We start from the raw sequence: 144,179 nt of genomic DNA, 5'->3' as shown, positions 1-144,179 counted from the left end.
GATAGACCTAACCTTATCGGTTACTGTTTTCTGATTGAGTCATCAGTAGGGTAGACATAACCCTCTGGCTTTCAAGGACCACATGTACAGCAGACACTTTAGGTGCAGACTCTTAATGAGGAATTTGGAGATTCTTGAATTAAATTTGCCACTTTACCCAGGGGTGCAACTTATCTTTGCACTGGTATCCGATGTGCACAGTCACAACATTGAGTATGAGCCACAGGAATTCCCAGGCCAGGCAAGGAGCATGCGTCTACTCTGAATATGTTCACCATCCAAAAATCCGAACTTACTAGAGCCCACCCTTTAGGTTTTTCTAAAATGAAAGCCAAGATAGCTACCGGTAAATATTCATGGCTCCATATGAGCACACATTGGGTGTTTTATTTAAAATGATTTGTAACTAGTGTCAGGGATGCCAGGGGCCATGACCCGGCCAGGATGACATGAAGGACCGCATGTGGGTCTGCACCCACCCTGGATCATGTGGGGGTTGCCTTCCGGGTTGCTTTGGGGGCCACGGGTACAGGGCATGGAAGCCCTACCCTGTAGGGGCCCGTGGTCACCACCAGGAGGCGCCCCAATGCCTTGGGGACCTGTTACCCCAGCACTTCCGCCACACCAGGAAGTGCTGAGGGGAAGATTTATGACGGCGCCCGGAGGACAGCCGGCACTTCCGCCATGCTGGGGCGTGGCCAGAGGAGGAATGGCGGGAACACCTGGTGCTCATCCGGGTACCATATAAAAGGGGCCGCCTCCATTCATTCGGGGATAGAGTCGGGTGGAAGGAGGATGAGGCCGAAGAGAGTGGGGGCGGCCAAAAGAAAGGCATTTGTGGCCAGGACTGTGAGTGTTTTGGGGTATTTGTGCACGTGACTGAGGTCTGAGTGACCATTGGCTGGGGTCTTAGTGACCAGTCTTTTTAAATATTGTATTCAATAAACGTGTGGTGTTTTAAACAACATGTCCGCCTGTCTGTGTCCGGGTCAACTTCCACACTAGCTACTTACTTGCTGTTAACTTACTAAATAACTAGAAGGAATGAGGATGAAGTTAGCTACTGCACTAATTTGGTTGACTACTTATTATGCACATGTAGCTAGGAACGACAAAGTAGCCAGCTGAATTTTTAGCAAACTTCAGCCTCAGATAAATGGATGTGCCTGGTCATTGTCTGTGTGGAGTTTGCATGTTCTCCCAGTTTGACGATTTGCTCTGTGTTGAACTATCGCCAGCCTGATCACTGGCTCAGAGGTGAATGCTTTGCGGCATGAGCTAAAGGAAGAGCTGCGTCCATCCGCCCCGCGGAGCCCGTCTCTGAACACTGTGAGTGGTATGCCTCATGGCGACGCCAGCTGATCTCTCTCTCTGTGTCAGCCCTCACCTTCTCTGAGCAGTGTCACCACTACACCCCGCATCTTCATGTTTTTTCCCCTCCCAATACTCACGTTTTACTCCCCAATCACACCTTAATTGGTGACGCTGAAATGGCACTGAGTGTTGGTGTGAGAATGCTTTATGATCGACTGCCATCTTTTCCTGCCAGGTTGCCCCATGCCCCTGGTGGGGATTAAACAGGTTTTAGAATTCATGGTAAAAAAAATGACGTTCAACAGCAGCCAACTGACAAGTTTGAAGTAATAGCAACAAACGGCCACAAGGGGCATCAGTTCTGAATCTGAGACCTCTGGGCTCCTTGCAGCATGTCCTGCCATCTCATAAACCATTGTCGGGCAACCGGTGCGCCATGGAATTTTCTAGGGGCACAGCGAAAACTTTTGTAAAGTATTTAAAACTAGCAAAATACCCGCGCTTCGCAGCGGCAAAGTACTGCCTTAAAATTTTCATTTTTATTAATTATTTTTGTCTCCTGTACCGTCATCAGTCCACACCTTGAACCTGTCCCAGTCATTCAGTACATAAGACACAATGGATATCAAGAGTGAGCCTGATATGGCCGTGCAATATGTAACACAGAGAATGGAAAAGGCAGGTGCCATCTCCGGGCATGGAAACCACTCGGTAAGTGACAGTTCTTTGATCGATGGTGATCACCTCGATAGACATGTTAATGGGGGTACAGTTGGAATGATAAAGGAAATGAGTACCTGAACAATGTAAAGTAAGTCTAAAATACCTACACAATAACTATAATTGTAATAAATGAACAATAAAACAGCGGAGAAGCCGTGGATTAAATAAAAAGGCTGTAGTTATCAGCAGGGAGACGTGAATCCCGTGGCAAAGCAAGGAAGGGAATGTAGAGACCGGAGCAACGGATGGCCTTATATAGGCAGGCAGCCAACAACGTGGGAGGCGTTGGGATGGGGGACCCAACGCCACCTCACACGGTGACTGAGCTGCAGGCTACGGACGTATATATGTACGTAAGTAGGATTCAGTTAGCGTTGGGAACCCGCGTACCAAATTTCTTGAAGATGGGCCCATAAGTAACAAAGACCGTTGAAAAGTTCAATATGGCGACCGACAGTGGCATCATACCACCGAAATAAGTACCAAATTTCAGCCTTCTACCTACACGGGATGTTGGAGAATTAGTGACGTTGGAAATTTCAATATGGCGGCCGACAGTGGCGTCATATCATCGAAATAAGTACGTACATAGGTTTCGGTTAGCGCACGGAAGCCGCCTACCAAATTTCGTGAAGATGGGGCTATGAATAAGAAAGTTCAACATGGCGGACGTTGTTGAGCGTTATTGACCGTTATGCGTAGTATTTCGAAATGAAACCTGCTTAACTTTTGTAAGTAAGCTGTAAGGAATGAGCCTGCCAAATTTCAGCCTTCTACCTACATGGGAAGTTGGAGAATTAGTGACGTTGGAAATTTCAATATGGCGGCCAACAGTGGCATCATACCACCGAAATAAGTACATACATCGGTTTTGGTTAGCGCAGGGAAGCCACCTACCAAATTTCGTGGAGATGGGGTCAGCCTTCTACCTACATTGGAAAATGGAAAATTAGTGACATTGGAAAGTTCCACATCGAAATAAGTACGTACATCAGTTTCGGTTAGCGCAGGGAAGCCGCCTACCATATTTCATGAAGATGGGGCCGTAAATAAGAAAGTTCAACATAGCGGACGTTGTCGACCGTTATCGACCGTTATGACCGTTATGTGTAGAATTGTGAAATGAAACCTGCCCAACTTTTGTAAGTAAGCTGTAAGGAATAAGCCTGCCAAATTTCAGCTTTCTACCTACACGGGAAGTTGGAGAATTAGTGATGAGTCAGTGAGTCAGTCAGTGAGGGCTTTGCCTTTTATTAGTATTGATTGCTAGTGTTTTTGAACTTTTGGTTGATTAAAAAGATAATGTTTAAAAAAATATTTTATGTTGGAAAAACAGATAATGGTTAATCAGATTGTTGAATAAACGAATGTATTTATTTTGAATGCAAGTTAAAATTTTCGCTGTTCACCATTCATCATAATATCACGGTGTCAAAAGCACATCTCGTGAGACTTAAAAAGTCTCGTTGTTAGGAGATCTCGCTCACTGTACGGACACAGAAATGAAGTCTAAGAAACGCGAGAGACTTCAAATGATCGACAAGGAAATGCGCGTCTGTCTTTCGAAAATTGATCCTCGCATCAATCTCATATGTGCTGAAAATCTCAACGTTCACATTAATTACATTTAAGATGTATCCTTTGATTCCTTTATTAATAAAATGTCTTTCAAACTTGTAAAATTAACTGTTGTTATTGGCGATTGTCCATAGTTTGTGTCGTCAAGACTTTATTTATGGGCATTCCCTCAGGTGCGCTGCGAAAGAAAATTTTTGGACTTAGTGCGCCGCAACTTGAAAAAGGTTGCCTTTCACTGTCATTAACAGATAATCCAACATGAAGGCTCAGAACTTGTATTTTTCTAATGTTGTCACATGTGAAGAAATCGACAGCCTCCCAGCAGTTACAGTGACTACTAAGGAGATACTCAGTGATTTGGAAATTAGCTGAAGTCTAACAAATTACAAGGACCAGATAACATTTTCTACCTTTTGTTTCTCGTTTCAGGCTTCCATTAAACAGAATGAGTCTGGTCTACCGACGAGACGGCCTCTATTTGTAAGCAGTCATGGCCAGGAGTGCGTTCCTTTTCCTTCTCAGTGTGGCCCTTGTGGAAGCCTCTAAGGTTTGCCCTCATCAATGCCTCTGCTATGACTCCTCAGACCTTGTGGATTGCCGCGGCCGTGGTTTCACTCATGTTCCTCATAACATACCCCATGGCACCTGGTTGCTCGACTTGGGTGGCAATACTCTCTCAGACCTGCGGGGACGCTCATTTGCCGGCCTGTGGTCCCTTAGGATTCTGCTGCTGCCCTCCAGCTACATTCATCGCCTTGAACCTGAGGCATTTTCCTCCCTGGGTTTCCTAGAGAAGCTGGACCTGAGCCACAATTGGCTGCGGCGTCTGCCCTCAGATTTCTCCGAAAGTCTTTCATCCCTTAGGGAACTGAATTTGGCTGGCAACCACCTTTTTAGTGTGACGTTTCGAAACTTTGAAAAGCTAGAAAATCTGGAAAAACTGGATCTAAGTGGAAACCAGATCCATTCGGTGGAGCCTGGAACATTCAGAGCCTTGTCACATCTGCGGCACCTCTACCTGCATGACAATCATCTAAACGTTCTCAAGGATGGCATGCTGGCCATGCTTCAGAGCCTGGAGGTGCTTCATCTGAGTCATAACAACATCTCCGTCATTGAAACTGAAGTCTTTACTTCACTACACAGCCTCACTCTATTAGGCCTCGAAGATAATCAACTGATCCACCTCAAGTTTAAGACCTTCCTGAACCTCCACACGCCTGGAACACACCTCCAGCTGGCCAACAACCCCTGGATCTGCGACTGCGACCTGCACAGGGTGTTCAGCAAGATCCTCAGTGTCCGCCATCTCCATGTAGATGACTACAAGAACATTACCTGCGATAAACCCTGGCAACTGGCTGGCTCTCCACTGGCCTGGGTGGACACACAACTCTGCATTGCTGAAACTGCCACCGTACTGGTCATCACTGTTACCGTGCTGGTCACAGTCGTTGCTGCCATTGTGATGGCTGAGAGGAATCGTAAAAAGAACCGAGGTAAAAAGTGGAATGATGCTGAGGGAGTACTGGAGCAGCAGGAGAAGTAGACCAATACCCCCATGAAGAGGACCCTATTTGGAAAGCACCACAACAAACTGTGCCACCCTAAGTCAGGGAACACTGGGTGCTGCCCAAAGACTTTCAGTTCTCTTGATCTGCAGGGTAAAAGTTATTGAAATGAGTGTGAAAGAATTCAACCTTTACAAGGATCAATGGTGGGCAGCATTAAATGTGGCGAGGCAGTAGGCAGGGCAGCTGGTACTTCTGGACAGTGCAAAGGTCACTTGGTCAGATATAGTTAACAGAAAAGGAGGAAGTACTGAAGCAAATATGTATATATATACAAACACATATATACAGTATACATATATACATACACACACACACATATATATATGGCATATACCTGTATATTTATGTATATATACTGTACACATATATATATATATACTGTATATATATACATATACGGTATATGCAGGGGGTCCTCAGGTAACGACACAGTTCTGTTCCTACATCAGTGATGTAACCTGAATTTTGGTGTCGAAACACACCCTAGCCTAACTCACCTATCCTAACACATTTACAAAGTCATAATCTAGAACATAAAAGCACAACTAAGCCACAGAAAAAGGAAAAGATCATAAATAAACTGTACTGTACACTGTACTGTAGTAACAGAAAAAATGACAAAAAAAGAGTGTAAAAAACATTCCTTACCTTTATTCCTTCTGATCTCTTTACAGTGCCTAATTTCACTTCCATCGTGATGACTTTCCTCTTCTTCGAAGCACAACCATCTGAAGACTCTGACTTTCATTTAGGAGCCATGATAAGGATCAAAACGTCACCAAACAAAGCAACACAAACGGAGCACTTGTGCCACGCGCAACCAAACTAGTTTCGCCAACTCCCTCACTCAAACACAGCGTACTTCCACCGTCCACAGTCAAACTAGTTCGCCCGTGTAGTCTGTAAGTACGATGCTAACGGCATAAGCCGAAACACTCACTTCTCATTTTTTTTAAGTTTTTATGGGAGTGAGTGTTGTAAACTCGAAACGTCGTACGTCGAGACGTAACCCGAGGACCCCCTGTATGAATATATATATATATATATATAGGTCTGAAACGCAATCTGATTAATTAGGTGGTTACCTAAACAGATTGCGTTTCAGACATAAGAATGTAATACTCTGATCTTCACCCTGTCAAGTAAGCAAACCAGCCACCATGGTGCCACGTCAGAGGCTTCACTTTCAACACTGATGTCTGATGTTCAATCCCTGTAAGTGTGTACACCTGACGAGCCCCAATAAAGGCAAAACATGTGCCGTGTACTCTTTGTATTATTTGGTGGATACTATAATGTATATACACTCACCTAAAGGATTATTAGGAACACCTGTTCAATTTCTCATTAATGCAATTATCTAATCAACCAATCACATGGCAGTTGCTTCAATGCATTTAGGGGTGTGGTCCTGGTCAAGACAATCTCCTGAACTCCAAACTGAATGTCAGAATGGCAAAGAAAGGCGATTTAAGCAATTTGGAGCGTGGCATGGTTGTTGGTGCCAGACGGGCTGGTCTGAGTATTTCACAATCTGCTCAGTTACTGGGATTTTCACGCACAACCATTTCTAGGGTTTACAAAGAATGGTGTGAAAAGGAAAAAACATCCAGTATGCGGCAGTCCTGTGGGCGAAAATGCCTTGTTGATGCTAGAGGTCAGAGGAGAATGGGCCGACTGATTCAAGCTGATAGAAGAGCAACTTTGACTGAAATAACCACTCGTTACAACCGAGGTATGCAGCAAAGCATTTGTGAAGCCACAACACGCACAACCTTGAGGCGGATGGGCTACAACAGCAGAAGACCCCACCGGGTACCACTCATCTCCTCCACAAATAGGAAAAAGAGGCTACAATTTGCACAAGCTCACCAAAATTGGAAAAATGTTGCCTGGTCTGATGAGTCTCAATTTCTGTTGAGACATTCAAATGGTCGAGTCAGAATTTGGCGTAAACAGAATGAGAACATGGATCCATTATGCCTTGTTACCACTGTGCAGGCTGGTGGTGGTGGTGATGTAATGGTGTGGGGGATGTTTTCTTGGCACACTTTAGGCTCCTTAGTGCCAATTGGGCATCGTTTAAATGCCACGGGCTACCTGAGCATTGTTTCTGACCATGTCCATCCCTTCATGACCACCATGTACCCATCCTCTGATGGCTACTTCCAGCAGGATAATGCACCATGTCACAAAGCTCGAATCATTTCAAATTGGTTTCTTGATCATGACAATGAGTTCACTGTACTAAAATGGCCCCCACAGTCACCAGATCTCAACCCAATAGAGCATCTTTGGGATGTGGTGGAACGGGAGCTTCGTGCCCTGGATGTGCATCCCACAAATCTCCATCAACTGCAAGATGCTATCCTATCAATATGGGCCAACATTTGTAAAGAATGCTTTCAGCACCTTGTTGAATCAATGCCACGTAGAATTAAGGCAGTTCTGAAGGCGAAAGGGGGTCAAACACCGTATTAGTATGGTGGTCCTAATAATCCTTTAGGTGAGTGTGTATGTATGTGTATGTGTGTATAAATATATAGAAATATTGTATATACTGTATAGATATAACATTCTCAGACCCAGGTATGGTACAAAGCCTGAAGTGGAGCACCATCAAGTATCTATCTATCTATCTATCTATCTATCTATCTATCTATCTATCTATCTATCTATCTATCTATCTATTATATGCCGTTATAGTGCATATCTATCTATCTATCTATCTATCTATCTATCTATCTATCTATCTATCTATCTATCTATCTATCCATCTATCTATCTATTACAAGGTTTTTCTCTTCCACTCTCATATACAGAGCTACACAGTTTTCACAGTAAACTGCTGCATTATGGATACAGTATCTTGGATTAGAATCCCATGCCTGGACATCATGTGTTTGAAGTCTTCATGTTCTTTTTTTTTTCCTTGAACCCACTGCTGCCAGGATAGGCCCCAGCCCCTCCATGACGTAATAAGATTAGATGCATTTGAAAATGTCTGAGAATGACAAGGTGGCACAGTGGGATTTCTGTCTCACAACAATGTCCCTGGTGCTCCCTGCGTGGAGTTTGCGTGTTCTCACTATGTCTGCATGGGTTTCCTCTGGGTGCTCCAGTTCTCTCCCAACCAACAAAGACGTGAAGGTTAGTTGGATTGGTATTGCTAAATTAGCCTCTATCATGTGTGTGTGTGGTGTGTTTACCTGGTGCTGGACAGGCGTCCTGTCCAGGAATTGTTTCTACCTGCATAATACTTACCGGGACAGGCTCCAGCTGCGCTGTGACCCTACATACATGTACACACACACACAAGTACATATAAAACATTTGGAAAGTTTCACCTTCATGTTTTCCACACTTTATGTTGCTTCCTTCTGCTAAAATCATTTAATTTTTATTCTTCTCATCACGCAACACTCAATACCTCAGAATAACAAAAAGAAAAAAGAGAAGTTTGGAAAGTTTTGCAAATGTATTAAAAATTAAACAAAAATGAAATGTCAAATTGACACAAATATTAAGCCTTTGCTTTGGCTCGGGTGCATCTCATTCTATTGACCCTCATTGAGATGTTTGGAGTCCACCTGTGGTCAGTTCAATTGACAGGACATGGAAAGGCACACACCTGTCTATAAAAGGTCCTGTGTTTGAGCACAAACCAAGCCATGGGATTGAAGGAAATGCCTGCAGAGCTTCCCTTACACATCTGAGGGAAGGCTACAAAAAAATGTCTGCAGCATAGAAAGTCCAAGAGCACAGCAGACCCCATAATTCCTAAATAGACGTTATGAACAACCATGACTCTACTTTGAGCAAACTGAGCAATTTGAGGGGTAAGGGTTTAGTAACAGAGGTGACCAAGAACTGGTGGTCACTCTGCCTGAGCTCCAGAGAACCTGCGTGGAGATGGAAGAAACTTCCAGAAGGGCAACCATCACTGTAAAACTCCACTGATCTGAGTTTTTTTTTTTAGCAGAGTACCTAAATGGAAGCCACTCCTCAGTAAAACACACATGGAGTTTGCAAAAACAACATCAATAGCAGCATTTATTTCTATAGCACATTTTTATTTAAAGAATGCAGCTTAAAGTGCTTTACAAGATGTCAAATAAGTATGTACATACAAAGAGAAACAAATTAAAACTAGGTAAGAAACATTATCTATCTATCTATCTATCTATTATATAGTGCCTTTCACATCTATCTATCTATCTATCTATCTATCTATCTATCTATCTATCTATCTATCTATCTATCTATCTATTATATAGTGCCTTTCACATCTATCTATCTATCTATCTATCTATCTATCTATCTATCTATCTATCTATCTATCTATCTATCTATAAATATATAAAAATAAATAATGCACACTTGTATAAGGTAGATGCATAACTAAGAAAAGTAGAGTTTTTAAATATAGATATATTTAAATAGTCTATAAATGATGATCTGATTATAATTTCAACTGGCCAGGGTTTCAGGCCTCAAGAGCATCCAGCTCCCACTGGGAATTGTGCCAAGCAAAATGTCCGTAAGTCGGTTTTTATTAAAAAGTCACCTAAAGGACTCACATTCTGTAAGAAAGAAGATTCTCTGGGCTGATGAAACCAGGATTGAACTGTTTGGCCTCAATTCTAAGTACCATGTATGGGGGGAAACCAGGCAATGCTCCTCACCCGGACACTGCCATTCCAGTGGTGAAACATGGTGGTGGGAGCTTCAGGAACTGGGAGGCTAGTCATGGCTGAGGAAAAGATGAATGGAGCAAAGTACAGAGATATCCTAACAGGTATCCTAAAGTTATTGTCTGTTATACCTGCATTGTTACCACTCTTTAATTTAATATTCTTTTTTATCAGTGTTCTGCTGCTGGAATATGTGGATTTCTCCTTGGGATTATCTATCTATCTATCTATCTATCTATCTATCTATCTATCTATCTATCTATCTATCTATCTATTATATAGTGCCTTTCACATCTATCTATCTATCTATCTATCTATCTATCTATCTATCTATCTATCTATCTATCTATCTATCTATCTATCTATCTATCTATCTATCTATCTAATGAAAACCTGCTCTTTGCATGTCAGGGTGGGTTGGGGGCTTCACCCTTCAACAGGAACATGACCATAAGCAAAGAAAAGGCCACACAGGAGTGGCGCAGGAACAACTCTGTGAATGTTCTTGAGCGACCTTGTCAGGGCCAGGACTTGAATCCAATTGAACATCTCTGGAGAGACCTGAGACCTGAGGATAGCTCTAGACAGACAGTCTCCATCCAGCCTGACAGTGCTTGGGAGGATCTATAGAGAAGAATGGCAAAAAAGATCTCCAAATCTACATGTGCCAGGCTTATCATGTCAGACCCAAGAAGACTCCAGGTTGGCAGTGCTTCAACTAAGTACTGAATAATGGGGTCTGAATACTGTCAGTGTGATATTTTTTATTTTTAATAAATTAGCAAAAATTTACGAAATCCTGTCTTTGCTTTGTAATTCTTGAGTATTAAGTGTTGTTTAAAGTCATTATTCGCAAAGGAAGTGATTTTAGCCTAAGTCTGAAATACAAGTATACTAAAATGTTAAAAAAATGAAGGGGTCTGAATACTCTGATTGAACTGTATATACAGTGCATCTGGAAAGTATTCCCAGCGCATCACTTTTTCCACATTTTGTTATGTTACAGCCTTATTCCAAAATGGATTAAATTCATTTTTTTCCTCAGAATTCTACACACAACACCCCATAATGACAACGTGAAGAAAGTTTACTTGAGGTTTTTGCAAATTTATTAAAAATAAAAAAACTGACAAATCACATGTACATAAGTATTCACAGCCTGTGCTCAATACTTTGCCGATGCACCTTTGGCAGCAATTCCAGCCTCAAATCTTTTTGAATATGATGCCACAAGCTTGGCACACCTATCCTTGGCCAGTTTTGCCCATTCCTCTATGCCGCACCTCTCAAGCTCCATCAGGTTGGATGGGAAGCGTCGGTGCACAGCCATTTTAAGATCTCTCCAGAGATGTTCAATCAGATTCAAGTCTGGGCTCTGGCTGGGCCACTCAAGGACATTCACAGAGTTGTCCTGAAGCCACTCCTTTGAGATCTTGGCTGTGTGCTTAGGGTCGTTGTCCTGCTGAAAGATGAACCGTCGCCCCAGTCTGAGGTCAAGAGCGCTCTGGAGCAGGTTTTCATCCAGGATGTCTCTGTACATTGCTGCAGTCATCTTTCTCTTTATCCTGACTAGTCTCCCAGTTCATGCCCCCCACAGCATGATGCTGCCACCACCATGCTTTACTGTAGGGATGGCATTGGCCTGGTGATGAGCGGTGCCTGGTTTCCTCCAAACGCGACGCCTGGCATTCACACCAAAGAGTTCAATCTTTGTCTCATCAGACCAGAGAACTTTGTTTCTCATGGTCTGAGAGTCCTTCAGGTGCCTTTTGGCAAACTCCAGGCGGGCTGCCATGTGCCTTTTACTAAGGAGTGGCTTCCGTCTGGCCACTCTACCATACAGGCCTGATTGGTGGATTGCTGCAGAGATGGTTGTCCTTCTGGAAGGTTCTCCTCTTTCCACAGAGGACCTCTGGAGCTCTGACAGAGTGACCATCGGGTTCTTGGTCACCTCCCTGACTAAGGCCCTTCTCCCCCGATCGCTCAGTTTAGATGGCCGGCCAGCTCTAGGAAGAGTCCTGGTGGTTTTGAACTTCTTCCACTTACGGATGATGGAGGCCACTGTGCTCATTGGGACCTTCAAAGCAGCAGAAATTTTTCTGTAACCTTCCCAGATTTGTGTCTCGAGACAATCCTGTCTCGGAGGTCCACAGACAATTCCTTTGACTTCATGCTTGGTTTGTGCTCTGACATGAACTGTCAACTGTGGGACCTTCTATAGACAGGTGTGTGCCTTTCCAAATCGTGTCACATCAACTGAATTTACCACAGGTGGACTCCGATTAAGCTGCAGAAACATCTCACAGATGATCAGGGGAAACAGGATGCACCGGAGCTCAATTTGGAGCTTCATGGCAAAGGCTGTGAATACTTATGTACATGTGCTTTCTCAGTTTTTTTATTTTTAATAAATTTGCAAAAACCTCAAGTAAACTTCTTTCATGTTGTCATTATGGGGTGTTGTGTGTAGAATTCTGAGAAAAAAAATGAATTCAATCCATTTTGGAATAAGGCTGTAACATAACAAAATGTGGAAAAAGTGATGTGTGTGAATACTTTCTGGATGCACTGTATATGTGTGGGTAATTTAATGTTAAGAGATGCACATTATCAGGGCTGGAGCATTCCTTTCAGAACGTATGTTCTTTCATTTTGAACAAACCTTATGAAAAACACATTTATCCTCCTTATATGCTACCCGTCATGACAAAACTGACTATCACACAATTTACCAAACTTTATTCTATAGCCCCTTACCTAGTTTAATACGACAACATCCAAATGCACCTTACCAAAACAATACAAGTAATTTACCTTAATTACGTACATTTCCTTTCATAATGAATACCACTACACTTTGATAGAATTTAAATGAACAGTATTATGAACTAATCTTCATTCTATAGAACACCATGTTAAGGTAAAAGCAGCATTTTACAGTATATGTACAGCACAAAAAAATCTTCATTTTATATTGCAACTTGCTAAGTTGACAACAGCAACACACGTTTTTCCATTAAGTTTATTTTTTTATAGTTGAATTTATACAGCTGGCCTACAGTTTCAGTGTCTTGAGCTTGAATCTCAGCCCTGGCTGTTGTGTATATGGAGTCTGCATGTTCTCCCTGTATGTGTGTGCGTTTTTCCACAGGTACACTGGTTGCTCTGCTTTATTCCAAAGAAGTGCAGGTTAAAATATTTGACAATTCTACACTGAGCCTGTGTGAGTGTGGGTACCTGTGTGAAAGGACCCTGCTGTGGGCTGCTCCACTATTCAGGATTGGTTCCTGCCTTGAAACAGATGCTATGAGCAGACCCTCTGCACCCTCACCACCCTAACTTGGATTTTTGAAAAATCTTATATACAAACCGGATTCCAAAAAAGTTGGGACACTATACAAATTGTGAATAAAAACTGAATGCAATGATGTGGAGGTGCCAACTTCTAATATTTTATTCAGAATAGAACATAAGTCACGGAACAAAAGTTTAAACTGAGAAAATGTATCATTTTAAGGGAAAAATATGTTGATTCAGAATTTCATGGTGTCAACAAATCCCCAAAAAGTTGGGACAAGGCCATTTTCACCACTGTGTGGCATCTCCCCTTCTTCTTACAACACTCAACAGACGTCTGGGGACCGAGGAGACCAGTTTCTCAAGTTTAGAAATAGGAATGCTCTCCCATTCTTGTCTAATACAGGCCTCTAACTGTTCAATCGTCTTGGGCCTTCTTTGTCGCACCTTCCTCTTTATGATGTGCCAAATGTTCTCTATAGGTGAAAGATCTGGACTGCAGACTGGCCATTTCAGTACCCGGATCCTTCTCCTACGCAGCCATGATGTTGTGATTGATGCAGAATGTGGTCTGGCATTATCTTGTTGAAAAATGCAGGGTCTTCCCTGAAAGAGATGACGTCTGGATGGGAGCATATGTTGTTCTAGAACCTGAATATATTTTTCTGCATTGATGGTGCCTTTCCAGACATGCAAGCTGCCCATGCCACACGCACTCATGCAACCCCATACCATCAGAGATGCAGGCTTCTGAACTGAGCGTTGATAACAACTTGGGTTGTCCTTGTCCTCTTTGGTCCGGATGACATGGCGTCCCAGATTTCCAAAAGAACTTTGAATCGTGACTCGCCTGACCACAGAACAGTCTTCCATTTTGCCACACTCCATTTTAAATGATCCCTGGCCCAGTGACAACGCCTGAGCTTGTGGATCTTGCTTAGAAATGGCTTCTTCTTTGCACTGTAGAGTTTCAGCTGGCAACGGCGGATGGCACGGTGGATTGTGTTCACTGACAATGGTTTCTGGAAGTATTCCTGAGCCCATTCTGTGATTTCCTTTACAGTAGCATTCCTGTTTGTGGTGCAGTGTCGTTTAAGGGCCGGAGATCACGGGCATCCAGTATGGTTTTACGGCCTTGACCCTTACGCACAGAGATTGTTCCAGATTCTCTGAATCTTCGGATGATGTTATGCACAGTTGATGATGATAGATGCAAAGTCTTTGCAATTTTTCGCTGGGTAACACCTTTCTGATATTGCTCCACTATCTTTCTGCAACATTGTGGGAATTGGTGATCCTCTCCCCATCTTGGCTTCTGAGAGACACTGCCACTCTGAGAAGCTCTTTATACCCAATCATGTTGCCAATTGACATAATTAATGTTAATTGGTCTTCCAGCTCTTCATTATGCTCAAATGTACTTTTTCCAGCCTCTTATTGCTACTTGTCCCAACTTTTTTGGGATTTGTTGACACCGTGAAATTTTGAATCAACATATTTTTCCTTTAAAATGATACATTTACTCGGATTAAACGTTTGATCTGTCATCTACGTTCTATTACAAATAAAATATTGACATTTGCCATCTCCACATCATTGCATTCAGTTTTTATTCACAATTTGTTTAGTGTCCCAACTTTTTTGGAATCCGGTTTGTAGTTTTACTAGCAAAAAGTCCAACCTTTCAAAGTGGTAGTCATCAGTAGTTCAGTTATACAATATTTATTTCACGCCATAGTGCTTTGAAGATTCATGATAGTTTTTGCAATTAAAGCACAGGTCTCAGTGTCATTAAGACATTCAATGGTGGACTTTTGAAACTGGAGCCTCAGTGACATTGCCTGCCTACGGTGACATATCATGTAGCAAACCGTCATCTCCAGTAGTGCTTTATCCTCACACCTTTTTTCTTTTTTTTCCACAAGAGGCAAGTTAAATTTTTACTTTCTAAAGACAACCATTTATCTTCTTTTGATTAGAGGCCACTTCATCAATGACCACTGACAGAGTAGATAAGAACTTGTAGAATTCTTGCCCCTTTCCGCTCATCTTGAGTATGTTTTGTTACGTTCACTCATATTCCCAGCACTTGGTGTCCTTCTTAAGACACTTAGGTTGCCAGTGATGGTCAGTTCTGACCTATGAAGGCCTGCAGCTTGGAAAGAAGTGACGCAACAAGTGGACACCGTCACTCTGGACATGAAGAGAGGTTATTTATAATTTATGTTTAACGAACAAAGAAATGCAATGCGTGCAATTCATCCTCAGGTGGCTTGACGAAGTTCACTGGGGTGGCATTTCAGGAGTCTGTATTGGACCTTTTGACAGACCATCGTGACCCTGTGTTAGGATACAGCGGGTTGGATAATCGATAGGTGGATGTGAATGGATATTTGTTTGCATCTCAATAAAAGACCAATGAAAACATATTTTAATTTTTTCACATCATCTTTCAGTTTCTTAATAGTCTGAGTCATTCTGAAAGGAATTCACAAATGCAGAATCCTCAACTTAACAAATACCTTTTAGTTTCACAGTCTACGTGTAATGGGCACCTCAAAGTCAGTAAATGTTGGCGTTTGGACCCTCTTATTTTTTTAATAAAAGTGTAAGATTCAGAAAAATTGAAAGATACTATTACAATTAAATTGTGCCTTTTCTCCCCACCTCGGAGTTTGTTTATAGGCTTACTAGTCGTCCCCATGGCTCTGCTTGCGTAGTAGTGAAACAGGACAAACTTTAATAATCAATAAACCAACGGGTATCGCTAGCTAAGCGGAGGCGAGGTACACTCCAACACATGGCGACAGATACAGCGACTCGAACAGAGGCTGGCGAGTGAGTGAAGAGGGCCCTGCCTGGCTCCCCACTCCTGACGCCATGCTTCCTCCTGTCCTCGGCCCACAGCCTCTGTCTTGGATTAGCGTGAATATATCACTCCTGCAAGCGAACTATGATTCTCAGCATGATGAGAGAAGTCACAAAATCAACTGGAATGTTCAAGCAAATTCTAGAAAAAACCCGATCTAAATCCGTTAAGTAGTTCTCTCATGAAACTTGGGATTAATAAAGTATCTATCTATCTATCTATCTATTGGGTTTGGTGGCAGCCTCCCTGGCCGACGGTGATTCCTCAACCTCCCGCATGGCTACATGGGAGATGGAGTCCTCCACAGCCTGGTTTGGAGCTGGGGTGGCCGCTAGGGGGTGCTGTCTGGAATCAACAGCCTGGCTTGTCGAGTCTTCAGCCCTACCTGGAAGTGCAATTGGGACCAGGTGGTCAAACACCTGGAATGCTTCCGGGTGGGCTATAAAAGGGGCCAGCCACCACCACTCAAGGGCCAGAGTCGGGAGGAGGAGGACTAAGCTTGAGGAGGAGTGGTGGTAAAGGACAAAGAGAGTGTTTTGGTGGTGTTGTTGTAGTTTGGGACTGTGTATTACCTGTGGGTCACGGGGAGGACGTGTGCCCACAGGGGAAGAAAAATAAAAGCCTGTGTTTATTTTGTACGTGCCTCTGTGTCAGTCTGTGCCAGGTCGGGCACTATATAGCACCTTATTACACTATCTATCGTGCCTTTCATATCTATCTATCTGTCTATTATATAGTGCCTTTCATATCTATCTATCTATCTATCTATCTATCTATCTATCTATCTATCTTATCTATTATATAGTGCTTTTCATATCTATCTATCTATCTATCTATCTATCTATCTATCTATCTATCTATCTATCTATCTATCTATCTATCCATCATACAGTTTCTTTCACTCTATCTATCTATCTATCTATCTATCTATCTATCTATCTATCTATCTATCTATCTATCTATCTATCTATCTATCTCTCTATCTATAATATAGTGCCTTTCACATCTATCTATCTATCTATCTGTCTATCTAGTTACACGTCATCTTCCTAATCAGTCGACAGATGGTGCTTCTGTCCACGTTCCGAGCGTCAACTGGATGATAACATACATAAAAGGCCGAAAGATTGTTACAGTCTGCTTTTATATATAAGATTCTGAATATTATTTTCTTAAACTCGTGACAGATTCCACCTGGCAGTGTCGGAAGTTCTTGTCATTTCCTCTACATTGTGTCCATTCTATTTTCTACATTCATCCAGCGTGTCGGGAGCCAAAACTCATCCCAATTATAATGGGTACAAGACAGATAGTCTGTGTTACTCTTTCATTCTCCTCACAAAAAGCAAATTAGCCATGAATAAATGATAAATATGGAAACAGCAATGAAGAAATCTGCCAAAATGCTATCAACTAACGTCATTTTAAGTAGTGTGTTTTCAAGGTGAATACCACGTCAAGGTGCTTTACAGGTAGAGTGTAATTGCTAGTATATTTCAGCTCCAAAACTCTGGAACAATTTGCCGTTGTACGTTAGGCAGGCTCCTTTACTTGCTGTCTGTAAATCCTATTTAATAACACACTTTTGCTCCCTGGCCTTTAACCCAGTATGATATGTTGACTATCTGTGCACTTTTTATTAAGAATTTCTTCAGCTCTTATGTGTTTCTGTTTCTTTTACCCTTTTGGTTATTGTGTTTCTGATATGTTGGGTTTTATTGTACAGCACTTTGGTTAGCCTTGATGGTATTTTTAAAGTGCTTTATAAATAAATAAATAAAAATAAAAATTTCTGCAATGTAGGCCCTGACAGGTGAAATACAGTCATATAAAAAAGTTTGGGAACCCCTCTCAGCCTGTATAATAATTTACTTTCAACAAAAAAGATCACAGTGGTATGTCTTTCATTTCCTAGGAACATCGGAGTACTGGTGTGTTTTCCAAACAAAGACTTTTAGTGACGCAGTATTTAGTTGTATGAAATTAAATCAAATGTGAAAAACTGGCTGTGCACAAATGTGGGTCCCCTTGTCATTTTGCTGATTTGAATGCCTGTCACTGCTCAATGCTGATTGGTTGGATGAGCTCATTAAGCCTTGAACTTAATAGACCGTTGTGTCCAATCATGAGTGGTCAAAGGTATTTAAGGTGGTCAGTTACAAGTTGTCCTTCCCTTTGATTCTCCTCTGAAGAGTGACAGACAGCATGGGATCCTCAAAGCAACTCTCCAAAGATCTGAAAACAAAGATTGTTGAGTCTCCTGGTTTAGGGGAAGGCTACAAAAAGACATCTCAGAGGTTTAAACTGTCAGTTTCAACTGTAAGGAATGGAATCGGGAAATGGAACCTCCACCAAATTTGACAGGAGGTAGCAGGTGTTTTTCTTGGAATGCTGTGTTCTTCTTCTACCATGCAAAGTGCCAAATAACTCCATTTTAGTCGCAGTCGGGTGGAAGAAAGACGGAGCTTGCAAGACAGAGTGGAGGCGGCCATGAGAACCAAGGACCGGACTGTGTAAATACATGCAAATATTATTGGAAATAAACGTGTGTGTTGTGGACACTGCGTTGTCGTATCTGGCTGTGGCCGGGCTATTTCTTACAATATATATATATATTGTCACACATGTGCGCATGGGGGGCAGCTAAAGAGCTTGAGTGAAGGCAGTTCGGAGGCATGCCAGGATGTGGCAGAGTGCACTGACTCTTTTTCTCCCTTGCCTGTAGACCATTCCCGGGGGATTCCACTTGGCTCTCCTGACATCACTTCCGGGACCGAACCAAAGGAGGTCGACCACACCAGCTCCAGCCCCTCTGATGTCACGTCCGGCTGTGATCCAATGGTTGAAGACAATGTGCTCGATCCTTATGACCTCACTTCCTGTCTTCCTCTTTAAAAACCTGCCCCTTTTCCCTTTTTCCTCAGTCTTGTTTTGGACTCCGTTGTATGCACTTCAGTGCTGGTTATTTTGACAAAAAATGACTTTTGCAGCCAGGATACCAGATTACACGGGTGGCTGCCTCAAACCTTTATCTGTTCGTGTCTCATTTTTGTGACAATATATATATATATATATATATATATATAGAGAGAGAGAGAGAGAGAGAGTAGATAACATTACTGATGTGCTTAATTGACAATTCTCTATGATTCACAATACTTTGTGTTGTTTTGTGACTGCTGACACGGTGCTGTGAAGCGATGAGTTTTCCTTTCTTAAAAAAAAAATGTGAAAATTAATCCAGGCCAGGCACATACTATGGACAATCTCTCCATATGGCCAGATTTTGATAGATCTGAACAGATTATTACCATAAGTGAAGCACTTTGGAGAAGAATAAGCCAGGCTGTAATCCATGACAACCTTCTGTGTAAACTGAAAGCAACAATATTACAGCTAAATTTTCAGAGTGTTTTCTAGAAGAGTAAAGAAAAGCGATCAAGGGGGAGATTTAGACAAGCATGGCTTTATGCCAGGCCAGCAATAGGAAGCACTGGGTAAAACACAGAGCATTAAAATACTAGCAACAGCCTGACAATCCCCTTTCATTAGAATAAATACATCCATTGATCCATTATCCAACCCGCTATATCCTAACTACAGGGTCACAGGGGTCTGCTGGAGCCAAACCCAGCCAACACAGGGTGCAAGGCAGGAAACAAACCCCAGGCAGGGCACCAGCCCACTGCAAGGCAAACACACAGCCACACACCAAGCACACACTAGGGACAATTTCGAATCGTCAATCCACCTAACCTGTATGTCTATGGACTGTGGGAGGAAACCGGAGCACCCGAAGGAAACCCACGCAGACACAGAGAGAACATGCAAACTCCACACATATGACCCGGGAAGCGAAACCAGGTCTCCTTACTGTGAGGCAGCAGCACTACCCACTGCACCACCGTGCCACCCATATATATATATATATATATATATATATATATATATATATATATATATATATATATATATATATATACAGTGGAACCTCGGTGTACAAGTGTTTTGCAAGACGAGCAAATTTTTTAATAAATTTTGACTTAATAAACAAGCGATGTCTTGCAATACGAGTAGTATGGATACACTTTGTCTGCTGAGCGTCATGTGATCACAACTGAGCTGATGGTTCTTCTCTCTCTCCTTATCTCGCTCGCTTGTGCACATATCTCTCTCTTCCTCTCTCTCTTCTCTTGAGGGCAATTGTCTCCTATTCTTCGTCTGAGTCTGTGTGCCTCATTCATATCATGAACATCCATAAGAGCGTATACTGTTTACTACAGCATTGTGACTGTGTGTGTGTGTGCTGTGAAGTGCGAGTCCCCATCTTGCTCCCCAAAACATGAAGCTGAGTCTCAGTACTTTAACAACACCAGCTTTATTCAGCTTGAAACAGCAACAGCGCTGTTATTTATTGTAGCGGGATCTTTATAAAGTCCCTTGTATCACCCATCAACGGCAGGAACTTATAACATGTCCGCGATCTTTTTGGATATCCTTATACGGCCAACTGCTACAGCACTGGGAGACTGCGATTGCTTCGAGACGCTCTTCCGCGCGTCGTCCCGTTGGGTGGAATCCCACAAGAGTTTAGAAACTCACTCACCCCAGCCATGATTCTTTTTAAAGGTAAAGGGCAGGGTAATTTGTTTTATGTATTTTTACTTTATATTTTGTACTAGCAGAATACCCGCACTTCGCAGCGGAGAAGTAGTGTGTTAAAGAAGTAATGATAAAGAAAAGGAAACATTTTAAAAATAACGTAACATGATTGTTAATGTAATTGTTTTGTCATTGATATGACTGTTGCTGGCATATATATATATATATATATATATATATATATATATATATATATATATATATATATATATATATATATATATATACATACATACATGTGTACATATATACACACACACATATACTATGGGGTGGCAAACAGGCAAATACATTGATTTTCTGAATATATAAGGTCGGCGTCGGAATAAATAAAGTCAAAACTTGAATATATAAAGTCAGCGTCGGTATATATAAAGTCAAAACTTTTTTCTTAATATATAAAGTCAAAACTTGAATATATAAATTCAAAGTCAAAATCTATTGATTGAAGCGACTCTGAACTGAACTAAGTTAATAAAAACGTATTCAGAAAAATAAATTAAAAAAACACAGTTCTGTTAATGTTTTGAAAATGATGCATGTGTCCTGCCCAGGATTGGTTCCTGCCTTGCGCCCAGTGTTGGCTGGGATTGGCTCCAGCAGACCCCCGTGACCCTGTGGTCGGATTCAACGGGTTGGGAAATGGATGGATATTCCAGCGCTGACTTTAGATATTCAAGTTTTGACTTTATTTATTCCGACAGTGACTTTATATAATCAAGTTTTGACTTTATATAGTTAAGTGTAGTCATCATTGCATAAGTTTTTCTTTACAATAGAAATTTAAAGACTAAATTCAACTTCCATTCCTACCAAAGATATTTCTGGCGACTAAATAGAACCTACTTATATCTAAATTCGAGCTATTGAGCTGTCGCCTGCCTGCCTGAATAAGTCACCCTCGCTTCGCTCTTACTTTTTTACCGTTCATTTAATCATGGCTAGTGGCGGAAAAATTATTAAATGGAAGGAGGATTACACCGAGTATGACTTTACCAAAACAATTATTGATGGCGAATTGATTATTCATAAAGCTTCAATTGGTGATCTGTTTTTCTGTGTTAACCTCATATTTTTTCATACTTCTTCTCAAACTAAGGTGGTGCGAGGGTAAAATGAATCGGGAAGCGCTGATCAATGTAATCGGTGTACCAGGAAATCATGCATTGACAGAAGTTCCCCTTTGCTTGTAATTGAAAGTGTGATTAAATGCGTTATTTTTTAACGCGTTATGGAGCACATGCATCGAAGCTTCTCAGCTGTGCTTGTGCTAAGAAAAGGAAAGATTTTAAAAATAACGTAACACGATTGTCAATGTGACCTTTTGTAAGTAGTGCCTGGAGGATTCAGTGTATAGAAACTCTAGAGACAGCGTGTGTATTAACTTGTGGATTTTTCTGTGAGTATTTGGTGGCAGCGTCACAAAGTCACTTCTGTAAGACTGCGTTGGCTGCGGAGCTCAGCTCAGAGCGAAATGAGATGAATGGGAGGGGAGATGATGACATGACTCCCCACCGCCTTAACTGTCAATCCCCCACAAACACAGTCTCTCGGAATTTGCATAAGCACAGCCATTCACCTGCAATTTTAACTTAGTTACAAAGTGATCAAAACTCTCGTTTATATCCTGCGTCCTCTCATTAAACTTGTATCCCGCATTACCTGTGGGCATGACAAACGCCAGCAGCAACCTTTCTATGAACTTAATTTAAACTTTAGGTTTACACCTTGCTTTGTTTCTGAAGTAGCAGCACTCATGAATATGGTTGTATATGTCACTCGCTCGCTTCTTATTGTTTCGCTGCCTTCTCAATTATATAATGCATGTTTTCTTCAGCGCTTTTTGGAGCTCTTCCTTGTTTTCTACGTACTGCGTTGACAGTCAGTTCACGTGATTACGTGGGAGGCATGATGATGTCACACGAAACTCCGCCCCCACGGCTTTCGAGCTCAACTCCGTTACAGTATATGGAGAAAAATAGCTTCCAGTTATGACTGTTACGCGTAGAATTTTGAAATGAAACCTGCCCAACTTTTGTAAGGAAGCTGTAAGGAATGAGCCTGCCAAATTTCAGCCTTCCACCTACACGGGAAGTTGGAGAATTAGTGATGAGTCAGTCAGTGAGGGCTTTGCCTTTTATTAGTATAGACTAGCAAAATCCCCGCGCTTCGCAGCGGAGAAGTAGTGTGTTAAAGAAGCAATGAAAAGAAAAGGAAAATTTTGAAAATAACGTAACCTGATTGTCAATGTAATTGTTTTGTCACTGTTGTGAGTGATGAGTGTTGTTGTCATATATATATATATTTACACACACACACATAAACATATATATATATATATATATATATATATATATACATATCTATACATATACACATATATACACACAAATACATATATATATATACATATATACACACACACATATATAAACATATACTACAGTACATACATATCTACATATATACACACACAGCTATTTCGTATCAGTGCAATACGCTGTTTGTTAAAACGGTTGACTCCCGCTCTTACGTGCAATAACAAATCAAATCATTCAGTTGCCTTTGCTCATATGTCATTTTAGAGCTGGACGCCTGGCATCTTTTTTGGCCACAGGTTCGTTTCTGTTTGCTGTGAGGTTCTGTGTTGTGGAGATTCTCAGGATGGATTGCAGGTGCTCATCAGTGAGGCGACTCCTGTGTGCTGTTTTGTTAGTCTTTATCACTGAGAAGAGCTTCTCACACAGATATGTGCTACCAAACATGCACAAGGTTCGAGCTGCATGTAGACGGACTTTTTTTGTTCATCAAAGTCACCAAAGCGCCGTGCAAACTCAGTGCGCTCAGTTTATCAGCAAAGTGCGTATTTGGGAACACCGTAGTGACGACTTGGTTTAACATTACTTGGCAACAGGGAAAGTGGGGCAAGGTGAACTGGTGCATTTGTGTCTCCCATAAAAGCAGCTTCACTTGAAATCACTTTGTGATTGTGCACGGGTTAAAACGTCCGCTGAAGTGTCAGATTCTTATTTAATTATGCTGTTTTCTGTATCTTCTGAATTGCATTCAGGTTACCCTGATGCAAGGCAGCTGAAGCGCTGCATTATGGGATCTGTAGTTTATTGTGTTACCAGCGCTTCATATACCCGGGCCATTAATAACAATAATACAGTATATAAAATGATCTCGGGCGGATATAATTACGCCGGGCGGATGTGGCCCGCGCCCTTGAGTTTGACACATATGGACTAAATAGAACTTGAAAAGATATGTTTTTTCAAATGTGATCGCGCAATTCAGATAGAGTTGACGCGACTACAGCCTGCATGCCTCAATGAGTCATCCTCCCTCGCTCTTACTTTTTTACCGTTCATCTAATGAATACACTGAGTATGGCTTTACCAAAACAATCATTGATGGCGAATAAAGTATCCATTATTCGAGTATGTAGATCGGGATATATATATATATATACCCGCGTATCGCAGCGGAGAAGTAGTGTGTTAAAAAAGCTAGAAAAAGAAAAGGGAACATTTTAAAAATAACGTAACATGACTGTCAATATACAGTATTTGTTTTGTGAGTGTTACTGAGTGTTGCTGTCATCAAGGATTTGATTATCATTATTTCTTTCAATCAGGTTCGTATTTGTAGGATGTGTTGTGTTCAAGTTACATTCCGTGTTTGTCAATCGTTGTAAAGATGACAGGTTTCATTCATCGATTCGTTTCTTACTGCATCAATAAACAGCTCGTCTTCTTCTTTATCTGAGACCTGACACACTGCATGCACGGGTTTTTTACACTGTCTTCCTTTAGCGGGACATTGACTTTTTCCAACGTGTGCTTTGTTTCCGCAGTAGCTGGATTTATGAATATGCTTATCAGACGCTTCATATTTTTGCTGCCTTTTCAATTGTGTAATTCGGTTTTGTTCAGCTCTTTGGAACTGTTGCTTTTATCTGTGCACTGCGTCAGTTCACGTGAGCCGCTCGGTGTACATGCATCGAAGGTTCCCAGCTGTGCTGGTGCCATCTCGTGCTATGTCCATGGCTGTATTTAATGTTACCTTAGTCCTGGCACTTAAAACTTTCTCTCGCAGTTTCGCTGAGTTTGTGTCAAACACCACCCTGACCATCTCATCTTCCTCTCCATAAGCACAGTCCTTCACCCGTGAATATTTACCCGTGGCAGTTTGCTATTGGATTGCCGCTGACGGACGGCCTTATATGGGCAGGCACTAAATTACAAACGCCAGCGCAGCCTGTCTATGAACTTAATTTAAAGTGTAGGTTTACATCGTGCTTTGTTTCAGTAGCAGAACTCATGAATATGGTTGTATATGTCACTCGCTCGCTTCTTATTGTTTCGCTGCCTTCTCAATTATATAATGCATGTTTTCTTCAGCGCTTTTTTGAGCTCTTCCTGGTTTTCTATGTACTGCGTGATTACGTGGGAGGCGTGATGATGTCACACTAAACTCCGCCCCACGGCGTTGAAGCTCATCTCCATTACAGTAAATGGAGAAAACTGCTTCCAGTTATGACCATTACGCGTAGAATTTCGATATAAAACCTGCCCAACTTTTGTAAGGAAGCTGTAAGGAATGAACCTGCCAAATTTCAGCCTTCCACCCACACGGGAAGTTGGAGAATTAGTGATGAGTCAGTGAGTGAGTCAGTGAGTGAGTGAGTGAGGGCTTTGCCTTTTATTAGTATAGATTAATCATTTTTATATGAATAGTTTTGGGTTGTGGAGCGAATCATCTGAGTTTCCATTTTTTCTTATGGGGAATTCACTTTGATATACGAGTGCTTTGGATTGCGAGCACGTTTCTGGAACGAATTACGCTTGCAAACCGAGGTTCCACTGTACTGTATATATATATATATATATATATATATATATATATATATATATATATATATATATATATATATATATATATAGTTTGTGCTTTCTCCCCTTGCCTATATATTTTGGATACTCCAGGGTTCCTTAAACATTGAAAAGAAGTGAATGTATTTGGCAAGGAAATCCTCTTCTAAGTCTATTATGCGCCTACTACTACTAACTACTATCAATTTACCAGGAATTCAGTGGTCCTGCACTTGCACTCATGCCAAACCAGTCTAAAGCCCTATGTTTGAACTTGATTAGTTTTAGATCAGGAGGTAGGGTAAAGTAATTATTACCAAAGGACCCCAATATTTTTAGTCCAGTCCGAATCACTCACATTTTACTAACTTGTCGATTCAGACAGTGCTAGTTTTGCCTGAGGTCATTTATTATGGAATTTCTATAGATGTTAAAAAGCTCCGTAATCTTTAGTGAGATGTAAATGTGCAGCCTGTAAAAAGTTACCAATATCCTCTGGAAGCAACCACACCACAAAAATAGTGCGCTGGGAGCTTCATGAAAATGAACACAGAAGCCTAAGATTAAGATCACTATGTGCAATACCAAGCACTGGCTGGAGTGATATAAAGCACAGTACCATCGGACTCTGGAGGAGTGCAAATGTGCTCTGTGTTGTGATGGATCTGGTAGTCTGTTGGATTAATCTTGGTTTGGCAGATGCCATGGGAATGCTACTTTCCTGACTGCGGAGTACCTATTTCTATCCATCCATCCATTATCCAACCCACTATATCTTAACTACGGGGTCACGGGGGTCCGCTGGAGTCAATTCCATCCAACACAGGGCACAAGGCAGGAAACAAACCCCGGGTAGGGCGCCAGCCCACCGAAGGAGTACCTATTTGTAAGGGATGATTATCTGGGTCTGCTTATTAGGATATGGGCTAGGCCCCTTGGATCCAGTGAAGGGTACTCTTAATACTGTAGCAGACAAAGACATTTTAGGCAGTTGCACACTACAGTGTAGCTATATAGCAACAGCTCTTTTTCATTACAGCATGACTGGGCCCCTGTGCACAAAGCCAGCTCCATAAAGACATGAAGGAACTTGAGTGGCCGACACAGAGCCCTGACCCCAACCCTACTGAACAACTGTGGGATGAATTGGAATGCGGATCACGAACCCGGTCTTGTCTTTTCACATCTGTACCTGAACTCACAAATGTTCGTTTAGTAGAAATGCCAACAGAGACATTCTGAATGCCATCCATCCATCCATCCATTTTCTAACCCGCTGAATCCGAATACAGGGTCACGGGGGGTCTGCTGGAGCCAATCCCAGCCAACACAGGGCACAAGGCAGAAACCAATCCTGGGCAGGGTGCCAACCCACCGCAGGACACACACAAACACACCCACACACCAAGCACACACTAGGGCCAATTTAGAATCGCCAATCCACCTAACCTGCATGTCTTTGGATTGTGGGAGAAAACCGGAGCGCCCGGAGGAAACCCACACAGACACGGGAGAACATGCAAACTCCACGCAGGGGGACCCGGGAAGCGAACCCGGGTCTCCTAACTGTGAGGCAGCAGCGCTACCACTGCGCCACCGCATTCTGAATGCTTGTGTCCTATTTACAGTTTTTATTTTCAATAATTTTGCAAAAATATTTCTGCAATCCTCTTTTAACTTTATAATTTTTGAGTATTGAGTGTTGTTTAAATTATTCTCTCAAATCATGCAAATTTAGCATTAGGCAGCAACGTAGTAAAAATGTAAAAAAAAGTGAAGGGGTCTGAATATTTTTTTTTTGTAAGTTACAATATTTCTTACAATATTTAGTATGACTGGCTGTTCAGTAACCTTACGTCCTATGGAGAGTAAAAATTCCTAAATGTAGTGGTGCGGGTACCAATGGCCCTGTACATTTTGTCAGACAATGCTCATGATATCCTCTAATTTTTGCCTTGGGCCTCTTTTCTGTCTCTGTCTCCAGTAAGTCCAGGGTCACTTCTATTATACAATCTGTATTCCATACCTTGTCACAGATTGCCGGGATCCTTACCTGGCTGGAACACTTCTTCTCTGGAGAGATCGGGGGAGCAAGCCTGGTGAGGGCGCTACCTCCTCTAAAACACTAGATGGTAGCCCCTCTGCCTGGCAGCATTGCCTCAGACTCCCGCAAGGCTTCATGGGAGATGGAGTTGGATACAGCCCTGTTGTGATCCAGAGGCGCTGGTGCCAGGGGGCACCTGTGTGGGCGGTTCTTCTGCTACACCTGGAAGTGCAGCCTTAAGAGGGGCAACAAGCACCTGGAGTGGGTGCCTTATATAAGGGGCCAGCAGACATTACTCGGTGAGCCAGAGTCAGGAGGAGGGAGACAAAGTTTGCTGTGGAGGAGTGGAGGAGAAAGAGAGAAGAAGAAAAGGATTATGTATTGTGGTGTTGGTGCTTTGGGACTGGGCTGTGCCTGTGAGAAACGGGGAAGACGTTGCCCACAGGTGAAGAAAAAGAAAATAAAACTTTTCTGTTTTGTTGGTGTGCCTCCTGCATCTGTCTGTGTCGGGTTAAGTGCTGGTATAGCGCCTTCTATTGTCACACCCTCAACAGGCCACAGTGTGGACTCATAGACCAAAAAAATTACTGGACGCCGCATGACAAGCAGCATCGTACATCAACGTCTCCGCCATATTGCGAGTGGCACTGCTGTGGAGTGAAGTACTGTAATGGATAAAGATGCCTCACGCATGTGCTGCTTGGGATTGTACAAACCGCTGTACTTTCCAAACCAGATCCCGGGGGATTACATTTCATAGGTAAGGCTGAACAATTATTTTGGTTATATTTGACCATTAGAAAATCCCGTTTTATAATCTTAGCACCCAAGGTCACCTTACAATAAAATTAAACAACATTAGTAAAATTAAAACAAGAGAATGATACATCAAAAGGCAATAATTAGCAAACAAAGATAACTGGCAGTAACACTGCAAAATTCACAATTGGTATGCCAGTTTGAAAAGATAAGTTTTGAGGGCAGTTTTAAAATTTGTTATTGAATCGAGCTGACGGATATGAGAGAGAAGAGAATTCCCGAGTTGAGGAGCACAATGAGAGACGCTCGAGCTCCCATAGCACTGAGTCTGATGTGCGGTACAGAAAGTCGAGCTGCAGATGAGGATCTGAGTGAGTGAGAGGAGTGCCAGTCTGGAGGAGATCAGCGAGGTTGTGGAGAGCTTTAAATGTTCAGAGCGGGATTGTGTGTCGTATTCAGTAGTGAACAGCGAGCCAGTGACGTTGAGAGAGAATCGGTGTGATGTGTTCAGTGGATTTACAACAGCAGGTTATCATCCTGGCAGCAGAATTTTGAAGAAGTTGTAAGCGATGGATACGTTTTTGTGGGATGCCAGCTAGAATATCATTACAGGAATCTATACGTGAGGTGACTCGGGCATTAACCGATACTTCAGTACTGTGTTGAGTAAGAACAGGACGAAGTCTAGAAATGTGTTGGAGATGGAAGAAGGCAGTCCGAGAAATGTTACTTATATGGGAGGAATTGTTTAATAATAATAATTATTATTATTTAATAATTGTCATTATTAGTGTACAAATGGATATAAATAATTGCATTCAAACGATTCACCAAAATCTGTTGTATGTAAACGATGCTTTTTTAAACGTTACTGTTTTTTCATCAGAAACCCCGGTTTCCATGTCTACCTGTATTAGTTTAAATGGCACTTTTGCCACTCACAATATGGTGGACGCGCTGACGTATCGTGTCGACTATCTATATATGTCTATGCGTAGACTAGTGTACTGGCCACTAAAGACCAGTAAAACATACTAAATGACTTCTTAAACATATTCATAGAATTAATTGAATTTGGAGGCACAATATTGGGTTTGTCAATTATGAAAGGTGTGTGACATTTGTAAGTAAGGGTTGGATCCTAAAGCTGTTCCTATAATTTCACAAAGCCTCAGTGCAAGCGCTGACCCCTGTCTTGTAGTGTAATGTAAATGCTGTTTAACATTGAATTTCCTTCTTGAAATAACACACTTTATGACCTCATTGCATGGAAAATGCTCTCAGATTTCCTTGTAGCCAGGGTCTCGATTTCTCTTAACAAATACAACCACACAGTAACTAAAACCACTTCATCTTGAAGTTCACCGCCATCAGATAAGCATTCAGTGAAATGAATGAATTATGAACTGGTAATTAAAAGGTAGATGCTATAAGGATGTGTTCAGTGAGCATGCCGGCAAGCCTGCTTTAAAACTGTGGTGTGTTTATGTGCGTATGCATTGGTGGGTGCAGGCCAGCGGCTGACGTTTGACTGTTGGTTAAATTAAAAACCCTGAGCCCGAAAATCACAAAAAACTAAAAAGACGGTTCTTAAAATATCAGTAGTGAATGATTCAATTTTAGATCTGTTTTTATTTAATTCGAAAATGCAAATTAACATAATCACAGGTAAAATTCCGTTACAACGAACAGCCAAGGATCTAAAAAATATTAAGTTGCATTGAAAATGTCGTAGTAATGAGATTCTGTATTTGTTGCTATAGTGCTTTCTTGAACTTGCGTTCAGGCGTTTGCAATCATTTCAATAGCTTCTCTCGCATTCATTTTAATCTTCTCCTGTCTACAAGTTATGATGACGAGAATTTTTCTCAGCATTTCCTTGCAATAATACACTTTCAGGGTGCGAATGATACCCAAATCCTGGCGGTTCTCAACAAAAAAGGGGGAGCGAAGATGTGAAAAAAAGAAAACAAGAATCGAAAATATGAAAAATATATCTATTGAAACCAAAACAAATGAACTTAAACTATTCTGATACTAGAAAAATAAATATAGAGTTAGATGAATGTTGATAAAAGTTAAGTAGGTATAATAAAACTTGAAGCGGTGTATCGGCAGGAAAAAATATAGGAATACATTTTATTAGGGTTTCAAAAAAACGTTAGGGGGGCGCGATTAAAACTGTTATGAAAACTCGGGTCGCAAATACTTAAAGGTTGAGAAACGCTGCCCAAACCCAATGGCTGAAGCATTGCTGCGCAGTTGGGTGGGAGGAATTCAACACGAACATTATCTAAATGAGGAAGGCTGCTGTGGGCAGCACGGTTTTCAATCAGAAGCCGAATCATCCTTTTCTTCTTCTTCATATTGATATTAATAAATAAATGACCAAGTATAATATTTTTGTCTCATTTGTTTAACTGGTTTCTCTTTATCTACTTTTAGGACTTCAGTGAAAATCTGATGATGTTTTAGGTCATATTTATGCAGAAATCTAGAAAATTCTAAAGGGTTCACAAACTTTCAAGCACCACTGTATAATATATATGTATATATATACGTATTTTAAACAATGCTTTAAAAATGTGAAGTAGTAAAATCTATATATATAATTCACTAAGGCAAGACACCCATGGAAAGCACCACGGAAGGGGCGTGGATTCACTACACCTATCAAGACACCTATGGCGCACACAGGGAGGAGCCACACCAACCAACTCCAAGACAACTCGCAGAGCCACGCCCACCAACTCGGGCGCAACGACACAGAAAGAACGGCATCATTTATATCCGTCTGTCGTAGAGGCCTCATGTACCTCCGAGCCACCTTGACTGTTCATAGAGGCGTGTTTCTCGCGGAGGTGAGTCGCCATATGCGGCGTGTAAAACGGTTTGTGAGGGGTATCTCATGGGATCCTTAAAACAATCCTTTACAACTGAGGTTAAAACACAATGAAGTAAGCAGTCTTTAAAAATCGAGTTTTCGGTTACGACGCACGCCTGCATGCACCATAGCAAACTGTTTTACACGCTACATACAGCAATTCGCATCTGCGACAAACATGCGTCTTCTTCACTCACGGATAATTATATGTTGCTCTCTCCAGAGTTCCGTCTTTTAATTCACATTCTGTTGTATCCTCAAACCCTCCCTTTTTAGACAACTGTGTCTTTCCAGAAGTGTTCAACCATCAATAAATAATTAGGTGGCGTTTGTTATGCCGCGGGTTCACTATTGTGTTGTATTTTGCTCTCTCCAGAGTTCCATCTTTTCATTCGCTTACTGTTGAATTCTCACACCAACCCGTTTTAGACAACCGTGTCTTCCCAGAAGTGTTTAGCATTCAATTGATAATTATGCATGAGATTGAGCGTGTATCTACCCGGCGCAGGGAGGCGTGGGTAAGCCGTTGAACCCCATTCGGGCTGCAAACCGTGGAATTCCCACTAAGTGCAGCTCATATGCTCCCACTGCTTGCGTCCCACCCCTTTGTGCACACCCCCCTCCCTCCTCGCGACTACCGTGGTCGGGTGTCTTGGTGGATTATATTTAGAAAAGCAGCCAACGACTCAAGTGACGAGTTGGAGGTGGGCACATGAGCGGGCAGTACATACTGAACGAGAATTCAGCAGACTAGCATGACGGAGAGAGCTGAATGGACGTCCTTCTCCTCTCCTCCCGTTCCACACTCCGCGCCGTGCACCCCCATCCCTCCGTCTGGCAGGAGAAGGCGCAAGGACGGTCCGCCAGTTTTCAGTCACAGACGATTGTGTGTTGGTTCGTTCCGTGCATTGTTACAATGTTGCTTTTCTTGCTGATTTATTACATTACCGATTTTTCAAATGTTCATTTTCTCCCTGTGCTTAAAAATCATTAAACAACCGGCCTGATTATGCGGCGTATGGTACGCTGCGGGTTGGCAAGTAGTACTTAATAAACTAAATTTAAGCTTGAAAAAAATTAAACAACAGAGCTGAATATTACCAATACCAGTCTGCATGCTGGACAAAAGCAGAAACAAAATTTGATCTGACGATGTGAATCTTTGTATTGCATAGTGAATTTAGAGCACATGTCATTTAAAGAAATAAGCAAAATTTGGGGAAAACTTAAAAAAAATAGCGCTCAAAAGGTTCCCAGCCCTGTTAAAAAGTCAAAAGCTCCATTATCGCTGGCAGCTGACAGTCTCGGTTATCTAATATCTTTTAAAGCAGAAACGGACCCTGAAATGAAAGCTAAATGCGGTCATTAATCTTTTATGTAAGCTCCGCATTTGAACTATGGACAGACACACATGGCTGTGATGCCCTGCGTTTCTGTCTTATTAATTCTTTTACTTGAGATACTCTTCATCACTAGAAATTATACTGCATGCTTATTAATTAAATGACTTTTGCTTTCTTGCTTTGTATTCTCTCCGAGGGAGCTGGCAGACATTAATTACATCAAAATCAGCAGGTAATCGTAAACCCTTTGAAAGAGAAATTTGAGGAAGACGATGAACAGATTGTAATCACTGTCTTCATCTTAAAGTGAAGAAATCAAAGATTGTTACATTCATAAAATAGCACAGAGCAATGGGTGAATTTTGCCATGTCAACAGTTAGCCTGGTGATCTACAAAGAGCTGCCATACCCGGCAGTGTTTCTGATGAAATTATTATTAGTGGGTGGCATTGGTTGCTAACCACAGGAAGAGGTGGGATCGATAAATAAATAATAATACTGTGAACTTTGAACCCGGACACAGACAGACACCGACTCACAATGTCCCAGAGACACACACGTTTATTGTTTCCTTCTCCCTCTGCACCCACAATATGGTGCACAAACCCCAATACTCTCTGTTCAGCCCTTTCTTTGGCTTTCCTTCTCCTTCTCTTTGTCTTCTGCTGCCTCCACTCGTCCCGTCTTGTTATTAATGAAGACACAACCTGAAATGCCACCTGAACTCGTTTCAGAAAATGAACCATACCCAAGAAGACGCTGGAAACAAATTCAATACGTGGCCGATTTGTTTTGGAAAAGATGGATAAAAGAGTATTTGCCAATACTTCAAAAACGTCAAAAGTGGCCTTGCACCAAGAAGAAATTTCGAACCAGGGGACGTTGTTCTAACTGTCGATAAAGCTACACCTCGCAGTTCCTGGGTAACGGGTCGAGTCATCAAGACAATGCCAGATGCCAAAGGTGCAGGCAGAAGAGTTTGTGTGCAGACCAAAACCAGCACACTGGACAGACCCGTGAATACAAGAAACAGCCAACGTTTGTGTTGTGATGTGAGATTTTACATATAACTTGATAAATGTTTTGTATGTCTTTATTTATAATTTAGGCAAACCAATGTAATTTAGTGGTATTCATGTTTGCCTTCCCCCATCCCCCTTTTTACGACTGTCTCTTTGTAATTTTACGACAGGATTTGGGGGGATGTGTCTTAAACCAGTTTGATCCCCCACACAAAGCCAGATTAGCTTAACATATGGTCTTGGGGGGGTTGCAGGTGTTAAATGTACTATTTCACCCATTGGTCTGAGATATGGCTGTTTGGAATTGGCTTGTCTCAGAGGCCTTTAAGTACCATGATGTCCGTGGGTTTCCTCCGGGCGCTCCGGTTTCCTCCCACAATCCAAAGACATGCAGGTTAGGTGGATTGGTGATTCTAAATTGGGCTTGGTGTGTGGGTGTGTTTGTGTGTGTCCTGCGGTGGGTTGGCACCCTGCCCGGGATTGGATTCCTGCCTTGTGCCCTGTGTTGGCTGGGATTGGCTCCAGCAGATCCCCGTGACCCTGTGTTCGGATTCAGCGGGTTAGAAAATGGATGGAGGATGGATGGATGTCCTATTGGTTCTAGGAATTGGAGAAAACATCTATCAATGTACTTGCTCAACCACATTCTCTCTCTCTGACCCACATATGATGGAAGAAGCATCTCTCTTGCTAACCTGTGAGGATGAAGACAACACATTGAAGAGCACAGCTCAGCAGCCATATTGAACAGACATGTGGCTGAAAGCTGAGCACCAACGATGCCTTAACTAGAGACATTTTAAGTAACTACAAGTCTGTGTGCCACCTGAGCTACACATCACCATTTGATCAGGTTGTATGGTTGCCAATATTCACATGTACTTTGCATTTTGTTATTATTTATGAATATTATCAGTAATACATTATTTTATGTTTAACTTAACTCCTGCTTGTCTTTTTACTACATCTAATTGCCTGAGGTTATAGATATAGAAGGGAAGGTGGGGATAAGTTATATACAGTGGTAAATCTGTGAGATTAGGTATTCTAAAGCTACATATTAATAATACAATAGGGGAAAGTAGAGCAATATATATTACTCTACCAAGATAAAACAGTTTGAAATAGGAAATTTTAAAAATGTTTGTTTGCAGTGTTATTGCTAGTGATTTGAAAACAATAGTTAATGTAAAAGTAAAGTTAATTGGCTCATATTGAAGTAAAGTATAGTAATTGTCTCTGCTCCGGCATAGCCAATTAGGGGCTGGAAATGTAAGAGCCAATCTTAGAACGTTAAAGTTTTGAGTTAAACTCATATTAATGTTTGCTTAATTTGAACAGAGTATAAATTTCTTCCATTGTCATAGACAATTCTATAGTCTTTTTCCCTATAAGTTCTTCTTACTATAACTGAGAAACACTGTGATAATAGATTGTGTTGTGTTTAGAACAGCTCCTCTGCCTCCCGACTCCGGCTCTCTGAATGGAGTAAGGCAGCCCCTTTTATCCTGCCCCGGATGTGCTCCAGGTGCTTCCTGATGATCTTTCCGGCAGCACTTCCTGGTGTGGTGCAAGTGCTGCCCTTGCACCCGGAAGCACTCTGGGCGTACCTGGAATCTCTTCCGGCACCCCTTCCGCCACACCAGGAAGTGCTGCCGTCCAGGGCTTTCATAATTGTCCGGGCGCCCCCTAGTGGTGGCCATCAGGCCCCAACAGGGATGAGCTTCAAGGCTCAGATCCTGTGGCCCCCATGTAGACCAGGGCGGGCTGCCCTCTCGTGGTCCAGGGCAGGTAGTGTCCCTCTCCTGGTCCTTCCAGGTGTCCGCCACAATACAAAGAGCAACTTTTAGGAAAAAAAGACATACAAATTTTAAGATCTGAATTTAATCCTACCCGCTATATCCTAACTACAGGGTCATGGGGGTCTGCTGGAGCCAATCCCAGCCAACACAGGGCACAAGGCAGGAAACAAACCCTGGGCAGGGCACCAGCCCACTACAGGGCACACACACACTAGGGACAATTTAGGATCGCCAGTCCACCTAACCTGCATGTCTTTGGACGGAAACCCACGGGGAGAACATGCAAACTCCACACAGGGAGGACCCCTAACTGTGAGGCAGCAGCACTACCACTGCGCCACCAAGCCTCCCCTGAATTAAATCACATTCATAAAAAGCATGCCCACAAAAAGCACAAATGAATCTTTATAGGAATCCCATTTGCTAACTTGTTGTAATAACAAGGAGGTCAGAACATTGTTATTTGCTTTGCGTTACAAGTAAAATTATTAAAGGATGAAGGATAGAAGTATGAGAGCTGTAGAAATGATTTGTTTTGAGGGCAAAGAGGGGGGCACATCATTGTTTAAAGGAAGTGTCAGATTTGTCTCAGAAGAACTTGCAATGACTTTAACATGGACGACATGCCACATGTCAGGTCAGTAGATGATAAACTCTCACTACTCCTCAGTTGTCTGAACGGTCGAGTGAACAGCAGTGAATGACGAATTACAAGGTTGTTTCAGAGATGTAATACTGATTCCAGGACATGCTATGCGTTGCGTGTGTAGCACAAACTGTGGGGGATTTTTGGTGGCCATTTCATGTAAAGAACATCAGAATAAAAGCAGGAGTACAGAGTGAAAGTAAACAGACAAACAACATCGACAACTCAGCTGCAAAATGTCCCTGCCAAAAATCCACAGCGAATTAAAACTTAATTCAATTCATTAAAGACTGAATATTGCCATGCCTCTAACCACCGAGCTTCACTCCTGCCTGGAGTTGGAGGGGACTATGCATTCCAGGGTGACTAAATATAAATCAATTTAAAAGTATATCTTCTTCTTCTTCTATCGGCTGCTCTCATTAGGGGTTGCCACAGCGGATCATCTTCTTCCATATCTTTCTGTCCTCGTCATCTTGTACTGTCACACCCATCACCTGCATGTCCTCTCTCACCACATCCATAAACCTCCTCTTAGGCCTTCCTCTTCCTTGGCAGCTCTATCCTTAGTACCCTTCTCTCAGTATACCCAGCATCTACAGATGTCCAAACCAACACAATCTCACCTCTCTGACTTTGTTTCCCAGTTCTCCAAATTGATCAGTCCCACTCATTTAACCACTTACACCTGAACACCAGCAAGACCAAGGAGCTGGTGATGGATTTTAGGAGGCCCAGGCCCCTCATGGACCTCTTGATCATCAGAGGTGACTGTGCAGAGGGTGCAGACCTATAAATATCTGGGAGTGCAGCTGGATGACAAATTGGACTGCACTGCCAATACTGATGCTCTGTGTAAGAAAGGTCAGAGCCGACTATACTTTCTGAGAAGGTTGGCATCCTTCAACATCTGCAGTAAGATGCTGCAGATGTTCTACCAGACGGTTGTGGCGTGTGCCCTCTTCTACACGGTGGTGTGCTGGGGAGGCAGCATAAAGAAGAGGGACGCCTCACACCTGAACAAACTGGTGAGGATGGCAGGCTCTATTGTAGGCACGGAGCTGGACGGTTTGGCATCTGTGGCAGAGCGACGGGCGCTGAGCAGACTCCTGTCAATCGTGGAGAATCCACTGCATCCACTGAACAGGATCATCTCCAGACAGAGGAGCAGCTTCAGTGACAGACTGCTGTCACCATCCTGCTCCACTGACAGACTGAGGAGACCCCACACTATGCGACTCTTCAATTCCACCCCAGGGGAGTAACTGCTAACATTACTCAAAGTTATTGTCTGCTTTTATATGTATTTGTATTACTATTTAATTTAATATTGTTTTTTGTATCAGTATACTGATGCTGGATTATGGGAATTTCCCCTTGGGATTAATAAAGTATCTATCTATCTATCTATCTATCTATCTATCTATCTATCTATCTATCTATCTATCTATCTATCTATCTATCTATCTATCTATCTATCTATCTATCTATCTATTTCTAATCCTGTCCATCCTCGTCACACCCAATGCAAATCTTAATATCTTTAACTCTGCCACCTCCAGCTCTGTCTCCTGTGTCACCGTCACCAGCCCATATACCATAGCTGGTCTCACTACCGTCCTGTAGACCTTCCCTTTCACTCTTGTTGTCACTCCTGTCACTCTTCTCCACCCACTCCACCCTGCCTGCGCTCTCTTCTTCACTTCTCTTCCACACTCCCCATTACTCTGTACTGTTGATCCCAAGTATTTAAACTCCTCCACTTTCGCCAGTTCTTACTCCTTGCATCCTCACCACTCCACTGACCTCCCTCTCATTCACACACATGTATTCTGTCTTGGTGGTCCTACTGACCTTCATTCCTCTCCTCTCCAGAGCAGATCTCCACCTCTCCAGGGTCTCCTCAGCCTGCTCCCTGTTCTCGCTACAGATCACAATGTCATCAGCAAACATCACAGCCAACAGGGACTCCTGTTTAATCTTGCATAAAAAATAAATATAAAATATCTATATATATACAATTCTTTTCACGTTTGAAACGGAAATTACGTATGACCACGGAACATATTATAATACAGGAACTGATCACTTCGTTTGTGGATGTCATTTTCATATCGTCTTTACGAATTGTTATTTGTGTGAGTTATTTTGCGGATATTGAAAAGAAATAAATACAAACAAGCTGATCTATCCCATAGAAGTGCGCCCCGCGTCGCCCTCTCCCACCTCTCTGGACTCCAGCGCTGAGCCGTCCGCCGCCAGGTGCGTTCTGACTGAGAAGTTTTATTTATTCGTCCACGTCACTGTCGCGTAAACTGTCACATTGTAACTTTTTTAAATTGCCACTACTTGATAGTAGAAGAGATGAGGAAATCAGCTTTGCGTCTTTCTACTTTTTAACTGCGCCGCGCTGTAAACAATGTAAAGATAACACCGCCTTCAGCGACGAGGGGTCGTGAGAACAAAGTGGACGCTGGGAGACGTGGAATGTCGGGCTGCTCCACCGGGTCGAGAGCTTCGCAGTTTCGGGCAGCGTCTTCTCCTCTCGCACTGTTTGTGGCACTTGGAGTGCCCCGTCGGCTCCTTGGACAGTGGAAATCTTTACGAATGAGTGTGATCGGTGCAATTGAAGTGTGACTGTCTTTGTAAATTGCGCTGCACGACTACCCACTGCCCCTTAAGGTGAGTTCGCGTCACTAAAACCCCGCGACATTCAAGGTTGCTTTTGTGACGAATTCTTTTAACAACATGTAGGGTTCACATCTAAGAAGATGTACCGACCTCTTCATGTAAAGTATTGGACTTGGGAATTGTTTGGACCTTCTGCCCGTTAAGCACAGAACGGCGGCGTCCACATTCCTCAGAATAATTTTTCTCTTAAATCACAGGCACGTAGTGCAACGTTGTCAGGCAGAAATTTGGAGGATCACATAGAAAATGTAATTTCTATACCGCAGTGGTCGTGTAGCGCCTTTCACAAGGGATCAGCTACCGAGAGACGATCCAAATACATTTAAGCTCCCGTTAGTGCTACTTACCTGTTGTGTTAGAGCGCCTTTAAAATGTACTTTACCTGAAAGCACTCCAGTAGTGCTCAATGTATCTTTACTTCTTACATGTTAATGTTTTACTGTTTAATAATTTATATACTACATTTTTTCCCTCAGGTCATGCCACTTGCAGAAATTCTCAGCAGCATCTTAACATTAGCAAAACCAATGAACTGGTTATTGACTTTTGGCACACCAAAGAGCCTCTACGGTATGTCAGGTCATTATTCAAGAAGTGGACATAGAGGTGGTCCACTCCGACAAATACTTGAGGGTCCACATTAATGACAGGTTGGACTGGTCTCAGAACACAGAGGAACTATATAAGAAAGGGCAGAGCAGGCTATTTTTCCTTAGGAAATTGTGTTTGTTTAATATGGGAAGTGACATTCTTTACATCTTCTACTTCTCTGTGATTTCTGTGTGATCTTCTACACTGTGGTGTGCAGGGCTGGCAACATCACTTCAAGAGAGGCCTGCCAAATCAACAAGGTAATTAAGGCTCGCTTATAGGACACACTCTTGACCCCCTGGAGGTCATAGTGAAGGAGAGAATTAAAACAAAACTGAGTGTCATTATGAACAATGCTGCACATTCTCTTTCTGACTCACTAACACTGAGGACTTTCAGCCAACTTATCATTCAGCAGAAGTGTGTCAAGAAACACTACTGGGGCTCCTTTATACCAACAGCAATATTTCTGCATCATGCCTCATTGTGGCTGTGACAACCAAGTCAGAACGTTTAGTTTTTTTAATTTTATTGCTTTATCGTCACCCCAGTGTGTGTTCAGATAAAAGTTTGTGTATATTTATTTACTTACTTATCTATCTATTTATGTATTTGTTTATTTAAAGAGCATCTGTAAAAAGCCAAATTTCCCCCAGGGGACAAATAAAGTTCTATCTATCTATTTTTAATACTAGTGGAAACAATGCCTTGGATATTTATATATAGCTTTCAATTAGCAATAAAGGTAGCCTTTATGATTTTTGAATTCTTAGATTGTTCATTTTCATTCAGGAACTTTATTACATACACATATTCTCTAAGGGTGGCACGGTGGCGCAGTGGGTAGCGCTGCTGCCTTGCAGTAAGGGGACCTGGGTTCGCTTCCTGGGTCCTCCCTACATGGAGTTTCCTCTGGGTGCTCCGGTTTCCCCCCACAGTCCAAAGACATGCAGGTTAGGTGCATTGGCGATCCTAAATTGTCCCTGGTGTGTGTGTGTGTGACCTGTGGTGGGCTGGTGTCCTGCCTTGTGCCCTGGAATTGGCTCCAGCGGACCCTCGTGACCATGTGTTCAGATATAGTGGCTTGGATGATGGATGGATGGCCATATTCTGAAATCCACTTAATCCAATTCAAGATCCCATGGGGCTAAAGCCCATCCTGACAACACTTGGTACAAGGTAGGAGAGCCCTAGACAAGTGTCAGTCCTGAACAAAAACATATTTAGTATTTATATATATACATTTATTTTTCTCATAATGAGCTATATATTGTCTTTTCACTAAAGTTGCATTCTTCTGATTGTTGATGAAGATATGATAACATTTAATGAAAAAAATAATACATACCTAAAAATGGACACTTTTTTAATGAACAGCATAACCTCACTAAGACCTGTGAAATATACAAGTCACAAAAAAAGATGAACAGCACATAATAAGCCAGTCTATGAGTTTCAATGGAAAGATCGGCTGAGTCACACTGATTTTTTTCTTTTTAATCCTGACAACAGATGTTTGAATATCCAGAAAAGACCAACCTGAACAATGAAGCATTGAAATGAAAAGCTTCAAGCACGACACCTGCTGGCCAATTGTACTTTAGACTGTGACATCAGGTCTGATGAACTTGCATAAAATCAGCTCATCCTGGAGCACAAAGAGAATAAACAGGTGGTTACTAGAAGCCAATTGAAAATTGTTTCAGGAAAGACTATACAAATATGATAAATACAAAAATATGTATCAAAGCCATGATTGTTTTATATAATGCAATCATTTAGTAAACACCTTTGTTTTACATTTACAGTGGTACACTTGAACAATATCATATATTTCTAATCTGTAAAGAAAGACAGTTAAGGGTTACCAGAGATGACACCTAAACTAAAGGCTTTGAGCTCAAGGTAGTATTAACCCTATAAGGAGCAGGCCTACTGTTTACAATAATGTTTCTGTAATCTTCTGATAGATAGATAGATAGATAGATAGATAGATAGATAGATAGATAGATAGATAGATAGATAGATGTGAAAGGCACTATATAATAGATAGATAGATATGAAAGGCACTATAGATAGATATGAAAGGCACTATATAGTAGATAGATAGATATGAAAGGCACTATATAATAGATAGATAGATAGATATGAAAGGCACTATATAATAGATAGATAGATAGTTAGATATGAAAGGCACTATGTAATAAATAGAGAGATAGATAGATATGAAAGGCACTATATAATAGATAGATAGATAGATATGAAAGGCACTATATAATAGATAGATAGATATGAAAGGCACTATATAATAGATAGATAGCACTTTATTAGTAACCTGGAAGAAATGTAGCTTTTACAGAAGCTCAATAGATATGTTATACCAGATAATAGATAATATAATAGATATATTATACCAGACTCCTATCCTCTGTTTCAACACAACCTTTTAGCAGGGCCATCTTAACGCATGGGTACACTGGGCAGTTGCCCCACGAGCATAGGGGCCCCATGCTAATCTATGTATGTTGTGACTCGCTGAGTGGTTGTGTAGGTAGGGGCCACAGTGCATGCTTTGCCCGAGGGCCTATAATGCTGTTAAGAGGGACCTGTCTGTTAGTACAGAAAAAAAAGGTGTTAGGAAATTAAAGTCATAGTAAAAATGCAAATATTTCCAAATGTCTTTTAAATGCAAAAATCACACAGCTGTGCTTTTCTGAATGCAAAATAAAGGAAGAGGAAAAAGGGTCCTTTTGGTAAAATGAGATCAACTAGAGGGAAAATGACTCACTGACTGTTAAACTGTTTTGATCAAAACCTGCTGCCTGCACAGAGACCCCTGGACTGAGTTTTTGAAACACTGACTTGACCACCCAGTCCTCACCCGGATATTTTAGCTGCTCTTACATTAGTTTTGGTACTACAAATTGACTTTTTTGTCAACATTTCCCTCTGTGTAGGGCAAACTCCAACTTAATACTTATTTTATAAACGTAGCTCTGGTAAAAACACCCGAGTGTGACGCTTTAAAAATTCGATTTTTTTCTTCCATTTGCGACGTTTGTTTTAAACTCCAAACGTTGGGTGGATGGCATTTTCATGCGCGACATGGTGCCGCAGTAGCTAGCTACCTCGCAGCTTCTTAGACTTGGTTCAAATCCAAGCCCTGTCTTTAAGTACGTACACTCTGCAGCTGCTCCCAGTGGCTTTTGCTGCCGCTGTTTTGCAGTTCTGCCGTCCACATCCCCAGGACTTAACGAGTGTGATATTAAATGACGGCTCGACGTCCGTGCCAGCGTCTTAAATCTGGCGCTCTGGCTGGCCACGCCCATCCGCATCCCTCTCGCCAACAATTCACTGGAATGACGTGAAGCGACAGCTGCTACAGTTACCGAGTGTGTCGCCAGTCATTTGCTGCAGGAAAATCACGCTTTAGCGATATGGCAAAAGTAAACCCTGGTTCCACCATTGCGATGGCAAACCACTTGTTGGCACCAACTCGACCCTCAAGAGGCACGTTACCACAACTCAGACGACGGATGAGCGCGGCGTCCGGTGCCGGGCTGTCTAGAAATCGGTTGACAGCCGAGGCATTCAACGAGAAACGACTATTATCATCAATGGCAGCGCCCATGGCCGTTAGCCGCTCCTTGAGTTACCGGGACGTCACGGCGTTTTTGGAGCAGGTCGGGGGCGATCCACGGGAAGTCCGTTACTGGCTGGGCCACTTCCAAAAGTGCTCTCGCTCACAGTCGCCGGCCTTCGCAGTCATGGAGGTAAGTCCCGGGCTCCGCGGGGTCAAAGGGATGTACTGAGGCTGGAACTGCAGTGGGGTAAGGACAGCGGGTGTAAAGAGAGAAGGAGCGCCGTCTGGGAACTTTCCAAAACGGGCCAGGGTGCCAAAGGTCGGTCAGCATCGCCGCTGCTATAAATATCGTGATGTGTACAATCTGCAGAAGTCAGGGCGACGGCGAGGAGTTCCTAATTTTGTGATATAAAAGTCTGAATTAAGGTAAGTCGCCCTAAGCCTTCATAAGAAATATACTGATTTACTTTATGAGGTAGAAGTACATAATAATCAAGAATAGTTGCGTCAGATATTTGAAATATTGAAATGTGTTTCATTTTAAATATTTAAAATATTCTCTATTGTAATGGGGGAACTTTGATAGAGGCTTTGTTGAAAGCTAGATCCCTAATAAAGGATCAAAAATAACGTCAAAAATAGTCCAGAATGGTACCACACATACCTATATATGAAATTTGTCATTTTTAAACATCTGGAAGTAGTTGTTAGAGGGCTAGGACCACCGATAAAGAATTAAATATCAAAAATACGATAAAGTTCATGACCAGCACTGTCAAAACGAAATAAAACAACACTCCATATGCCTATATTGTAGAGCCCTATTTTTTTTTTTTTACAAATTTTGTAAAAAGGAGTAACTTTTATCTCTATTATCACACTAAGAGGTGAACCCTGGGGGTCAGTTCATGTAGAATGCACAACTTCAAACGAGGCTGAAGTTGGCTGCTTATTCACAGCTTTGGTAAATCACAGTTGAGTTTAGCCCAGCCCAACATGGAAAACTGGGTCAAATGGATTGGCAAAGTTGGCACACACCCCTATGTAATGAGTAAGATTTACTGTGATATTTAAAGCGGTTAAAAGCATTCGGCCACCCCAGTTTTGACAGTTAGCCCTTTTAATAAAATACATCAGTGGTAATCATACCATTTTTAGATTGTATGGTGAATATGGCCCTCTTCAGAATGTCTCTTTTGTGATAGATAGATAGATAGATAGATACTTTATTAATCCCAAAGGGAAATTTCCATACTCCAGCAGCAGCATACTGATCAAAAACAATATTAAATTAAAGAGTGATAACAATGCAGGTATAACAGACAATAACTTTGTATAATGTTAATGTTTACCCCCCGGGTGGAACTGAAGAGTCGCATAGTGTGGGGTCTCCTCAGTCTGTCAGTGGAGCAGGATGGTGACAGCAGTCTGTGTGTCGCTGAAGCTGCTCCTCTGTCTGGAGATGATCCTGTTCAGTGGACTCTCCATGATTGACAGGAGTCTGCTCAGCGCCCGTCGCTCTGCCATGGATGTCAAACTGTCCAGCTCCGTGCCTACAATAGAGCCTGCCTTCCTCATCAGTTTGTCCAGACGTGAGGCGTCCCTCTTCTTTATGCTGTCTACACCACCGCGTAGAAGAGGGCGCTCGCCACAACCATCTGATAGAACATCTGCAGCATCTTATTGCAGATGTTGAAGGACACCAGCCTTCTAATGAAGTATAGTCGGCTCTGTCCTCTCTTGCACAGAGCATCAGTATTGGCAGTCCAGTCCAGTTTATCATTTAGCTACACTCCCAGGTATTTATAAGTCTGCACCCTCTGCTCACAGTCATCTCTGATGATCACGGGGTCCATGAGGGGCCTGGGCCTCCTAAAATCCACCACCAGTTCCTTGGTTTTGCTGGTGTTCAGGTGTAGGTGGTTTGAGTCGCACCATTTAACAAAGTCCTTGATTAGGTTCCTGTACTCCTCCTCCTGCCCACTCCTGATGCAGCCCACCATAGCAGTGTCGTCAGTGAACTTTTGCACGTGGCAGGACTCGGAGTTGTATTGGAAGTCTGATGTATGTTGGCTGAACAGGACCAGAGAAAGTCCAGTCCCCTGCGGCGCTCCTGTGTTGCTGACCACAATGTCAGACCTGCAGTTCCTGAGACGCACATACTGAGGGCTGTCTGTGAGATAGTCCACAATCCATGGCACCAGATGTGAATCTACTCCCATCTCTGTCAGGTTGTCCCTGAGGAGCAGAGGTTGGATGGTGTTGAAGGTGCTAGAGAAATCCAGAAACATAATTCTTACAGCACCACTGCCTCTGTCTAAGTAGGAGATGGATCGGTGTAGCATATAGATGATGGCATCCTCCGCTGCCACCTTCTCCTGGTATGCGAACTGCAGAGGGTCGAGGGTGTGGCGGATAAGTGGTCTCAGGTGGTGAAGCAGCAGCCGCTCCATTGTCTTCATCAAATGTGACGACAGAGCGACAGGCCGGAAGTCATTCAGCTCACCAGGACATGATACCTTTGGGACTGGGGTGATACAAGATGTTTTCCAAAGCCTCAGGACTCTCCCCTGTTCCAGGCTCAGGTTGAAGATGCGCTGTAGAGGACTCCCCAGCTCCAACGCACAGGCCTTCAGCAATCGTGGCGATACACCATCTGGACCCGCTGCTTTGCTGGCATGAAGTCTCCTCAGCTCTCTGCTCTCCTGGGCTGCTGTAACTGTGGGTGGGGATGTCTCTCCTATGCTGGTATCAGCAGAAGGATGGGTGGAAGGTGCAGTAGTCCAAGGTGAGAGTGGGTTAGGGTGGTCAAACCTGTTAAAGAAGTTGTTCATCTGGTTTGCTCTCTCAAAGTATGGCAGTACTCTGTTTAGGCTATAGATCCATTGCAATTAGTGTTTTACTTTGGTTAAAACAGCAACAAGTGGGAATATTCACTCACTTATAGCACTGTTTAAGAAACTCCTCAACCTAAAGTTCATTTCTTTGGAATCTAGGAGGCAACTGGACCCCCTTAAGGCAACCCCATGGATAGCGTTGCAGTTAAGATTTGAACCCAGCAGTCCTGAGCTAGAAGTTCTAATCCTATTGAATACATGAACATCGGAACAGCTTTTATTTCTGCTTGGCAATGCATGGCTAACCAATACCACTGAGGTCTCGCAAGGTACATCATCAGATTATCCATCCATCCATTATCCAACCCGCTATATCCTAACACAGGGTCACGGGGGTCTGCTGGAGCCAATCCCAGCGAACACAGGGCGGAAGGCAGGAACTCAGGCAGGGCGCCAGCCCACCACAGCATCAACAGATTATCTACATATATTTTAATTTCAGATGGGTGGTGAAACTACCTGCATTCTAAGGCATTTGTCTGTCAAGTGGCAGTTGAATCCATACCAGACTCGCTTTTATCCTGAGAAATATGTAACAGCTTTGCTGTGTCTGTAAAAGGTTAGAATGTTTGCTGTTGCCTCAGTCTGGGCACTTCATCAGTGTTGTTATTGGGATCATCGGGTGTTTCAGGCCTTTCAGCATCATATACCCTCCTCCAGTAACTCCACCGTGGATGGTCAGACCCCAGTATGTGTCCAGGCAGCTAGCTACTTTGTTCCCTTGGGTCTCTATTCCTAAGCCATAGGAATTCTGCTTACTTGGAGTACTTGAATTCAAAGGCTTTGTACAAGCCATCTTCTCATGGGACAACACGACTTGCTTGGTAGATTCAGATACAAGGACTATATCTGGTTGCAGGGTGGTGGCTGTGGAACTTGAGCTGCTGTTTGAGGTCTACCAATAACTGCCAGTCTCTTTGCTGATGCCAAGATTCCTGCAGATAATGATCTCTTGGTGGGATTTGACAAAGTTGATGGCCTTCTTGAAGGGATGACACCACATTACCCCCTCAAGTCCTGTGGTGATTGCTTCAGCGATGGTTTTCAGGACCTGATCGTACCTCCATCGATCCCTTCCCTCTCCAAGTAACTTGTACAGCTGCCAGGATGTGTTCTAAAGTTCCTCGCTTGGAACGCAGTGGGCATGCTGGTGACTCTGCTGTGCCCCAGGTGTGCAGATTTGACGGGCTTGGAAACGCATCGTATACTGCCTGGATGAGAAATCCAATGCGGAGAGAGTCTGCTCTTTCTTCTCAACCACATTCTCCCCATCTAGTCCAAGCTCCCTGCTGCTTCATTCCCACAGCCCCGCACAATCGCCTCTCCTCCACTGTCAAGGCAGTGTATTAAAGATAAACGAGTGACTTTGCATGACATTCTCACAATATTCCAAAGTCGCACAAACATTTACTCAATGAGGACTTTAGGTTGCAGACAATGTGCTCATATACAGTGGTGTGAAAAACTATTTGCCCCCTTCCTGATTTCTTATTCTTTTGCATGTTTGTCACACAAAATGTTTCTGATCATCAAACACATTTAACCATTAGTCAAATATAACACAAGTAAACACAAAATGCAGTTTTTAAATGATGGTTTTATTATTTAGGGAGAAAAAAAATCCAAACCTACATGGCCCTGTGTGAAAAAGTAATTGCCCCCTTGTTCAAAAATCACCTAACTGTGGTGTATCACACCTGAGTTCAATTTCCGTAGCCACCCCCAGGCCTGATTACTGCCACACCTGTTTCAATCAAGAAATCACTTCAATAGGAGCTGCCTGACACAGAGAAGTAGACCAAAAGCACCTCAAAAGCTAGACATCATGCCAAGATCCAAAGAACTTCAGGAACAAATGAGAACAGAAGTAATTGAGATCTATCAGTCTGGTAAAGGTTATAAAGCCATTTCTAAAGCTTTGGGACTCCAGCGAACCACAGTGAGAGCCATTATCCACAAATGGCAAAAACATGGAACAGTGGTGAACCTTCCCAGGAGTGGCTGGCCGACCAAAATTACCCCAAGAGCGCAGAGACGACTCATCCGAGAGGTCACAAAAGACCCCAGGACAACGTCTAAAGAACTGCAGGCCTCACTTGCCTCAATTAAGGTCAGTGTTCACGACTCCACCATAAGAAAGAGACTGGGCAAAAACGGCCTGCATGGCAGATTTCCAAGACGCAAACCACTGTTAAGCAAAAGAACATTAGGGCTCGTCTCAATTTTGCTAAGAAACATCTCAATGATTGCCAAGACTTTTGGGAAAATACCTTGTGGACTGATGAGACAAAAGTTGAACTTTTGAAAGGCAAATGTCCGTTACATCTGGCGTAAAAGGAACACAGCATTTCAGAAAAAGAACATCATACCAACAGTAAAATATGGTGGTGGTAGTGTGATGGTCTGGGGTTGTTTTGCTGCTTCAGGACCTGGAAGGCTTGCTGTGATAGATGGAACCATGAATTCTACTGTCTACCAAAAATCCTGAAGGAGAATGTCCGGCCATCTGTTCGTCAACTCAAGCTGAAGCGATCTTGGGTGCTGCAACAGGACAATGACCCAAAACACACCAGCAAATCCACCTCTGAATGGCTGAAGAAAAACAAAATGAAGACTTTGGAGTGGCCTAGTCAAAGTCCTGACCTGAATCCAATTGAGATGCTCTGGCATGACCTTAAAAAGGCGCTTCATGCTAGAAAACCCTCAAATAAAGCTGCATTACAACAATTCTGCAAAGATGAGTGGGCCAAAGTTCCTTCAGAGCGCAGTAAAAAACTCATTGCAAGTTATCGCAAACGCTTGAGTGCAGTTATTGCTGCTAAGGGTGGCCCAACCAGTTATTAGGTTCAGGGGGCAATTACTTTTTCACACAGGGCCATGTAGGTTTGGATTTTTTTTTTCTCCCTAAATAATAAAAACCATCATTTAAAAACTGCATTTTGTGTTTACTTGTGTTATATTTGACTAATGGTTAAATGTGTTTGATGATCAGAAACATTTTGTGTGACAAACATGCAAAAGAATAAGAAATCAGGAAGGGGGCAAATAGTTTTTCACACCACTGTAATCATTAAAACTTTGGAGTATTAACCATAATGTTGCCATTTGCCTTTCCAACATTTACTTGGCCACTTTATGGGGGCCACTTTGCCTTTTTGCTCTAGTGTTGTACTTTGTGTAAGAACAACAACAACAACATTTATTTATAAAGCACATTTTCATACAAATAGTGTAGCTGAAAGTGCTTTACATGATGAAGAAAACGAAAAAAGACAAAGTAAGAAATAAAATCGGAGAACACTAATTAACATAGGATAAAAGTAAGGTCTGATAGCCAGGAGAATAAAAATAAAATCTGCAGGGGTTCCAGGCCATGAGACCACCCAGCCCCCTCTAGGCATTCCACCTAACACAAATGATCAGTGTAAGAACTACATTATTAGCAAGAAAAAAATAATACAAATCTTGATGAACACCATCCCAGTAAAAAGACATTATGGAAAATTATTAAAATAATTCTGCATGATCCTTTTTTTTCATCATGGCAAAGCATGTTATACTACTAGCACTCAAATCTTTGAGCAGTATGCCTGTAATGGTTAAAACTTATAATTTTACCAGTATTGCCGGTTCAGTCACCACTACTCGCTGTCCGAGTGACTCTACACGTTTCACTGCTCATGTTGTTGTAATACTGTGCTAATGAGCTGACACTACAATGAACAGATGAATACAGTAGTCTGTTTTTAAGTGGACATTTTCTCTTTTAAAAACTTTTCTTATTAAAAGCAAATAAAATGCTACAAAAAAAAAACATTTGACCTTGCCATGTCTTCAGATAGCTTGCATGTATGAGTAGTGCCAGAATTTAAACATTAGTTTTCTTAATGCAACAGGCAAAATTGCCATTTTCCATTGCTCTCCTCTTAGCCATTTTTTCCTCTCTGCACAGAGTTTCTGTGGCTGAGTGAGTTTTCGGCTATAATAAAGACACATTGGTTTTACTGCTCTGATATAAAATGTACATTTGCTTATTAGGCTTTATCCAAGGCGACTTACAACATTTACAATCCAGTTGGTTCCATTTCTTTTGGCTGTCCAATTGGAACACAGGCAGGTCAAGTGACTTGCTCATAGTCGCACAGTGTCAGTAGCAGGATTTGATGGACTGGTAATGTTCCTATTATTGCTGAATAGTGTATTTAAATAGCGGACATTTCATCACTAAATGCTAATGTATTTAAATAAATACTGAGTAATGGAAATTTGGTGGCTAGTGGTGCTGCCTCACTGTTCTGGGCACCTCTGTTGTAGGTTTCCATCCCACTTTAGAACAATTTGGACAAGAACAGGCCATTTGGTCCAGCAAAGGTCACTAATCAGTCAGTCACTGGACATTTACCTATCCCGCTATATCCTAACACCACATCGGGGTTTTTTGGGATATCTGCTGGAGCAAATCCCAGTCAGCACAGGGCGCAAGGCAGGAACAAACCCACCACAGGACACACACACATACGCCCACACACCAAGCACACACTCGGGACAATTTAGAATCACCAATGCACCTAACCTGCATGTCTTTGGATTGTGGGAGGAAACCGGAGCGCCCGGAGCAAACCTGCAAACTCCACACAGGGAGGACCCGGAAAGCAAACCCAGGTCTCCCAACTGCGAGGCAGCAGCGCTACCCACTGTGCCACCGTGCTGCCCCCATATAAATTCCTTTTGTCATTTTAAAAATTTCAGTCCTGTCACCTTTTAATCTTCATTTGCTTAAACTGAAAGGGTTCAGCAATTCCTTTTGTAATTTAAAAAAACTTAAATTCTGTCACCGTTTGCATTGGGTGCGACGAGGATGGACAGGATTAGAAATGAGGACATTAGAGGGTCAGGTCAAGTTGGACGGTTGGGAGACAAAGTCAGAGAGGCGAGATGGCGTTGGTTTGGACCTGTGGAGAGGAGAGAAGGGTACTAAGGATAGAGCTGCCAGGTAAGAGGAGACGAGGAAGGTCTAAAGAAGGATGATGGATGCGGTGAGAGAGGATATGCAGGTGATGGGGGTGACAGAGCAAGATGACAAGGACAGCAAGAGATGGAAGAAGATGATCCGCTGTGGCGACCCCTAATGGGAGTAGCTGAAAGACAAAGATGAAGAATCCTGTCACCTTTTAATCTTCATTTGCTTAAACGGAAAGGGTTCAGCTCCTTCAGCCTTTCCTATTAACTCCTACCTCTTAGTCCTGGACCTGATCAGCTTAGTCACACTCCTCTGGACTTTTCTCTAGAGCTGCTATGTCATTTTTGTAATGTGGAGTCCAGAACTGCACACAGTACTCCAGGTGAGGTTGTAAACTTTCTTGAGTCGTACTCTACCCAACACGCTGTATGACCTAACATCGTCTTAGAATGGCTTCTGTCCTCTGTCTAGGTGTAGATAGTGACAAGTCTAATGCAACTCCTAGGCTTGTCCCATAAGTTTGTACTTTCATTGTTGATTCAAATATAGAACTTTTTTTTTTTCTTCCTACATTTAATCCTCCTCCCTGCGTGGAGTTTGCATGTTCTCCCCGTGTCTGCGTGGGTTTCCTCCGGGCGCTCCGGTTTCCTCCCACAATCCAAAGACATGCAGGTTAGGTGGATTGGCGATTCTAAATTGGCCTGTGGGTGTGTGCTTGGTGTGTGGGTGTGTGTCCTGCGGTGGGTTGGCACCCTGCCCAGGATTGGTTCCTGCCTTGTGCCCTTTGTTGGCTGGGATTGGCTCCAGCAGACCCCCGTGACCCTGTATTTTCGGATTCAGCGGGTTAGAAAATGGATGGATGAACATTTAATCCTTTACATTTACTTACATTACATGTAATTTGTCCACTCCTATATTTCGTTTTGTTGACGTTCCTCTGTAATCATTCAGCTAATGCTACATTAGCTGCAGTCTTACCTAATTTGGTGTCATCAGCAAACCCGACCAACTTGTTTTTTTATATTTTCATCCAGATCATTTAAATTTATATTAAAAAACAACAGTGGCCCCAGCACTGACCCCAGAGGGGCATTCCATTTAACATCAGCTAATATGAAAAACAGTTCTTTCTGACATAACCTTTTGTTCTCGGTGTTTAAGATAATTTTATACCCATCTGCATGTTGCACCTTGAATTCCCTCTTCTTTTAGTTTAAATACTAGCATGTCATGCGGTTTCTTACCAAAAGCTTTCTGAAAATCAATCCATCCATCCATTATCCAACCTGCTATATCCTAACTTACAGGGTCATGGGGGTCTGCTGGCGCCAGTCCCAGCCAACAGAGGGCGCAAGGCAGGAAACTAACCCTGGGCAGGGTGCCAGCCCACCGCATTGTCATGTGACGTTCAGTCTTATTTTATAACGATTGCTTCCATCAATTTACTCAAGATGCAAGTTGAGCTAAATAGCCTACAGTTAGATCGATTAACCTGATCATTTTTTATATACTGCCATAATGTTTTCTAGCTTCCAGTCCTTATCAGTTTCCTCAGTGTTCAGTATTTTGCGAAAAACGTCAATGGTATGTATGCAGTAACATACTGTTCGATTTCAGCCTATTTAATCTAAGCAGCACTTCTCCCTCTACATTTTCCAAATCACTAAGTACTTCTTGGGTAGTCCCTGTTAAAAGTGTCTGTTGGTAATCCTAAATTGGCCCTGTGTGGGTATGTGCAGGTTCATGAGTGGGCCCTGTGATCACCTGATACCCCACCCAGGGTTGGTGGTGACTCCCAGCAATCCTGAATGGGATGAAGCAGTTTTGAGAATGTTTTACTACAAAGTAATGCATATTGGCCTGGTGGCTGGTGCTGGTTGTTCAGTATTTTGCACATTGATTTTCATAAACACTTTATATAGTGATTTTTATGAACATTTGCAGATCAGAGAAACTCTGAATCAAGCAGTGAGCAAAAGGTAGGGATTCCATTTGTGGCTTTTTAATGGTACCCTGCATGTGGATGGATCTTACAAGGGACCAGGGTTTAGGTCTGGTATATGTGCCTGTCTTGTGATGGATTAGCATCCTGTGAAGAACTGGCTTCTGTTTTATGATGGCAGCTGCCTGGGATGTTCCTTAGTTCCTCACAACTGTGCAACAGAAAAGGCAGCACTAAGAACGGATGGATGATGTAATACATCTGAATTTATTTACTGGATATCATTTCTCTCTTCCTGCAAAATATCAAATTGTTTCTAAGTGGAAATTCTGGTATAATACAGATACCCAGCTCTATATCTCTACAAAGCCCAACTCTGTCCGTCCTCCTTCCTGCCTCAATGACTGTCTATTTGAGGTTTTCTTCTAATTTCCTCCAGCTCTGTAGCCATAAGACAGATGTTCTCCTCATTGGCTCCAAGTCTGCTGTATCAAAATGTAATAATTTTTCACTTAATATTAATAGTACATCAGTCTATTCCTCCCCTCAGGTTAAAGGTTTGGGGGTTATCTTTGATAGTACTCTGTCTTTTGAATCCCATATCAATAATGTTACATGGTCATCTTTTTTTCGTCTGTGACCCTTCCTCACACTAAATAGCACCGCCATTCTTACTCGGGCATTGGTCACGTCCCGCATTGATTATCGTAATTCTGTTCTCTTTGGTCTCCCACATAAGCTTCTCCATAAACTCCAGCTGGTTCTGAATTCAGCTACCCGTATTATACCTCAGACCACTTCCGTGCAACACATCACCCCATCTCCTAAACAGCTTCATTGGCTTCTGTAAAATTTCACATTTATTTTAAAATTCTTCTACTTACCTTCGAAGCCCTTCATAACCTGGGCTCCATTATACCTCCCTGACCTCATACGTGTTTATACACCTAACTGCACTCTTAGGTCCTCCACTTCTGGTCTTTTCATCACCAAAACACACCTGATCACCTTGGGCTCCTGGACATTTAGTCGTAGTGCTCCTCGTCCCTGGAACATTCAGGATGCTGATCCCTTACCTATTTTCAGATCTCATTTTAAGACTTATCTGTTTAGATTAGTTTACACTACGTGACCTTAGGCTGTATTCTTATTACTGTATTTTCAGTTCCATAGACACAGATATATGTACTGTATATGTGTGTATTATCGTTGTATTTCCCTCTACTTGCCCTTTACCTGTTTCCTCAAGGGTAAGTGTTCTCGTCCAGTTTGTTATCGGGTTGGACTACTGTTGCATTTTAAGATGAACACACACATACAGTGCATCCGGAAAGTATTCACAGCGCATCACTTTTTCCACATTTTGTTATGTTACAGCCTTATTCAAAAATGGATTAAATTCATTTTTTTCCCCAGAATTCTACACACAACACCCCATAATGACAACGTGAGAAAAGTTTACTTGAGGTTTTTGCAAATTTATAAAAAATAAAAAAACTGACAAATCACATGTCCATAAGTATTCACAGCCTTTGCTCAATACTTTGTCGATGCACCTTTGGCAGCAATTCCAGCCTCAAGTCTTTTTGAATGTGATGCCACTAGCTTGGCACACCTATCCTTGGCCAGTTCCGCCCATTCCTCTTTGCAGCACCTCTCAAGCTCCATCAGGTTGGATGGGAAGCGTCGGTGCACAGCCATTTTAAGATCTCTCCAGAGATGTTCAATCGGATTCAAGTCTGGCTCTGCTCTGGCTGGGCCACTCAAGGACATTCACAGAGTTGTCCTGAAGCCACTCCTTTGATATCTTGGCTGTGTGCTTAGGGTCGTTGTCCTGCTGAAAGATGAACCGTCGCCCCAGTCTGAGGCCAAGAGCGCTCTGGAGCAGGTTTTCATCCAGGATGTCTCTGTACATTGCTGCAGTCATCTTTCCCTTTATCCTGACTAGTCTCCCAGTTCATGCCCCCCACAGCATGATGCTGCCACCACCATGCTTCACTGTAGGGATGGTATTGGCCTGGTGATGAGCGGTGCCTGGTTTCCTCCAAACGTGACGCCTGGCATTCACACCAAAGAGTTCAATCTTTGTCTCATCAGACCAGAGAATTTTGTTTCTCATGGTCTGAGAGTCCTTCAGGTGCCTTTTGGAAAACTCCAGGCAGGCTGACATGTGCCTTTTACTAAGGAGTGGCTTCCGTCTGGCCACTCTACCATACAGGCCTGATTGGTGGATTGCTGCAGAGATGGTTGTCCTTCTTGAAGGTTCTCCTCTCTCCACAGAGGACCTCTGGAGCTCTGACAGAGTGACCATCTGGTTCTTGGTCACCTCCCTGACTAAGGCTCTTCTCTCCCAATCGCTCAGTTTAGATGGCCGGCCAGCTCTAGGAAGAGTTCTGGTGGTTTCGAACTTCTTCCACTTACGGATGATGGAGGCCACTGTGCTCATTGGGACCTTCAAAGCAGCAGACATTTTTCTGTAACCTTCCCCAGATTTTTGCATTGAGACAATCCTGTCTCGGAGGTCTACAGACAATTTCTTTGACTTCATGCTTGGTTTGTGCTCTGACATGAACTGTCAACTGTGGGACCTTCTATAGACAGGTGTGTGCCTTTCCAAATCATGTCCCATCAACTGAATTGACCACAGGTGGACTCCAATTAAACATCTCAAGGATGATCAGGGGAAACAGGAGGGACCTGAGCTCAATTTGGAGCTTCATGGCAAAGGCTGTGAATACTTATGTACATGTGATCTCTCAGTTTTTATTTTTAATAAATTTGCAAAAATCTCAAGTAAACTTTTTTCACGTTGTCATTATGGGGTGTTGTGTGTAGAATTCTGAGGGAAAAAAATGAATTTAATCCATTTTGGAATAAGGCTGTGACAGAACAAAATGTGGAAAAAGTGATGCGCTGTGAATACTTTCCGGATGCACTGTAAATAGCTATACGCTTACACACTGACCCTAACCACAACAGTGTCCCATGAACAACACACACACACTGATTAACTTCTAGCACTTTAAGCCACGCAAGTCCTTTAGGGATAACACAGCCTGTCACTCAGCACTTCAAGAGACTTACTTATTATCGGCACAAACAACATACAATGTTTTAAATAGACCTCAGGCCTAAATATTACTTTTGGTCTCCAAGAAAATATTAAAACATACAAAGACTCAGTATCCTTGACTACAGGCCATTTATCAGCCAAGAATACCTTCTTCTCATACTGTCCCTAACTATTGAGTGGCACCCTCACTCTCAGCCTTAAAACCCCGCAGCACAGAGCCAATGGCAAAATCTCCAGCTGCTCTAGGTGCTCTTAGAAATCTACCTTATTAATTCAATCACTCTAGACATTAAGACAAAGCATAAAAAGTTAAAAGCAGCATGGTATTTATTACAAGAATAATAATAATACCACTGGAACAAAGAATAGTAGAAAATAGGTACTGATAGGAAAGTCTAAATATATATAGTCTTTAGAAAAAGTTACAGATGTCAAGGATGAATGTCCCAGGGAGGCGTTTGATTTAGCAATCGATGTTCATGAGATCCTTCTGGCGACCAGTGCCATCTTCGTCCGTTCCTCTTCTTCTTTGCTTCTCTTCTGACGTTGCTTTCAAAATAAGGCATATTTATTATAAAGTTTCATGCCGTGGTTTCACAACACATGAATGTTCCATGCACCTGATTGGCTGGCTGTCAATATCATGGATGAATTTTGCAGCCCAGATAATAAAGTTGTTTGATATTACCTCAGTCTTCCTTTCCCAGGCTGTAAACTAATTTGTTATCCCAGATGTCCATCCATAAAGTAATCAATAGCCTGAGGTGTTAGCTCAGTCTTCCTTTCCCAGGCTGTAAAGTAATTGAGCCACCAGAATGTCTTCCTTTCAATGTTGAAACAGCTATTTTAAAAGTGAGTAGTAAGAGAAGAATTACCTGCTTTGATTTTAGTTCATCTGTTGTCTTGTCTCGATCAAAATATAATGGAAACCAAAATGTACAGATTATATACACCATAACAATGTGTATGTGTACATGCATGGTGTGAATTAGGATGCTGTATAGTGTCTGACCCAGGACAGACTCAGACAGAGGTACGTGTAAAAACACAAGAAGACTTTATTTTTCGTCAGCTGGAGGGCACGTCTTCCCCGTGAACCCCCAGCCACAACACCGTCCCAAAAGCACTTCAAATCAATCACAACACTCCCGTTTGGCACCACCACTCCTCCCTGGCAACCTCGTCCTCTTCCTCCCAGTTCTGGCCCAGAGTGGTGGTTGCTGGCCCTTTTTATAGCCCACCCGGAAGTGCTCCAGATGCTTGATCACCTGTTTCTGATTGTACTTCCAGGCGGGGCTGTAGAGTTGTCCAGGCCGGCTCAGGGACCCATGCAGCACCCCCTGGCGTCCACCCCAAATCCTAACAGGGCTGTGGAGAACTCCATCTCCCATGGAGCCCTGCGGGAAACTGAGGCACCATCGTCAGCCAGGGAGGCTGCCGCCAAGTGTCCCGGGAGAGGTACTGAGATGCCCCTGGTTGCTCCCCCAGAACATATGTAGAAGGTGCGTCCTGGCCGGGCCCGCCACAATGGTTATTTTGGTTTAATGATTTTATTATCTGTACAGTGTCCTTGGGTGTTTAGAAAGGTGCCTTGAAATAAAATGTATTATTATTATTATCTGTACTCCTATGTTAAGGTATGTCTTGTTAAAATAAAGTGCTGGCTATCAGTTGGTTAGAAGAAGGTTTGGAGCACACACTGATACAGCACATTGCTGCACCCACCGCATGACAAACCAACTGAGGATTCCAGATTAGGACCCGAGATGCAGCCAGCTGGTGGTTAGTGCCTACTCTGTTCTTTAGGTCAAATTCTTTGATCTTTAGGATGCCAGTTTGAGACTGAATAGGAGATAGCATGTGTCAAGACAGATGGAGCAAAGGATTTGGGGGGCAAAGTTATTATCATTTTGGAACACAGACTGTATCAAAACCAGGGAGCATTTTACCAAGGAAGTGATCGGGCCTGGTCCCATTGCCCTCAGCTTCTGTGTTCAGCTTTGCTGAGTTGCAGTTTTGTCAGCTGGCTGCTCTGTGCTGTCATTGCTGTGTCTGCACTTCGGCACAAGCCTCAGACTAAATTGCTTTGCTGTCTGTGGCAAAGGTCAGCTGCACAGTCACGGAGCGGTCAGCTAGGCAGAAGCTGGCTTTACGCCACATGGAGGGAGACAGAATACACTTTTAGTGACTCCTCTGTCTCTTTGGTCCTAAAGGTAATAGTAAGTTGGGGGATATGGGGGGGGGGTGGGGGGCACATTCTAGTGAAATAGTTAAGCAGAAAAGGTCTGCTTATGATAATCTATTTTTTCATTGTATCAATTTAATTTATTCCAATTGTGCACTTCACCTTTTGAACCCACTGCATTATACGCTAATTGCAATTGTAGCACGAAAATATGAGATGCAAACATAAATGCTCAACCTAATGCTGAATCACGGACATAGAAATATCCTGCAGTATAAATAAAAGTATAATTCTGCTTTTGACATTTTAATTCCCATAATTTGTTTTCCTACTTTTTATTTGTATTCCAATCAAATCTAGTTTCTGCACGAACATCTGAACACAAACTGGTTAAGTAAGGTAAAGTGTTTCTTATAAAATTTGATCTTTGCCAATTAATCTTCTAGATCAAATCAGATTTAGGCACACTCTTAATTCTGTTATTTCTTAGTTGTTATAAATGAAAATAAAATGTATTGCAGCTGTAAATTTCACATCAGATTTTGCTTTCAAACAACATTAACTTTCTTATATGATAGCAGATCATCTGACAAAAGAGAACCAGGCTGTTGTGCGCACAACTTGTGCTTTCCCTGTTAGCTTTGACGTTGGCAAAGTACTTTCCCCATTGGTGCCCTTTTAGATGACTAATTATACTTGTATTATAATTATTTTTTATTCCATTTAACAGCAACAGCAACATTTATTTATATAGCACATTTTCATACAAACAGTAGCTCAAAGTGCTTTACATAATAAAGAATAGAAAAATAAAAGACACAATAAGAAAACAAAATAAATCAACATTAATTAACATCGAATAAGAGTAAGGTCCAATGGCCAGGGGGGACAGAAAAAACAAAACAACTCCAGATGGCTGGAGAAAAAATACAATCTGTAGGGATTCCAGACCATGAGACCCCCTGACCAGTCCCCTCTGGGCATTCTACCTAACATAAATGAAACAGTCCTCTTTGGATTTAGGATTCTCACGGAAGGGCTTGATGATGATGATGGTCACGTAGAGTTCTGGCTTTTAATCCATCCATCTTTGTTGGAGCATCATGAAGCTTTGAGTAGGTGGAGGTGACACAGGCCACCACCACAAAGAAACCGGAAAAAGAAACAGAAAAGAGAGTTGGGGTCAGTACGGATTTTAGAGCCACCATGGGTAGTTATTATAAGGAAATTGAACATATAGAGTATCAGGATTAAGTTAAATTAAATTAAATTGAAGTTATAGAAAGGCCATGTTAAAGTAATGTGTTGTCAGCAGTGTGTTAAACTGCTCTACTGTATCAGCCTGGTGAATTCCTATTGGCAGGCTATTCCAGATTTTAGGTGCATAGCAGCAGAAGGCCGCCTGCCCGCCTCACCACTTCTTTTAAGTTTTGTTATGGAATTCTAAGGAGACACTCATTTGAGGATCTGAGGTTACGATTTGGAATATAAGGTGTCAGACATTCCGATATATAAGATGGAGCAGATTATTTAAGGCTTTATAAACCATAAGCAGAATTTTAAAGTCAATCCTGAATGACACAGGTAACCAGTGTAGTGACGCTAAGACTGGTGTGATGTGTTCTGATTTTCTTTTCCTAGTTAGGATTCTAGCAGCTCCATTCTGCACTCGTTGCAAACGATTTATGTCTTTTTTGGGTAGTCCTGAGAGGAGTGCGTTACAGTAATCTAGTCGACTGAAAACAAACGCGTGAACTAATTTCTCAGCATCTTTCAGTGATATAAGAGGTCTAACTTTACTTATGTTTCTTAAGTGAAAAAATGCTGTCCTAGTGATCTGATGAATATGTGATTTAAAATTCAGATTACAGTCAACAATCACCCCTAAGCTTTTTACCTCCGTCTTGACTTTTAATCCTAATGTATCCAGTTTATTTCTAATAGCCTCATTGTATCCATTATTGCTAATCACTAAGATTTCAGTTTTCTCTTTATTTAACTTGAGAAAGTTACTATTCATCCATTCTGAGATACTAGTCAGACATTCTGTTAGTGAATCAATAAAATTGGGGTCATCAAAGTCCTGACCTGAATCCAATTGAGATGCTATGGCATGACCTTAAAAAGGCGCTTCATGCTAGAAAACCCTCAAATAAAGCTGAATTACAACAATTCTGCAAAGATGAGTGGGCCAGAATTCCTCCAGAGTGCTGTAAAAGACTCATTGCAAGTTATCGCAAACGCTTGATTGCAGTTATTGCTGCTAAGGGTGGCCCAACCAGTTATTAGGTTCAGGGGGCAATTACTTTTTCACACAGGGCCATGTAGGTTTGGATTTTTTTCTCCCTAAATAATAAAACCATCATTTAAAAACTGCATTTTGTGTTTACTTGTGTTATATTTGACTAATGGTTAAATGTGTTTGATGATCAGAAACATTTTGTGTGACAAACATGCAAAAGAATAAGAAATCAGGAAGGGGGCAAATAGTTTTTCACACCACTGTATGATAGACTAACATTTAAAAAAAATATTTTGAATGCAACGCGACCTAGCTGCACTACCTTTGTGATCTACTAGTTGATCGCGAACGACATAATGGGCACCCCTGGGCTATAGGAAGCTGTTTTGGAGAAGTGCTAACGACATATGTTGTTAAGTATGTGCTCAAGGTATCCAAAAGTGTTAATCAACAACAACAACAACATCATTTATTTCTATAGCACATTTTCATGCTTTACATGATGGAGAAAGAGTAAAAGACAAAGTAAGAATTAAAATGAGACAAAACTCATTAACATAGAATAAAAATAAGGTCCGATGTCCAGGGAGGACAAAAAAACACTCCAGACGGCTGGAGAAAAAATAAAAACCTGCAGGGGTTCAGAGGTCAAGAGATCACCCAGCCCCCTCTAGGTATTCTAAATAACATAAATGATCCGTCCTCATTATTAGTGTTGTCATGGAAGGACTTGATGATGATGGTCATGTGGACTTCTGGCCTTTAATCCATCAATGTAGGGACATCACGATGCTTTGATTAGAACATTAGAACCCTCTTGACGAGAACAGGCCATTCAGCCCAACAAAACTCGCCAGTCCTATCCACTTATTTCCTCCAAGAAAACATCAAGTCGAGTTTTGAAAGTCCCTAACATCTTACTGTCTACCACACTACTTGGTCGCTTATTCCAAGTGTCTATCGTTCTTTGTGTAAAGAAAAATTTCCTAATGTTTGTGTGAAATTTACCCTTAACAAGTTTCCAACTGTGTCCCCGTGTTCTTGATGAACTAATTTTAAAATACAAGTCTTGATCCACTGCACTAATTCCCTTCATAATTTTAAACACTTCAATCATGTCGCCTCTTAATCTTCTTTTGCTTAAACTGTAAAGGCTCAGCTCATTTAATTTTTCCTCATAATTCAACCCCTGTAGACCTGGAATCAACCTAGTCGCTCTTCTCTGGACCTTCTCTTGTGCTGTTATGTCCAAAACTGCCCACAGGACTCCAGGTGAGGCCTCACCAGTGCATTATAAAGCTTGAGCAGAACCTCCTGTGACTTGCACTCCACACGTCAAGGCGCTATATAACCTGACATTCTGTTAGCCTTCTTAATGGCTTCTGAACACTGTTGGGAAGTTGATAGCTTAGAGTCCACTATGACTCCTAAATCCTTCTCATAAGGTGGACTCTCGATTTTCCGACCGCCCATTGTGTATTCAAACCTAATATTTTTACTTCCTATGTGTAATTCTTTACATTTACTGACATTAAATTTCATCTGCCACAAATCTGCCCAAGCCTGTATGCTATCCAAGTCCTTCTGTGATGATATAACGGATTCCAAATTATCTGCCATTCCACCTGTCTTGGTATCATCTGCAAACTTAACCAGCTTGTTACTTATATTCCTATCTAAATCATTTATATATATTAAAATATTAGGTGGTGATGGCGCAGGTCGCCACCACAGAAAACCGGGAAAAGAAACAGAAGAGAGAGTAGGGGTGAGTATGGATTTTGGAGCCACCATGAATAGTTATGATAATTAATTGAGTATACAGAGCATCAGGATTAAACTAAAATGAAGTTATGAGAAAGCCATGTTAAAGTAACGTGTTTTCAGCAGTTTTTTTTAAAGTGCTCCACTGTATTAGCCTGGCAAATTCCTATTGGCAGGCTATTCTAGATTTTAGGTGCATGCAAGGAGAAATCCTGCTCAGGAAGGCCTATTGAAAAGGAGATTCTTTTTTTTGGTAATTTGGTGTTACTTTTTGTTTTAAAACTCCCTTGTGTTCTTTAAATCCTCACTTTGCAGTTTTGACTTACTCAGCCTTAATTTGGTTTTGGAGATGGCTCAAGAGTGATCCCATCCTCGTTTAATGTATGTAATGTATTTTGTACTCAACTGTTGTTTGTATTATACAGGGAGATTCACGCGAAAGAGGCCTGGAATATTCTGTAATAACTCTCGCTAGGATGAAGAAATCTGAATGAAACAAGGTGCAACGTGCTCCTCAGTATATGGAGCTTCGAACGAGCTGGGATGCCCGTGCATCGGAGTGATGAGGTAGGTGCCAGATAGCCATCGTGATGTTTAACCTCAGTTTGCAAATTCTGGGTGTCCACCGTCTGTACCCCTTCACTCAGTCATTCAACTGCTCTTCAGGATGGTGGTGTACACTATTGAGAAGCACGTCTTCATGGTGTGAACCTATTGGGTCACCAATTCGTTTAAGTGATGTTAGAATCAACTGGATGACTGTGAGTTAACGGAAAGTTACTTCCCGCAAGATGGAGCAACGTGTCACACATCGGCAAGTAGCATGGCCAAAATGGAGTCCTTCTTCAGCAACAGGGTCATTTCAAAGGGGCTTTGGCCACCACAGTCGCCGGATCGGACACCACAAGACTTTGGGGTCTGCTCACAGGAAAAGTCTATAGGAACAAGCCTCGCACTGTGGAAGATCTGAAGGGAAGCGTCCAACGTGAAATTGCTGCCATTCTCCCCCGAGATGCTTACCAATACGTTTAGGAACTTGGAGCGCCACGTTAAAATGCGTCTGGCAGAAAACGGAAACCACTTCCAGCATCACATCTAATGCGATTACACATCGATTACACATACGTCAAGGTATATAATGGATTTTTTTGTTTCAGATTGCTTCATCCTAACTGGAGTTACAAGAGCATATTTGGGGCTTCTTTCGAGTGAATCTCCTTGTACCCCTGCTACTAGTTTGTGGGAGATCTGCAAATAACAATTTCATTTTACACATGACAACTAATATGGAATAAATCTTAAACTATATAAATGGTTAATATGTGCATTTGCAGTATAATACATTATGGATAATACATCTTTGCCCTTACAGGTGGAAGAGGAGGTCTTCCAGGACAAGGACATGGTACACAGGCTTGCATTTGGCCTCTCATTCCTGCAGCGCATGGACATGAAGCCTGTTGTCGTGTTAGGACTAACACAGGATTTGGAAGAAGAAAGTCAAATATCACACAATGGCAGGTCCCGTCTCATCCAAATCTGCCAGGTGTTGACGGAGGCGCTCCTGAAAAACTCTGCTACTGTTCTGCCCTTCTTTAGTGGAGCACCTTTATTCAAAGTTGGTTTGATGCCTTCCAATACAAATGGCAGGTGGGTAGTGTTACTCTGTGATAATACTAATAACCATTACGTTTCAGAAAACAAACAAAGTTACCACATTTTTCAAACCCCTTGTGCATTAAAATTATCAGTGTTTAAACTAAATTGTCCTCCTTTCTAGAAAGAAAGTGTACATGTTTTGCCAATCTTGGTTAATGATTTTAAGGACAGTGTAAGCTCCTTGTTTTAAGTCTTGGTTTTAAGACAACATTGACCCGTTGCATTTATTCCAGCCTCTTGATGTGTATCCATCTATCCACAATAACTGCCACTTATACTAAAATAAATATCCACACTCAAATAATATGGATATTATACAACAGAGAGTAGATGTGTTTAATTATAAATCTCTCTATTATAAAAGGAAATCTTGAGATGAGACGAGACTATTTCCAAGAGATTTTTTCAAGTCTCGCCCTTATCTCCACCTTTTCCGGTTCACGGCCATTGCACACGGTCCTCTCACCTCTCATTCATGTGAATGCTTTTGACAGACACAGTTCCTGCTCTCGCGACGCTTATAAATTTTTATGTTTTCCTCACTTTATGTTCCCAATTAAAGAAGACACATTATGTCCAAATCTTATTGAAGAATTTCATCTCAAAGGGTTATCTTATCAACAGAAGAAATGACTACACAGGCAATCCTAGCACCGAGAAACGATGAAGTCAAATGAATTAATGCGAAAATTGTTCATCGGTTACATGGCAAATTGGTTAAATGCGTATCAATAGACTACACTGAAACAGTTGGTGGTGATGGTGCGGCAGATGAAAACATCAACCAGGCCCACCACCGGGGGGGACAAATGGGACTTTTATGCTGATGTTGTGCGCATAGATATATATTTGGACAATTATTCAAGTTACATGTAATAGAAAAGTTAAATCATTTAGCTTACAACAATACAAGTGAGTGTTTTAATAGCCGCACGCTCCACGCAAGTAGAGTCGAAGAAGAGTAGAGTAGAGTAGAGTCAAAGGGGGCCGGCAGCGGCACGCTTCTCGAAGACAAAGGAGAGGCGACACCGACGTCCTTGAGCTTGACGTTGAGTAGTATGTTTGTTGTACAGGGTACGTGGATAATGGATTGACTTCGTCGCTGTAATTGAATACTTCCGTTTCTCACACACAGGTGCTGTTCTGTCTCAGACAACAGCGATATTGTTGTGCACTATCGTGGATGTTGACGTGTATGGTGTAGCAGAAGTCCGTCTCCGTAGTTTGATGTTGGGTGTTTATTGTTGCTTTTAAATCGGTGACGAGTGTGCGTTGGTTTTGTGTGTATCACTAAAGATTCTGGATCACCCGGATTTTTTGAAAACTTTGAAGTTTGATACAGCAAGTTAACATACCGATTGTACACCATGTAGATAACCCTAACAGTTAGTATATATTAAAATGTTCAGATGTTACTCCTATTCATTGCATTGGTATAATTGTACCGTTACACATTAGATAATACAGAGGCCTATCTCATTAATGTATTGTTTCAATTCCGCTACGAGCTTCCGTTAGCACTGGCTTTCTTTCTCGCAGTCAAACTTTGATGTACAAGAAGGCTTAACTCATCAAGTATGGTATTCATAAATGCAGCATTGTCACTGACGGATAAACTACATTTCAATCATTTTGTATACGCATTTGAAGGTCTTGGCATGTGGGGAACCGGGGGAAGGCAGAGGGGCCCACACGTACCCAGTTGTCTGGGGCCCAAATATTTCTGGTGGCGGGCCTGCATCAACTTACAATATCATGAAGGATATCTACAACCATTCCCTCCATACAGTCTTCCACCGCCTGAATTACTGTTGAAAAAAGGATGTATTAAAGAAAGGTAATGCAGTACATCTCCGCGGAGAACATTAGACAACAAAGGAGATCATGATATGCCATTCGTATTGAAACGTTAACAGTTGCCCGTTAGAACAGCATCTGCAAAGACAATTAACAAATCACAGAGACAAACATTCGAAAAAGTCATTTTATTTATTAGAGAGAAAGAAACGATATTCACTCATGAGCAGTTTATACGTTGCGTTGTCACGATGTAAGTTCAAACACAGAATCAAAATTCAATGCGATATTGATGAAAATTTAATTCAAAAAATAGTTTTATGGTAAAAGTGTAAGTTTAAAAAGTATTTGCATGTTAATTTCAAAGCCAAACAGAACGAAATCATATAACGTAATGTACAAATGTAACCATTAGTTTCACAAGAGAAAAAGCCATAATCTCGACAAAGCATTTGTTGACAAGTCTGATTTGAAAAATGCATCATAAATGCAGCTTTAAACTGGTTTAAGTGATCCTTAATCATCTTGATATATACTAATACTAGGGGGCTTTTCCCCCTGCTTGGTTCGCTTGCCAACCCCTCCCTCCCCACCAGTGCTATGCGCCATTTTGAAGAGGGGGGTTGAATGCACCCAAAGGAGATGCTGCCGCTCCTCCGAAACCCCTCAAACAAACAAATCAATCCGCTGCTGGCTTCCTGCTGCTGCCTTTCCATGTGTTCTGCATTTCATTCGCCTACCCCTTCAAACCCCAAATCCGTTGTGAAGAGAAAGGGGGGCTGAATGCACCCCAAGGAGACGTGGTCGCTCCTCCGAAACCCCTGTTGAATGGTGATACAATGGGAAACAAATAACAGTCATTTTTTTTTACTTCCTCTTTGCTCCATCAGCTGCTGGCTTGCTGATGCTGCTACCGAGCTGCGTGATCTGCGGAGCTTCGAACGTTTATAAGCCTGTACAGCACCTGAATATTCAATCTCTTTTCGCTGTTCAGTTATTTCACCGAGTAATATTTTCCGTTTGTTTACTCTCATTTTTTTGAGACTGTCGAATTTTCCTACTTCCATTTTCTCTAACCTGCTCATCATGTGTATCACGGGACTTGCTTCCAAAGGTTGAAAGTATGATGTTTCTTCTCCGTCTCGTGGCATGTGAAAGTTTCTCTCTGTCTCTCTTGAAAAGATCTTTGTTCAAAAGATTTCTCTTCCAAAGATCACGTCTCGTCGCAAGATTTTTTTTTATAATAGAGAGAAATCTCCCACTACTAATATAATGTTTGGACTCCAACCTAGCTGAAAAAGTCCATGAATAAATATGGTCAAGCAGGAATAAACTTGTTATGTGCTTGGAGTGTGATATGTCAAGAAGTCTGTGTTCATTATGTTATTGTCTTTTCTCCTGGAGTATAAAGTCACCCCCTCTGGCCATAGATATTATAATATTTAAATAGAATTTTATATTTGCATTCATTAAAACTACTTTGACATATTGTATGTGTTGTGATGTAAGATTTTGCATATAACTTGCTAAATGTTTTGTATGTCTTCATAATTTAGGCAAAGCAATGTAATTTAGTATACTTTGGCGAGAGGCATTCGTGTTTGCCCCCCCTTTTACGACTGAGTCTATTTGAAATTTTACGACAGGATTTGGGAGATGTGTCTTAAACCAGTTTGGCGAGTGTTTCTTTGCTAAAGTCTTTCTCTCGTCCCTCACACAAAGCCAGGTTAGTTTAACATATGGTCTCTGGGGTTGCAGGTGTTAAGATGTACTATTTCCCCCCATTGGTCTGAGATATGGCTGTTTGGAATTGGCTTGTCTCAGAGGCCTTTAAGTACCATGATGTCCTATTGGCTGTAGGGGTTGGACAGAAAACCTATAAAGTTGCTTGCTCAACCACATTCTCTCTCTCTTACTAACATCTGAAAGAAGCATCTCTCTTGCTAACCTGTGATGATGTAGAAGTATCTTTCTCTTGCTAACAACTGAAGAAGACCATCTCACCATGAACTGAAGACAACACAATGAAGAGCACAGCTTTAGCCATTTTGAACAGACATGTGGCTAAAAGCTGAGCACCAATGATGCCTTAACTAGAGACATTTTAAGTAACTACAAGTCTGTGTGCCACCTGAATTACACATCACAATTTTAACAGGTTGTATGGTTGCCAATATTCAAATGTACTTTGCATTTTGTTATTATTTATGAATATTATCAGTAATACATTATTTTATGTGTAACTTAACTCCTGCTTGTCTTTTACTACATCTAATTGCCTGAGGTTATAGATATAGAAGGGAAGGTGGGGTTAAGGTATTATATACAATAATACCTTATAAACAGTGGTAAGTCTGTGAGATTAGGCATTCTAAGGCTACATATTAATAATACAATAGGAGAAAGTAGAGCAAAATATATTACTCTACCAAGATAAAACAGCATACCATAAAAAATATGTTTATCAGTTTTATGCCCTGCGGGTATAGTAGGTTTCCCTGATGCCTAAAGTGTTGGATTGTAAAGCACAGATTTTTACAACTTGATTCTCACTTTTCACCTACCCTGCTAACCCTTTGCTGAGTGCTTTTAAACTTCTGTTGGTGAAATATGAAAGTAATAAATAACAAAGTAAAGAAAATAATTACCTAAATAGTGTATTTGGCTGGCACTACCTATCTGAACAATTGCAGTGCCTCCTGTCACAGGTTCTTGAAGGAGGATAGATGACCATCTGAGGAGCTATAACACCAGGCAGGTGTGGCAGGGTGTCCAGCACTTCAACTGGCTATAAAATCCAGCAACTCCTCAGCCGCTGAAGGAGACGCTTCTCTGGCAGAGGAGCTGAACATCTTCTTTGCCCGCTTTGAGACGACACCAACAGCAGCTCCATCACAGCCGCCTGTTCACAACAGCAACATACTCACGGTGGAAGCGTGTGAGGTGAGGCGGGAGATGAGGAAGGTGTACCCGAGGAAGGCTGCAGGACCCAACGGTGTGGCTGGACGGGTGCTGAAAGACTGTGCGGATCAGCTGGCCGGAATCTTCACTAGGATTTTCAACCAGTCCCTGTCCCAGGCCACTGTCCCATCCTGCCCCAAGTCCTCCATCATTGTTCCGCTGCCAAAAAAATCCATCGCGAACAATCTGAATGATTTCCACCCAGTGGCACTCACATCTGTCATCATGAAGTGCTTTGAGAAACTGGTGCGGAGTCATATCATCACCTGCCTGCCAGCAGACCTGGATCCATTTCAATTTGGTTACAAAGCAAAGAGATCCACGGAGGACGCTGTGGCCACAGCCCTTCATGCTGCCCTGACCCACCTGGAGCAGCAGGGGAGTCATGTCAGACTGCTCTTTGTGGACTTCAGCTTGGTGTTTAACACCATCCTCCCACAACGACTGGTGTCCAAACTGGCAGATCTGGGACTTCCATCACTCACCTGCAGTTGGATACTGGACTTCCTGTCTGGTCGCTCCCAGATGGTCAGGCTGGGTCCCCACACCTCCATTGCTGTCAGCCTCAACACTGGGACACCGCAGGGTTGTGTGCTCAGCCTGCTTCTCTACACCCTCTACACATATGACTGTGTCCCCACTCACCATAGCAACAAGATCATAAAGTTTGCGGATGACATGATGGTGGTCGGACTCATCTTGGGCAAAGAGGGTGAGCTGGCATACAGGGAAGAGGTGGAGTGGCTGTCAGAGTGGTGCAGAGTCAATAACCTGCTCCTCAACACCACAAAAACGAAAGAGCTTGTTATTGACTTTAGAAAAAACAAAACTGACATCGAGCCACTCATCATTGGTGGGGTCTGTGTGGAGAGGGTCTCAGTGTTCAGGTTTCTGGTATTTTATGGCAAATGCCAATTGAGCTCCCCGGTGCTGTGCAGTGAGCACAGGGAGCAGTAGACATTTGGGCCCTCAGGCAACCCTCATGAAGTCTGTTTCTGATTGTTTGGTCAGAGACATTCACACCAGTGGCCTGCTGGAGGTCATTTTGTAGGGCTCTGGCAGTGCTCATCCTGTTCCTCCTTACCCAAAGGAGCAGATACTGGTCCTGCTGATGGGTTATGGACCTTCTATGGCCCTCTCCAGCTCTCCTAGAGTAACTGCTTGTCTCCTAGAATCTCCTCCATGCCCTTGAGACTGTGCAGGGAGACACAGCAAACCTTCTGGCAATGACACGTATTGATGTGCCATCCTGGAGAAGTTGGACTACCTGTGCAACCTCTGTAGGGTCCAGGTATCGCCTCATGCTACCAGTAGTGACACTGACTGTAGCCAAATGCAAAACTAGTGAAGAAACAGTCAGAAAAGATGAGGAGGGAAAAATGTCAGTGGCCTCCACCTGTTAAACCATTCATTCCTGTTTTGGGGGTCATCTCAGTGTTGCCCCTCTAGTGCATCTGTTGTTAATTTCATTAACACCACAGCAGCTGAAACTGATTAACAACCCCCTCTGCTACTTAACTGACCAGATTAACATCCCATAAGTTTCATTGACTTGATGCTATACTCTGATTAAAAAGTGTTCCTTTAATTCTTATGAGCAGTATAGGATTCATCACATCCCGGTCATTGCCTCTTCTTTATGTCCAGAGGGGACTGGGTGGTCTTATGGTCTGGAATCCCTACAGATTTAATTTTTTTCTCCAGCCGTCTGGAGTTTTTTTGTTTTTTCTCTCCCCCCTGGTCATTGGACTTTACTCTTATTCTATGTTAATTAATGTTGATTTATTTTATTTTCTTACTGTGTCTTTTATTTTTCTATTCTTTATTATGTAAAGCACTTTGAGCTGTTTGTATGAAAATGTGCTATAGAAATAAATGTTGTTGTTGTTCCAGCTTTTGCCATCAGGCAAGAAATACAGAGCAATGAAAACCAGGAGAAACCGCCTTAAAAACAGCTTTTATCCAAAAGCAATCATGGCCCTGAACTCGGAATAAAACTGCTCCATATCATTCTCTCCCAAAGTGCAATATAGACCTTAAGTCAACCAGTGCAATTTATATATTTTGTAAAGCACTTTTATTACTATTCGATTTGATATTATTCTTCTTGTCTTTTTAACTCTTATGCCTCACACTGAGTCGACTGCACCTTCAGTTTTGTTGTTCCTTTGTAAAAGTGACACTGACAATAAAGATCCATCTAGCCATCTTGAACAGTATTGGAGGAATGTAACATTATTCCTTAAGGAGAAATTCCAAGTGTCACAAAACTAAGATTATAATTCGGCATGTGATTAATCGGGACACCAGGATTGGGGTTAACAAACTCTGGGGTTGGGAGGGAAGCTACTTGCTCATTAACATTTTATTCCTCTCCGCAGGTGCGAGGCTCCTATTACTGTGGACACCGATCTGCTGCAGTGGAGTCTGGACTGTGGAAACATACCTGTGGTTTGTCCAATTGGCGAGACTGCCAGTGGTCAGTCAGTACTCCTGGACTCTCTCTCTGTGACGGCGGCCATCTCCAAAGCTCTTGAACCTCTCAAAGTGATGTTTCTGAATGCAACTGGCGGAATCCGAAACACAAGTCACAAAGTTGGTATAATTTATTTGTTGTGTTTTGAAGAGTGCATTATAACATTTTTAGGCATGTGTCTTCATGCTTTGGAACTACAGAATTAAACAGATGATAGTAACTTTATTTGACAGGCGGTATGGTGGTACAGTGGGTATCCCTGCTGGCTGGCTCTCTGTAAGGAGACCTGGGTTCGCTTCCCGGGTCCTCCCTGCGTGGAGTTTGCATGTTCTCCCCGTGTCTGCGTGGGTTTCCTCCGACAGTCCAAAGACATGCAGGTTGGGTGCATTGGTGATCCTAAAGTGTGTGCTTGGTGTGTGGGTGTGTGTGTGCCCTGCGGTGGGCTGGCACCTTGCCCAGGGTTTTTTCCTGCCTTGTGCCCTGTGTTGGCTGGGATTGGCTCTAGCAGACCCCTGTGACCCTGTACTTAAGATATAGTGGGTTGGATAATGACTGGGGGATGCACAGTGGCGCAGTGGGTAGTGCTGCTGCCTCACAGTAAGGAGACCTGGGTTCACTCCCCGGTCCCCCCTGTGTGGAGTTTGCATGTTCTCCCCGTGTCTGCGTGGGTTTCCTCCCACAGTCCAAAGACATGCAGGTTAGGTGCATTGGTGATCCTAAATTGTCCCAAGTGTGTGCTTGGTGTGTGTGTGTGTGCCCTGCGGTGGGCTGGCGACTTGCCTGGGGTTTGTTTCCTGCCTTGCGCCCTGGGATTGGTGGGTTGGATAATGGATGGATGGATAGTACTTTATTTGTTCCAAATTTAGGTTTCATGTAATGCTATAACAAACGACAATAACGTCACCCCTGAAAAACACACAAGAATTAAAAAAGAGAAAACTTGTGACTTGGCAAAAGAGAAGAAAGCAGTGATGGTGAGGGATTATAAAGGCAGACTGCCATAGGTATAAAGATGACCCAGTAGCATTTCTTGACATACTCATTACAAACAATTCATTGACTGAAAGTCCTCAATGTTAGTGTGTCAGAGAGAGAGAGAGTATGTTGCAGCAGCATTCATAATGGCCATTAGTTTTGTCTTCTTTTTCTCCTCTCCTACTACCTCCTCTCGACTTGATGTTTTCTTGGAGGAAACAAGTGGATAGGACTGGCGAGCTTTGTTGGGCTGAATGGCCTGTTCTCGTCTAGATTCTTCTTTTTTTTTAATTTTTTTATTAATTTTATTACAATCCATACATAGCAATCAAGTTTTTACAAAAAAAAGAATTATGTTAAGAACTGATCGATCCCCACCCCTGAGAGAGAGAGAGCAAGCCAAATGGTGTAAAATTTAAGGCTTGTAAAAATACCTAAATTAATACATTCTCTGTGCTTTATGAACTTATTTTAAAATATTACTGATTTGATCCTGCCAAGTTGTAGCGGTCAGAAGCCACTAAGATTCACACCGTCGTGGAAGACGGTGATTTATTTATTTTATATGAGGATTACCAGGGACAACCCCAGCCTTGGCACGACACACACCCACACACTACAGAGACAAAGAGAACACACTGGGAACTTAAACGGAAAAAAAAGTATAATGAAATTAAATTAACTCAATGAAACAATAATACCACCCCTGATCCCTTCGGCGATATTACAATTAATAGAAAAACGACAAACATGCAGTAAAGTCCATGTATGAAATGATCAGCGGTGAAGTTATGTCCAGTGATTTGTATGAAGCGAGGGAAATGGAAAAACACAGTCCTACCGGTAATTGCTGAAATATGATGACCGATGAATGGTTCAGGAGCGCTCCTTCTTCCGTGAAAGCCAATGAATCCAGACAACGTCCTCAGTAACAGTAAACAGGTAGACAAATGATATCCAGACCCCAACAAACAACACAATCCAGGACACGAAGATGTAAAGCAGGAAAACGACAGGCAGTTCCACAGATAAATACAAGAACAAAATGACCAAAACAAACTTTTTTCACCTCTTCGACCCCTGCCCTCCTTTTAAACCCCTCTGGCCACCTTTGACCCCAACAGCTCCTGCTAGGCCTGCTGGGAGATGCAGTTCTACTTAATGGTACAATGTTTTGAAAAAAGTCTGTACGGATCCTCTAACTGAGTATTTGATTTTTTCCAATTTCAAATTATATAGCACATCGGTTTCCCACTGACTTAAAAGAGGAGAGTTTGGGTTCTTCCAGTTTATCAGAATAAGTCTGCGTGCCAACAGTGTAGTGAATGCAATCACAATTTGTTTGTCTTTCTGCACTTTAAACCCCTCTGGAAGACCACCAGACACAGCTGTTAATGGGTTAGGAGGGATTGTGAGTCCAAGGCTGTCTGAGAGGTAATTAAAAATGTTTGTCCAGAATGATGTTAATTTGGTGTACGCGGCCCAGAACATGTGACCCAGTGAGGCTGGGACTTGGTTGCAACGTTCGCAGGTTGGCTCTCGCCCTGGAAACATTTTGGAGAGTTTTAGTCGAGACAGATGTGCTCGATATATAATTTTGAGTTGTATAATTGTATGCTTTGTGCATATGGAGCTCGAGTGAATTCTCTGCATTGCTACTTTCCACTCCTTTTCTGATATATTAATTGAGAGGTCTTGTTCCCAGTGTCCTCTTGGATCTTTGAAAGGATGGGATTGTAAAATAAGTTTATATATCGTAGAGATGGAGTCTAAGTCCTTGAGATTGAGCAATATTTTTTCCAGCGTGGGTGAGGGTGCAAGATGAGGAAAATCTGGAAGGTTCTGTTTAACAAAGTTCCTGATTTGAAGATAGTGAAAGAAATGTGTAGCTGGAATGTTAAATTTGGAATGTCTAGATTGTTCTAATTCTAATTCTAACCAATTCTTTAATGGGTCTTAACATTGATGGATCGAAGGCCAGATGTGCCATGAGGACTGATTGAGATCGTTTGTTAGGTAGAATGCCCAGTGGAGGCTGAGTGGTGTCGTGGCCTCAGAACCCCTGCAGATTTTGTTTTTTTTTCTCCAGCCCTCTGCTGTTTTTTTTTTTTTTCTGTTTTTTCTGCCCTCCTGGCCATCGGACCTTACTTATATTCTTTGTTACTTAGCATTGTCTAATCTTATTTTTTTAATTTTTTCTTTCTTCGTCTTGTAAAGCACTTCATTTGTATAAAAATGAATAAATGTTGTTGTTGTCTACAGAGCATCCCGTAACTGAATCTTCTTCTTATTCAGTAGGTCTCTCTTGAATTGACGTTACCAAGCCAGCACTGGCTGTCACAGAGCAGAACATGTAAAGAATGTTGCTACCCGCAGTCCTAAGGCAGTAGAGTCTGCTCTTCCCTTTCTTCTGTAGTTCCTCAGTGTTATGAGAACAGTCCAGTCTGTCATTGATGTGGACCCCCAAGTACTTATAGCAGTGCACCACATCCATTCCCTGAATAGTAATCAGGTTTAGAGGCTCTTTGGTGCAGTGAAAGCCGTGAATTTGCAGATGTTACTCATCCGGAACGATGCTTTGGTGTGTCTGCCTTTGCTTTTGAATTCAGCCGAGTGAAAAATGACGGCCGTCTGATTAACTGCGATTTTAGCTCCCTCTCCTTTCTCTTTCACAGATCGCTTTTCGGAAGGAAGTCAGTTTCGTAGTTTTTATGAACAGTTCGAAAGTGCCTTTCCACATTTTCCTTCTTTGGAATAGCAATGATAGATTGACAGATCAGCCAAACGCACTTCGATTGTGACATTGTGAGAGAAATTCCTCTTCCAATTCCACATCCAGCCCATACCCTCCCCAAACATTTTTTTTTTTAAATCCCTTCTTTAGTCGATATAAATTGTAAAGCTAACTAGATCACAGCCGGAGTTTTGCAGTGGTGCACGCGTTTGATCGTGCGCGCTGGTTGACCAGTGTGTTAGAAGAAAAGAGATCTCAGACTGGCCGCCCTCTATGTGAATCAAGTGGCAAATACAATACAATACAGTTTATTTTTGTATAGCCCAAAATCACACAGGAAGTGCCGCAATGGGCTTTAACAGGCCCTGCCTCTTGACAGCCCCCCAGCCTTGACTCTCTAAGAAAACAAGGAAAAACTCCCAATAAAAAAAAACCCTTGTAGGGAAAAATGGAAGAAACCTCAGAAAAGGCAGTTCAAAGAGAGACCCTTTTTCAGGTAGATTGGGCGTACAGTGGGTGTCAAAAAAGGGGGTCAATACAAGACACAGAACAGAACAAGTCCTTAATACAGCATAAAAATAAAAATTTTAGAAGTACGGAGCAGAATTTAACAGTAGATGATATCACATAATAACATTTGGATATTTTTAGAGTCCTGGAGACCTCGGCCATCAAGCTGCCTCCCCCATTGGGCCATTTCACGGCTGAAACGTTGCTCGGCCAGCCAATCCGATGAAAGGACCCCTCTTTCCCATGATTCCTGTGATCCTCCATCAGGGATGACTTTACCACAGGCAGGCAAACAACTTGGCAGGTGGGCAGTGGCACCAATTGCCACATTTGAGTACCGAGAACAGAAACAGAATAGGTGAGGGTTAGTAACAAATTCTAACTGCCATGTTACTTATGTTTTAGTGCTAATGACTGACAACAGAGATGCAGTCTGTACAGTTAATCAGCAGCTCTAGTCAGGGTGTGCTAAACTGAAGTAGTGAGTCTTCAGCCGGGATTTAAAGGCTGGGACCGAAGGGGCATCTCTTGTAGTAGCAGGCAGACCAGTCCACAGTTTAGGGGCCCTGTAACTAAAAGCTCGACCTCCTACTGATATTTTATTAATTCTTGGTATGCTAAGCAGACCAGCATCTTGAGATCTTAATGTGCGCTCAGGTTTGTAAGTCATGATAAGTTCAGACAAGTAAGCCGGACCTCGGCCATTTAATGCTTTATATGTTAAAAGGAGGATTTTGAAGTCTGCACTAAACTTAACCGGGTGCCAGTGTAAGGATTTAAGAACTGGAGTTATGTGTTCGTATTTTCTTGTTCTTGTAATAATTCTTGCAGCCGCATTTTGGATTAACTGGAGGCTGAATAAAGAACAGTTTGAACAGCCAGTGAACACCGCATTGCAGTAGTCAATCAACTAGAGATACCATAGGGAGGATATGATAGACTAACGTTTAAAAATTTTTTTTTAATGCAATGTGATCTACCTGTACTACCTTTCCGATCTACTGGTCGATCGTGATCGACGTCTTGGGCACCCCTGCCTTAGGCTGAATTCTTATTGCTATATTTACATTTCCATAGATACAGATATACTGTGTATATATATATATATATATATATATATATATATATATATATATACACATATATACATATATATATATATATATATATATATACATACAGTGGTGTGAAAAACTATTTTCCCCCTTCCTGATTTCTTATTCTTCTGCATGTTTGTCACACAAAATGTTTCTGATCATCAAACACATTTAACCATTAGTCAAATATAACACAAGTAAACACAAAATGCAGTTTTTAAATGAAAAGGGAGAAAAAAAATCCAAACCTACATAGCCCTGTGTGAAAAAGTAAATGCCCCCCATCTAACTGTGGTGTATCACACCTGAGTTCAATTTCCGTAGCCACCCCCAGGCCTGATTACTGCCACACGTGTTTCAATCAAGAAATCCCTTCAATAGGAGCTGCCTGACACAGAGAAGTAGACCAAAAGCACCTCAAAAGCTAGACATCATGCCAAGATCCAAAGAAATTCAGGAACAAATGAGAACAGAAGTAATTGAGATCTATCAGTCTGGTAAAGGTTATAAAGCCATTTCTAAAGCTTTGGGACTCCAGCGAACCACAGTGAGAGCCATTATCCACAAATGGCAAAAACATGGAACAGTGGTGAACCTTCCCAGAAGTGGCCGGCCCACAAAATTACCCCAAGAGCGCAGAGATGACTCATCCGAGAGGTCACAAAAGACCCCAGGACAACGTCTAAAGAACTGCAGGCCTCACTTGCCTCAATTAAGGTCAGTGTTCACGACTCCACCATAAGAAAGAGACTGGGCAAAACGGCCTGCATGGCAGATTTCCAAGACGCAAACCACTGTTAAGCAAAAAGAACATTAGGGCTCGTCTCAATTTTGCTAAGAAACATCTCAATGATTGCCAAGACTTTTGGGAAAATACCTTGTGGACTGATGAGACAAAAGTTGAACTTTTTGGAAGGCAAATGTCCCGTTACATCTGGCGTAAAAGGAACACAGCATTTCAGAAAAAGAACATCATACCAACAGTAAAATATGGTGGTGGTAGTGTGATGGTCTGGGGTTGTTTTGCTGCTTCAGCACCTGGAAGGCTTGCTGTGATAGATGGAACCATGAATTCTACTGTCTACCAAAAAATCCTGAAGGAGAATGTCCGCCATCTGTTCGTCAACTCAAGCTGAAGGGTCTTGGGTGCTGCAACAGGACAATGACCCAAAAAACACCAGCAAATCCACCTCTGAATGGCTGAAGAAAACAAAATGAAGACTTTGGAGTGGCCTAGTCAAAGTCCTGACCTGAATCCAATTGAGATGCTATGGCATGACCTTAAAAAGGCGCTTCATGCTAGAAAACCCTCAAATAAAGCTGAATTACAACAATTCTGCAAAGATGAGTGGGCCAAAATTCCTCCAGAGCGCTGTAAAAGACTCATTGCAAGTTATCGCAAACGCTTGATTGCAGTTATTGTTGCTAAGGGTGGCCCAACCAGTTATTAGGTTCAGGGGCAATTACTTTTTCACACAGGGCCATGTAGGTTTGGATTTTTTTCTCCTAAATAATAAAACCATCATTTAAAAACTGCATTTTGTGTTTACTTGTGTTATATTTGACTAATGGTTAAATGTGTTTGATGATCAGAAACATTTTGTGTGACAAACATGCAAAAGAATGAGAAATCAGGAAGGGGGCAAATAGTTTTTCACACCACTGTATATATGTGTACGTGCATGTTTATGTTGGTTTTATTTTTATTATCTGTACGGTGTCCTTGGGTGTTTAGAAAGGTACCTTGAAATAAAATTTATTATTATTATTATTATTATTATTATTATTATTATTGTTAATGGCTCTAAAAGGAATATAGGAAAGACAGGCTAAGGCTTCCATAAAATACAGTTATCTCATTTCCGCATTTCCCCATGGGATTAATAAAGTTTATCTAAGCTAATTTCCCTCAGTTTCCTGTATCACTCAGTGTGCTTTTTGTCTTGTTAGCACAGGTTATTGGACAATTGAACCTGCCCGCTGATGTTGACCTACTGCTTGGAGCTGACTGGATTAACCCACAGGAGCAGCGTCGAGCCTGGCTAATCATGGACTTGCTGAACCACATGCCGACGGAGTGCTCTGCGGTCATAACCTCTGCTTGCACTGTTCTCACTGAACTCTTCAGCCACAAAGGTAAAGGGCTGGCCATCTGCAGCAGTGGCGGACCAGTGGGGGTCATTTGGTGTTTTCCTTATCAAGGTTAACTTAGGCCTGCATTTCTGTAGGAAGTGTGTGTCAGTGTAAGAATGCATAGGATGGGCTGTGGGAAGAAGTGAGAGTGAAAAAAGTTGATTGTTTAAAAATAGACACATTTGACTGAGCTCAAGTCAGGGGTGTTCAACTCCGGTCCTGGCTGCTGGTTTTCATTCTGACCCTTTTCCTAATCAGGGAGCAGTTTTCACGGCTAATTAACTCCTTTTCCCTTCAATTTAATAGCCTAGTTTTTAAGGATTCAGTCCTCTGAACTTATTCGTTTCTTCATTAAGTGGCAGCCAAACAGAAATGAGACGTGAAACGAGCCAACAGATGACCAGCTAAATTGGGTATTCAAAGTCCAACCAATTTCACTCCAACCGGTTTCTTATGAGAAGCCAGTTCTTGCTGATAATTAAAGCCATTATTGAATATCATGACTTGTTGCTGCTCTCATTCTGCCACAGCAGTTGATTTTCTGTTTTTTCTAAGACCACCATTAAGATGATTTGGTGACCTGAGCAGACCAACATGACCAATACCTTCAGCTTTCCTCATTTTGAGGTTAGCTGGTCATGTGGCAGGTTGTTTTTTGTGTCTCATTATTGTTTGGCTGCTCATTGAGGGAAAAGGAACAACTAAGGGGTCTGAGTGGTCTTTCCTGCATGGAGTTTGCATGTTCTCCCCGTGTCTGCGTGGGTTTCCTCCCACAGTCCAAAGACATGCAGGTTAGGTGCATTGGCGATTCTAAATTGTCCCATGTGTGCTTGATGTGTGCACATGCGTGTGTGCCCTGTGGGTTTGTTTCCTGCTGTGCGCCCTGGGATTGACTCCGGCAGACCCCCGTGCCCCTGTAGTTAGGATATAGCAGGTTGGATAATGGATAGGATTGATAAGGGGTCTCAGTCACGTCAATTAAAATGAAGGCAAAACAAGATAATCAGCAGCAAAAAACGTCTCACTAATTAAGAAGATGGTTAGAATGAAAACCTGCAGCCACTGCGGCCCACCAGGACCGGAGTTGGACCCCCCTGGCTTAAGTGAAAAATAATTCTGTAACGTTTTTATTTTTTCTTGTACAGCAAATTAATCAGCAATAAGGAAGGGCAAAATATGCAAATTCTTTGTTGTTTTTTGTCTTTGAGGATTTATGTTCACTAATATATATTTTTCATTCTTTCAGGAGCAGGGACGATGCTGAAAAATGCTGAGCCAATTCGGAGGTAACTGAAGAATTTTATATACCTTTAAGCTTAGAGCTGTGTGCAGGCTGTGTTACCTAATGAAGTGGACATGAAAACTTCAAGGTCACCGGTTTGGGTCCATTTTTAACTCAATTTGTGACACTGAGCAAGTAAAGCTACATGCCAGTGTTTAAATTATACAGCTATCTAGCATACAATGGATTCAGAAAGTACAGTCATATGAAAAAGTTTGGGCACCCCTCTTAATTCTTTGGATTTTGTTTTTCATTGGCTGAGCTTTCAAAGTAGCAACTTCCTTTTAATATCTGACATGCCTTATGGACACAGTAGGATTACAGCAGTGACATTAAGTTTATTGGATAAACAGAAAATATGCATCATAACAAAAATAGACAGGTGCATAAATGTGGGCACCCAACAGAGATATGACATCAACACTTAGTTGAGCCTCCTTTTGCTCCTTTGAGCCTACAGACGCTGTCCTCCTATAGCCTGTGATGAATGTCTGGATTCTGGATGGAGGTATTTCTGACCATTCTTCATACAAAATCTCTCGAGTTCAGTACAATTTGATGGCTGCCGAGCATGGACAGCCTGCTTCAAATCATCCCACAGATTTTCGATGATATTCAAGTCAGGAGACTGTGACGGCCATTCCAGAACATTGTACTTCTCCCTCTGCACGAATGCCTTTGTAGATTTCCAACTGTGTTTTGGGTTATTGTCTTGTTGGAATATCCAACCCCTGCGTAACTTCAACTTTGTGACTGATGCTTGAACATTATCCTGAAGAATTTGTTGCTATTGGGTTGAATTCATCAGACCCTCGACTTTAACAAGGGCCCCAGTCCCTGAACTAACCACACAGCCCTACAGCATGATGGGACCTCCACCACATTTGACAGGAGGTAGCTGGTGTTTTTCTTGGAATGCCGTGTTCTTCTTCCAATGCAAAGCTCTTTTTGTTCTGACCAAATAACTCCATTTTTTTCTCATCAGTCCAAAGCACTTTGTTCCAAAATGAATCTGGCTTGTCTAAATGAGCATTTAATACAACAAGCGACTCTGTTTGTGGCGTGAGTGCAGAAAGGGCTTCTTTCTCATCACCCTGCCATACAGATGTTCTTTGTGCAAATTGCTCTGAATTGTAGAACGATGTACAGATACACCATCTGCAGCGAGATGTTCTCGCAGGTCTTTGGAGGTGATCTGTGGGTTGTCTGTCACCATTCTCACAATCCTGCTCATATGCCGCTCCTGTATTTTTCTTGGCCTGCCAGACCTGCTGGGTTTAACAGTAACTGTGCCTGTGGCCTTCCATTTCCTTAAAGTTGAAACTGACAGTTTAAACCTCTGAGATGTCTTTTTGTAGCCTTCTCCTAAACCAGGAGACTCAACAATCTTTGTTTTCAGATCTTTGGAGAGTTGCTTTGAGGATCCCATGCTGTCTGTCACTCTTCAGAGGAGAGTCAAAGGGAAGGAAGCACAACTTGCAGTTGACCACCTTAAATACCTTTGACCACTCATGATTGGACACTCCTGTCTATGAAGTTCAAGGCTTAACAAGCTCATCCAGCCAACCAATCAGCATTGAGCAGTGACAGGCATTCAAATCAGCACAATGACAAGGGGACCCACATTTGTGCACAGCCAGTTTTTCACATTTGATTTAATTTCATACAACTAAATACTGCGTCTCTAAAATCTTTGTTCGGAAAACACCGCAGTACTCCGATGTTCCTAGGAAATGAAAGACATACCACTGATATCTTTTTTGTTGAAAGGAGAGTCAATTTATTATGCAGGCTGAGAGGGGGTCCCAAACTTTTTCATATGACTGTACTTATTTAGGTCCCTTTACTTTATTGCCTTCCAACCAGCAGGGAAAAACTTGGGGGCTGGTGGCAGAACTGGCACTCCAGCCACCATAAGAAACCTCCCACTGGTTCCACTCCATCTGAACTGGTGTGGTGCTGAGGTGTCACCCATTGCATGGCTGCACTCGGGTCCTAATCTGGATCCTGAGTTGGTTTGTCGTGTGGTGGGTGCGGCAATGCGCTGTATCAGCGTGTGCTCCTAACCTCTCCTCTCTCCCCCTCCTCCTTTACTTTATTGTGTGGTCGATTTTAATTTTAAATGGATAAATTTGCAATTTTTGCCCATCAATCTACACTCAATGATAACGACAAAGTGAACACGTTTTTAGAAAAGTTTGCAAATTTTATAACAAGTTAGACAAAGTACTTGCATGGTGTAACATTCTGGTGCGTTTGGCAAATAAGTGAACTGATATGAAAGTTGGAGCATTTCATGTTTTTTTTTTTTATTTACTTCATCCAAGAGTGAGTTATTAAAGAGTTACATAACAACGAGTCATATTCAAAAGTAATACAGGGTGGGCCATTTATATGGATACACCTTAATAAAATGGGAATGGTTGGCGATATTAACTTCCTGTTTGTGGCACATTAGTATATGTGAGGGGGAAAACTTTTCAAGATGGGTGGTGACCATGGTGGCCATTTTGAAGTCGGCTATTTTGGATCCAACTTTTGTTTTTTCAATAGGAAGAGGGTCATGTGACACATCAAACTTATTGGGTATTTCACAAGAAAAACAATGGTGTGCTTGGTTTTAACGTAACCTTATTCTTTCATGAGTTATTTACAAGTTTCTCTTTGTGTACAGCCATAGACATGTCACAGAGGTTAACACGTGAGGATCCAAAATGGCCGACTTCAAAATGGCCACCATGGTCACCACCCATCTTGAAAAGTTTTCCCCCTCACATATACTAATGTGCCACAAACAGGAAGTTAATATCACCAACCATTCCCATTTTATTAAGGTGTATCTATATAAATGGCCCACCCTGTAGAGTTAACAGAACGCAATCACGTGTGTTATTAGACGACATTAAATATATGCTTTTTAATACCACTTTACAATGGAGTTAAAAATGGAGCACAAAGAGGCTTGTGGTGGCTCGGCAGCTTTCATGTTCAGCAGATTCCAATTCAAGCGATGTGAAATATCATCGACTGATGTGTGTTAGTGGTGGAAATTATAAAATCAGTATCAATATTGCATTATTAAAGGAGAATCCATCCATCCATCAATCCATCCTCTTCTGCTTATCCGGGGTCGGGTCGCGGGGGCAGCAGCTTGAGCAGAGAGGCCCAGACTTCCCTCTCCCCGGCCACTTCTTCCAGCTCTTCCGGGAGAATCCCAAATGCTCCCAGGCCAGCCGGGATACATAGTCCCTCCAGCGTGTCCTGGGTCTTTCCCGGGGCCTCCTCCCGGTTGGACGTGCCCGGAACACCTCACCAGGGTGGCGTCCAGGAGGCATCCTGATCAGCTGCCCGAGCCACCTCATCTGACTCTTCTCGATGCTCTACTCTGAGCCCCTCCCGGATGACTGAGCTTCTCACCCTATCTTTAAGGGAAAGCCCAGACACTCTGCGGAAGAAACTCATTTCAGCCGCTTGTATTCGCAATCTCGTTCTTTCGGTCACTACCCATAACTCATGACCATAGGTAGGAGCGTAGATCGACTGGTAAACTGAGAGCTTTGCCTTACGGCTCAGCTCCTTTTTCACCACGACAGACCGATGCAGAGCCCGCATCACTGAAGACGCCGCACCGATCCGCCTGTCGATCTCACGCTCCATTCCATTCAACTGAAATAAGTTCCCCATCTAGCTGTTAATATTAGTCAAAGCACAGTTCAGTCAGTCAGTCATTGTCCAACCCACCATATCCTAACTACAGGGTCACAGGAGCCAATCCCAGCCAACACAGGGCGCAAGGCAGGAACAAATCCTGGGCAGGGTGCCAGCCCACCGCAGGGCACACACACCCACACACCAAGCACAATTTAGGACCGCCAATGCACCTAACCTGCATGTCTTTGGACTGTGGGAGGAAACCCATGCGGACACCAGGAGAACTTGCAAACTCCACGCAGGGAGGACCTGGGAAGTGAACCTGAGTCTCCTTACTGCGAGGCAGCAGCGCTACCACTGCGCCACCATACTGCCCTTAAAACACAGTGATATAAATATTATATAAATAAGTAAGAGAGCTTGGAAAGGAACTGATTTATTGTAAAACATAATGGACAAGAAGATCAGGGGCTTGCCACCATTGTTTGTTTATATTCAGGAATGAAAGATAAGGGGCTGAGCACCAGAGATCAGCACGGGAAGCCACTGCTGCCTCCCGACACCACTGTCAATTTTTGAACTCGTCTTATGTTCATAATAGATAGATAGAGGGTCATTTCTGGAGGGTGGGATTGGACCGCACGTATGCCTGGGGGGTTGCCAACCAGGGTCCCAAGCTGTTTCGTCATGTGGTGGGTGCGGCAACCCGCTGTACCAGTGCACGCTCCCTAACCTGACCCAACCTGACCTGACCTTATGTTTAGATTACTCAGGGCCGCCGCACTTTTCTCATTTAGGTTGATAACATTGGTTCTTTACAGTAATAATCTGCAGATATTGTTCAATCAATTCAGTCTTATAAATTCTTAAAGAATTGCTTTCCCCATTCATTTATTTTGAGAGACTTTTTTGTACTCTTTTAGCTAACTTACCTGAAGAAGCAGGAGAGGGTGCTGGTCTGTGAGATATTTGTGCCCACATACTCTGCCTGGCATTTGAGTTGCTCACATTAGGTATCTGGGTGGCTGTCAGATGAGTAAATGAGGTCAGGTCAGGTTATGGAGCATGCACTGGTACGGCGTGTTGCTGTACCCACCACATGACAAAACAGCTCCGGATCGTGTTTGGCAACCCCCCAGGCAGACACGTGGTCCAGTCCCACCCTCCGGAAATGACCCTCTAACTGGCGCTGCCATGTGTTATGTGGACGTCCCCTTGGCATGGTCCAGCCACTCGGGTCCTCAACAATGAGCCTGATCACCCTCGGGTAATCGTGCCACATGGCTGTAGTGCCGTAACTGATGCTCCCTCACAATGCAGGTCATGTGACTCATTCGCGCTCCGTGAGCAACACAACGTCAAACCAGTGGGACCCAAGGATTCTCCGAAGAGACACAAGGAGTCCAGTCTTCATCTCAGGTCACTGGATACCATCCATGTTTCACAAACAGGAAACACCAGGACTCTAAAGACTTGGACCTTCATCCTTTTGCAGAGATATCGGGAGCACCACACACCCCATTCTAATGACCTCATGACCCCTCCATGCTCTCCCAATCTATCTACTGACTTCATAGGAAGAGTCACCAGAGACACGACTGTCTCGACAAAGTCAACACTCTCTCTGCACTGATGGCTGTGCTCAAGGGGTCATTACAGGGCTGGATGTTGGTTTTTATCAGGACCCTCACAAGCCCAGACACAGACCCCTCACTCAGTCTCTCAAGAGCCTTGATCAGAGCCTCCATTGCCTCTGTGAAGATCACAGTATCGTCAGCAAAGTCAAGATCCGTGAATCTTTCTTCACCAACAGATGCCCCACAACCGCTGGACCCCACAACCTTGCCCAACACCCAGTCGATGCCGAATTGAACAGAGTAGGAGCGAAAACACCCCCCTGACAGACCCCAGAATCAACTGGGAAAAACACAGAGGTTTTTATCCTGTATGCAAGTTCAAGAAACTGCCGTCAAGGAAAAGCTGAAACAAAAAACTAATTCTTGGTTGAAGTCGGATAGAATCTTCTTCTTTCGTTTGCTCCCGTTAGGGATTGCCACAATGGATCATCTTGTTTCATATCGTCCTGTCTTCTGTATCTTGCTCTGTTACCCCCATCACCTTCATGTCCCCTCTCACCACATCCATAAACCTTCTCTTAGACCTTCCTCTTTTTCTCTTACCTGGCAGGTCTATCCTTAGTACCCTTCTCCCAATATACCCCTCATCTCTCCTCTGCCCATGTCCAAACCAACGCAATCTCACCTCTCTGACTTTGTCTCCAAACCGTCCTACCTGAGCTGACCCTCTAATGTCCTCATTTCTAATCCTGTCCATCCTTGTCACACTCAGTGCCAATCTTAACATCTTTAACTCTGCCACCACCAGCTCCATCTCCTGCTTTCTGGTCAGTGCCACCGTTACCAACCCATATAACACAGCTGGTCTCACTACCGTCCTGTAGACCTTCCCTTTCACTCTTGCTGATACCCGTCTGTCACAGATCACTCTAGAATGTTTCTCCACTTTAAGATAAATGACTTTGCAAATTCATCAGTGCTTTTCAATGGGAAATTTTGAAATATTAAAACTTTGTACCTCGTAATCTGTCAGAGATATCACAACGAAAATTGAAAAGTCTCAACAAATTTCTTTAAAGAATTAAGTGTGCCACATCTCCACAAAATTAGTCCTCTTGGGTGGGGGCGAGTTTTTTCTTGTGGACAGACAGACAGACAGACATATAAAGGCTTTCACCGTAGGTACTTCATGCATTATATTCGAACTCGCCTAAAACAATCAAAAGCTGAAATCTCTCATTCAGCTAAGTATTCAGACCCTTTAGTGTGGCACTCCAAACTGTGGTCTGCTTACATCTTGTCTGGTTTAATTTTCATTGAGTCTAGTCCACTTGTGGCAAATTGAATTGATTGGACATCATTTAGAAAGGCACATGTGTAGGGTCTCACAATTCACAATGAATATGAAGACAAAAACCAAGCCATGAAGACCAAGGAACACTCTGTAGATATTTGCAATCAAATTGGGGTGAGACATAGACCAGGGCTAGGAGAAGAAGTTTGGAACCACCAGGATTCTCTCTAGCGTTGGCTTTCTACCATACTGTGTATGCGAGTAAGAAGGGCCTTGGTCAGAAGGGTGATGAAGAACCCAATGGTCACTCTAACAGAGCTTCAGAAATCCTCTGTTGAGATGGACCCTCAGCTCCGAAGCACTCCCATCTTCTTGGCATTTATGGTAGAGTGGCAACATGAAAGCCACTCTTCAGTAAAAGGCCCATGACAGTTTAAAGGACTCTGACAACAAGAGGAAAAAAACTCTCAGGTCTGATGAGATAAAAGTCATATTTTTTGGGCAGAACTCCAAACACTGTGTCTGGCGAATACCAGGCACTGCTCATCACCTGCCTAATACCTTACCCATGGTGAAGCATAGTGGTGTTAGCACCATGATATGGGGGAACAGAGACAGTGAGACTGGTCAGAATTGAGGGATGGAAGAATGCAGTCAAATACCAAGATGGCCTTGAAGGAAACCTACTCCAGATTTCGTGCAGCCTCAGACTGGGGAGACGGTTCACCTTTCAGAACAACAGTTACCCACAGCATACGACCAAGACAACAATGGCAGAGTGGTGGCTCTGAGGATAAGGATCTGTCCTGGTATTTGGTAGGTTGCTGGTTCAAAACCCATTACTGCCAGAAGGCATTGAAGTCCTTAACCTTAAAATGACTCTAGGGGTGATGTACCATGGCTGACCCTGCGCTCTGACCTCCAAAGATGACGCAAAACGACGGTTTGCCTTTGGGGATTACCGCATATACTCGCAGATAAGTTCTCCCGTGGATAAGTCGGGACTTGATTTTACAGTATAATGTCTGGTATTTTATAATGTCAGTCGTACAAGTCGAATGCGGAAAACTCACGCTGTTGGTACAAGGGATTACGATATGCTAACACCCACCCGAGAGAGTAACCATGGAGAATACGGCTTTTGTTTTCTATGTGGGTGCGGCAATGCATTGTATCAGCGTGTGTTCCTAACCTCTCTCTGTCTCTCTCTATTGTGCCTACGTGACCACACGGTAATATTCAAACTATTCCGAAGCGACGTTTGCACTGATTTGTGTTTTTTGTATCTTACACCCTCATACACCTTTATCGGAAGAGCATCCCTTATCTACGATGGAGTGTTCGATCAGAAGAAAATATGAAGCTGGTTTTAAATTGAACGTCGTTGGAGTAGCGAAAGAAATTGGTAACTGTGCTGCTGCTGCACAAAATTCGATGCATCTGAGAAACTAATGCGAGATTAGAGGAGGCAAGAAGATGGGAAAAAAAGAATTGTCGCATTTTTGAAGGGGCGTATAAGTCGGGGTCTGATTTTATGATCGATTTTTCGGGTTTCAAGACCTGACTTATACGTGAGTATATCTATACTAATAAAAGGCAAAGCCCTCACTGACTGACTCATCACTAATTCTCCAACTTCCCGTGTAGGTAGAAAGCTGGAATTTAGCAGGCTCATTCCTTACAGCTTACTTACAAAAGTTAAGCAGGTTTCATTTCGAAATTCTACGCGTAACGGTCATAACTGTAACCTACTTACGTACATATATACGGCCATAGCCTGCAGCTCGGTCGCCGTGTGAGGCGCAGTGGCGTCACCCATCACCATGCCTCCCACGTAGTTGGCTGCCTGCCTATATTGCGTCCCCCATACTTACGCCTCCCACGTAATTGAGTGCCTGCCCATATAAGGCCGTCCGTCAGCAGCAGACACACGTTGCCACTACGAGGCGTTTGTCATGCCCAAGACGAATACGATTTTCGCAAGATACAAGTTTAGTGAGAAGAGGCAAGGTATAAACGAGACTTTTGATCACTTTGTAACGGAGTTAAAATTGCTGGTAAATGCAAATGAAGATGAGATGGTCAGGGATAGACTAGTGTTTGGCACAAACTCAGCAAAAGTGCGAGAGAAACTTTTAAGTGCCGGGTCTGAGCTAACATTAAATAAAGCCGTGGACATCGCGAGATCACACGAGATAGCACAAGCACAGCTGAGAACCTTCGATGCATGTACTCCGAAGCGCTCACGGAACTGACTGTGAACGCAGTATGCGGAGAACAAGCAAGAGCTCCAAGAGCGCTGAACAAAAAACGCATTACACAATTGAGAAAGCAGCAAAAGAATATGAAGCGAGTGACGCATACAAGCATATTCATAAGTGCAGCTACTGCGGAAACAAAGCACACGGTGGAAAAAGTCAATGTCCAGCTAAAGAAAGAAAGCGTAAAAAATGTGGTAAATTGAACCAATTCGCTAAAGTGTGCAGGACTGGGAAAGGTAAACCCGTGCATGCAGTGTGTGATGTCTCAGATAAAGAGGAAGACGAGCTGCTTATTGATGCAGTAGGAAACAAACAGCCCTCTGAATCTGAACAAGCCTTTGTAGACATAGCAATAGGAAAGCAAGGTGTAAAGCTTAAGTTTAAATGAAGTTCATAGAGACGCTGCCGCTAAATATTCACAGGCAAATCCACAACTTAATACCGGGAATGCCTGTTTAACATCTTAGAATCATGAGTACCGATCTGGGTAGTGAACACTTCGATGAATGAAACCCGTTATCTTTACAACGGTTGACAAACATGGAATGTAACTTGAACACAACACGTCTTCCAAATACGAACCTGATTGAAAGAAATAATGATAATCAAATCCTTGATGACAGCAACACTCATGACAATGACAAAACAATCACATTGACAATCACGTTACGTTAGTTTTAAAATGTTCCCTTTTCTTTTTCGTAACTTCTTTAACACACTACTTCTCCGCTGCGAAGCGCGGGTATTCTGCTAGTACGATAATAAAGTGTACCAGACAAGTTTCCAACTGTCCCTGATTGGTCCAACTAAAGCCTCATAGAACATGTGTGGAGACACCAGACGTTTAAAGACACTTCCCATCCAATCTAACGGAGCTTGAGAGGATCGGCCAGGAATAATGGGATAAACTGCTGAAATCCAGGTATGCAAAGCTTCTGGAGACTTACCCAAGAAGATAGAAAGGTCAAATTGATGAAAAAGGGGCTTCTCTAAAGTACTGAATTCAGGGTCTGAATACTTATATGAAAGAGAGATTTCATTTTTTAAGTTGTCCTAAATTTGCAAAACATTTTATAAACATGTTTTCACTTGGTCATTATGGTGAGAGTGTAGATTGATGGGCAAAAATGTCAAATGCATCCAATTAAAATCAAATCTGCAACACAAAGTACACAGAAAGCAAAGGGGTCTGAAAACCCCCTGAATCTATTGTGTGTACAGTACCTGGAGATGCTTTGTATTGTGCTCTGTTTTACAATGTAAAGTGCCTTTTATTTCTGACTAGCAAAATACCCGCGCTTCGCAGCGGAGAAGTAGTGTGTTAAAGAAGCAATGAAAAGAAAAGGAAACATTTTGAAAATAACGTAACCTGATTGTCAATGTAATTGTTTTGTCACTGTTGTGACTGATGAGTGTTGTTGTCATATATATATATATATATATATATACATATCTATACATATACACATATATACATACATATATATATCTACATATATACACACACACATATATACACATATATATACATATACATACATATCTACATATATACACACACAGCTATTTCAGTATCAGTGCAATACGCTGTTTGTTAAAACGGATAACTCCCGCTCTTACGTGCAATAACAAATCAAATCATTCAGTTGTCTTTGCTCATATGTCATTTTAGAGCTGGACGCCTGGCATCTTTTTTTGGCCACAAGTTCGTTTCTGTTTGCTGTGAGGTTCTGTGTTGTGGAGATTCTCAGGATGGATTGCAGGTGTTCATCAGTGAGGCGACTCCTGTGTGCTGTTTTGTTAGTCTTTATCACTGAGAAGAGCTTCTCACACAGATATGTGCTACCAAACATGCACAAGGTTCGAGCCGCATGTAGACGGACTTTTTTTGTTCTTCAAAGTTACCAAAGCGCCGTGCAAACTCAGTGCGCAATAACTCTAGCTTCGCAATAACTTGCAGCATCATAAGGTAGACTTGATTAACGCGTTAGTGTTGCAAGGCAGCTGAAGAGCTGCATTATGGGATCTGTAGTTTATTGTGTTACCAGCGCTTCATATACCCGGCTTTAATAACAATAATACAGTATATAAAATGATCTCGGGCGGATATAATTACACCGGGCCGGATGTGGCCCGCCCTTGAGTTTGACACATATGGACTAAATAGAACTTGAAAAGATATATTTTTCAAATGTGATCGCAATTCAGATAGAGTTGACGCAAGACTACAGCCTGCATGCCTCAATGAGTCATCCTCCTCGCTCTTACTTTTTACCGCTCATCTAATGAATACACTGAGTATGGCTTTACCAAAACAATCATTGATGGCTAATAAAGTATCCATTATTGAGTATGTAGATCGGGATATATATATATACATATATATATATACCCGCGTATCGCAGCGAGAAGTAGTGTGTTAAAAAGGTAGAAAAGAAAAGGGAACATTTTAAAAATAACGTAACATGACTGTCAATATACAGTATTTGTTTTGTGAGTGTTACTGAGTGTTGCTGTCATCAAGGATTTGATTATCATTATTTCTTTCAATCAGGTTCGTATTTGTAGGATGTGTTGTGTTCAAGTTACATTCCGTGTTTGTCAATCGCTGTAAAGATGACAGGTTTCATTCATCGATTCGCTTCTTACTGCATCAATAAACAGCTCGTCTTCTTCTTTATCTGAGACCTGACACACTGCATGCACGGGTTTTTTACACTGTCTTCCTTTAGCGGACATTGACTTTTTCCACCGTGTGCTTTGTTTCCGCAGTAGCTGGATTTATGAATATGCTTATCAGACGCTTCATATTTTTTGCTGCCTTTTCAATTGTGTAATTCGGTTTTTGTTCAGCGCTCTTTGGAACTGTTGCTTTTATCTGTGCACTGCGCCAGTTCACGGAGCCGCTTCGGTGTACATGCATCGAAGGTTCCCAGCTGTGCTGGTGCCATCTCGTGCTATGTCCATGGCTGTATTTAATGTTACCTTAGTCCTGGCACTTAAAACTTTCTCTCGCAGTTTCGCTGAGTTTGTGTCAAACACCACCCTGACCATCTCATCTTCCTCTCCATAAGCACAGTCCTTCACCCGTGAATATTTACCCGTGGCAGTTTGCTATTGGATTGCCGCTGACGGACGGCCTTATATGGGCAGGCACTAAATTACAAACGCCAGTGGCAGCCTGTCTATGAACTTAATTTAAAGTGTAGGTTTACATCGTGCTTTGTTTCCGAAGTAGCAGAACTCATGAATATGGTTGTATATGTCACTCGCTCGCTTCTTATTGTTTCGCTGCCTTCTCAATTATATAATGCATGTTTTCTTCAGCGCTTTTTTGAGGTCTTCCTGGTTTTCGATGTACTGCGTGATTACGTGGGAGGCGTGATGATGTCACACGAAACTCCGCCCCCACGGCGTTGAAGCTCATCTCCATTACAGTAAATGGAGAAAACTGCTTCCAGTTATGACCATTACGCGTAGAATTTCGATATAAAACCTGCCCAACTTTTGTAAGGAAGCTGTAAGGAATGAACCTGCCAAATTTCAGCCTTCCACCCACACGGGAAGTTGGAGAATTAGTGATGAGTGAGTGAGTGAGTGAGTGAGTGAGTGAGTGAGTGAGTGAGTGAGTGAGTGAGTGAGTGAGTGAGTGAGTGAGTGAGTGAGGGCTTTGCCTTTTATTAGTATAGATTTTACACAACAACCATTGTGATTGCTGTTGTATAAAGGTAACTGGAGTTTTTTAGATTATTTTTATTACTTTTTTTTTTTAATACTTTATTAATAAAGCCCATTTGTATGCCACACTATTCATGGGCCTACCTTAATTACAGGGTTCGCTCAGACACATCCACCTACACTCACTTACAGCAGATGAGGCCACATGCTGAGATATGAAACAAGGAGCTATAAAACAGCAGTGCTAACCACTGCGCCACCATACTGACCTAGAGCTGGCCTCAAAAAAGAGGCCTTACATGTTTTGATTTGTAGACTTATAGTGATCAAAATATTTGTTTGTGAAATAGGAAAGGCCTTTTAAAGTCTTTTGTAGAGAAAACAGCTGTTCTCAGCATCACAATTTGATTTCATGTATAAATATTATCACTTGTGTTTAGCGCTACTGCCTCATTGATCCAGCTTTCTGGGTTCAAATCCCACACCATGACTCCATCTGTTGTCCCAGTGTCTGTGAAAGTTTTTCTGCTAGTTGTCTGACTTTACTCCCATACCCATCAAAAATGTGAGTGTTAGATTAATTAGCGAATCCAGATTTGCTCCATGTGAGTGAGGCGTAAAACGGGCTGGCACCCTGACCCGGTTAGCTCCTGCTTTGTGCCTGATGTTGCCAGAACAGGCTTAACCTCCCACGACCCTAAATATGGATTACATTGTGTGGGGAATGTTACATTACTGTTTGTTGGAATTGTCTGTTTTACGGCTTACCTCACTCCACTAATAATAATACTGCTTTGCCTGCAGATATCACAGCCTAAGCGACATTGATGTAGACCGACTCCAATCCTTGATCAGCAAATCCTTTGGAAAGAACCTCAAGAACGACTATTTTGCCATGCTGCAGAAACGCCTCCACTGCATCTACCTTTCTGAAGGGTAGGACACATTTTCTTTGCCTCAAGACGTTACTTGTTGGGCCTTCCAATTGAGCTTATTTGGCATGACGTGCTAGGATCATGGCCGGTCTTGGCTAATGACATCAATTCAGTCTTTTTGCACATATGTGTGCTGGAAATTCACGAGAACCCATTTGCTTTAAGCCTGATTTCATATGTGTGTGTGTGTGCTCTGCGGTGGGCTGGCGCCCTCCTCTGGTTTGTCCCTGTCTTGCACCCTGTGCTGGCTCCAGCAGACCCCCCGTGACCCTGTGTTAGGGTATAGCGGGTTGGAGAATGACTGACTGAATGATTCACAGCTACACATATTATTTATTTAGAAAAAAAGACCTCTTCCTGCAGCAAATAATACAGTAGACGCAACACAGTAATTCACCTAACAGTACAGTTGAAATTGCCACACTGGCTACTGCACTGGCCTCACTGGATTTTGATTTCATCTACTAGTGAACAAACACCCGTTCAAATAAATCTCTGCAAACAAGCCAAAAATGACAATACATCATGACGGCAACAGACAGATTGCCTGATAAAGTTCTAGCGTCGCCACATAGGAGGTTTTCCTTTGTGTACAGTATGTCCTGTTTGGTGATTATTAAATGTGAGTAACAATACTTGTAGCTCAGACTCCTGGTTTGCACGGCTGCAGAGGGGCATGTGGGAATGGTAGCGTGTAGCTGTAGACACCGTACATTGTCGTACACGATAAATCGAATCCAAATCACTACAAAGGTTTGGGGAATAGCCCCGTATAATGTCCAGTGGACTGGTGAAAAGAATTTGAAACAAAGGGTTCAAAATAAACATTCGACACAATAAGCAGGTAAGACGGGGTATTTATACAAAAACAAGATGGCCACAGGAAATGATATGGGAGCAAGTGATGTCATCACTATGGGTCCGGAAGTGATGTCATCAAAGGAGAGACAGAAGCAGAAGTTGTGGGACGGCCATTTTGGGTTCTGGAATGGGGTAAGTGGAGTTATTATTCTTCTTTGTTTTGGGGGAGAGTACCCTTCAGTAACCCTTCGTCTCACAATGTTTTACTCACCTTAGGGTTTGCTGACTGCCTCCTAATCGCGTGTGTGTGACAACATATAAAATGGAAGAGAAGGATGTGTTGGGACTTTTTAACTTTTCCGTTTGTAACAAACAACATCATCAGCAACACCCAATAAAAACCCTTTATGAACTGGATTTTCGCCGTGGAGGGGGAATTTGCATTGCCATCGGATATAGGGATTAATTCCCCCATCACTGTCTATCTGATTCAACAAGTTGGATCAGAGATGGGTGGCAAACATCAAAGACGAACAAACTGATATCAGCAAATTAAAGCATTCACGATTCTGCAAGCATACAGCTCAATTTTACAAAAAAGATTTTTTTTTCATGAGGAAAACGTCAATCAGCACGGTGGGGCAGTGGGTAGCGCTGCTGCCTTGCAGTTAGGAGACCCGGGTTCGCTTCCCAGGTCCTCTTTACGTGGAGTTTGCATGTTCTCTCCGTGTCTGCGTCGGTTTCCTCCCACAATCCAAAGACATGCAGGTTAGGTGCATTGGCGATCCTAGATTGTCCCTAGTATGTGCTTGGTGTGTGTGTGTGTGTGTTTGTGCCCTGTGTTGGCTGGGATTGGCTCCAGCAGACCCCCGTGACCCTGTAGATAGTATATAGTGGGTTGGATAATGGATGGATGGACAGTGCATAATCTATGGGAGGTTCCTATAACCCCCATCAGTTGAATAGAATTGGTATATTCTAGCTGTTTCTAACTTCTCTGACTAAACATTATTCTCAGGTAGTGATCAGCCTTGCCACGTGTAAGGTGTAGAGGGCACACGGTTTTAAACCGGGCCTTTCGTGCCTTGCGTATCCCGTGTGCGTGTTTTGTGTGTTAAGAAACAAGTAAGACAAAGCACTTAATTGAAAGTGCTGCGTCGTATGTTTGAAGCGTTCAGAAGAAGAAGCTAAAAATCTTTAAGTATAAAAACAACTAAAGTTTTACAAGAAAAGCTAAGTTTAGAGAAGATACATTCTTCCATTTTTTTTGCCTTTTATTCTACGTGTGTAACAACTTTTTTCTTTATTCTTGTGTGGATTATTTGCTTCTGTGGTGGGCTGGCGCCCTGCCCGGGGTTTGTTTCCTGCCTTGCGCCCTGTGTTGGCTGAGATTGGCTCCAGCAGACCCCCGTGACCCTGTAGTTAGGATATAGCGGGTTGGATAGTGGATGGATGGATTATTTGCTTTGAATTTTTACTAAATATTTTAAAACAAACTTTTGGACTGAGAAATTTCTTTTGGCACGTGTTGTACCCGTGCTTGAACTCGCCTTACACTCCAACGGCTACACTCCTATTTGCTCCTTATAGCGTGAGCTAATAGTAGAACTTTCATTCTGTAATCAGAATATAAGTTTAATATGTCACTGTGCTCTGTGCAAATATTGTAAATCTGCTTTTCTTTTCTTCTCACATGTACAGCTAACACAAAGCCAGATTTAGCACAAAGGGGCTCAGCATTTAGAATTGCTAGGCAAGCATCTTAAGACAAGACAAGTTAAGAACAACTGCAAATGGGCAACGTGCACTGTTTCTGTGTGTTAGTCAGCCTGAAATTGCATCCTCTCTTTGCCTTGTTTGGAATGGCATGATTTACCTACGTAAGGGCCTGCCCATGGAGAAAGAGTATAAAGCCTTGGAACATTGCCCGGGCACACCTTTGAAGCTGACGGACGGATGGGAGATGCCGTCATCCGATCCTGAAAATCCTTCCAGCACAGCGACGAAAATGGCAGACTGTATACATCGAGCTCCCACTTTGTTGAAAAGTCTTGTCATTGGCTTCCTTGTCTGTTATGCCGCTTAAATTGTCATTAAAGAAAGTTATTTCTCCTATGTGATTTCTTACCGCCATATCACTAAGGGAGGGGTATCGCCTTTTTATATTATATCTGTATAGATTTGGGCTATGTAACATGCCACGATCACAAAAGAACTCCTTCCCAGGGAGCTAGAGCACTTTGCTAGATACAAAATGGCGTAGTCGGCAGGATTGTGGCTAAATTACTAACCACATATTTATAATGCATCATGTTCAATAAATACGCTTCTGGTAATGTCGGTGCAGAGGGTCTCGGTCAGATACTAAGGATACAGGGATGGTCGCACGCACAGTCATGGACTCCCGTGACCGAGTTATACTGCTCCAAATATCTGGCCCGAACTGGAGGGGAATATCAATCTCATGAAAGTGCAAAATGGCAGACTCTACACATCAGGCCCCCACTCCCGAACTGGGTTCTTGCCATTGGATTCCTTCGTCTGTTGTGCAGCGTAAGCCGTCATTAAACAAAGCTGTTATTTCGCCTATGTGATTTCTTACCGCCGTATCACTAAGGGAGGGGTATTGCCTTTTAATATTATATCTATATTGTTTTGGGTTACTTAAGACGCCACAATTAAAAAAGAACTTATTCCAACCAGGGAGCTAGCGCCCTCTAGAGGAAAACACGTGCTCACTTGAGTAGAGATTGCAGGAGGAGGGCTTCCTTTCAGCCCCCAACTTCTCTGTGTTGCACCACCGTAGTCTCCACCCCTCCATTGTGAAAATCCTGCTGACTACGCCAAGTATTTTGCCATGGATTCACACCACAGATTTATCAACGTGTACAGTTGCACTGTGGTAACTGATGCCGGTCAATTATAAACCTGTGATGTCAGGCTCAAAATTAGCTTATTTCAGCATGAGCTAATAGGAGAGTGTGGTTGAAATTTAACATCTTATTAAAGAAAGAAACATCCTCTAACAGGACAATTCAGTAATCGGGCAGGAGAAAAGCTGTTCATTGTATCTTTTAATTACTCCTCAGCTAAATGCCTTGGAGGGAGCCTTCTTCAGAAGCAGTCCTTTACAGCCTGATGAGAATGATCAGAATGGTCAGAGAAACAAAGAATAGAGGTTCATTTTATAAGCTATTGAATTTTCATACAGTGTCAATCAATACAATACATTTTACTCTGGTTGGTTCATTGGTTTACACCCAAATAATTTATATAAAATAAAAGTCTGTTATATTATATTCTGGCCAAAACCCTTGAAATTTCTGTGCATATAACAACTGTCCATTCTTGTTTATAGGACATCTGCTTAGTCATCTCTTAGTCATCCTTCAGTTTATTTTGTATATTACATCAACTTTTCTTCTGGTACATTCTTTATTTACTTGACCATCTGCTTTGTCTTGGTAGAGTAATATATTAGTGTACTTTCTCCTTTTGTATTATTAATATGTACCCTTTGTCAGAATGCCTCAAATCTCCCAAACTTACCACAGTTTATAAGGTACTCTACCATATAACTTCTCCCCACCTTCCCTTCTTCATGTATAATCTCAGGCAATCGGGTGTAGTAAAAGACAAGCAGGAGTTAAGTTACAATTTAAACAATGTGTTATTGATAATATTCATAAATAATAACAATATGCAAGGTACATTGAATATTGGCAACCATACAGCCTGATAAATGCTGAAGTGTAGTTTCAGGCGGCACACAGACTTGTTAGTTACTTAAAATGTCTCTAGTTAAGACATCATGTGTGGTCAGATTTCTTCAGAACAGGCCACATGCCTGTCTCAATATGGCTGCCGAGCTGCACTCTTCATTGTGTTGTCCTTTTCAGTTCATGGTGTGTGAGATGCTCCTTCATGGTGATGGTGTGTGAGAGAGAGATAAGGCAAGCAAATTTATAGTTTTTCTGTCCAACCCCTACAGCCAATAGGCCATCGTGGTACTTAAAGGCTTCTGACACAAGCCAATTCCTAACGGCCACACTTCAGACCAATGGGGGGACAGAACATCTTCACACCTGCCATCCCCCAAAACCATATGTTAAGGTAAAGCTTGGCAGTTAGGCAGCCTGGCTTTTCTGTGAGGGTTGACTGAGAGAGTCCTGCAGAGAAACACTTACTAAACTTGTTTAAGGCACTTCTCCCAACCCTGTCATAAAATTACAAAAAGACTCGTAGCGGTCCAGTGCCGCCAAGATTCATACCGTCAAGAAGACGGTGATTTATTTATTTTTATCGAGGAGATCCCAGGGACGCTCCCATCCTTGGTCCGACCCGCACACACTCACAAACAGAGACAAAATAATGCACACTGGAATTAAAGAATAATTAAAGAATATAATGAAATTAAATGAGATATTACATTAAACACACAAACACAAACAACCCCTCACAGCAAAGTCCAGGGAAAACTGCACCGGATGTAATGAAATGATGAAGATAGTAAGTTCAGAGATCTGTACGTTGAAAGGGAATTAAAAGGCAGTCCTACCAGTAGTCCCTGAAAATGGTGAAGACGGGTGGACGGTTCAGGAGCGCTCCTTTTCTTGCTGGAAGGCCATGACCCCACTATCAGTCCTCAGCACACAGGTAGACAAAAGACAATCCAGGACACAATGACTAAGTACGGTTAACCAACGGAAGGCAGTCAGACAATGTTCCTTGTATGGGACGATAGCTCCCTAGTCGGAATAAGTTCTTTTGTAATTGTGGTGTTTTAAGTAACCGAAAACTATATAGATATGATATTAAAAGGCGATATCCGTCCCATAGTGATACGGCGGTAAAAATCACATAAGAGAAAATAATTTCGCCTTCTTTGCTGACGATTTATGCGGCATTACAGACGGGAAGCCATAACCAGACAATACCAAGGTGGGATCTTGATCTTTACAGTCTGCCATTTTTCATCGCTGCGCTGGAAGGCTTTTCAGGACGGATGACGATATCACCCCTCCGTCCATCGGCTTCAAGGTGTTTGGCTGCTGTCCAAGTCTTTTTATACCGTCTTCTCCATGTGCAGGGCCTTACTTGGGTTCCAAACAAGGTAATCAATCAATCAATCAATCAACATTTATTTATATAGCACATATTCATACAAAAGAATGTAGCTCAAAGTGCTTTACAAAATGAATAGAGAAATAGAAGACACAATAAAAGATAAACATAAGTCAACATTAATTAACATAGAATAAGAGTAAGGTCCGATGGCCAGGTGGACAGAAAAACAAAAAACTCCAAAGGCTGGAGAAAAAAATAAAATCTGTAGGGGTTCCAGACCAAGACCGCCCAGTCCCCTCTGAGCAATCTACCTAACATAAATCAAACAGTCCTCTTTGTATTTAGCGTTTTCATCGAAGGACCTGATGATGATGGTCACGTAGACTTCTGGCTTTCAGTCCATCAATGTTGGTGCATCATGATGCTTTGAGTAGGTGGAGGTGGCGCAGGCCGCCACCACAAAGAAACCGGAAAAGAAACAGAAGAGAGAGTAGGGGTCAGTACGGATTTTAGAGCCACCATGAATAGTTATTATGAAGAATTGAACATACAGAGTATCAGTATTAAGTTAAAGTGAAGTTATAAAAAGGCCATGTTAAAGTCATGTGTTTTCAGCAGTGTGTTAAAGTGCTCTACTGTATCAGCCTGGTGAATTCCTATTGGCAGGCTATTCCAGATTTTGGGTGCATAACAGCAGAAGGCCGCCTCACCACTTCTTTTAAGTTTAGCTTTTGGAATTATAAGGAGACACTCATTTGAAGATCTAAGGTTACGATTTGGAATATAACGTGTCAGGCATTCCGATATATAAGATGGAGCGAGATTATTTAAGGCTTTATAAACCATAAGCAGTATTTTAAAGTCAATCCTGAATGACACAGGCAACCAGTGTAGTGACATCAAAACTGGAGAAATGTGTTCGGATTTTCTTTTCCCAGTTAGGATTCTAGCAGCTGCATTCTGCACTCGTTGCAAATGATTTATGTCTTTTTTGGGTAGTCCTGAGAGGAGTGCGTTACAGTAATCTAGTCGACTGAAAACAAACGCGTGAATTAACTTCTCAGCATCTTTCAGTGATATAAGAGGTCTAACTTTACTTATGTTTCTTAAATGAAAAAATGCTGTCCTAGTGGTCTGATGAATATGCGATTTAAAATTCAGATTACAGTCAACGGTTACCCCTAAATTTTTTACTTCTGTCTTAACTTTTAATCCTAGTGCATTAAGTTTATTTCTGATAACCTCGCTGAATCCATTATTGCCAATTACCAAAATTTCAGTTTTCTCTTTATTTAGTTTGAGAAAATTACTATTCATCCATTCAGAAATACCAGTAAGACATTGTGTTAGTGTATCGAAAGAGTCGGAGTCATCAGGTGCTATAGATAAGTACAGCTGTGTGTCATCAGCATAGCTGTGGTAGTTCACGTTGTAACCTGAGATAATCTGACCTAACGGAAGCATGTAGATTGAGAATAACAGCGGACCCAGGATAGAGCCTTGTGGAACACCATATCGGATATCATGTGTCTTTGAGAGGATTCTAACATACAGACATAGTCCAAGGCCCATTTTCGTAGTTGTACTTTCTCTCTTCAAATGCTTGCCTAGCAGTTCTAAATGCTGAGAGCCCCTGTGTGCTAACTTTGGCCTGGCCTGTACATGTGAGTGGATTTATAAAATAATTATTGTACAGAACACATTGACATTAAGCTTATATTCTTATTGCTGACAGATAACAGGGAACATTTAATACAACAAAAAAAAACCACTTCATTCTCTTTGGACACCTCTCTCCTTTTAAGAGCCACTCTGACCACCTTTGACCCCAATAGCCTCTGCACCTCAGACAAAAGACCAATCAGAGCCTCTGCAGGGACTGCTGGGAGATGCAGTTTTAACTTATAGTAGCACTGCTAAGTACAGACTTATTCCTAAAAAAGGGCAAGGGGTTCTTAAACCATTAAACCATTGCTGTTATTATCTATAATGCAACACTAATATTAAGTTTGCTTTGTCTAAGTTACATATAAAGACACAAAATATTTATCAACTTGTAGGCAAAATTTCACATCACAACACCATCTCAGTATTTTTCCTAAACCAATTCTTACATTTCAGTGTACATTTTGTTGTTCACTTGACCATTATCTGGTTTCCTGGTGGGCCTGAACAGGTTTCTGACATTTATTAAGCCTTTATGCTATTTATCTAAGATGAATGCTATGTTAAACTAAAATTATTCTTCCACAGGAACTCCCACGCTCACACATGCAGGGACTGCTTTTATCCACTTCAAGCAGAGTGCGTCCTGGTGACATCAGCTGAGTTCTTTCTCTAAGCCCCCACCAGCCCCACAATGGTGCAAATTAGAGGAACCATTTAATCTGACTAGTTGTCTAGACGGTCCATTTTATTCACCAAATATTCCAACTTCATTTTTAATTTCTCCACTTGTAGAAAAGCCACGTATATGCTGGTCATTTAGCTTGTTCTGAAATCTAGACTGGTGGAATTGTCAATGCTGAGCAAGGTGTTTTTTTTTTCTCTTTTTCTTTTTAGTAATTTTGTGTTTCATCTTTTCAGGTACAACGCTGCTGCCATAATTACTGAAGAGCCGGTAAATAGCGGGACTCTATATCTGGACAAATTTGTGGTGAGCAGCTGTAAGCAGGGCCAGGGCACTAGTGAGATGCTCTGGAAGTGTATTCGTCAGGACATAGGCTCACTTTTCTGGAGGTCACGGAGCTCAAATCGGATCAATCCATGGTGGGTACATACTGTAACTTTATGAACCTGTGCCTTATTTTGTGTACAATGGGGTACCTAAAAATAACAATAAATTTTACTTACTGAAGCTTTAGCCTCCTTTAGAGTACTCTCCATGTGAATGAATGCACTTGTCTCACTGGTGGAAACATTTTTGGAATTGCTGAAGAGGAACGTCATCCATGGCCTGAAGCAATTTTTATTTGACTTCCTCCATGGTACAAAAACGCTTTCCTTGGAGTTTTTTTTTTTTCACATGCGGGAACAAGATCAAGTGACATTTCCCCCCGTTTTACTTAAAGCTTCCCCTTTAAAAGACATTTCAAGCATCACTACAGTTTCAGCAGCTGTTTTCCCTAAGAGAAAACAAAATTGAACACAGACTCACTGTTCTTTATGATCACCTATCACAAAATTCGCAGAACGCATTTAATAAGCACCAAGAAAAATCGTCACGGAATGCCATATGAACAATAGAGAGCAATGTCAATTAGCAGACTGCCACACAATACTGTAAGTGTGCTATACCTAGCGGTGAAATTCGCAACTAAGTCGAGATTGCGCAGCAGGTACAGATTCCGGTTATTTTTGGGTACACCCTCATATGTAAGAGTTTGTTTAAAGAAGTTACAATATGTTGATTTTAATCTTTTTTTTTTGTAAAGTAAATGTGCTTTATTGGCAGTTGTAGAAATGCCAGTCATATCCAGTCTATCCTGGTGTGTACGGACCAGCCTTTGCCATAGTAAATGTAGATATTCATGTCTGCATCAGGAGGAAAAACGAATGGCGTGAACATTTCTGCAACAATCTCATCTTAACAGATTACACCAAAGTTGTGTTGTTTTAATGCACTGCTATTGACATGAGAAGGCATTTGACAAACGAGAGGAGACCATTCAGTCCATCAAGCCCGTAAGTTTAGCTAATAGCTAAGCTGTCCCAATGTCTCCTTCCGATCTTTCTTAAGGGTTGTCAAAGTTTTCTTCAACTCCATGTCTTGGTAGTTTGTTCCAGAGTTTCACAACTCTTTGTGTAAAGAAGTGCTTCCTGGCTTCATTCTTAAATGCATTTCCCTTTAATTTCCACTGCTGTCCTTGAGGTCGCGATTCACCCATAAGATGAAAGAATTTTGCTGGATCAACTTTATCAATGGCTTTGAGGATTTTAAATATATTGAGCAAAATACCAAAGCATGTACAGTACATTAGAACCTTCGAGACGAGAACAGGCCATTCAGCCCAACAAAGCTCGCCAGTCCTGTCCACTTGTTTCCTCCAAGAAAACATCAAGTTGAGTTTTGAAAGTCCCTAACGTCTTACTGTCTACCACACTACCTGGTCGCTCATTCCAAGTGTCTATCGTTCTTTGTGTAAAGAAAAACTTCCTAATGTTTGTGTGAAATTTACTCTTAACAAGTTTCCAACTGTGTCCCGGTGTTCTTGATGAACTCATTTTAAAATACAAATCTCGATCCACTGGACTGATTCCCTTCATAATTTTAAACACTTCAATCATGTCACCTCTTAATCTTCGTTTGCTTAAACTGTAAAGGCTCAGCTCTTTTAATCTCTCCTCATAATTCAATCCATGTAGCCCTGGAATCAGCCCAGTCGCTCTTCTCTGGACCTTCTCTTGTGCTGTTATGTCCTTTTTGTAGTCTGGAGACCAAAACTGCACTCAGTACTCAAGATGAGGCCTCACCAGTGCATTATAAAGGTTGAGCAGAACCTCCTGTGACTTGTACTCCACACATCAAGGCGCTATATAACCTGACATTCTATTAGCCTTCTTAATGGCTTCTGAACACTGTATGGTAGTTGATAGCTTAGAGTCCACTATGACTCCTAAATCCTTCTCGTAAGGTGTACTCTCGATTTTCCGACCGCCCATTGTGTATTCAAACCTAATATTTTTACTTCCTATGTGTAATACTTTACATTTACTGACATTAAATTTCATCTGCCACAAATCTGCCCAAGCCTGTCTGCTATCCAAGTCCTTCTGTGATGATATAATGGATTTGAAATTATCTGCTAATCCACCTATCTTGGTATCATCTGCAAACTTATATTCCTATCTAAATCATTTATATTTATTAAAAATAGCAAAGGCCTCAGCACTGCCCCCTGCTGGTCACCACTCTTAACATCGACCAGTTCTGATGAGGTTCCTCGCACCATCACCCTCTGCTTCCTGGGTCTGAGCCAATTCTGCACCCACCTAAAAACATCACCCTGAACTCCCACTTCTTTTAACTTGATGCCCAACCTCTCATGTGGTACCTTATCAAAATCTTATCAGTAGATGAAACAGAAACTTTGGGAGCCTTTAAGAAGGATCTGGATGCAGCAGTGGACTGGGTATCAAAACCGACCCGGGTATCCTTCAACGAGTGAGGTGATGAGGTCGGCCCATTCATCCATCCATCCATTATCCAACCTGCTATATCCTAACTACAGGGTCACGGGGGTCTGCTGGAGCCAATCCCAGCCAACACAGGGTGCAAGGCAGGAAACAAACCCCGGGCAGGACGCCAGCCAACCGCAGGGCACACACACATACACCCACCAAGCACACACTAGAGACAATTTAGGATCGCCAATGCACCTAACCTGCATGTCTTTGGACTGTGGGAGGAAACCCACACAGACACGGGGAGAACATGCAAACTCCACGCAGGGAGGACCCGGGAAGTGAACCCGGGTCTCCTAAGTGGGAGGCATCACTCGGCCCATTATTCATTGTAATTTTCTTAAAATTTGTGATAAGTATGAGGCTCGCTACTTGCTATGAGCCTACGATATGAACTCTATCTAAACTGCTGCCAAACTTGTTTAGACACGACTTAAAATTTGATGACATGCTTAGAAATAAAATTTAATGAAAAATAAAAATTTAGTAACATGGCTTACACGTTGTTAGAATACATGTCAAATGTCATGTCCAAGTGCCCAGTACCCTAGTAGTCTAGTAGCTTTCATTAATGAGTGTTTTAAACTTCTTCTGGTGCTTAGGCTCATTGCCAGAAGCCTTAGAAGGTGCAGGGTGATTCGGCGAAATCGTGTGCATTTAAGAATAACAAAACAATAACAAAATGGAAAACATAAGGACACTCAGCTGGAGTCGTGTCACAGGGCAACAATCAATCAGCAGCAAGGAGAAATGAATAACGCTCTCGGATTGGCTACTTTCATCATCCCAAACCACGTTTCCCTCACCGGTTGCTTCATGTTCTCTCTACAGCACAGTATTGCTGTGACGATGTGGGTTCTGGCTCCACACTCCCTTGGCTGTTTGGGAACCCTTGAACCCAACACCGTCGATAATGTTACCGAGTGAGCTAGTCAGTGGAGGCAAATAATTCCAGCAAGGGGAAGGTAAAAAGTGCAAAAGTGCTTTTATTAGAAACAGCCAACAAAACAGTGTTCCATAAATAGTGCAGTTTCAAAGTTCATTAAATAAATAATCCATAAAAAGAACACGTGGAGGTTAAAACCATTGGAAAAAACAATCCTTTAAAACCAGAGGTTAAAATCTTCTCTAGGAAGCAGTCTTAAAAACAACAACAAATCCGGTGTAACGTTTGTTAGCATCTCACCTGCTTATCCCGTTAGGGCCCAGCAGCAGGCAAGACGCTCTCTGCAGCTGCCCTCCTCTACACTTTCGCGAGACTGGAGACCTCCCGATCCCTGGCTCCGGTATGGTACTCATCCCAGTCCCCGAGACTTGATGTCCACCAATGACCAGGACGCACACATTGGGGACTTCACCACCAAGCCTCCCGACTTCTGCTGCCTTTCCGCGGCCTTCTGCGGCTCGTCGCTTTCACCTGGTCACTCCCGCTACATGGTCGCTCAGCGGGAGCAACCTCAACTCAAACACCTGGGTGTCGGCCTAACACCCAGCTTCATTGCAGCTGCCCTCGATCGCTTGATCGCGCGCTCACCACACGCACGCACCGCCTGCTTCCTCGCTCCCTGTAACCTCCGTCCTCTTTTCCTTTCTTTCCTTTTTCTTTTTTTCTACACCCCTCCACAACCGACTCGCGCTTCTTTTTAAAACGTGAGGGGCCATCACAGCTGTAGCATTAGCCACGGGAGCAATCACGAATGTGGGCAGTTCCTCACCTGTGCACACGGTGAGAAACGCCCACAACGACGACTGCCCCACGGCTCGCTACAACATCGCCCCAAGCCGCCTCGGGTACAGTGATTATTTATTTAAAATGAATGGCCTTTTCTCAACGAGCTGTGGACCCATAACACCACAATTGCCAGGAAAAAAGGCATAAAAATTGGGGAGGATATTTGTACTTTCTGCTAACTATTAATAGTTAGGTTCTAAGGAAAAATCCGCAAACAACTGAGTCCGCGAACCCTGAACCGCGACTTTGCGGGGGTCTACTGTATATGCAGACTTTCCTATCAGTACCTATTTTCTATTATTCTTTGTTCTAGTGGCATTATTATTATTCTTGTAATAAATACCATACTGCTTTTAACTTTCTATGCTTTGTCTTAATGTCTATAGAGTGATTGAAATAATAAGTTAGATTTCTTTGAGCACCTAGTGCAGCCAGAGATTTGCCATCACCTCTGTGCTGTGAGGTTTATTAAGGCTGCGAATGAGAGCTTCACTCAATTGTAGGGAACAGTACGTAAAGAAGGTATTCTTGGCTGATAAATGGGCTTATATTTAAGAGTGCTGACTCTTTGTATGTGTAAATGTATTCTTGTAGACCAAAAAGTAATATTTAGTTCTGAGATATCATTAAAACATCATATGTTTTTCGTGCCAATAATAAGAAAGTCTCTTGAAGTGCTGAGTGACAGGCAGTTTTATTCCTAAAGCACTTGTGTGGTTTAAAGTGCCAGAGGTTAATCAGCGTGTGTGTGTCATTAATGGGGCGCTGTTGGGGTTAGGGTCAGTGTGTACGCGTATGTATGTATGTGTGTGTTCATCTTAAAGTGCAACAGTAAACCAATCCGATAACGAACTTGACGAGTACACTTACCCTTGAGGGAAAACAGGTAAAGGACAAGTAGAGGGAAATACTACGATAATACACTTACAGAGTGTGAATATGGTCCCTTTTGCACAAGAATAATGGATCAGGGTTGACGTCACTGTTTCATTTATCTTGAATCAGCCTATTGATGTCTGTCATGACTGTTTGCATCTAATCCATCAAATTCACTCTACCGTTGTCTGTATAGATTCATGATTATATTTGTCTTTATTTTTTGACGTCCACAGGTATTTCAAGCAATGCGAAGGTAGCTTTGTCAATGGCAAATGGATTGTTTTCTGGTATGGCCTGCCTGACATTCGGAACTCCTATGAACTTGTTGACTACGCCAAGAACATGCCAGATTCCTTTCTCAACTCTGAATGTGACAATTTACCTGAACCAGCCTTTCCAGATCTCTAAGGTCAGAAGCTGAGCCTATTAGCCGAGAAAAGTTTTATCCTTCGATTTAGTGACAATCCTCAAATTCAACATTTTTTTTCTCCTATAAAAGCCTGGCTTGAGTCCAAGACTGGTACTGCTCAGCAGCTACTGTGACATTTTTTAAATATTTGTGGGTTTCAGTACCTCATTTGGCCTCATGCAGCTTTTTTGTATTTTTCAAAATGATTTATTTTGTTAGAAATAGCTGGCCAAGTAATGTAAATAAATACCTTGGACATTTACTTTTACTTCCTAGTTTCTTAAATTCCCCAATGCCTAGGTTTTTGATGCTGCCACTGTGGAAATATTAGGTTAAATCAAAAAATCAGTCAAAATTTAATACTGCATATCAGTGGAAGCGTTTGACCATTTCCAAACAAATATTGTATTGTGGATTTTATTTGGTTCAGCAAAAACAACTAAAAATGAGACACCTCTGTAAACTCTTTAGTAAAGCCAAATACCACAGACAGTCCCTTTACCCACCCAATATCCTGCAACACATAAAAGCAAAAAATAAAAGTATGGGTCACTAAAAGCTTTTGATCACATGCAATTCCATAGTGTAGTAAATTCACAATTGGCAGAAACACCACACCAGTGGTACACTTGGAACACCCACAATCCTGTGCTCTGAGTGGCAGCTGTTTAGTCTTCTGCCTTGTCGTCTGTCTTCTTATATAATACGCTACCATGGCTGTCCATGTGTCTGTCCAGGATTTTAACTCACCTGTCGCTCACAAACTGTTTGACCGATTGACCTGAAATTTGGTACACATATACTACATGACGTCTACTATCCGCTTTCGAAGTGATGATTTTTAGTCCTCTTTTCATTTGCATTTTATTTTATTGTAGAATCAATTCTCAGCAGGGCGGCCGTGCGGTGCATGTGTACGGGCGCCGTTTTCATCCCGGCCACCTTCGCCGTCACTTCCTTTACTTCTTCATATCTTAAATCATTCTTGAGGCAGATTGAACACTTAAGTGCCAGCTTAAGAGAAAAATTAAGGAAAACATATTAAGTAATTGCAACACAAATACTGACTAAATCAGTTTTAACGTGAAAAGATGGCGACAGAAGAAGAGAAGAAGTGGACCGCTAGGGTGGAGAAAAGAAGAGCTGCTCAGGAAGGATCAAGTGCATCAACGGCTGAGCATACGAATGATCAACGTACAGAGAAATAGGATGAAAACTAGGAATGATCAAGTCAAGTGGATTCACTGCACGTTATCGTTATAGCAGTGCGCCGTTACTGGTTCATTTATATTTGATTAGCCATCCCCTGCGGCTTCGCCCGCGTATTAGTGAAACAGGACAGCGAGGAGGGTCCGGCCCAGCTCTCTACTCATGACGTTACTCTTCCCCCTGCCCTCGGCCCGCAGCCTCTCTCTCAGATTAGCGCGGATATATCGCTCCTGCAAGCGAACTACGATTCTTACTGCAATGAGAGAAGTCATAAAATCAACCAGAATGTTCAAGCAAATTTATAGACAAAAAAGATCTAAATCCGTGGATATGAGATGTGCAGCACCTGAAACTACGGATACTGGAAGCCTGTGCTAGCATTTCTCCTGCGGTGTTGCTATCAGTGTGTGAAGAGTGGGAGAAGAGGGTTACATTGACAATCCAACACAATGGGCAGCACATTGAACACATTTTATAAGTGGTCAGAAACTTGTAAATAACTCATGAAAGAATAAAGTTACGTGAAAACCAAGCACACCATTGTTTTTCTTTGTGAAATTCCCAATAAGTTTGATGTGTCACATGACCCTCTTCCTATTGAAAAAACAAAAGTTGGATCCAAAATGGCCGACTTCAAAATGGCCACCATGGTCACTACCCATCTTGAAAGGTTTTCCCCCCTCACATATACTAATGTGCCACAAACAGGAAGTTAATATCACCAACCATTCCCATTTTATTAAGGTGTATCCATATAAACGGCTCACCCTGTATAAGAAATTTTGTGCTTGGACCATGAAATTTTTAAAACCGTTTCTTAGTGAGCACCTATGGGCCAAGGGGGACCTACATTCTAAATTTCAAGTCCCAAGTCCTTATGGTTTGGGAGATTTCGTGATGAGAGAGTCAGTGGTATTTGGCTATATATATATATATATATATATATATATATATATATATATATATATATATATTATTTGGCTGACCTCTGTATCCAAGGTGACTTAACAACATTTGAGATCTGATTAGTTACATTTCTGTTATTGTTTTTTTTTTTTTCCATTTGGAGCATAGGCATGTGGAAATCACCTGTTTAGGGTCACATGGTGTCAGTAGTGGGATTTGAACCGACATCCTCAGGGTTTGAGGTCTCAAGCTTTAACCACTACACCACACTCCCCATTCATACTTAATCAGAAAAGAAATGGATTTATTTATTTATTTATCAAATTCTACATTTACCAAATGTGTGAGTATATACAGTGCCTAGAAAAAGTATGCGCCACTTTGGGCATTTTCACAACATTGAATCACAGTGAATTTAGTCTGTCAGTCAGTCATTATCCAACCCGCTATATCCTAACTACAGGGTCACGGGGGTCTGCTGGAGTCGATCCCAGTCAGCACAGGGCGCAAGGCAGGAAACAAACCCTGGGCAGGGTGCCAGCCCACCGCAGGGCACACACACACACACACACACACCAAGCACACACTAGGGACAATTTAGAATCGCCAATGCACCTAACCTGCATGTCTTTGGACTGTAGGAGGAAACCGGAGGAAACCCACACAGACACGGGGAGAACATGCAAACTCCACACAGGGAGGACCCGGGAAGCGAACCCAGGTCTCCTTACTGCCCCACCACGCCGCCCACAGCTTTTTTTAAAACCGATTAACAGTAAAAGACTTCTTAATGTCAAAATTAAAACAGAACTCTGAAAAATGGTCTAAATTAATGACAAAATATAAACCACAAAGTGTCTGATGTCCCAAGTATTCACCCCATTTGAAAAAGACACCCTTAAGTCCTCAGTGGTGCAGCCAAATGGTTTTAGAAGTCCCATCATTAGTTTAATGGCGATCACCTATCTGGGATTTCAAATGATTGCATGTGGGAAGGCCAACTTGTTGGCGGGTCAGTATGGTGGCCGAACCCACACAATGAAAACAGAAAACACTCAGAGCAACTCATGAGGAGCACAAGTCAGGGGATGGAGACAAGTAGCTCTCCAAGACACTGAATATCCAGTTAGAGAAATGGAAAGAGTGTGTCACCGCTGTAAATCTGCTCGAGGAGGGCGTCCACAAAGCCTGAAGAAGAAAAGGGAGGGAGGCCATCGAAAGACATCTGAAGCTACACTGAAAGTGATTAGAGACGCTGAGCAGACAACAACTGCGACCCGATGCTTCCCCAGTTGCAGCTCTATACGAGGGTGTCATGTCACGTCACTTTCTAACGTGGTCAATCCAGACCATGGTTATGGGGCGGATGGTGGAGCCTATCCCAGCATGCAAGGCAGGAACAAACACTGAAAAGGACGCCTGTCCACCACAGCATTAATTCGCACCCACACACTGCGGCCAATTTAGTGTTGCCAGCTCTCCTAACTTGCATGTCTTTGGACTGCAGGAGGAAACCCATGGGGGAGAACCTGGGACACAAATCTTGGTCTCCTTACTGTGAGGCAGCAGTGCTGCCATATACGAGAGTAGCAAAGAGAAAAAACACACAGGACATTTCAGCAGAAGGTGCACAGGAGACTCGTAAGTCAGCTGGAAGAAGGTTCTGTCGTCTAACGAGAGCAAAAATGAAGCTTGTTTCCCATCCCAACCATGAAGCACGATGGTGGCAGCATCAGGCCGTGGGGATGCTTCTCTGCAGCAGGTTCTGGAAGGCCTTTGAGGGTAGAGGGGAAAACAAAATTCTGGAGCAAAACTTGGTGCCATCTGAAAGCAGCTTGCACCTTGGGAAGAGGCTTTGTTTTCCAGCAAGACAAGCCTAAGGATAAAGCCAAAGATACACAAGAATAGCTTCCAAACAACAGTGTGAATGTCCTGGAGTGGCAGAGGCAGAGACCTGATCTCAAGCCAGAGAAGAATTTTTAGTCGGACTTGAGAGAGTCAAGAGGGGGGATTGAGCTGTTAAAAGGCAGGGCCTGTTAAAGCCCATTGCGGCACTACTTGCGGGATTTTGGGCTACGCAAAATTAAATTGTATTGTACTCGCATGTTCTTCACTTCCAACCAACCAGGAAATGGACAATGCTGAGCAGTTTTGAAAAGAGGAGTGGAGAAATGCACGTGTCCAAATGTGCCAGTCTGACAGAGAGAGACAGGCCACTGCACACAGACTCAAAGGTGTGTTAACTAAATGCTGACGTGAAGACAGTGAGTACGTACAGTGGGTATAGAAAAGAATCCCCCCCCTTTGCTTTACAGCCTTAAATGAACACACATAGAAAAAGGATTTCTTCCCAGCTTTACTTACTCAATGCCACCGATAACATCCAAGTGAAAGATATCACAGCTACAGTTTAGAAGAATTATAAAACATCAAAAACAAGACCCACTGAGATTAATAAAAGATCACCCCCCCCAATGTCAATGTCATTTTGTTGACCCCCCTTTTGCTTTAATGACTGCCTTGAGTCTGTTGATTCTTCTCTACCAGCTTTGCCCACCTAGACTGAGCCCACTCAATATTTGCCCCCCACTCTCCTTTACAGTTTAACTGTTCAAGTTCGGTCACATTGGCTGGTGAGCGTTGGTGGTCTGCTATCTTCAGATCTTTCCACAGATTTTCAGTGTGATTTCGGTCTGGGCTCTGAATGGCCACACCAGGACATTCACTTTTTTTCTCTTCAGCCACTGTGTGGTCCATTTTGCTGTGTGCTTCAGGTCGTTGTCGTGTTGAAAGGTGAACATTCTGCCCATCTTCAACTTTCTGGCAGAGGGTAGCAGGTTTTCCTCCACAATTTGACAGTATTTTGCCCATCCATTTTTCCTTCTACCTAACGAGAGCTCCAGGCCCCCCATAACAGGATGCTGCCCCCTCCATGCTGTACTGTAGGTATGGTGTGTTGTGGATGGTGAGCTGCATTGCTGTACCGTTTGGTATTGAGGCCAAAAAGTTTGATTTTGGGCTCATCGGACCATAAGACCTTTTCCACTTGGCATCAGAATCTTCAAGGTGCATTCTGGAAAAGCTCAAACGAGCCTCAATGTGGCCTTTCTTGTGACTTTTTCCCATCAACTCTCCTGAACAAGTCACAGTTGTGGAGTGCTTGTCAAATTGTTGTCACCTGTACACCATTAATGACCACTCTTTGACATCAAATCCTAAAACTCCTTCAAAGTCCTCCATTGGCCTCTCGGTAGTCTCTCTTACCAGTTTCCTCATTGCTCTTCCATCCAACACTTGCCACTTCTTAATGATGGACTTTACTTTGCTCCTCAGGATTGATAAAGCCTTTGAGATTTTTTGGTCTCCATCTTCTGCCTCATGTCTGTCCACAACTCTCTCTCTGAGATCTTCTGAAGGTGGATGGCCACCCATAGTCAGTTGCACTACCAAGCAAGGGAATGAATGCTCCAGGGACAGCTTCAGTAATCACACTCATTACAGCTGATCACAGGTAGAAGGAAGCCAGTACAGTAATCCCTCCTCGATCGCGGGGGTTGCATTCCAGACCCCGCGATAGGTGAAAATCCGCAAAGTAGAAACCATATGTTTGTATAGTTATTTTTATATATTTTAAGCCCTTATAAACTCTCCCACCCTGTTAACATTATTAGAGCCCTCTAGACATGAAATAACACCCTTTAGTCAAACGTTTAAACTGTGCTCCATTACAAGACAGAGATGACAGTTCTTTCTCACAATTAAAAGAATGCAAACATATCTTATCTTCAAAGGAGCGCCATCAGGAGCAGAGAATGTCAGAGAGAGCGCTAGCTAAGAAAAGCAAACAATTAAAAAATCAATACGTGCTTTTAAGTATACAGAAGCACCGCGATAAAGCGGCATTTTGTAGAGGAGCCTCCGTGTCCTCTGTGCAAACAGCCCCTCTGCTCACACCCCCTCCGTCAGGCAGAGAGAGTGAGAAAGACAGAGAGAAGCAAACAGTCAAGCACCGCGGGAAGCATATCTTATAGCATTGAGGAGTTTTAGTTAATATGTAATACATGCTCTGATTGGGTATCTTCTAAGCCATCCGCCAATAGCGTCCCTTGTATGAAATCAACTGGGCAAACAAACGGAGGAAGCGTGTACCATAAATTAAAAGACCCATTGTCTGCAGAAAGCGGCGAACCAGCGAAAATCCATGATATATATTTAGATGTGCTTACATTTAAAATCCGCGATGGAGTGAAGCCGCAAAAGTCGAAGCGCGGTATAGCGAGGGATTACTGTAACTGTGATGGAAATGGTGGGCACTGACACCTGAGTGAGTTTAGGAGGGGGGGTCTTTTATTAATCTCAGTATTCCTTGTTTTGTATTTTGTATAATTCTTCTGAACTGTAGCTGTGACATCTTTCACTTGGATGTTAGACATTGCGTTGAGTAAGTAAAGATGGACAAAATATTGGTTTGTGTGTTTTCATTTAAGGCTCTAAAGCAAAAAAAAAAATGGGAATATTTCAAAGGGGGGGATTCTATTCTATACTTATTGTATGTATGTACAGTATGTGTGTATTTACTGTATGTATATATATATACAGTGGTGTGAAAAACTATTTGCCCCCTTCCTGATTTCTTATTCTTTTGCATGTTTGTCACACAAAATGTTTCTGATCATCAAACACATTTAACCATTAGTCAAATATAACACAAGTAAACACAAAATGCAGTTTTTAAATGATGGTTTTTATTATTTTGGGAGAAAAAAAAATCCAAACCTACATGGCCCTGTGTGAAAAAGTAATTGCCCCCTGAACCTAATAACTGGTTGGGCCACCCTTAGCAGCAATAACTGCAATCAAGCGTTTGCGATAACTTGCAATGAGTCTTTTACAGTGCTCTGGAGGAATTTTGGCCCACTCATCTTTGCAGAATTGTTGTAATTCAGCTTTATTTGAGGGTTTTCTAGCATGAAGCGCCTTTTTAAGGTCATGCCATAGCATCTCAATTGGATTCAGGTCAGGACTTTGACTAGGCCACTCCAAAGTCTTCATTTTGTTTTTCTTCAGCCATTCAGAGGTGGATTTGCTGGTGTGTTTTGGGTCATTGTCCTGTTGCAGCACCCAAGATCGCTTCAGCTTGAGTTGACGAACAGATGGCCAGACATTCTCCTTCAGGATTTTTTGGTAGGCAGTAGAATTCATGGTTCCATCTATCACAGCAAGCCTTCCAGGCCCTGAAGCAGCAAAACAACCCCAGACCATCACCCTACCACCACCATATTTTACTGTTGGTATGATGTTCTTTTTCTGAAATGCTGTGTTCCTTTTACGCCAGATGTAACGGACATTTGCCTTCCAAAAGTTCAACTTTTGTCTCATCAGTCCACAAGGTATTTTCCCAAAAGTCTTGGCAATCATTGAGATGTTTCTTAGGAAAATTGAGACGAGCCCTCATGTTCTTTTTGCTTAACAGTGGTTTGCGTCTTGGAAATCTGCCATGCAGGCCGTTTTGCCCAGTCTCTTTCTTATGGTGGAGTCGTGAACACTGACCTTAATTGAGGCAAGTGAGGCCTGCAGTTCTTTAGACGTTGTCCTGGGGTCTTTGTGACCTCTCGGATGAGTCGTCTCTGCGCTCTTGGGGTAATTTTGGTCGGCCGGCCACTCCTGGGAAGGTTCACCACTGTTCCATGTTTTGCCATTTGTGGATAATGGCTCTCACTGTGGTTCGCTGGAGTCCCAAAGCTTTAGAAATGGCTTTATAACCTTTACCAGACTGATAGATCTCAATTACTTCTGTTCTCATTTGTTCCTGAATTTCTTTGGATCTTGGCATGATGTCTAGCTTTTGAGGTGCTTTTGGTCTACTTCTCTGTGTCAGGCAGCTCCTATTTAAGTGATTTCTTGATTGAAACAGGTGTGGCAGTAATCAGGCCTGGGGGTGGCTACGGAAATTGAACTCAGGTGTGATACACCACAGTTAGGTTATTTTTTAACAAGGGGCAATTACTTTTTCACACAGGGCCATGTAGGTTTGGATTTTTTCTCCCTAAATAATAAAACCATCATTTAAAAACTGCATTTTGTGTTTACTTGTGTTATATTTGACTAATGGTTAAATGTGTTTGATGATCAAAACATTTTGTGTGACAAACATGCAACAGAATAAGAAATCAGGAAGGGGCAAATAGTTTTTCACACCACTGTATATATATATATATATATATATATATATATATATATATATGAGTGAAAGGCATTATATTTTGCCCTTTCTCTGTGCAGTTTTTCCCCTTCGTTGCATCTTATTAATGACAGTTAAAAACAAGCAGAGCAGACACACTGCCAAACAACACGGAATAATCAAAGGCTGCAACTACTTTAGCATCAGACCCACTAATTAGTAAATAATGGATTAGTTAAACAATTAGAACACCTGGAAAAGTAGAATGAAAATCAAGATGAAAATATTGTTAAAAAGAACAAAAAACACACTATTCCCATATAACTGCTTGGTACATTTTAATATATAGGGTGGTCCAGATCTAATTATGCAATTTTCATTACGCTATAACTTTATTACATAGAAAATCACCCGAAAAATCCCGGACCATCGAGAAGAGTGCGAACTGACGACATGAAGAATCGTCTTCGCACCAAACTGGAATCGTCCCCGCATAAATCAAAGTCATCCAGACGATCTGGGTCTCCATAATTAGATCTGGACCACCCTGTATATATATACTTCATTTTTTTTACCAAACTTAGTTTTCTAATTTCTATATTGTTCCCACAACACAGAACCTGGGAAGTAACACGTCGCTTAATTAGCCCAGGAGTCCAATTAAAAACAGAAGCTGGTTGGAACAAAAACCTGCAGGGGTCCCCAGGACCGAGTTTAGGAAACACTGGGCTAAACTGAAAACTTGAACAGTTTTGATCCAGATGAATTCTTTCAGTTCAGGTGATGAAACTTTTGCTTCCTCGAGTTCCCATCGTCCTTTGCTGGTGGCCATCACTCTAAACACAGAACGAGTTTTTGGCCTTCTGGTGTTGATGTTATCTGCTGTAGTTTCCCATTTTACCATACCATATTTATTTGTTGAGCGCTTAAAAACACAGCATTACAACTGACCAAAGCGCTCAAATTGTTCAAATTGGTAGTGTGTGTGTCTCAAAGGGTACCGCTGTAACCCCGTCTCAGGTTTGATAGACTAATTGTTTCTCATCTCATGATGTCGGACTCTTGTGGGTTTGAGAAGTAGTCATCTATACTAATAAAAGGCAAAGCCCTCCCTCACTGACACACACACTCATCACTAATTCTCCAACTTCCCGTGTAGGTAGAAGGCTGACATTTGGCAGGCTTATTCCTTACAGCTTACTTACAAAAGTTGGGCAGGTTTCATTTCGAAATTCTACACATAACGGTCATAACTGTCGATAACTGTCAACAACGTCCGCCGTGTTGAACTTTCTTATTTACGGCCCCATCTTCACGAAATTTGGTAGGCGGCTTCCCTACGCTAACCGAAACCGATGTACGTACTTATTTCGGTGGTATGACGCCACTGTCGGCCGCCATATTGAACTTTCCAATGTCACTAATTCTCCAACATCCCGTGTAGGCAGAAGGCTGAAATTTGGTACTTATTTCGGTGGTATGATGCCACTGCCGGCCGCCATATTGAACTTTTCAATGGTCTTTGTTACTTATGGGCCCATCTTCAAGAAATTTGGTACACGGGTTCTCAACGCTAACTGAATCCTACTTACGTACATATATACGTCCATAGCCTGCAGCTCGGTCACCGTGTGAGGCGATGTTGGGTCCCCCATCCCAACGCCTCCCATGTTGTTGGCTGCCCACCTATATAAGGCTGTCTGTCGCTCCGGTCTCTACATTCCCTTCCTTGCTTCGCCACGGGATTCACGTCTCCCTGCTAACAACTACAGCCTTTTTATTTAATCCACGACTTCTCCGCTGTTTTATTGTTCATTTATTACGATTATAGTTATTGTGTAGGTATTTTAGACTTACTTTACATTGTTCAGGTATCCATTTCCTTTATCATTCCAACCGTACCCCCATTAACATGTCTATCGAGGTGATCACCATCGATCAAAGAACTGTCACTTACCGAGTGGTTTCCATGCCCGGAGATGGCACCTGCCTTTTCCATTCTCTTTGTTACATATTGCACGGTCATATCAGGCTCACTCTTGATATCCGGAGGAACATTGTGTCTTATGTACTGAATGACTGGCACAGGTTCAAGGTGTGGACTGATGACGGTACAGGAGATAATTAGACTACACAGGAGCACTAGAAGAGTGGATCTGCATGTGAGTTGATGGCTGCCGCTGAATTGTTCAGTTGTCGCTTTCAAGTGTACCAAAATGGCCAAATATTTTACACCTTTGGACAACCGCCAATGCTTCTTAATCATCTTAGATTGACAGGTGACGATTTCAGTAGTGGACACTTTGATGTTTATGAATGTTTAAACTCTCAAAAGCTGGATGTGAAGTTATTGATAAAACCGGTTGTGTGCTTACAACGCTTGACAGATGTCGAATGTCTCTTCAACACAAGTCCTACAAATACTGTCGTCATTGAAACAAACCATGAAACTCAAACCGATTATGACAGCAACAATCCAAGCTGTGAGATTTGAGACAAGATTACTGTTCACATGGCCGACTGTACGTTACATGCTCAAGAGTAAGCTCAGCGCACAGCTTGGTCAGATTACAACCGGAGGGCCGAACTCACAATGTGGCATACAAAGAGATCCTTAACAAATAATTATTGGTATATTTTCCCTCAGTTTAAAAAGGTAAAATTTTCTTCTTAATAAAAATTTTAAGGCAGTACTTTGCCGCTGCGAAGCGCTGGTATTTTGCTAGTATTTTAATAAAAGCAATGTTGTTCTTAATGTGATTACACTTTTAGTTAATGTCTCATGCAGACAGAAGATTGAGCCCAAATTGTTTTCACTTGATGTGGATGTACTGGATTGAATATACAAGCAACACTTAGAGGTTTATGAATGGATTTTTATTTAAGAAAGAAAAAAACAACAACAACAACAACTAGAGTATATAATTTAGTGTATTTTTTTTTTAAATTCAGATTAAGAGGTTGTCATATTTACAGCGCATCCTATGGTCTATTTTTATTCTTGAAAAGGAATCTTGCAGTAAAATTATTTGGAACAAGCATTATTTACAACATGCATTTTTAAAAAATATTGTAGTGTATCATTAACTGGAGCAGGGGTGTCAAACTCCGGGCCTGGTGGGCTGCAGGTTTTCATTCTCACTGTCCTAATCAATGACCAGTTTTCACTGCTAATGAACTTCTTTTACCTTCATTTTAATAGCCCTGATTTTAAGGATTCAGTCCCCTGAATTGATTCGTTTCTTCATTAAATGGCAGCCGAAATGAAATGGCAACACCCCTGGCAGACACATGGTCCAATCCTACCCTCTGGAAATGACCCTCTATCTACCACAGCCAGGTTTTATGTGGGTGACCCCATGGCCTGGTCCAGCCCCTTGGGTGCTCAATAAAGAGCCGGATCACTCTCGGGTGAATCGCGCCAACTGGCCGTAGTGCCGTAACTGACGCTCCCTCACAATGCAGGTCATGTGCCTCATTCGGGACTCCATGAGCAACACAAAGTCAAACCAATGGTACACATGGATTACCCAGAGAGACACAATACCAAAGGAGTCGAGTCTTCGTCTCAGGTCACTGGATAGCGTCCATGTCTCGCAACCATACAGCAAGACAGGAAGCACCAGGACTCTAAAGACTTGGACCTTCATCCTTATGCAGAGATATCAGGAGCGCCACACACCCCTTTCCAGCGACTTCATGACCCTCCATGCTCTCCCAATCCATCTACTGACTTCATAGGAAGAGTCACCAGAGACATGAATGTCACTGCCAAGGTAAGTAAACCTCTCGATGAGGTCGACACTCTCGCCGCAGACAGACACACTGCTGATGGCTGTGCCCAAGAGGTCATTAAAGGCCTGGCTCTTGGTTTTTATCAGGACCCTCACAAGCCCAGACACTCAGACTAAGGGGTCTAAGTCAAGTTAATTAAAACTAAGGCAAAAGAAGTTAATTAGCAGCAAAAAATGGGCACTGATGATGAAGATGGTTAGAATGAACACCTGCAGCCATTGCGGCCCTCCAGGACTGAAGTTCAACACCCGTGAACTAGAGATATGAACAGATCATAAACGTTTTGCCTGATAATGAAATTTAAATGACACACGTAGTATTCCCTAAAGGACATGATAGAAGAGCCATAATAAAAAAAAAAATTAAGAGTTCAAAGGTCAGAACTGTAAATGTGACGTAATGTCTTAGTCAGCTGCTGCAGAATTCAAGAAATATTTTCACAGCTTCACTTCCTATCGTTTCAGCTAAGATGATTTGTGTGTCACTACTTTTGTCTGGAGTACACAGCCCACCAGTGAATGAACAAGTATATGCAGACAAGGGGGGCATTAGGCACAAGATGACTCGGTGGATCCGAGGATGGCTTCACTCGGTGAACTGATTTACCACAAAGAGTAAAACTACAGCACACTTTCAACTAGAATACTTGACATGTTAATGTTTGCCTGGCTGCTCTTCTGTAACATGCGTACGTCTCCTTTTTATGACTTAACTATACAGCATGCCTAGTTATGTCATATGTGGCACACAACTAGCCTCACTGCGACAACCATCTCGCACCAGATTAAAATGTGCATCTTTGAAAGCACGAATGTATAAGAAAGGTATAGCTGCCACTAATACACATACGGTAAGAAGAAAAGTCCCACCACACAGAATTAGAAGTACAGTTTAAGGACGTGATACCCTTAAACACGAGGGGCTTCTTGAACGTTCTCCAAACCAATCTCACTTTTGGCAAGTTCAATGGCAGTGCAACACCTTTGGGGAGCCTAATTTGGCGGATTTCAGTTCAGTTTGAGTTTCAGCTCTACTACTCTGCCAACGGCCTGAAACCCTTCCTAGATACAGCAAAAAAAGGCTTCCCGTTGGCATTTCCAAAATGAAGCACGACTAAACTCACTTTCAGGGTACAAACGAGAGAGCTTTCCTGTGACAAAACAAAAGCACAGACAAAAACACTTTGAACGTAAAGTGAGCTGTGTTCATTTTCTGAAGGAACCTCACCGATCATGAAGATGCATATTGTCAACAGTTCAATATGAAAAGCTTTGGATGTAAGAACAACTTAGCTTTTGAAAAATGTTACAAAGACAGACATCTAAAGTAACGGCAAATACACAGTTTAGGTTATACATCTCTCTATTTATATATATATATATATATATATAAAAAATCCTGGAGAGAAACAGTAGGGTGACGAGACGTGATCTTCACGTTAAGATCATGGAAGACACTTAAGACCCGTGAGGCTAAAGAGATTGGCCACAGAGCGTCTCGCATGGACCTTAAACATGAGACTTTGTGACAAGAGATTGACCCAGGACCGTCTCACGAGACATAGAACATGAGATTCTTGTAAGACACGCCCTACTTACAACCATATAAGAGCACAGGCAGTAACACACTCAGTCGTGTTTTAGCTTTGTGCACTCACAGATCCAGGGCTCTCAGCGCATATAAAGCGTATAAGGACAATATGTTATAAATGAAATGTCGACGACTAAGCGAAGAAGAAAGCAGCGTCGAGAAAAGAGACTCAAAAACATTGGAGAGACAAAAAAGAAAAAGAATAATCTAGGTGCAAATTCAGAAAATAAGGAAATCATCAGCCCAGAACAAGTAGAATTGATAAAAAAAAAAATAAACACGTCCAATCGGGCTCAGAATTAAAAGACAAAGTAGAACTTCATAAAGACGTTCACAAACGTAGGCGCTAAACACATGCAGAGCAGGTTAGAGATCATGAAAGCAGTGGAATTTGAAAGGCACAAAATGTGGTGAAAGGTAAAGAATATGAAAGTAGGAAAATCCGAAAGTATAAAAAAAGAAAGTAAAGATTGCAGTAGCGCAAACAAATGAAAATTATTACTCGAAAAAGGGAAAATAACCATCACAGACCAGGTGTCATTACAAAAAAAAAAAAGCAGGACAAAGCGAGGTCAGAAATAAAAGACAAAGTAGAAAACAAAGCAAAACGTCATAAAGAGGGTAAAAAAACAAGGGGGCCAAACACATGCAGAGCAGGTTAGAGATCATGAAAACCGGAATTCAAAAGACTAAAAAAAAAAAACCTTAGGCACAAAACACATGAAAAGCGAAATACAGAATATGACAGCAGAAAAAAAACAACAGTGTTTAAAACAAAGAAAGTAAAGATCGCATTAGCACAAAAAAGAAATTATTACTCGGAGAAATAACGAAAAGGCGAATAGACATCGGTGATATGTCATAAGTATGTAAATATTGTAAGGCTTTGAAGTTTAAGTCAGAGAATTTCAAAAACGTGGTTTACCTCACACGCAGTTATTGGTTACTTTGCAAAAAAAAATTAACTGCTGATGATGAAGATCGTTTTGTCTGTGCTGAAATTCCAAACAGAGAAACGTGTCCTGAATTATGGTACAAAGTCATTAAACACACGTCTCACGGAGCTCATCAAAAAGATTCAGCATATTGGGACTCGAAAGATTCAAAATACACTGGAACCTCGGTTTGCGAGTAACTTGGTTTACGAGTGTTTTGCAAGACGAGCTAAATTTTTTAATAAATTTTGACTTGATAAATGAGCGATGTCTTGCAATACGAGTAGTATGGATACACTGTCTGCTGAGCGTCATGTGATCACAACTGATCTCCTTATCTCGCTTTTGTCTCTCTCTCCTTATCTCGCTCGCACGCACATCTCTCTCTCTCTCTCCTTTTGAGGGCAATCGTCTCCTATTCTCCGTCTGAGTCTGTGTGCCTCACTCATATAGTCAACATCCGTACGTGCGTATACTGTTTACTACAGCATTGTGACTGTGTGTGTGTTGTGAAGCGCGAGTTCCTGTCTTGTGCCCCAAAACACGAAGCGGAGTCTCAGTACTTTAACAACACCAGCTTTATTCAGCTTAAAACAGCAACAGTGCAGTTATTTATTGTAGCGGGATCTTTATAATGTTCCTTGTATCACCCATCGACGGCAGGTGCTTATAACATGTCCGCGATCTTTTTGGATATGCTTATACGGCGAACTGCTACAGCACTGGGAGACTGCGATTGCTTTGGGACGCTCTTCCGTGTGTCGTCCCATTGGGTGGAATCCCACAAGAGTTTAGAAACTCACTCACACCAGCCATGATTCTTTTTAATTTATGTATTTTTACTTTATATTTTGTATTAATAATTTTTATATAATAGTTTTGGGTTGTGGAACGAATCATCTGAGTTTCCATCATTTCTTATGGGGAAATTCACTTTGATATACGAGTGCTTTGGACTGCGAGCACGTTTCCGGAACGAATTATGCTCGCCAACCGAGGTTCCACAGTATTGTTTTTACAGAAGTTCTGAAATAAAAGTAAAACTAATGAAATAGCAACAATTCAAAGATTAAAAAAAAAAAAAAATCTTAAAAGTGCGTATCCAGAAAAACAAAAACGGGGGATGGCAAGCAAAACCCCCTAGTCTATCTTTAAGAATAAAAAGCAAATATAAAATGTAACAGTTGAAGAAAGAGATTGCTAGACTCAGTCTCAGAAATTCAAAAATTGCGTTTTATAAATGTAGAGCTTTAAATTTGAAGGAAAAAAATGTGACAATTAACTTCCAGCCACCCATTATCCAATCCGCTATATCATAACTACAGGGTCACGGGGGGTCTGCTGGAGCCAACCCAACGCAGGACAAGGTAATATGGTATTACTACATATTCTTATCTCGCAGGCTGTATATCTCAAAAACTAGGCTAAACACAATCACCACTTTTTTGATGGGTGGGCTACTATCATATAGATGATATTAAGAAAAGAAAGAAAAAGAAAGAAAAAACAATCATATTTTTGTACCTTCCCCCAGCAAAGTTATTTGAAAACACTGTGAAAATAAGATTTTTCTCTAATATACAGAAATGGGAACCCATGAAGACATAACTACTTTCAGAATTTCTAATTTTTCTACATTTTTCATGTACTGTAACAAATTCGTTACAGTGATTTTTGTTTTTGTGCTGCATTTAAAAAAACTGAAAAATAAATATCTGATTGTCAGTGTTAAAGGGTTATAAAGTAAAGAATATGATAGATTTCAGAGCATATTATAAGTGAAAAAAGTCCCCACTTTACACCTTTCCTGGTTTAGGAGATATGTGACATCACATAAAGGCTTTAGGATGCTAAAGAGTTTTAGAACATGGGGGGCAACTTTTTTTTATTAGTTTTTGTCCTTCATTCAAACACACAAATTAAAAATGTTTCATATTTTTTAAAAGCCATGCAGTAACTTTTTTTTAATTGGTTGAATCTTAATGGAATGACCTGCACTTGATAATTCTTTTGGATATTACATATGTATTACATTCATTCATTTTCTTAACTTGCTTATCCGGGGCAAGGCCACAGAGAAGCTGGAGCCTATCCTAGCAATAAGATGGCACAAGGCAGGGATAATTCCTGAACGGGGCACCAGCCCCTTTGCATGCACATTATATATATATATATATATATATATATAAAAACATACACATGCAGGGTGAGTCAACATTATATTACATTGGCCACACACACACACACACAGGCTCCTGTTGCCAAAAGTCTGACTGTGCCAGTCAAAAGTGATGCCAGGCCCAGCAAACCACACATCAATGCAGTATCCGTACAAATCCTACATATTCAGAGGTCTGTATTGCAAAAATTACTACCAATTCTGAACACAGGAAAATGGGAGTCAGCTGCATTTTGCATTATTTAACCTGTTCCCCAAGCAATTAATCAGCCAGTCTTCAAACAAATGATTGTTCATTTCTGCACCCTTTATCATTTGAGGGAGATACAATGCACCTCCTTTTCTTTCATTTCATAATAACTGAATGGGAAAGCGAGAGGAGTCAGATGAGGTGGCTCGGGCATCTGATCAGGATGCCTCCTGGACGCCTACCTGGTGAGGTGTTCCGGGCACGTCCAACCGGGAGGAGGCCCCAGGGAAGACCCAGGACACGCTGGAGGGACTATGTCTCCCGGCTGGCCTGGGAACACCTTGGGATTCTCCCGGAAGAGCTGGAAGAAGTGGCCGGGGAGAGGGAAGTCTGGGCCTCTCTGCTTAAGCTGCTGCCCCCGCAACCCGACCTCGGATAAGCAGAAGAGAATGGATGGATGGATGGCTGGATGGATGGGAAAGCTGTGTGTCACTAATCCAGCACTGTGAAGAGCAGCAACTATACATCACCACTTTCTCCTGAGCAGCAGCACACATCAATGTTGTGAAAGGTCACTTTATCTGATATTTAAGAAAGCCTTAAAAAGCTTCCCAATTCATCTAAATTCAAGATATTGCTGACAAAAGTTTCTATGGATGATGTAGGAATTAATCAAATCAGCTATAAATTTGAAATCATACAGAGAGTGGAAATGACAAATACAATCTGATAAAAAAGACCACCATGCAATCCTCAATGAAAGCAAAGATCAGCCTGTGTCTATTAAATGCTTGTCAGCTGTTTCAACATCTTCATCTTGCTCTTTTGCCATACATGCTCAAAGCTATTTAATATGAAAAGTAAATTTCCCTGAAGGAGAGTACTTGACTCCTATGAGAACTGCGCAGTGCTACTGTAAACACCTGACTGAATCCCAAAAAAGCTGGTCAAGTCTATTGAAGTGGTCAGAGCTACGTGCAGATTAGGTCATCCATCAGTAGCAAGGATGAGTACAGCACCAAAGATGCCCACGTTTTGTCCCATTAACTTTAACTGGTTCCAGAATTCCACACGTCGAGTGTTGTGCCAGTAGCCAATATTTCCATCTATAAAGAGTATGATGAGCGGAAGCAGAGTTGAGAGGATCTGAGCAGCAATGCGGACATAGTAACCTGAAAGGAATGATAAGGCCACCACACCATAAAGGACAAACAGAAGCTGCAGGGTAATTTCACCACCAGGGATGTGGTCTAAGTAGGCCAGTCGATCCTCCTGACTGTGCTGCAGAGAGTAGGCCTTTAAAATGGGGGGAAAAAAAAAGAAGAACAATTAACACCAGCCTATGGAAAACTAGAAGAAAAAAAGAATGCAGAATATGGGCACATTCAAACAATTATGTTCTTGTACAAATGTACCCAAATCACTCTAAATTAACTGAATAAACACAAGAGTTATGTAAGGTGGTGTGTTGTAAGTAAATGTTAAAACAATCCAATGCATTATGTTAAGCAGATACATAAATCAAGCAAATTCTTTGTATTTTAAATAATGGGTGCTTATTATTCTGCGGTGGGCTGGCGCCCTGCCCGGGATTTTTTCCTGCGTATTATTTGTCAAACCAGCCAATTACCACAAGAGACAACAACATCATCTAGGCATTACACTTCTTGGTTTATCTCTAAATCTCACATGTTTGCCAAGGTTCTCCGCTATGCTACTGTCTCCTCCTTATTTTGGGAGCTGTTTAAAATGAAACCTAATTAGACATAAATTATTATTAAATGTTGAGGATTTTCCATGTATGTATGAATGAATGAGGAAGCTTAGACAGAAGGCTGAACTGAAAATGCTACAAGACAAACATTAAATCACAGGTTGCTTGCAAATGTTAAAATATAAAAAGCTGTATGTGCGCTCATTCAGTTCTTTACCAAGGGACCTGCAGATTATAGCCTAGCTAGAAGTGATGGCATGACAGAAAAAAAAGAAAAGATTAGCTGGTTGTTCAGTGCTGCGAATGACAGACATGCATGGCTTCTGCTGTTTTTCTTTGGTATGTGCCTTTGAATCTTATAAAACGTGAAAAACGCATCATATTATCTATGATCAATGTAGAGGGTCTAAAATACAGGGTGGGCCCTTTTGAGGGAGAACTGTGTGGGCTGTAGCGGAGGGTAGAGAGGTGGGGTAGGTCTCGTTTGGTAAGTTAGGCTCTACCATTTTCAGTACCCATCATGAGTTGGACCGGTGAACATCGGGGCTTTGTTGTTCAAGCGTATTATGAGAACAACTGTTCTGTGATAGCAGTGCAGGGAGCGATCCTTACACGCTTCGTGCTTGGTCGAAATGCATTCGTACCAGATCAGAAAATGATTTTGCTTTGGATTTCTAACCTTCGGGCAACTGGGTCCACACTGAAAAGAAAATCTCCTGGCAGACCTAGGACCGTTAGAATGCTGGAAACTATGGAAGCAGTAAGTTCAGCAATGGCCAAGGCGTTCAGCCTGTAAGCATGCCATGGCACTGGGGATATTCAAGTCGGAGTTTGAGGAGGATATTGCATCCTTACAAAGTGATGTTGGCTCAAGGAGTGAGAGAGATCATGCCAACCGCAGGGCCAGAAGTGCGGAAATTCTATATCAATGGAGCCATAAACAAGCAGAAATTTCACTACTGGGCTGAACATGATCCTCGTGTACTCCAAGAGTGACTGCTCCACTTTCCTCGTGTAACTGTTTGGTGTGCAGTTGTCAACTTTGGTGTGATCGGCCTGCATTTTTTTTGAGGAAGGTGGTGCAACAGTAACTGTGACCTCTGACCGGTATGTTGAAATGCTGGAGACCTTTCTGTGCCCCAAACTGGGCGATGTGGATACAGAACATGTGTGGTTTCAATAGGACGGGGCCACAGCTCACGCAGCACAACATTTGCTCGGAGTGTTGAGGGAAATGTTCCCTGGGCATTTGATCACTTTAAGGGAAGATGTGGGCAGATTTAAGCCCATGTGACTACACACACATATACATAGAAGCTGAGTATGCAGCACGGGGTCCTAGAAATTATTGAATTAATCAGAAAAAAACTGAAATGCAGATATGTCAGGTAATTGAATGGAACTACTGGTCTGGAATCCCTACAGATTTTATTTTCTTCTCCAGCCGCCTGGAGTTTTTTTTTGTTTTTTCTGTCCACCCTGGCCATTGGACCCTACTCTTATTCTATGTTAATTAATGTTGACTTATTTTATTTTCTTACTTTGGCTTTTATTTTTCTATTCTTCATTATGTAAATCACTTTGAGCTATGTTTTGTATGAAAATGTGCTATAGAAATAAATGTTGTTGTTGTGGTTTGTGCATTAGCGGCTAAACGACTGTCTTTCTTTGGAGGTTTCGCTTTGCCGACATGCTGGGCTCGCTTGTGTATCCTCAGAGGTGGAGCCCTTACCTTGGACTCCACCTCTCAATGCCGGGCCGGACAGACAGACAGACAGACAGACAGACAGACAGACAGACACGCACACACTTCCACGCACAGACATTTACATATAAGATATATACACCACATACCCCTGTGAAATCTACAAAAAAAGGGAAGATGAATTTAATTTACTGATAAATAATGTGATCAGTACGGATTGCTAAAAATCAGACTTTTGTGAGTAACAAATTCATATTTACTATTATTATTGAACTTTTTCAAAATCTTTATTGTTTAAAAGCCAAATATTCAAGTCTGTGGATTTTGAATAGATAAAGGAATGTACTTCGTGGCATTAAATATTTTTTAAATTGAAAACAGACATATCTGCAATTATTATAAGAATGCAATCTGCAACTGGAATCAAGCCACCTAAAACTTGAATGGACCTTGGTTAAACTTGAGCAACAATCATGAGAAGTGAAATGTGGAAGAGCTCATTTGGGGTGGTCTGTGATAAAATCCTTAAAACAACGGACTCACAAGCTGTTTGCCTACAATGGCGATAGAAACAGATGACCCTTCTAGATCGGCTCTGTCCTTCCATCCTATTCTAATTTTTCCACCCACTTCCCCAAACCACCTTTTAACTGTACAGTACAGTGATCCCCCGCTATATCGCGGTTCAGCTATCGTGCCCCCGCTACACCGCGGATTTATTAATACAATTGTTATTACTAGGTGGCTCTGCTCCCTGCTCACCCACCCCCGGGTTTGGTTTACCGGATAAACAATTTAAAGAGATTGTTATTTTAATGGGAATTGTTACAAATGCATTATTTTCATTTTTACTTTCTAAAACTTTTCTAAAAACAATATTTGTCCTTTATTTCATGCACCGGTCATGGTTAAATCTGTTTCTCACGGCACTTACAACGCTGCTCGCATTGTGTGGGGGGGAGGGGGTATAGGTAGTTTGGGAGATCTGAATGCATGCTAAAGAGATGTGATCAGTTCAGCTGGGGTCTTGCTGCTGCTGGTCAGCTGTGTGTTGTGCTTGTCGCACTTTGTGTCAATCACTTAAAAGCCTGTACAGCAGCTGTCCTTTTGCCACTTCGCGTCTCTGCCTCTCACTTTGTGAAGGGGGGGAGCCGAACGCACGCTAAGCAGAAGTAAACGGATCAGCTAATGGCTTTGTGCTGCTTCTGCCAAGATGCCTGTTCTGCTTGTCATTCTGCACGTTCTGAAGGAGGAGGAGTTTGAGGGCTGAACGCATACTAAGGAGAAGTGCTCGGATCATCTGCTGGCTTTCTGCAGCTGCTGCCGGCAAGCTGCGTATTCTGCTTGTTGTTGATTTAAGAGCTGGGAACAGCTAAAGTTTGTCTGCCAAAAACATTCCAACAACTGCTAGGTTAGATGTCAGTGAACTTGTTTTAAATTGTTAAAAGTCACCGTCTCATGGGTTTTGCTTCCTAAGGATGTAATGTCTAGTCTTGCGTGTTGTCAAAGTGTCTGTCCGAGATGATTTGGTCTCGATCGCGTCGCTAAAATGTCCCAAACCCAAGCCATATCTACCCTAAGCGGAGGCATGCTATGCTCCTGCCACTTTGCGTTGTGAGGGGGAGGAGCTGAATGCGCGCTAAGGAAAAGTGGACTTTTTGCTGCTTCCACATCCACATATCATATGTGTTTACAAAGTGTGTTTTAATACGTTTACATGTGTTTAAAGCATGTGGGATGGGTATTTTAAGGCCTAAACTATAAAAAAAAAGTTTATTTATATAGTCTTTTTACATCGCGGATGGGTCTGGAACGTAACTTCCGCGATAGGTTGGGGATCACTGTATAATCTTATCTTGATAAAACATTCCAGGTATACCTAAAATAAAACCCTCTCTATGGTCAAAAATTGTGCTGCTTTTTTTGATGCTTAATCATCTTTTATGATGTAGTCCTGCTTTACATGTTAATAGTAATTTCTTTTATCAAAAATAGTAAAAAAAATTTAGTGAAAATATTACTTGGCTCCAGGGAGTATCATCTGTACATTTTAATACATCTTGACAATACAATCTAAAAACTGGTTAATTCAATTTTGGGTCACAAGGGCCAGAGCTTATCCTAGCAGCATCAGGCTATTTCAGTGTCCGATTTGGAACTCCATTCAACCTAACTGGCGTATCATTGTGAATATGGGAGGAAAACCTAAGTAAACAAAAAAGGCCCATCGAGTCCAGTTAAATGATTCCTGCAAGAAGATACTCCACTGGAAGCAATGTTCCTTAACATTTGATAAACAAGATAAATCACATATTAGATTGCTCACCAAGCAGATCAAATATATGCCAATGAAGACTTGGCCTGTTGATTGTAAAGATCTGGTCCTGGGTTTTTGACGATACACCTCTCCTGCACCACTAGCCAGCACCAGGAAGCCACCAATTATTGCTATAGCCCTAGAATACATCCGGACCTAATAAAAGAAACAATGCAACTCATCAAGATCAGCCACCACAGAAATGCTAAATGTGCATACTAATTAATTCTGTTTGACTGGAAATGAAATTAAAAACTATCCCGAATGTGTTTAAACTTACAGAAAAATTAGGTTTAGAAAAACATTATGGAAAAGGGCAAACAGCTTAGGGAAGAATACTGGAGCAACCTGCCTCCTCTTAACTCATCTTACCTTCAGCCAGTCCCCATAATGCACTTGGCCTCCAATGTAAGAGGCATAAGAACTGATCGCCACTTGAAGAGCTGCACCCATAGCAAACCAACGGCGTTTCACTCCAAATGACATGAAACTGGCACACAGGACCGCCACTGCCATGTCTACATACAAGTAAGGCACCTGAATGTCTGGCCTCCTGCGGAAACAAGGCGAGAGTGTTAATAATGCACAAAAAAAAACATGACCTTTATAGACACAAAGTGTACATGGATTCAAGACAGGGAGGCCAGAGGTTCTTACTAGTAAGGAGTGAACCCAAAAGTTTGTAAAAACTTACGGAAATATTTGTAAACCTTGCTGAAGCCCACAAAATGCACTGAAGACAATGGGTTTGGGAGAAGTCTGATGAATATGCTGAACCGATTATTGTAGCCAAATATGTAATCCGAGATGTGAGGCTGCAGTGCTAACCACAGTGCCACCGTGCCTCAAACAACAAAAGACGCAGACATAATGAATACCACAAACACAATACAACAATTAGCCACAAACTAGTAATAAGTAAATAGAACATAGACCATTGTGCACACAGAGGCACACAAGTTCATGGAGAACCCACACAGCAATCGAAGACCCCCATGGTGGAGGGGAGGTCTCGATGAAACAAGTATGGTTTGAGGCACTTCCGTGGATAGGGGAGTGGGTGGATTTAGTGCATCTCAGTAATGCAATTAGGAGACCCGGGTTCACTTCCCAGGTTCTCCCTGCATGGAGTTTGCATGTTCTCCCGGTGACTGCGTGGGTTTCCTCTGGGTACTCTGGTTTCCTCCCACAGTCCAAAGACATGCAGGTTAGGTGCATTGGTGATTCTAAATTGTCCCTAGTGTGTGCGCCCTGTGTTGGCTGGGATTGGCTCCAGCAGACAGACCCCTGTGAACCTGTAGATAGGATATAGTGGGTTGGATAATGGATGGATAGAGTAGTGCTTGCAACCCTTACAGCAAGTATGCATGAAAGTTCTGCGCATGGCTGCTACACCTTTGTGATATCATGTAGGCCTTGCAAAGCATCATGGTATTTGGGGGAAAAAAAAGTTCACCTAAGCCAGCAGCACAGCAAAGTTCTAGGTAAATATTCAGTGGGCACAGCATATTCACCATGACAAACGCTTTGCCGAAGTTCACCAATCGATACTAGTTCTTACACCCATTTTGTCCAATTACGGCATTTGTGTTAATTCTTTCTTTACGTTGAACCTTTGATAATGGACACATCTGTCAGACTGAGTGTGTGGGTGATTTTACAGCCATAAAAAAATCATAACATACAGTATAACTTAATCAATCCCAATCAGTGCCGATACAGTTTTATGGAACTGTTTAATAGCATCCTCACTTTTTATTCCTAATGGTCTGCTATGGCGTGGTGCTGAGGTGTCACCCTTTGTATGGCTAAACTCTGGTCCTAATCTGGGATCCTAAGTTGGTTTGTCGTATGGCGGGTGAGGCAATGCGGTGTATCAGCGTATGCTCCTAACCTAACCTCTGGTATGGCAATGCATCTATACAGATGAACAATAAAATGCAGCATCTAAAATTATACTTTTTATTACAAGGACTTACTTGATATATTACTGGAGCTGAGACATAAGCAGTAAAGGGAGCACAGGAGACGTTAGATGTGGCAGACACGTGAATATGGAGATGGATGTGTGGAGTTATAAAGAAGGACAAAATAAGAAATGAGACAATCAGAGTTACAACAAAAGTAGGTTGGAGTGGCTTGAGTCGTGTGATGAGGACAGACAATTAATACGTGGGCAAAAGAGTAATGGAAATGGAATTATAAAGGAAGAGAAAGAGAGACAAAGCCAAAAAAGAAGTGGAAGGATAAAGTAAAAGAAGAAGCAAAAGGGTCTGACTGTGAAGGAAGGTTCAAGACTGAGCTTTATGGAGAAAGTCTAGCAAGCACATCAACCCCACAAAGAAGTGGGAAAAGATGAAGAGGAAGACGAAGAAGAAGAAGTACACTTGATATAATATTGTACTGTTTGTAAATGTGTGTTTTGTGCAATTTGCATTTCACTACGTGTTGTTAAATTGTGCTTACCTCATATCTATGGATGTAACACCAATGGAAATGTTCCCTGGCAATAAAGTTCAAAAGCTCATTTCATTATGACTCAGAAAATGTCACTGAAGTTTTTGTTTGCACTCAATCAGGACTGTTCCTAAATTATGACTAATGTAATTGTCGTTTCTTTCTCATATGTTATGCCTTTTGCTGTGATTAGTTTTTAAAACTAAATCTTTGTCTCTCTAATTATTGTTTCTTTAGCAGACACCTTTATCCAGGGTGATTTGCAAAGCAAAGTTACAATACAAACAAGAATGAATGGATTGAGCCAGTGTTTCCCAACGTTGGTCCTGTGGCCCTCCCCGTGGCTGCAGGTTTTTCTTCCAACCAGATTCCTAATCAGTGACAACACCTGATAGCACTGATCTTATTTAATTAGCTGGTATTATTTTTCTTTTAATCTACATTCAGAAAAGCACAGCAACAGGATTGTTACATTTAAAAAACATTTAGAAATATTTCTGGTTTTGCTGTTGATTTAAATGCTTTACTCTTTTGTTGATTTCATTCTATTTTGCCCTTTCTCTGTGCATTGTAGCTTATTAATGACAATTAAAAAATGAGCAAAGCAGGCACGCTGGCAAACAACACAGAATAATCAAAGGCTGCAAGTACTTTAGCATTAGACCCACTAATTAGTAAATAATGGATTAATTAAACCAGTGAAAGGCAACCTTTTTCAAGTTGCGGCGCACTAAGTCCAAAAATTTTCTTTCGCGGTGTACCTGATGGACTGCCTATAAATAAAGTCGTGACGACACAATCTATGGACAATCGCCAATAAAAAGTTCATTTTACCAGTTTGAAAGAAATTTTATTAATAAAATAATCAAAGGATAAATCTTCCATCCATCCATTTTCAAACCCGCTGAATCCAAATACAGGGTCACGGGGGTCTGCTGGAGCCAATCCCAGCCAACACAGGGCACAAGGCAGGAACCAACCCTGGGCAGGGTGCCAACCCACCGCAGGACACACACAAACACACCAAGCACACACCCACGGGCCAATTTAGAATCGCCAATCCACCTAACCTGCATGTCTTTGGATTGTGGGAGGAAACCCACGCAGACACGGGGAGAACATGCAAACTCCACGCAGGGAGGACCCGGGAAGCGAACCCGGGTCTCCTAACTGCGAGGCAGCAGCGCTACCACTGCACCACCGTGCCGTCCGAGGATAAATCTTGAATTTAATTAATGTGAACGTTGAGATTGTTTTTCAGCACATATGAGATTGATGCGAGGATTAATTTTCGAAAGACAGACGCGCATTTCCTTGTCGATCATTTGAAGTCTCTCGCGTTTCTTAGACTTCATTTCCATAAATGTTCCGTTATCTGTTTTTCCAACATAAAATATTTTTTAAACATTATCTTTTTAATCAACCAAAAGTTAAAAAAAACTAGCAATTTTAAATATCTTACAAAGGTTTTCGTGGCGCCCCTAGAAAATTCCACGGCGCACCGGTTGCCCGACAATGAATTAAACAATTAGAACACCTGGAAAAGTAGAATGAAAATCAAGATGAAAATATTGTTAAAAAGAAAAAAAATTACATTATTCCCATATAACTGCTTGATACATTTTAATATATATATTTGACCAAACTTAGTTTTCTAATTTCTATATTGTTCCCAAAACACAGAACTTGGGAAATAACACATCACTTAATTAGCCCAGGAGTTCAATTAAAAACAGAAGCTGGTTGGAACAAAAACCTGCAGACACAGGGGGTAACCAGGACCGAAGTTGGGAAACACTGAATTAAGGTGTCTGCTAAATACAAGCCTTTACAATTTACGCTGTAAAATGTAAATAAAACCAAAAGGCAAGGATTTGCAAATCTCATAAAACCATATTTTACTCCCAATAGAATATAGATAACATATCAAATGTTGAAAGTAAGACATTTTACTATCCATCCATCATCCAACCCACTATATCCTAACTACAGGGTCACGGGGTCTGCTGGAGCCAATCCCAGCCAACACAGGGCGCAAGGCAGGAAACAAACCCCGGGTAGGGCGCCAGCCCACTGCAGGGCACACACACACACTCCATACAACAAGCACATATTAGGGACAATTTAAGATCACCAATGCACCTCTTTTTACTATTTCATGAAAAATAGCTTAATCTGAAATTGATGGCAGCAAAACATTTCAAAAAAAGTTGGCATGGGGGCAACAAAAGGCTGGAAAAGTATGTGGTACTAAAAACAAATGGCTGGAGGAGCATGTTCTAACTAATAAGGTTAACTGGCAACAGGTCAGTAACAGGATTGGGTATAAAAGAGCATCTTAGAAAATCAGAGTCTCTCAGAAGTAAAGATGGGCAGAGGTTCAACAATCTGCAAAAAACCGTGTCTACAAATTATTGAACAATTTCAGAATAACGTTCCTCAACATAAAGTTGTGAGGATTTTGAATATCTCATCATCTGCAGTACATAATATCGTCAAAAGATTCAGAGAATCTGGACAAATCTCTGTGCACAAGGGACAAGGCCAAATATCATTATTGGACGCCCGTGATCTTTAGGCCCTCAGCTGATTCTGTCATGGAAATCACTGCATGGGCCCAGGAACATTTCCAAAAATCATTGTCTGTGAACACACTTCACCATGCCATCCACAGATGCGGGTCAAAGGTCTACCATGCAACGAAGAAGAAATATGTGAACATGATCCAGAAACACCACCATCTTCTCTGGGCCAAAACCCATTCAAATGGACTGAGGCAAAGTGGAAAACTATTCTGTGGTCAGACAAATCCAAATTTGAGAAAAAAAAAAAAAATCTTTTTGGAAATCCTGGACACTGCATCCTCTGGACTAAAGAGGAGAGGGACCATCCGGCTTGTTATCAGCACTCAGTTGAAAAATCTGCATCTCTGATGGTATGGGGGTGCCATTAGTGCCTATGGAACTGGCAGCTTGCACAACTGGAAAGGCACCATCAATGCTGAAATGTATACACAGGTTTTAGAGCAACGTATGCTCCCATGCAGACGATGTCCTTTTCAGGGAAGGCTTTGCTTATTTCAGCAAAGACAATGCTAAACCACGTACTGCATCTATTACAACAGCATGGCTTCGTACTACAAGAGTCTGGGTGCTAAACTAGCCTGCCTGCAGTGCAGACCTTTCACCAACTACAAACATTTGGAACATTATGAAACACAAAATATGACGAAGACGACCCAGGACTGTTGAGCAGATGATATCTTATATCAGACAAGAATAGGACAACATTCCTCTCCCAAAAGTCCAGCAACTTTTCTCCTCAGTTCCCAGACATTAATACAGGTGCCGGTCATAAAATTAGAATATCATGACAAAGTTGATTTATTTCAGTAATTCCATTCAAAAAGTGAAACTTGTATATTAGATTCATTCATTACACACAGACTGATGTATTTCAAATGTTTATTTCTTTTAATTTTGATGTTTATAACTGGCAACTAATGAAAGTCCCATATACAGTATCTTGGAAAATTCGAATATTTTGAAAAGGTTCAATATTGAAGACACCTGGTGCCGCACTCTAATCGGCTAATTAACTCAAAACACCTGCAAAAGCCTTTAAATGGTCTCTCAGTCGAGTTCTGTAGGCTACACAATCATGGGGAAGACTGCTGACTTGACAGTTGTCCAAAAGACGACCATTGACACCTTGCACAAGGAGGGCAAGACACAAAAGGTCATTGCTAAAGAGGCTGGCTGTTCACAGAGCTCTGTGTCCAAGCACATTAATAGAGAGGTGAAGAGAAGGACAAGATGTGGTAGAAAAAAGTGTACAAGCAATAGGGATAACCGCTTGTACCCTGGAGAGGATTGTGAAACAAAACTGTGGGGGAGATTCACAAAGAGTGGACTGCAGCTGGAGTCAGTGCTTCAAGAACCACCAGGCACAGACGTATGCAAGACATGGGCTTCAGCTGTCACATTCCTTGTGTCGAGCCACTCTTGAACAAGAGACAGCGTCAGAAGCATCTCGCCTGGGCTAAAGACAAAACTGCTGCAGAGTGCTCCAAAGTTATGTTCTCTGATGAAAGTAAATTTTGCATTTCCTTTGGAAATCAAGGTCCCAGAGTCTGGAGGAAGAGAGGAGAGGCACAGAATCCACGTTGCTTGAGGTCCAGTGTAAAGTTTCCACAGTCAGTGATGGTTTGGGGTGCCATGTCATCTGCTGGTGTTGGTCCATTGTGTTTTCTGAGGTCCAAGGTCAATGCAGCCGTCTACCAGGAGGTTTTAGAGCACTTCATGCTTCCTGCTGCTGATGAACTTTATGGAGATGCAGATTTCATTTTCCAACAGGACCTGGCACCTACACACAGTGCCAAAGCTACCAGTACCTGGTTTAAGGACCATGGTATCCCTGTTCTTGATTGGCCAGCAAACTCGCCTGACCTTAACCCCATAGAAAATCTATGGGGTATTGTGAAGAGGAAGATGCAATACGCCAGACCCAACAATTCAGAAGAGCTGAAGGCCACAATCAGAGCAACATGGGCTCTCATAACACCTGAGCAGTGCCACAGACTGATCGACTCCATGCCACGCCGCATTGCTGCAGTAATCCAGGCCAAAGGAGCCCCAACTAAATATTGAGTGCTGTACATGCTCATACTTTTCATGTTCATACCTTTCAGTTGGCCAACATTTCTAAAAATCCTTTTTTTGCATTGGTCTTAATTGATATTCTAATTTTCCGAGATACTGAATTTGGGACTTTCATTAGTAGTCAGTTATAATCATCAAAATTAAAAGAAATAAACATTTGAAATACATCAGTCTGTGTGTAATGAATGAATCTAATATACAAGTTTCACTTTTTGAATGGAATTACTGAAATAAATCAACTTTGTCATGATATTCTAATTTTATGACTGGCACTTGTATATTGTTGTTAAAAGAAACTTTTTTGAGACGTGTTGCTGCCATCAAATTCGAAATAACCTTATTCTATTCTTAAAATGGTACATTTTTCTCAGTTTAAACATTTGATATGTTTTCTCTTTTCTATTGTAAATAAAATATGGGTATATGAGATTTCCAAATTATTGCATTCTGTTTTTATTTACATTTTACACATTTTACCATAACTTTTTTTGTAAAAAATATTAAGGGGAAAAAAGACCAGTTTAGAACACTGCTACTTTTTTTCTTTTTTTGCTATTATGGAAGAAAATCAGTTTAAAAGTGTGATTTGTTGTACAAATATAACGACTGATACTTCAGTAGACATCTTCAGTGATGCTCCTGGAATCATCGGCTGTTTCATACACCCTCCCGCAGGCGACCATGCTTGAGCTGATCAGACCCAAGCTTGTGTCCAGAAGTGAAACTAGCTACTCTGCCCCCATGGCACTCCTGTCTCTCTGCCATATCAGTGGTGCGGTGGACAGCTCTTCTTCTCCTCCCTCTCACAATGCCCAGCGAGAAAAGGGCTCAGAATAGGAATCGGGCTGCAAACCCTCTGCACCCAACTTCTATCGATAAACATTTTGCTTTCCAGCCACTTTGCCGACACTCGCTGATCAGACCGGCATACTTGGTGAACTTCCACTCAAATGATTCATCCAGATGGTCTTACAACGTTACTGTCAACTCCACGAGTACAACTTGCTTTGTGGATCTGGAAATCAGAACGATGCCACGTCTTAAGCTGGTGGTCGCAACGTGCGGAGAGGGCACAGTATTCACGGTGTTGTTCTCACGTGCGGTCATAGCTGCTAATAAGTCGAATACAAACTAACACGTTTACATTGATTGAAATTTTTGTTAAGAAAACGTAATAACAAGTCGATACATTGGAGGCAAACATCGAGTGTCGATTGCCACCTCTACGTCTTCTTTTCCAACCTAAAACATCGGCACCTTAGTATATAGATACGAGTTTTAAAATGTTAAAACAGTGAAGAATCACATTGAAACCCACAATGAAATGAAAAAGTTAGGTAATTAAAAAAAATGATTCTTGCTTTCTTCGTGCTCTTCAGTCTTTACTGCTGAACAGACTAAAATGTAACACAATAAAGGAAAGCAAAAAGCAAATGGGGAGCCCCGAAAGGCTTTATGCAAAAATCTCGATTTTACATACAGACTAATTTATAAAATTTCCTTTATTTGCATTAACACTCTTACACGCACTTCCAGCGTCCTGAGCTTTAAAAGAAGTTACCGGCTGCCCCCACCTGGTAACTTTGGAAGCACATCGGCAGTTGTGAATGGCAAGTCAGCAGCCGCTTCGTGTAACCCTCGGATCCCGCCCGCTTTTCACGAATACCTCACACGTACCTTTTGACTTCGGTCCGTTCAGCAAATAGCATCAACATGCAGAAACAATTCCAGAATCCAAAACGGGTCAGAATGATTGCGCCAAACCTGCACAGCAAACGAAAGATCTTCTTCCGGCTGTCGGCAGCCATGATTAGCGTAAAGAGATGAGACGCGCCTTCTGTGGTCACGCCTTTTCCGGTAGTGACATACACAGCCAGTCAGCACTAAAGGCGCGCATGCGTAAAATGTTTACTGTCACGACGATGTCCAATCCATGCTTCTTATTTTACGAGATTTGCATCGCGCATGTGCTATCTGCTTTTATAACGTCTTGAAAGAATATTTGTCATCCTGAAGAATTTAACACGATTCGGACACAGGCGGAGTGAAATAAAATAAGACGTGTGTCCGTGAACTTTAGAATGTTATTTTTTTTACTTTGTGACCCAGCTATTTGTACGCACATCGTATTGATATAAAGGCGATAAGGATTTTCGTTTTCAGTTGCAATACGACCTACGTAATCCCGTAATTTAAAGGTAAACGTCATAGTATTCTTCTGTATTAGGTTTAACGGATTAATAAATAAATGTCATCTTTTTCGTAACACCATGTTAACATTTGCTTATATATATATATATATATATTACATTTGTCCACAAAGATAAACAGTGTAATCTAGGGGTCGATTTAGGAATAGAATTAGAAGTGCACGTCTAACACTAGACGGGTGTAAAGTGAGTCCTCCAAAGCCATTAGTAAAGTGTGGTGTGTGTCTGATGTGACACGATGACAGGGCTGGGCACCTGCTGTTGTGACAAGTCATTAGGATGAGTACATACATATATACATGTAACTGAAATATAATGGGAGAGGGGTTGCTCATTAATCATAACTTACTTTATATTGCTGCAGTTAGAAAAACAATGCCCCTTTTAGTGTTTTTTTTCTCGACCCGACAGGATACCCAGCGGTAATCAGCCCTCCGAGTTGCTGAACAGATGCCATGTACCCGAATTTCCGAGACGCAACTGAATGTCTTCTTCTTCTGCTTTTAAGATTCCCAGTTCGAGGTGATGTGCAGTTAATCTTAGATGTGCTGTCTCTAGTGGTAAGACTGTTGAGGCTTTCAGTTTTATAAGTAATTTGTGCACAATTCCTGCTAAGAATTCCCATATTTATTATTTGATCTGTAATATTTTGCTGGCTTGAAAACTGTCATCTACATTTGTTTATTCAGTAACTAACACTGGCTTTTTAATTGTAGACCAGAAATAATCCGTGTGTGAATCCTCACAAACACAGTGAATGAGGCACAACAGTACCAACAATCACAAAACAGGTATATTGGTTGATGTTGCAAAATAACATTTGTTTTCTTACGAAATTGTGCTTTGTTGATGGATTTTTAAAGAACCTAAAAACTTCATTTTAGCCTAAACATAGCTAAGGCAGGAGAGAAGAACAAAGCTGTCTGCATGTAACTGCACGTGAGCACATCACATTCGAAGTTTAGATATGTAGAGATTGTAACACAATGTCTACTGTATATGAAATGTAAAAGAACAAAAAGTGATGTGACATATGATGACAGTTAAATCTGGGTTCTTTCAAAATCCAACAACAAACCACAGTAACTTAAAAAATATATATTATTATTTAGAATTTACTCTAAGCAGACCTTTATCAATTTTGGTGGTTTAGTTTCATAATGCCCTACAGGTGTACCAAGAAAGGAGGCAGATGAAGAAGAAGGGTACATTTTATTAATGTTTGAACTAAGTGCATGGACATTGTATACTTACTATTGTGTTTATCTTTCTAACTGCTAAAGTTATGTGGAGGAGTCTGGCCATGTTATGGAGCAGCAGTTAAAGAAAAAGAAAGGACAGATGTGTGGCATGTTGAAGTAGTCGGTGGCCCTCTTGACCAGCAACCCAAGAAATGTCCATCTAAATCTCTGGTGTGGATCTACTGTATCTTTGCCAAGTGATCACGAGGTATCGGCCTGTTTTTTTAATGACTTTTTCTTTTCCCAACTTCTGAAAACTGTCTCAGTCTCATTGCACTGGCTGCCAGTCTCATGTAGGATTGATTTCAAAGCCCAATTAACTATATATAAGGCTTTTGAGTATTGTAGACCCCACTGGTATTTTTGAGTATCTGTCACCTGTGAAAACTGAGCCCGGATCACAGACAGACACCAGGACACACAGAAGTCCAAAACACATGCTGTTTTTATTCTCCCTTTTAGCACACAGCACAGTGCTCCCAAACAACCACAATTACTCAGTCCTTTTTCTTTTGTTTTCTTTTCTTTAACTGTCTCCACTTCTCTCCTTGCAAGCTCTGTCCTCTGCCTCCTGACTCCAGCTCCATGAATGAAGTGATGTGGCCTCTTTTATATTGCACCCGGACGTGCTCCAGGTGCACCCTGATGATTTTCCTGCAGCACTTCCTGGTGTGGCAGAAGTGCTGTATGGCCACCCAGAAGCACTAAAGGTGCACCCGGAGTGCTGCAGTCCTTGGCTCTGGAACCATCCAGGAGCCCCCTGGCTGTGGCCAAGGGCCCCCACATTGTTGTGCTTCCAAGCTCCAAGCCCGTGGCCCCAATGTAATTCGGGGGGTTGCCCTCTTGCATCCCGGGGAAGATATTGCCTCTGTCCCGGTCCTTCCCTTCTCCAGGCGTCTCGGAGTGGCAAGGTCCCCGGTCGCCTGTCACACCTCCTACATTTCTTAGTTGACTCTTAGCTCCTCAAACAATGCTTTGCTTTTTATTCCAAGATCAAGAGTAAAAACTGGCGAGGCAGCTTTCTATACTCGAGCAACAAAAATCTGGAATGCTTTGCCAATGGAGAAGTGCCAGGCTGCAAATGTCAAGCATTTTAAAAAAACTTCAACAAGCAAACTTTTCTTTTTTGCCTTTTTTTTTTTGGATTACTTGTCATCAGTTGTAATAGATTATATGGCACTGAATACAATTTGTAAGATTTGCACTGGGCAGTAACCTCTCTTTTTTCTTTTTCCAGTTTATTGCAGTGGTGCCCTGCATCACTGCCATCTGTTAAGTCAACTCCAAATGCCAGTGGTGTTGGAGAGAAGAAAAAGTTCACAGGATACCCTGAAATTCTGATTAGACGAAGATGGCTACCTTTACACTTCTCATCAAGTTTTAGAACACCTGAGTTTTTTTTCCTGTTTTTTTTTTTAAATTTAATCAGTTGAAATGCAGTGAATGACCTAAAATGGCGAAAAGGTAAGCAGTAAACCGCTAGAGTTTTAAATTTAGAATTCATATTAGCAAAAACTGAAAAAAGGAAAGTTTAGAATATTACAAATGGGCCTTCTTTGGGGAACAACTAATAGGTTACAATATACAGATGTTCTGTAGAAATTAAAGTAAATGAAGCCTTGCAAATTGAAGCAAACAGTTTACGCAGGTGTCCCAACTTATGTTGATTATTTAAAGCAAAGCTGAAACACACTGTGTTACCTCACCCTCTGAAGTACTACTTGGACAATATTACACTGTACAAAGTTGTAAATTCCAGTAATAATGGCAAGAAAACGGCAATTAACGAGTGAAATGAGACAGAACATTATTACCCTTAGAAGTATTGGCCTTTCATTTAGAGAAATTGCAAAAAAATTCCAAGTGTCAGTGAGTACAGTATCCTACACAATCCAAAGGCAATTGGAAACTGGAGGAAGTTCTGATAGGAACAGATCTGGCAGACCCAAAGTCACAACCCAGTCAGAAGACAAGTTTCTGAGGGTCACCAGCTTGCACGATAGGTGCCTCACTGCACAACAGCTTCAAGCACAGCTTAACAGCGGTCGAAAAAGGCAAGTCTCGGTTTCTACTGTGAAGAGGAGACTTTGTGCTGCAGGTTTGACAGGGCAAGTGGCAGCAAGAAAGCCATTCCTTAAAGGACAACATAAAAAGGCGAGGCGATCAAAAATGTTACCACGGCATTTTGCAGCACCACGCAGTTCCTTCAAGTCTGTGTCTGTTACATCAGGGGTTCATCCTCCAGCAAGACAATGACCCAAAACATCCATGCCTCCAGGATATGTCAGAACTACATTAAAAGAAAAGAACAAGAAGGTCCACTTCAAAACATGGACTGGCCAACACAGTCTCCACACTTAAACCCCACTGAGTTATGAACTGGACAGAAGGGTGGAAAGAACGTAACCTGTGAGTGCAACACATTTGTGGGAACTTCTGCAATAGTGTTGGGAACATTTTTCTGACCAATATTTGAATTCCCTTATAGAAAGAATACCATGTGTGTGTTTGGCTGTTACAGTCATATGAAAAAGTTTGGGAACCCCTCTCAGCCTGCATAATAATTTACTCTCAAAAAAAAAGATAACAGTGGTATGTCTTTCATTTCTTAGGAACATCGGAGTACTGCGGTGTTTTCCGAACAAAGATTTTTAGTGAAGCAGTATTTAGTTGTATGAAATTAAATCAAATGTGAAAAACTGGCTGTGCACAAATGTGGGTCCCCTTGTCATTTTGCTGATTTGAATGCCTGTCACTGCTCAATGCTGATTACTAGCAACACCAAATTGGTTGGATTAGCTTGTTAAGCCTTGAACTTCATTGACAAGTGTGTCCAATCATGAGAAAAGGTATTTAAGGTGGTTAACTGCAAGTTGTGTTTCCTTTCCTTTCCTTTGACTCTCCTCTGAAGAGTGACAGCTTGGGATCCTCAAAGCAACTCTCCAAAGATCTGAAAACAAAGATTGATCAGTCTCATGGTTTAGGGGAAGGCTAGAAAAAGCCATCTCAGAGGTTTAAACTGTCAGTTTCAACTGCAAGGAATGGAATCAGGAAATGGAAGGCCACAGGCACAGTTGCTGTTAAACCAACCTTAGGTCTGGCAGGCCAAGACAAATACAGGAGCGGCAAATGCGCAGGATTGTGAGAATGGTTACAGACAACCCACAGATCACCTCCAAAGACCTGCAAGAACATCTTGCTGCAGATGGTGTATCTGTACATCGTTCTACAATTCAGTGCATCTGTATGGCAAGGTGATGAGAAAGAAGCCCTTTCTGCACTCATGCCACAAACAGTCGCTTGTTGTACGCAGATGCTCATTTAGACAAGCCAGAGCCATTTTGGAACAAAGCACTTTGGACTGATCAGACACAGAGTTATTTGGTCATAACAAAAAGCGCTTTGCATGGTGGAAGAACAACACGGCATTCCAAGAAAAACACCTGCTGCCTCCTGTCAAATTTGGTGGAGGTTCCATCATGCTGTAGGGCTGTGTGGCTAGTTCAGGGACTGGGGCCCTTGTTAAAGTCGAGGGTCGGATGAATTCAACCCAATATCAACAAATTCTTCAGGATAATGTTCAAGCATCAGTCACAAAGGTGAAGTTACGAAGAGGTTGGATATTCCAACAAGACAATGACCCAAAACACAGTTGGAAATCTACAAAGGCAATCATGCAGAGGGAGAAGTACAATGTTCTGGAATGGCCGTCACAGTCCCCTGACTTGAATATCATCGAAAATCTATGGGATGATTTGAAGCAGGCTGTCCATCAAATTGA

General features: G+C 42.0%; 3 protein-coding genes and 1 long non-coding RNA gene across 5 annotated transcripts in view; 3 read left to right on the top strand and 1 right to left on the bottom strand.

Annotated features, from left to right (window-relative positions):
- Positions 1–5,494, top strand: part of LOC120517696 (slit homolog 2 protein-like) — a 10,418-nt gene extending 4,924 nt beyond the window's left edge. The window contains exon 2 of the mRNA XM_039740138.1: positions 4,045–5,494. Coding sequence (XP_039596072.1) covers positions 4,106–5,164 — 1,059 coding nt within the window. The 5' untranslated portion in view covers positions 4,045–4,105 and the 3' untranslated portion in view covers positions 5,165–5,494. The remainder of the gene's footprint in view (positions 1–4,044) is intronic.
- Positions 5,495–42,735: 37,241 nt separating this feature from the next.
- nags (N-acetylglutamate synthase) lies at positions 42,736–108,023 on the top strand. The gene is made up of 8 exons (XM_039740454.1): positions 42,736–43,143; positions 63,389–63,666; positions 70,815–71,028; positions 78,181–78,361; positions 79,605–79,644; positions 92,906–93,037; positions 101,491–101,673; positions 106,933–108,023. The coding sequence occupies exons 1-8, from the start codon at positions 42,808–42,810 to the stop codon at positions 107,105–107,107; spliced, it is 1,539 nt and encodes a 512-aa protein (XP_039596388.1). The 5' UTR covers positions 42,736–42,807; the 3' UTR covers positions 107,108–108,023.
- A 16,630-nt stretch (positions 108,024–124,653) lies between these two features.
- On the bottom strand, positions 124,654–138,799 carry tmem101 (transmembrane protein 101). The gene is made up of 4 exons (XM_039740289.1): positions 138,625–138,799; positions 130,202–130,382; positions 129,839–129,985; positions 124,654–125,389 (listed from the first exon to the last, which is right to left on the bottom strand). Exons 1-4 carry the CDS (start codon positions 138,753–138,755, stop codon positions 125,081–125,083), a joined length of 768 nt encoding a protein of 255 aa, XP_039596223.1. The 5' UTR covers positions 138,756–138,799; the 3' UTR covers positions 124,654–125,080.
- A 77-nt stretch (positions 138,800–138,876) lies between these two features.
- LOC120517799 lies at positions 138,877–141,978 on the top strand. Of its 2 annotated transcripts, none has more exons than XR_005631107.1 (5): positions 138,877–139,145; positions 139,569–139,679; positions 139,874–139,948; positions 140,441–140,606; positions 141,636–141,978. It is a non-coding gene; the product is annotated as an uncharacterized LOC120517799 (long non-coding RNA). The 2 variants fall into 2 exon arrangements; XR_005631106.1 differs by having other exon boundaries at positions 139,569–139,717.
- Positions 141,979–144,179: the final 2,201 nt, after the last annotated feature.

The sequence above is a fragment of the Polypterus senegalus genome, chromosome 17 (assembly GCF_016835505.1).
Source record: "Polypterus senegalus isolate Bchr_013 chromosome 17, ASM1683550v1, whole genome shotgun sequence".
NCBI classification, from domain to species: domain Eukaryota; kingdom Metazoa; phylum Chordata; class Cladistia; order Polypteriformes; family Polypteridae; genus Polypterus; species Polypterus senegalus.
This window is presented reverse-complemented; position numbering and strand designations above follow the sequence as displayed.

Excerpts from the sequence above, each read along its gene's own strand:
- tmem101 (XM_039740289.1), bottom strand. The coding sequence starts at position 138,755 with ATGGCTGCCGACAGCCGGAAGAAGATCTTTCGTTTGCTGTGCAGGTTT. Across the intron at positions 130,383-138,624 it reads GAACGGACCGAAGTCAAAAG|GAGGCCAGACATTCAGGTGC; the intron begins GTACGTGTGAGG and ends TTGTTTCCGCAG. Across the intron at positions 129,986-130,201 it reads ATTATGGGGACTGGCTGAAG|GTCCGGATGTATTCTAGGGC; the intron begins GTAAGATGAGTT and ends TTCTTTTATTAG.
- nags (XM_039740454.1), top strand. The coding sequence starts at position 42,808 with ATGGCAAAAGTAAACCCTGGTTCCACCATTGCGATGGCAAACCACTTG. Across the intron at positions 43,144-63,388 it reads CGGCCTTCGCAGTCATGGAG|GTGGAAGAGGAGGTCTTCCA; the intron begins GTAAGTCCCGGG and ends TTGCCCTTACAG. Across the intron at positions 101,674-106,932 it reads TCAAATCGGATCAATCCATG|GTATTTCAAGCAATGCGAAG; the intron begins GTGGGTACATAC and ends TGACGTCCACAG.